The sequence below is a fragment of the Sturnira hondurensis genome, unplaced genomic scaffold, assembly GCF_014824575.4.
Source record: "Sturnira hondurensis isolate 20B ecotype Veracruz unplaced genomic scaffold, ASM1482457v3 Scaffold0015793, whole genome shotgun sequence".
NCBI lineage: Eukaryota > Metazoa > Chordata > Mammalia > Chiroptera > Phyllostomidae > Sturnira > Sturnira hondurensis.
In genome coordinates, this window is record NW_028088424.1 from 1,576,822 (window position 1) to 1,721,000 (window position 144,179).

General features: G+C 39.1%; 5 protein-coding genes across 11 annotated transcripts; 3 read left to right on the forward strand and 2 right to left on the reverse strand.

Annotated features, from left to right (window-relative positions):
- Window positions 1-22,311: 22,311 nt before the first annotated feature.
- Window positions 22,312-46,166, reverse strand: IL18 (interleukin 18). The gene is made up of 6 exons (XM_037065590.1): window positions 46,007-46,166; window positions 38,339-38,425; window positions 37,527-37,538; window positions 28,688-28,822; window positions 26,557-26,690; window positions 22,312-22,630 (listed from the first exon to the last, which is right to left on the reverse strand). Exons 2-6 carry the CDS (start codon window positions 38,415-38,417, stop codon window positions 22,409-22,411), a joined length of 582 nt encoding a protein of 193 aa, XP_036921485.1. The 5' UTR covers window positions 38,418-38,425; window positions 46,007-46,166; the 3' UTR covers window positions 22,312-22,408.
- A 5,367-nt stretch (window positions 46,167-51,533) lies between these two features.
- TEX12 (testis expressed 12) lies at window positions 51,534-56,581 on the forward strand. Its single transcript, XM_037065591.1, has 4 exons — window positions 51,534-52,422; window positions 53,486-53,597; window positions 53,692-53,743; window positions 56,365-56,581. Exons 1-4 carry the CDS (start codon window positions 52,360-52,362, stop codon window positions 56,507-56,509), a joined length of 372 nt encoding a protein of 123 aa, XP_036921486.1. The 5' UTR covers window positions 51,534-52,359; the 3' UTR covers window positions 56,510-56,581.
- A 4,889-nt stretch (window positions 56,582-61,470) lies between these two features.
- On the forward strand, window positions 61,471-106,109 carry BCO2 (beta-carotene oxygenase 2). 3 transcript variants are annotated; one of them, XM_037065592.1, is made up of 12 exons: window positions 61,472-61,708; window positions 67,852-68,056; window positions 80,684-80,895; window positions 81,072-81,187; window positions 82,208-82,310; window positions 87,382-87,510; window positions 88,532-88,692; window positions 91,556-91,723; window positions 99,774-99,911; window positions 100,510-100,692; window positions 101,222-101,332; window positions 103,627-106,109. In XM_037065592.1, the coding sequence occupies exons 1-12, from the start codon at window positions 61,573-61,575 to the stop codon at window positions 103,738-103,740; spliced, it is 1,776 nt and encodes a 591-aa protein (XP_036921487.1). In that variant the 5' UTR covers window positions 61,472-61,572; the 3' UTR covers window positions 103,741-106,109. The 3 variants fall into 3 exon arrangements, with proteins under 3 accessions (XP_036921488.1, XP_036921487.1, XP_036921489.1); XM_037065593.1 differs by lacking the exon at window positions 87,382-87,510 and having other exon boundaries at window positions 61,471-61,708; XM_037065594.1 differs by lacking the exon at window positions 67,852-68,056 and having other exon boundaries at window positions 61,473-61,708.
- Window positions 106,110-107,632: 1,523 nt separating this feature from the next.
- On the forward strand, window positions 107,633-115,192 carry PTS (6-pyruvoyltetrahydropterin synthase). Of its 5 annotated transcripts, none has more exons than XR_005069339.1 (6): window positions 107,633-107,830; window positions 109,470-109,549; window positions 110,818-110,840; window positions 111,224-111,280; window positions 112,667-112,805; window positions 113,622-113,682. XR_005069339.1 is itself a non-coding variant. In XM_037065596.1 (6 exons), exons 1-6 carry the CDS (start codon window positions 107,664-107,666, stop codon window positions 114,002-114,004), a joined length of 522 nt encoding a protein of 173 aa, XP_036921491.1. In that variant the 5' UTR covers window positions 107,633-107,663; the 3' UTR covers window positions 114,005-115,192. The 5 variants fall into 5 exon arrangements, 4 of the variants coding, with proteins under 4 accessions (XP_036921491.1, XP_036921492.1, XP_036921494.1 ...); XM_037065596.1 differs by lacking the exon at window positions 112,667-112,805 and adding an exon at window positions 113,881-115,192 and having other exon boundaries at window positions 113,622-113,692; XM_037065599.1 differs by lacking the exon at window positions 112,667-112,805 and adding an exon at window positions 113,881-114,036 and having other exon boundaries at window positions 107,776-107,943; window positions 113,622-113,692.
- Window positions 115,193-124,974: 9,782 nt separating this feature from the next.
- PLET1 (placenta expressed transcript 1) lies at window positions 124,975-135,638 on the reverse strand. Its single transcript, XM_037065600.1, has 4 exons — window positions 135,432-135,638; window positions 130,687-130,888; window positions 128,028-128,089; window positions 124,975-125,833 (listed from the first exon to the last, which is right to left on the reverse strand). The coding sequence occupies exons 1-4, from the start codon at window positions 135,607-135,609 to the stop codon at window positions 125,637-125,639; spliced, it is 639 nt and encodes a 212-aa protein (XP_036921495.1). The 5' UTR covers window positions 135,610-135,638; the 3' UTR covers window positions 124,975-125,636.
- Between the last annotated feature and the right edge of the window lie 8,541 nt (window positions 135,639-144,179).

Here is a 144,179-nt window from a genome sequence, read left to right on the forward strand (position 1 = left end):
CCGGGGGTCACTACTCTTATCCTCTTGTTCGAATCACCCGCAATTCCTGCTGCCTTTCCTCCAAAACACAAGTGAATCTGAGTTCTGTCTCCTCTGCCATGTCCTTATTCACTATCATTATCCCTCACCTGGGCTAATGCATTGCCTCCTGTCTCCCTGCTTCCACCTTTACACACTAAAGTCCTTTCTCGTCTTAGTGTGCAGATGATCTTTTAGGAACACAAATTAGGCCACATCATCCCCCTATTAACATTTAGATAAAATTCGCATTCCTTACCCAAGTCCCACAAATCTTCAAATCCTCAAGCCCCAACCACCTCTCCCACCCCATCCATGGCCACTCTCCCTTCCACCAAATCTCCTCCACCAACAAGGACCTCTTTCTCTGCCTCATACACCCCAAGCTAATTCCAGTCTCAGGATCTTTGCACTAGCTGTGGTGGTTTTTTGTTTGTTTGTTTGTTTGTTTGTTTTTTGTAGAATGCTTTTTTTCCCCATAGATCTTTGCACTAGCTGTGGTGTTTGGTTCCCCCCCCCCATAATTTTAGCATGGGGATCTCTGTTTTGGTCATTAGGTCTTAGTTTAACTGTCACTTTTTCATAGAGGTTCTAAATTCTCCACATAGCATTTTTCACTGTCTGATATTTTGACATGTAAGAAAAAAAGTATCTAGTCTCATTTGCCCTCTACTAGAATATAAGCTCCCAAGGAAGTATCTCTCTTATTTGCTCAATTGTTAGTGAGTTTAAAAGATCTTGGCTCATAGTGGGCACTCAGTAACCATTTGTTCGATGCACGAAAAACACTGAGATACTTCTTATGTTGGTTTTTCCTTTACTTGTGGGTGAAACAAACCTATGAGTTTCAGGGATGCAATGCATGGCTTCTCACCCTGAGGAGCTGACTGGAAGGCAATGAGGTGAGGTGGTGAGGTGACAGAGCAAAGACCGGTGGTCAGATTACAAGATGGGAAGGAGGCAGGAAAACAGGCTCTTGTTTTCATGGAACCACCAACTGATGAAGCTTATGACTTTGGCAGCCAGCTCAGGCTTAATCACTACTTTGAGGAATAGGGAGACTCTGCCCTAACCCCCAACACTTCAGGTTGTTATTACTTCCTTAAGCAGTTTGTGAGCACCTGCCATAGACTATAGTGGCCTTTGGAGCCCCTGCATTTGGAACTCAATTCATGGAAATCTGTGTAGTTAATGAAATAATGTCTGGCACATGATAGCCATTCAATAGGGTGGAGTTTCATTCCCCTCTCTTGGGTGTAACTATCCCTGTCACGATTCTAGGAGGGAAGGGTGAGCCTTTCTGGATGCTGGGAAGGCGAGAGTGCAAGGTGTCAACAAGGTGGGAAAGGACTGCTGACCGGCTAGAGCCGCTGCATTAGTTTTGTACATTGTACTCCATTCTGCACCACTCTCCTCAGTGCCCTGGGCCAGCAGGTATTGGTGTTCTCCCTTCTATTGTTCAGTCGTTAACCATGGGAGATGTTGAGGCTACAGCCACAGCTGAGTAATGGTCAAAATAAAAAGTTACAGTTGTTGCCCTTTCCCCTCACCTCAGAAAGCTGAAGCTATTACTTGGAAATTTGTACATTTGATTGACCAAACTGCACAGTCTGTATCAAAGTATTAAGCCCCAGAATGTGTACTTTCTCTTCTTTATTCACTCACATATGTTCATGTATTGAGTACGCGCTATATGCCAGGTTCTGCACTAGATGCTTAGGATACATCAGTGAATAAAACAGACAAGGTCTCTATCCTCGTGGAGCCTACATCCCATTGGGGAATCTCACAATACACAATAGCATTGTATATAAGTTGATTATACAGTATATTAGAAGGCGATGGGCCAATGGATGAGAAGTAGCGAGTTACAAGGGGGATCAGTAGTGCCTAGAGGTGGGATGGAGCAGATTTTGGTATTAAATAGAGTAGCCAGGATAAGCCTCATTGAGAGAGATTTTTATGAAGGGTGAGGAATTATTCAATGGGCATCTTCAGGGAGAGAACTTAAGGCAGAGAAAACAAGTAGACCCTATGGTGGAAGTTTGCTTGGTGTGTTCGAAGAACAGAATGGCCAGTGTGGCTGGTGCCGAAAGAGTGAGAAGAGAAGTAGGAAACGAAATTGGAGAGGTAAGCAGGGACCAGGTGCTATAGCACCTTGTAAACCATCGGAAGGACTTTGGCTTTTACTGTGATGGAATGGGGAGACTGTGCAGAATTTTAAGCAGAGATGTCTGATGAGTTGACTTACGTTTTCAAAAGGACCACTGCAGCTATTCTTTATATTGAGAATAGATTGTAGGGAAGCCAAGGGCAGGAGCCCAGGGACAAGGTGGGAGGTTGCTATAGTAACCCAGGTGAGAAATAGCCTGGTTCAGAGCAGGGTGGTCTCAGTGGAAGTGCTGAGAAGTGATTGGATTTTCAATGTGTTTTAAAGATAGAGCTAACCTGATTTTCTGATAGATTAAGAGTGGGGTTGAGAGAAAAAAAGGAGTCAAGAGATATGTAAGGGTGTTGGACTTGAACAACTACAAGGACAGAGTAGTCATCAACTAAGATGGAAATAGCTGTGAGTGGAGCAGGTTTTGGGGGGAATTCAACAATAAACAAGCAAAAACTCGAATGAATTGCAAAGGGATTTCATTGAATGGAAAAGCCAGTTTAGGAATATTTACATGGTACATGATTCCATTTGTATGATACTTTGGAGAAGACAAAACCATATGGAAGATGAACAAATCCCTACTTTTCCAGGGATTAGGGTTTAAGAGGTGCATTTGACTAGAAAGAGACAGTTTAAGGGAATTTGGTTGTGATTAACTGTTTTACATCTTAATTGTATTAGTAGTTTCACAAATCTATGTCTGTTAAATCATAAATGGCACACAAAAGTGAAGTTAATTTTATAGTATGTTGATTTAAAAATTAATATATTAAAGCATAAAATATTATGTAGATGTTTCAGGAAATTAATATTATTTATGTAGATTATATATAGTTTACTATTATTTTTATATATACATATATAAATAATAGTATTTGTAAGCTTTATTGTAATTTAATTTTTCTTATTCTAAATAAGTATTTTTTGTCCCTGATTTTTACTTATCATATTGTATTGTTATTTTTTAAAATTAATTTGAGAGGGGAAAACATCAATTTATTGTTCCACTTATTTATGCATTCATTGGTTGATTCTGTATGTGTCCAGATCGCAACCTTGGCGTATCTGGACAATGCTTTAACCAACAGAGCTACCTGGTCAGGACTCTTGTTATTCTTTAAGAATCTATTTAATTGGATAGGCCTCAGGCCCCCACAAAACTGAAATCTGCCCCTGTGGTGCTAGAACAGACATCAAACTTGAGACACTACACAGTTCACTATTGGCCTTTATTTCTTTGTTTTCTAGGGACTGTACCCTAGTCAGTCAGTGGTTGTATACACAGTAGTTGCTGTCAACTACTGTGGGTGCAGAGGATGGATTTAGGGGATACTCCTGGACACTAGGACTATAGGCAGAGCCCCGCAGGGACACATGCAATGATACTGTAGACAGAAAGGCAGGGTTTAGTGGTGACAGCAGTAGAGATGCTGTTTTCTGGGAGAAGCCTGTCTTGATTAGGCCACAGAAGTTTCCTCTGAAGGACTTCAACCACACAACATGGTCTGAAGGACATCAAGGCTTTGGTGACAAACATGGGTGGAGGAGACTGCCAGGGAGATTGACATCCATCAGGCATTCAAGTAGAACTGTTCAGTAGAGAGCTGAATATGAGTCTGTGGTTCAGGAGGGTGCTCTGAGTTTCAAATATAAATTTGAAAGTCAATATTTATCTGGTATTTATTTCTGTTTCAGATCTTTGTCCTCTCTGGCCAGGGAGCACTGCCCTGTCATGATTCTCCCTTTTGTTTCTGGTTTTTCCTGTCATACTTTGGCCTTTTCTTCCTAGCCCACAAGTTCAGCCAAGGAAAAGAAGAGGACCCAAAGGAGACACAATTGATTTGGAGATATGGGATGAGCTGGCTACCCTCCTACAGCTAGTATCCACTTTTCTTCCCCAACTAGGAAAAGAAACATCAGGGCAGAGGAGGAGTGAAATATGGGAAGGGAACCAATGAGAGCTTTCCTGTTGAGTAGGTCATGGAGACCTGATTTCCCACTGGCCTGAGGTGGGGAAGGGATCATTTGACACTACTGCTCCCAATACACGTAGATAGCATTGTTGCATGTAAGAATAGAGATTTACCCCTCTCTTCTGAGTTGAGCCCTAGGAGGCAGCAAGGTAGTAAAAAAGTAATGCTTATGTGGTATGTCTAGTAGATAAGACCTGAAAAACCTCTCAGAATTCTTTGAGCCCTAGTGGATCCAGAAGAACTGGAGTGTTTTTTTAAATTGTTTTATTTGCCTACTTTTTTAAAATTTTATTTTAATTGTTGTTCAAGTACAGTTTTCTGTCTTTTACTCCCATCCCAGCCCACCTACCCATCCCTCCCCATCACCCTCCCATTTTCCACTCCCCCTAATTTTTGTTCACCTGTCCTTTATAATTGTTTCTGTAAACACTACTTCTTTTCCCCTGAAATTCCCTCCCCTCTCCCCTCTGGTCACTGTCAGCCTGTTCCCTATTTCAGTGTCTTTGGTTATATTTTGCTTGCTTGTTTGTTTTGTTGTTTAGCTTCCTGTTAAAGGTGAAATCATATGGCATTTGTCTTTCACTGCCTGGTTTATTTTGCTTAGCATAATGCTTTCCAGTTCCATCCATGCTGTTGCAAAGGGTAGGGGCTCCTTCTTTCTTTCTGCTGCATAGAATTCCATTGTGTAAATGTACCATAATTTTTGGATCCATTCATTTACTGAGGGCACCTAGGTTGATTCCAACACTTGGCTATTGTAAATTGTGCTGCTACAAACATTGGGGTGCATAGGTTCTTTTGGATTGGTGTTTCAGGGTTCTTAGGATATAATCCTAGCAGTGGAATTGCTGGATCATAAGGCAGATCCATTTGTAGTTTTCTTAGAAAATTCCATACTGTTTTCCATAGTGGTTGTACCAGTCTGCAATCCCACCAAAAGTGCACTAGGGTTCCCTTTTCTCCACATCCTCTCCAACACTTATAGTTTGTTGTTTTGTTTATGATGGCCATTCTGACTGGTGTGAAGTGGTATCTCATTGTGGTTTTAATTTGCACCTCTGATAGCTATTGATATTGAGCATCTTTTCATGTGACTCTGGATCCTCTATATGTCCTCCTTGGAGAAGTGTCTGTTCAAGTCCTTTGCCCATTTTTCAGTTGGGTTGCTTGTCTTCTTAGAGTGGAGTCATGTAAGTTCTTTATATATTTTGGAGATCACCCTTGGCTGAGGTATGATTTGCAAATATGTTTTCCCAAACAGTTGCTTCTCTTTTTATTTTAATACTGTTTTCTTTAACCATGCAGAAGCCTTTTATTTTGATGAGATCCCATTTGTTTATTCTTTCCTTTATGTCCCTTGCTCTAGGGGACATATCAGTAAAAATGTTGCTGCATGAAATATCTGAGATTTTCCTACCTATGTTCTCTTCTAGGACTTTAATAGTGTCACCGTTTATATTTAAGTCTTTTCTCCACCTTGAATTTATTTTGGTGTATGGTGTAAGTTGGTGCTCAAGTTTCATTTTTTTGCATGTAGCTGTCCAGTCCTCCCAATCCCATTTTTTGAAGAGGCTATCTTTACTCCATTTTATGCTGCTGCCCCCTTTGTTGAATATTAATTGCCTGGAAAGACTCTATTTCTGGGCTCTCTGTTCTGTTGCATTGGTCCATGTGCCTGTTTTTATGCCAGTACCAGGATGTTTTGATTATGGTGGCTTTGTAATATAGTTTGGTATTAGATATTGTGATCCCTCCTACTTTGCTCTTCTTTCTCAAAATTGTAGCAGCTGTTCGGGATCGTTTATGGTTCCAAATAAATTTTTGAAGTGTTCGATCTATGTCTCTGAAATATGCCACTGGTACTTTAATAGGTATTGCATTGAATCTGTAAATTGCTTTGGGTAGTATGGACATTTTGATGATGTTAATCCTTCCAATCCATGACCACAGTATATGTTTCCATTTGTTTGTGTCTTCCTGGATTCCTTTCTTCAGTGTTGTATAGTTTTCTGAATACAGGTCTTTTACCTCCTTGGTTAGTTTTATTCCTAGGTACTTTATTATTATTAGTAGTAGTATTTTTGCTATATCAAATGGGATTTTTTTCTTGATTCTGCTTCTGCTGTTTCATTGTTAGTATACAAAAATGCCTTTGATTTCTGGATATCAACTTCGTATCCCACTATTTTGCTAAATTCATTTATTAGGTCAAGAAGTTTTGGGGTAGGATCTATAAAATTTTCCATGTACACTATCATGTCATCTGCAAACAATGACAATTTAGTTTCCTCCTTTCTGATTTGGATGCCTTTTATTTCCTTTTCTTGTCTGATCACTGTGGCTTAAACTTCCAATACTATATTGAATAGAAGTGGTGAAAGTGGACAGCCTTGTCTTGTTCCTGATCTTAGTGGAAAAGCTTTTAGTTTTTGCCCATTGAGTGTGATGTTGGCTGGAGGTCTCTCATTTATGGCCTTTATTATATTGAGGAATGCTCCCTCTATTCCCACTTTGCTGAGTGTTTTTATCATAAATGGATGCTATAACTTATCAAAAGCTTTTTCCAAATGTATTGATATGATTATAAGATTTTTGTCTTTGCTTTTGTTTATGTAATGTATTACATTTACTGATTTGTGAATATTGAACCATCCTTGCATCCCTGGGATAAATCCCACTTGGTCATGGTGTATGATCTTTTTAATGTATTGTTGGATGCAGTTTGCCAATATTTTGTTGAGGATTTTAGCATCCATGTTCATTAGCAATATTGGCCTGAAGTTTTCTTTCTTTGCTGTGTTTTTATCTGGTTTTGGGATTAGGATGATGCTGGCTTCATAAGAAGAGTTTGGGAATCTTCCATCATTTTGAATCTTTTGGAATAGTCTGTGAAGGATAGGGGTTAGCTCTTCCTTAAATGCTTTGTAGAATTCTCCTGTGAGGTCATCTGGTCCAGGGCTTTTGTGTGTCGGGAGTTTTTTGATTACTGTTTCAATTTCATCTGCTGTTATTGGTCTGTTCAGGCTTTCTGCTGCTTCTTCATTGAGCTTTGGAAGATTATATTTTCTATAAATTTGTCCATTTCACCTAGGTTTTCAAATGTTTTGTCATACAATTCTTTGTAGTAATTTCTTACAATCCTTTGTATTTCTGTGGTGTCAATTGTAATCTCTCCTCTTTCACACAATTTATAATTGTGTTCATTTGGGTCTTCTCTCTTTTTTTCTTGATGAGCCTGCTTAAAGGCTTGTTGATTTTGTTTATCTTTTCAAAAAACCAGCTCCTGGATTTCTTGATCCTTAGTTGTGCTTTTAGTCTCTATGTCATTTAATTCTGCTCTGATCTTGGTTATTTCCTTTATTCTACTGGTTCTGGGCTCTCTTTGTTGTTGTCCTTAAGTTCTTGCAGGTGTCGGGTTAGGTTGTTTGTTTGAAATGTTTCTATCTTCTTTAGGTAAGCCTGTATTGTTACGAACTTCCCTCTCAGGACTGCCTTCGCTGTGTCCCATAAGTTTTGGATTATGGTGAGTTAATTTTCTCTTGTTTCCAGAAACTTTCTGATTTCCTCCCTAATTTCATTCTTGACTCATTCATTGTTTAATAGCATGCTATTCAATCTCCATGATTTTGAGTGTTTTGAGTTTTTTCCCTTGGGGTCGGTTTCTAGTTTTAGTCCCTTGTGATCTGAGAAAATGCTTGGTATGATTTCAGTTTTCTTGAATTTGTTGAGGCTTGTTTTTGTCTCCTATCATGTGGTCTATTTTTGAAAATGTTCCATGTGCATTTGAAAAGAATGTGTATCTAGCTTCTTTGGGATGGAGGGCTCTATATATATCAGTTAAGCCCATTTCATCTAGGGCATTGTTCAATGCCACAATGTCTTTGTTGATATTTTGTTTGGAAGATCTGTCCATTTCTGATAGTGGGGTGTTAAAATCCCCTACTATAATTGTGTTGCTGTCAATATCTTTCCTGAAGTCCTCTAAGATTTTCTTTATATATTTGGGTGCTCCTATACTGTGTGCATGTATATTTACAATGTTAATGTTTTCTTGGTGGATTCTTCCTTAGAGTGTCATGAAGTGACCTTCTGGGTCTCTCTTTATGGCCCTTTTTTTTTGAAGTCTATTTTGTCTTATATGAGTATTGCTACCCTGGCTTCCCCCCCCCCCCCATTTGTTTCTAGCCCTACACATTCAGTCTGTTTAGGTCTTTTGTCCTGAGGTGGGTCTCTTGTAGGTAGCATATGTGTGAGTCATGCTTTCTTATCCATTCAGCTATTCTATGTCTTTTTTTTAAAAAAAACTTTATTTATTTCTCTTTTGAGGGGAAGGAGAGGAGAGAAGGAGAGAACTATCAATGTATAGTTGCCTCTTGTGAGTCCACTGCCGGGAACTGGCCTGCAACCCAGGCATGTGCCCTGACTGGGAATCGAACCATGATCATGTGGTTCACAGGCCCATGCTCAACCCACTGAGCTATGCCAGCCAGGGCTATTCTATGTCTTTTGATTGGGGCATTTAATACATTTACGTTTAAGGTTATTATTGATAGGTACTTATTCATTGCCATTTTGTACCTGTGTTCCTCTGTCTCTTTCTCTTTTCCTTCCTTTCCTTAAAGCATGCTCTTTAGCATCTCTTGCAGAGCTTGTTTGGTAGAAGTGTGTTCTTTTAGACTTCTTTTGTCTGGTGAGCTTCTTATTTGGCCCTCTATCTTGACTGAGAGCTTTGCTGGGTAAAGTAGCCTTAGTTGTAGTGCCCTGGTTCTCATTACTTGGAATATTTCTTGCCATTCTCTTCTGGTTTAGAGCGTTTCCATTGAGAAGTCTGCTGCTAACCTTATTGGGGCTCCCTTGTATGTTACTTCCTGTTTCTCCCTTGTGCCTTTAAGATTTTCTGTTTGTCTTAAAATTTTGCCATTTTAATTATGATGTGTCTTGAGGTGGGCCTCTTTGGGTTCCTCTTGATTGGGACTCTCTGTGTTTCATGGATTTGTGTGACTTTTTCTCTCATCAAATTAGGGAAGTTTTCTCTTGTTACTTTTTAAATAAATTTTCTATCCTTTGTTCTTCTTCTCCTTCTGGTATTCCTATTATTCTGATATTATTATGTTTCATATTGTCTTGGATTTCTCTTAATCCCTCTTCATTCTTTCGGAGCCTCTTTTCCTTGTTTTGCTCTTTCTGTGAGTTTTTTCTACTTTGTCCTCCAACTCACTGATCCGATCTTCTGCTTCATCAATTCTGATTTTGATTCCTTCAACTGTGTTCTTCAATTCAAAAATTGTATTCTTCATTTCCTCTTGTCCCTTGCTGATAGTTTCTATTTCCTTTTTCATGTTGGTATAGTTTGCGGTGAGATTGTTGTAGCTCCCCTGTAGTTTCTGGTAGCTCATTGTGAGCTCTTTGAACTTCTTGATAAACAGTGCTTTGAATTCAATATCTGATAGTTGACTTGCCTCTATTTCATCTAACATTCTTTCTGAGGCTTCCTCTTTTCCTTTCATTTGATAATTGTTTCTTTGTCTTCCCATTGTCTGGTTCCCTGGGTTTATGGTGTGAACTTCTGTGGTAGTATACCTGTGAGATTCAGTGGTGCAATCTCCTTGGGGTATCCTGGTGTTCACAGCATCTCCTGTTCTTTTTTTGTGATCAGCTGGAGGAGTAAGGCAAGATGGTTTAAGACAACAAGAGAGTATTTTATGATATTTACAGTACAGCCAATAGAGAAGAGACAGGAGATCTTTAGGCTATGTATAGTGTTAACTGTAATATTCAACCCAACTAGCCACTTTTTAGAAAGGATGGAAAGAAGATAAGACTCTTGTTGGAGAGGGATGGATTGTGAGTTGCATCTAAAAAGCAGTGAGGTTCTGGGAGGTCAGATTCTGAGGTAAGGTGAGAGTAAAGGATAGTAAATAGGTGTAATGTGTGACAGAATAGAGTTAACCACTACAGTAATAGAGTTAAGAAACTGTGAAGTGAGCTAAGATCTGGGAGGGGTGTTGTACTGTATTTACAGTTGTATGGAATAGGTATTATTTATAATAATATTAGAGCAACAATCATATGACAGAATCTATAAGATCAAGATAACAAGAATAGGGAGTATAGGCCCTTGAGTAGTGTGCTAATGGAACACAATGAAGTGAAGGACAGTAAATTAGCAATATACTATGAATGAGATAACAGGGGAAACCTGTCAAATGATACAATATAACTAGCCAAAAAGAAGACTATACAGAAAGAAGAGGAATACAAAACATACTATTAAAATAAAAAATATAAGAATAATGAAAAAATAATATTACAAATATGCAATAACTTGCAGGTTCTCTAATGTCAAAGTAAAATTTGTCTCACTGTCTCAACTGTTGGGATGCCCCCTCTTTGGATCCAACTTTGGTCTTTTCACAGTTCCCAGTTTTTTTGTCTCCCTTCTGGGTGTTTAAAAAGAAAGAAGAAAAAGGAAAAAAAGTAGAAGGAAGGAAAAAGAGATAAAATTGGAAGGAAAGGAAGAAGGAATAAAACTAGAAAGAAGGATAGAGAAGCAAAAGGAATTGAGAGATATAAAAATAACAATTAAAAAACAAAAAATTACTTTAAAAAAATTAAACAAACTAACAAAAAACCCTTTCTGGTTTCAAATTGGCCAGTCTGGTTTTTCTAGTCTTGCTGGCTGCAGCAGGCTGAGGGGTGATTGGTATGCTTTTCTCCCTTTTCAGTACTCAGTCAGCCTGTGTGTACATGCCCCCCCCCCTCCCGGGGCTAGCCTGGCACCTGTCCCCAGGGCCTTGGGTGTGTGATCCAGGCCTCCCTAAGCGAGCGCTCACCCCGGGTTTACAGTTGTGAGCTTCAGGTCTCCTGCTGAGCGTGCACACTCCCCAGGTTTATGGTTGTGGGCTCTGGGCCTCTTGCTGCATGGGCGCTGTCCCCAGTTTACAGTTGTGGGCTCCTGGGCTCTGGGCCCCTTGCACAGTGTGCGCTCTCCCCAGGTTTACTGAGTGTGTTCCACAAAGCACACTCTCCCCAGGTTGCAGGCGTGCAGCCAGGCCACCTCTGGTCGCATGGGTTAGGGCGCCCACTCTTCCCAGGGCTATGCGTGGGTACTCACAGCCCCTGTGTGTAAGTCCTTATTCCCCTCTCTGCTAATTCAAGCAACCAGGTCTCTCCGGGTGCTGCTCAAACCTTGTTTGTGAGAGGAGAAAGTGCCGACCCAGCTCCCTCCCAAGAGTCCTGTGGCAGACCCAGTGAGCACCGTGCCTGGGGCTGCAGCTGCCCTGGTCCCCGGAGCTGATCCCTGGGCCCTTATTGTCCTGAAGCACTCTCCTTACCATCTGGTTTTTCAGTGTCTGCTACAATTTTTTATCTATTTTCATATATGCTGCAGTGCTGTTGGCTGTTTGCTGTGTTCCTCCGTAGATCAGCCAGGTTTTTCTCCTGTGTTTAGGGGGAAGTAGAATCTGCTCCCTCTTACCATGCTGCCATCTTACCTCTCTGGAGTATTTTCAATGCACCCAGGTGTGTCACTATAAAGTAGGCTGGATTCATTAGAATGCTTGTGTATAGAAGTCATAAAAATCCAATTCAAAATGATTTAAACAATAAATGGATTTTATTGGTTCAGTAATAAAAGTCAGAGGTGGTCCCTGGCTGGTATGGCTCAGTGGATTCAGTGCTGGCCTGCAAACGGAAAGGTTGCTGGTTTGATTCCTGGTCAGGGCACAGGCCTAGGTTGTGGGCCATATGAGTGGCAGCTGATCCATGTATCTTTCACACATCAATGTTTTTCACTCTATTTTTAAGAAAGAAAGAAGGAAAGAAAAAGTCAGAGGTGGGAGTGAGTTGATCAGATACTGGTTCCATTACTATTATCTTATGGGTGTTGGCTTTGTCCTCAGGCTGGCTTCTTTCCTAATGGCAAAAATGGTTCTATTAGTTCCAGGCTTCACATCTGCCTATTTAGAAAGGGAACTTCTTTTTCTAACCATGGGAAAATAGTCCTGGGCTTCAGTTTGCACAAGCCTCAGTCACATGCTTACCCTTAAAAGAACCACTGTGATTAAGGATTTGCCATTAAGGCAAGAGGAATGGGGTTATACCAGGGCCAATCAGGATCCACCAGATATTCAGATATTACTGAATATCTTTGGAAAGCTTGAGACTCTGTCTGATGTCGGCCTCTAGTCTTAAAGGCATTATGTTCAGAATATAGTATTTGACATACAACAGTATGGTGATTGCCAGAAGAGGGGGAGATGGAGAAGGTTATGGGGGAGTGAAAGGTAATGGAAGGAGACTTGACTTAGGGTGGTGGACACACAATATAGTGTACAGGTGATGTGTGATGCAATTGTACACCTGAAACCTGTGTAATTTTTGTTAACCAATGTCACTCCAATAATTTCAGTAAAAATGGAAAAGAAGAATATAGTATCTGAGAGTTTTCTGGAAATAGCTCTGCCTATTTTTGATATTTCTTTTTTTTTCTCTTTTTTTTTTCAATTTTTATTTAATTATTTTTCAAGTACAGTTTTCTGTCTATTACTCCCATCCCGTCCCACCCCCCTATTTTTGATATTTCTGATGTCTAAATATTTCTGGGAATATCTCTAACAAATAGCTGTTGTTTTGTTTTTGTCAATGGCTTTTAAAAAAGAGCTAATGATTCTAAAAATATCTTGCAGACTATCCTGTGGTCGAAGAGCTAGAAAGAAAGTGCTTCCTTTGTGGCCAGTTGAGGAGCTGTTTCTGGACAGTTGGCATCTCACAGCATTTTGCCCCCAGTATGGTGATTTCCAATGCTAACACCTTTGATGTTTTACTTTCTAGTTTCCTGAGCTGAGCTCTTTGAGATAGACAAAAATCCTGTTGCATTCATGGGGTGAGGGTCTATTCACAAGCAAACCTATTACCATTGGAAGAAAAGTCAAAGGTTGAATTTTGAGCATGGCTCAGATGTGAATAGAAACTTTTATTTTGCTGTATGGCTTTTGGAAGTCCAGAGACCATCATTAATAGATTTAGCAAAATTTCAGATTGTGATTGCTATTTTCTGTGGATTAGGTGAAATTATATTTCTTTTGTGCAACAAAACCAATGGCTTAAAATTTGGAGAATGAAAAGCAAAACAAAACAGGCTTTTATGATGTGACATGTTCTCCAATGTAAAACCCATGTGTTGAGAGAACATAGGGAAAAGCTACATATGTCTAAGAGCCAGAATGAATGTTGGAGAAAAGTGAAGTTTTTATTTCTTAATAGTGAGCAATGAGTTTATACATTGCAGGAAAAGAAATTACGTAAAACAGGGTAGGTTAGTTCCCATAGGAAGGAAAGGTCCCATTTCTTCCTGACGGGTGATGTGTGCGTGCGTGCGTGTGTGTGTGTGTGTGTGTGTGTGAGGGTGCAGGGGAAGTGGGTGGCAGTTGCAAGGAGAAGTGAAAGCAGGGAAACAATACTAGCTACCATGTTCCAGTGCCAGATACTACTGAGAGCTTTACATTAGCTCACTTAATCTGTACACCTACCATATGAAGTAGCTATTGTTTAAAATTTGAATGTATTTGGGTGATGTTGGTTCACAAAGTCATATAGGTTTCAAGTGTACAACTCAATGAGACATCACCTGCACACTGTATTGGTGCACCCATCACCCCAAGCAATGTCTCTTTCGGTCCCGATTTTCCCCCTTTACCTACCTCCCCTTACCCCCACCCCCTCTTCCTCTGGCTGTCTGTGTCCAGTCCCACATTATTCTCTGTGTCTGTGGTTATTTTTGCTAATCCCTTTGCATTCTTTCATCCAGTCCCCCTCCCTCATCCTTCTGACAGCTGACACTCCGTTTCAAGTGTCCATGACAAAAATGAGCCTCAGAGAGATGAGTCCAAAGTACACAAGAGATATGAACTTTGGTTATGGGGTATAAAATAAGATTCAAACAAAGTTGCATGTCTCCAAAACTCATTCTTCTCATTTCATCACGTCACGCTCACTGCCTCTTGAAATATCCACATTATATTTTTAGGAGTCAAAATATAAAGAAGCAAGACTAGAGGAGTTTAGAAAATAAAGGGGTATGACTCAGTCCTTCAGTCTCTTAAACCTGGAAAGGCCTGAGACAACTGCTCAGGGATGATGAAGCAAAGCTCTTCTTAGGTGCATTATGTTCTGTATTAATCATTATTTTTTATTTTATTAAAACCTTCAAGAATTTCAACTTTGTTAAAAGAAGGCTTACTGGTAAGATAGCAACATGTGATCAAATTTATTTTTTCTAAGATTCGGGTATGGACAGAAAAGGGGACATGTGCTAAACCCGACAAGTTCAGGGGAGGCCTACATTGCAGGCCTTACCAACTCAGAGATCAAAAGTAACCACATAGATGGTGTGAACATAGAAATTCCTCACTGAAAGTAAGTCATGGTGGGTAGTCACATCCCAGGCCTTTAGCTTCCTTGACAAAGGTCACTCATTACTTCAACTGAGCCTGTTTTTGCATCTCAAGTAACATACCCTTGGACTGTCAGAATAATCTTTATTCCAGACCCCTCAGAGTACACCCACTGCACCAGAGCAGAAGCTCACAGAACCCCTCACTGTCTTGTTCCTGGAATACCATCTCTGTGTGCTGGAAATGTTCATTTAACACTGTTAACTGTCCTGTACCCAACAATGTAAAAGAAGCATGTGCCTCTGTTGTACTCTTTATTCAATTCCAGAGATTTCCATGTTTTGCTTTTCCCGCCTCCCTAGTCTACCACCAGTGAATTTCATGTAACCCCTTTACGCCTCCTCTTTTGATTCTAATGTATAAAATAAGGTGCAAAACTGTCATTCTCTGGAGCATGATCTCAAAGCTTTGATTTTGCTTCCTAGCTATTGTCAGCAATTTGGCTCAACTAAACGGATAAAAATTCTCTACAATTTTGGATGTTTCTTACATTGAAGAATGTAAGATGTATGGCCTGTGGCAAACTGATTTTAGCTTCCAGCCAATTAAAAAGTGATCAAATTATATAATTAAGAGAAAAGAGGCATAAAACAGTCTGATTAATATGATTAATATAAACCTAGTTTCATATTTCTTTAAAAAGTACTCTCCCTGTTTGTTAAGGTCTTGTTAAAATAGGATCAAAGTTCCATTCTATGAATTAAAAAGAGTCCAATATTCTTAAAATTTTCTTCAGATTCCTGAGACCCAGAGTGAGCTTTGGTTCTGAACTGACGCTTCCTCCAAAAGTGATGATTCTGATCTCCAAAGCATGTCACTCTTCTTCTGTTCACACTGATTCAGATGTGAAATTCAGCTATTTCACCTAATTTCCATGAGAAACAAGTCACGTAAAGTGCTGTGTGTTCAGCAGACTGTATTAAACGTGTATGGAAATGGAGACATTTACATTAGAGCAATGCAAACAGTAGTCCATTGTACCTGTATTTCATCAATTCTAAGACATGCAACTTTTCAGATTTTAATATCTCTGAAATAAGAATGCACCTTACAATTAAAGGTATCCCCTAGTTTAGTTGGCAGTGTCTTCTTTTTCTCAGTGGTACCTCAAGTAGTGGTATATTTTACAATCAATAGCATCTCAGATTCAATAAAAAAAGAATTCTACTTCTCTGGTTTTAAAAAGTCCTCTGGTAATTTCTGCTACTTAAGTTCTACCTTCTTGCTGTGGTGCCTTGATCCAGTCTGGTGTCACATTGCTTCAGCCCACTTCTGGTGCCAGCAGTTAAGTGCTTCGGACAGTTCCACAGCAGCTCATGCTAACGATATTACCTTGAATGTGATCCAGTGTTTTACTCTTTGCTGCAGATAAATCTGCCTGGCCAACTGTAACACAGAACCAGCTCAAAATGATCCTATCTTTTTTCTTAACAAGACAACAGACTGAAACTGAAAGTTGTGCAGGTGACGCAGGTGCAGAGGAGAGAACTTTGACTTCCAGCTGCTCCTAGAAGCAGAGTCTCACCCTGCTCACCCCAGGGAGCCAGAAGACTTGGATTTAATCTAACGTTGAACATCAAGACCCTTTCATAGGCGAAGAAGGGTCCTTGTCCAGGAAGATCCAGTGCTGAAGCCCCTTCACCATAAATGACCATGCTCCAAGGTCCTCCGATTAAAACTATCCTACCAGCAATTCCACCTACCTGTTCTCCCAGCCTCTTAGAAACCTGCCTGAACCCTGCCTGGATCAGGGAGTTTGGGCTTTTGGGCATAAGCTTCCTGCTCTCCTGGGTGGCACTATTCATAATAAAATAGCCAGTCTTTCTCCACCGCAATTCTTGGTGGTTAGTGTTTGGCTTTGCCACGCTGGGTAAACAGATTCTTTCTGTTTGGTAACACAAACACAGCTCAGAAGTGTGGGGCAAAGGGCAGTGTTCAATTAACGGGTGTCAGGAGCTGGTGGGTAGTGCTCCTGCCCCCTTGCTCCAGGGGGATAATTTGGGGGCATTTTGTGTGCTTCTCAGGAGGTTCTGGACAAACCAGGCCCACGGTGACAACCTTGATAACGTACCTTGTACTAGGTTCTGCACCTTCCCTTTCTCATTCTCCTAGCTGTCTTGCTCCTGCTCTCTTGGATCACCTCTCAGATAAAGGATCTGCACACAAATCCTTATTTCAGGCTCTGGTGTGGTTTGATTGATTGATTGATTTTTATTTTATGATGGGAGGCAACTCAAGCTAGAACCCCGTTTGTGCTTTTCCCTCTCATAGCCCTGTCTTTTCTAACCAGAACTGTCAGCTCTTTTCATTTCTTACATCCAGATTCAGCTCAGGCCCTTCTCTGCATATCCAAGATTTCAACTGCAGCTTTGAAAGATATACCAGATTCTATTTAGGACAAGAAGTGAAGAGTGTTTTAATTTTTCAGCCTAAATTTCTGTAGAAAGGAAAATTGTAAGTATCTACACCAAAATGTCAAAAATGGTTATCCAAAGATAGAAGGCTGAGTGGTTTACATTTTCTTCTTTTGTTCTGTTAAAAAAACCCAGAGAGATAATGGTCTCAAATGGATTCATTTGTGCTAAGCCCATGTCACCAAACCAAGACAACACCTAAACAGCAGTTCAAGCATCTCCTAGTCCATTTGGGATTTCCTGGTCAGCAGTACTGAGGTCATCCACCTGACAGACCTGAAGAAGGGTGAGGTAATCTCTCCTTTTTTTCTGCCCCCTCCTGCCTATAGGAGCCTCCAATTTTGTGCAGCTTCTAAGAGCTCCTTGCCAGATGGGATGCTACCTGATTCACGAATCACTGAGTAAAACCAATTAGATACTTAAATTCACTCAGTTGAATTTTGTTTTTTTAACAGTTCCTTTGTATTTTCCAAAATTTTTGTGATGGATATGCCTTAATTTTATAGCAGGGAAAAACAATAAAAGTTAATATAAAAAGTTGATCAAATTGACTCTTCTGTTTTTAAAATAACTTTCCTAAGGCATAATTTATATAGTGCAAGTTTACCCATTTTAAGTGTACAGTTTAATGATGTTTGGTAAATGTACCTAGTTGTTCAACCATTACCATATCCAGTTTTAGAGCATTTTCTTTTGTCCACCATCTTTCATATCTGTTTACAATTAATCGCCCTTCCCACCAGAACCCTGGCAAACATGAATTTTTGCCTGTGGATTTTCCTTTTCTGGACATTTCATATAAATAGAATCATGCAATATGTAGTCTTTTCTGTTTGGTTTCTTTCATTTAGCATCTTTTTAAAGTTCATTCGCATTGTAGCAAGTATCTGTATTTTACACTTTTTTTATTAGTATTGTTATTCCATTATGGATATGCCACATTTTAATTACCTCTTCACCAGCTGATGGGTATTTGGGCTCTTTCCACTTTTTGGCTATTAAGAATAATGCTAAAAAAAGAAAAAAGAAAAAAAGAATAATGCTGATATGAACATTATTGTACAAATCTTTGTGGGAACATGGTTTATTTCTCTTGAATAGATATGTAGGAATGGAATTGCTAGCTTACGTGAAAAATTGTATTTAACTTTGCAAGAAACTGAAAACCTTTTCCAAAGTAGATGTACTTTTTCACATTCCCATCAGTAATGTACGAGAATTCCTGTTTCTTAACATTTTTGCTACTTGTTATCTTGTTATTGTCTGTCTTTATGATCATACACATCCCGGTGGCTTGGAAGTGGTAACTCATTGTGGTTTTAATTTACATTTCTCCAAGAACTAATGATGTTCATCTTTTCATGTGCTTATGGGCCATTTGTATGTCTTTTTTGAGATATGTCTCTTCAAATCTTTTGCCCATTTAAAAACTGAATAGTCTTCTTATTGAGTTGTAAGAGTTCTTTGTAATCCTGGATACAATTTTTTTTCTTGGCGTATATGTGAGGGACAAACATTTTCTCCAGTCTGTGTCTCGTCTTTTTATTTTCTTAATGATGTCTTTTGAATGTAAAGTTGTTTCTAAAAATTTTTAAATTTTGAAATAATTAAGGATTCACAGCAAGTTGCAAAGATAGAGAGGTCCTATGTACCCTTTGCCCAGTCTCACCCCCAAATTTTTCATTTTGATTAAGTCCAGTTTATCAGTTTTTTCTTTTTTAAAAATATATTTTATTGATTATACCATTTCAGTTGTTCTATTCCCCCCTTCATTCCCCTCCACCCGCACACTCCCTCCCCCACCATTCTCCCCTCCTTAGTTTATAACCACGTGTCTCAAGTTCTTTAGATTCTATATTTCCCCCACTATTCTCGCCCTCCCCCTATCTATTTTCTACCTACCGTCTATGCTAATTTTCTGTGCCTTCTCCCCCCTTCTCCTTCTCCCACCCCCCTGTTTCTAACCCTCCATGTGGTCTTCATTTCTATGGTTCCACCCTTGATCTAGCTGCCCTCTTGGTTTGCTTTTGTTTTAGGTGTGGTTGTTAATAACTGTGAGTTTGCTGTCCTTTCGCTGTTCATATTTTTCATCTTCTTTTTCTTATATAAGTCCCTTTAGCATTTCATATAATAAGGGCTTGGTGATGATGAACTCCTTGAACTTGACCTTATCTGAGAAGCACTTTATCTGCCCTTCCATTCTAAATGAAAGCTGTGCTGGATAGAGCAGTCTTGGTTATAGGTCTTTGGATTTCATGACTTGGAATACTTCTTTCCAGCCCCTTCTTGCCTGTAAGGTCTCTTTTGAGAAATCAGCTGACAGTCTGATGGGAACTCCTTTGTAGGTGACTGTCCCCTTATCTCTTGGTGCTTCTAGGATTCTCTCCTTCATTTTAATCTTGGCTAATGTAATGATGATGTGCCTTGGTGTGTTCCTTCTTGGGTCCAACTTCTTTGGGACTGGACTCTCTGAGCTTCCTGGATTTCCTGGAAGTCTATTTCCTTTGCCAGACTGGGGAAGTTCTCCTTTATTATTTGTTCAAATGCGTTTTCCACTCGTGGCTGTTTCTTTCCCTCTTCTGGTACCCCTATAATCTGGATGTTGGAACATTTAAAGATGTCCTGGACGTTCCTAAGCCTCTCCTGATTTTTTTGAATTCTCATTTCTTCATTCCTTTCTGGTTGGATGTTTCGTTCTTCCTTCTGGTCCATTCCATTGATTCGAGTCCCAGTTTCCTTTCCATCGCTATTGGTTTCCTGGACATCTCCCTTCATTTCAATTAGTTTAGTCTTCATATGTTCCTCTAATTTGTGACTATAATCAACCAGTTCTGTGAGCATCTTGATAAACAGTGTCTTGAATTGTGCTTCTGAGAAGCTGGCAATTTCTGCATCACTGAGAGTTATCGGCTCTGGGACTTTGAGTTCTTCTTGCACCATCTTTTGGGCTGTTCGTGCCTGTTACGTAGCAGAATCAGAGCCCTAAGGTGTTCACTAGAGCAGGGCAACTCAGTTGCTGGGTTGTGATATTGTATGTGGGGGCAGGGTCAAAGAGGAACAATGGCGTCCTGTCTACCGCCTGCTGCCTCCCACCGCTGCAGCTACAGGTGCCGCAGCTGCCACTGTCACAGGGCCCATATGTTTCGTCCCACTGCACTTGAGTGTGCCACCACCGTCAGCCCTTGCTCCCTGGGGCCTGCGCGGTCCATCTCACTATGCGCGAATGTTCGACCAAAGTCAGTCTGCCCCACACCCTGACTGGGTCTGGGCCACTTGCGTGCCGAGGTCGGGGGATCTGTCCTGCCCGACCTTGTTCCGCTGCTGGCTCCTCCCCTCTTACCGTCCCCGTTGCACGGTTAGATGTAGTCGGACTTCCGTATAATTCAATTTTCTGGTCTTTGGCTGTGTCTTTGTTCTCCAAACCTTTGTTGTATTCAAACTTGGTTGTGGGAGAAGGCACAGTGTTTCCACCTATGCCTCCATCTTGGCAGAAGTCACCAGTTTTTTCTTTTATGGACCTAACTGCTTAGTTGGGCCTAAAAAAACCTTTGCCTAACCCAAGGTCTTGACATTTTCTCCTGTTTTATTCTTAAAGTTTAATAGCTTTAGTTTATATTAATGTGTCTGATCCATTTTGAATTAATTTTTGTATAGTGTTAGGTAAATTTCTGTGTTCATATTTTTGGAATGTGGATATCCAATTGTCCCAGCACCATTTGTTGAAAACCCTTCTTTCTATCTTTGTCAAAAATCAACTGGCCATAAATATAAGGATTTATTTCTGAACTCAGAAATCTGTTCCACTGATCTGTTTATGCTTATGTCAGTACCAGAAAGTTCTGAGAATTTATATTAAATTTTAAGATTAGGAAATGGAAGTTTTCCAACTTTGTTCTTTTTCAAAAAGTTTTTGCTATTTTTTTTTTATTTCCATGTACATGTTAGGTACAATTTATCAATTTCTGCAAAAAATCCTGCTGGAACTTTGACAGAGAATGAGTTGAATCTATAGATCAATTTGGTGAGCACTATCGTCTTAACAATACTGAATCTTCCAATCAACGAATGTGGAATGTTTCTCCACTTATTTAAATCATATTAAATTTCCCTCAGCAATGTTTTAAAAACTTTATTATACAAGTTTTGCACTTCTTTTGCTAAATTTATATTTATATCTTTTACTACTCTTGTGAATGGAATTAATTTATGTTCTCATATGTAGAAATATAATTTATTTCCATATATTAATCTTGTATCCTGCCACCTCACTGAGCTTCTTTAATTTTAATAGGGATCTGTGTGTGTGTACACACATGTGTGTATTCTGATCTTCCACATAAAGAATCATGTTATTTTCACATAAGACCAGTTTTACTTCTCTTTTTCTAATCTAGATGTCTTTTCCTTTTCTTACGATTATACTGGTTAGAATTTCCAGTACATTGAGTAGAAGTTCCAAGAGCTGACATTGTTGCATTATTTTTTCACCATTAAGTATGATGTTAGTGGTAGGTTTTTCACAGATGCCCTATATCACATTGAGAAAGTCCTCTTCTTTTTCAAGTTTGTTAAAAATGTTTACTGTGAATTGGCTTTTGTCAGAGGCTTTTCTGCATCTACTGAGATGATTGTGTGATTTTATTTTTTATTAATATGATATATTACATTAATTGATTTCTAGAATATTAAAGCATTTGCATTCCTGGATTGAATGCCACTTACTCAGAATGTATAATCCTTTTTGTATGTTGCTAGATTTAGGATCAATCTGAATTTTAAAGATATTCTGACTTCAGCAGAAATTAGTCCGCTGAAGTGGTCTCTTTATAAAATCTTGATGGTATATATTTTTAGTCCTCATCCAAGGATATGTTTATTGATTTTAGTGAGAGAGAAAGGTAGAGAGAGGAAAACATTCATGTAAGAGAGAAACATTGATCATTTGCCTCCCATACACACCCCAACTGGGGATCAAACCTGCAAGCTTTTGGTGTATGGGGTGACACCCTAGCCAACTGAGTTACCCAGCCAGGGCAAAATCTTAATGGCTTTTATGATATTCTTAACAACTAGAAAATTCAAATATCAATATCTTTCGACATAACCCAAAAGATTCAAAACATTTTTACTAAGTATGATCTATGTTCCAATTAACAATGTAGAATGTGTTTTCAAACTATACATTCTTTTTTAGATTATGCAAATATTTTATTCATCTGGATAAGAGGGAGTAAATTCAATTTTGTGAAAGATTATTATTAATTTCTTAGTAATATTTTTAAGACCACTATACATTTTATTCCATCACTACAATTACAGGTTCAAACTCTTCCAAACTTTCTCAACCACAAAACTTAGGAAGTTCAAGCAATGCAATTTTAATACCTAGTTCTTGCTTTGAACAGTGAACATTACAGAATCATCCCCATATTTGTCCTTTTCTTTCAAAATGAGTTTGAAAAGATCATTCTCCTTTTTACAAGCTAGAAAGTGCTCTTTGTATAATGAAGACTCAAATTGCATCTTATTGTGATGTCCTGGAACTCTTCTCATAAAGAATATGATGTCATTTCCTTCATCATTGATACTATCAGGAGGAATCATTTCCTATAGAGAAAAAATATTAATTTTTTAGGATGTGAACAATTAGAATATGTGCAGTTTATTTTAAAGTATATTACTGCATAGAACTAAAGAAGTTGCATTATCATGAATTAACATAAAAATCTCTGAATATAAAAATACTGCCCTGGCTGGTGTAGTTCAGTGGATTGAACATGGGCCTGCAAAACAAAGGATCGCGGTTTGATTTCCAGTCAGGGCACTTTTCTGGGTTGCAGGTCAGTTCCCAGCAGGGGATGCATGAGAGGCAACCATACATTCATACTTCTCTCCCTCTCTCCTTTCCTTCTCCTCTGTCTAAAAGTAAATAAATAAAATTTAAAAAAAAATACTGATCTCTCCCTCTTAATTCCTAATCTCCTGTTCTCGTTGTCCATTTGGCTTTTCCTACCATGAAATGCACATTCAGGTCTAGGTCTATAGTTTTTTTCTATTTATTAATTATACAGCTTCTTCTCTTTTCTTCCATTGAGTGAAGTTCCAATCTGCTGAAGATAGAGTCGTTTTTAGCAAAGACCACAACCTTTTTGGGCTAATGTCAGTTCCTGTCTTTTCCAGCCATTCAGGACTAAAGACGCTGGTAACCTCCACCCACAGACCTAGCCTAGCTGTAGTTTGTGAGCTAACTGTGAGAAAGGCAGAAATGACAGGACTCTTAGCTGCTTCCTTCCTTCATTGGAGGCTAGAACTGAAACTTGCTCTAAACAGACCCACTACAGCTGTTCTAGGGCTAAGTCCTTGATTCCTATATAACCTTGCCATAGTGGTTTAGTCAGCAGCCTTTGACTTTTTCCTGCCAAGTACTCCACTTCCGCAGTAGTCCAGAATTTTTATTCTGAAAGTAGTCTTTGGCTGAGCTCTGCCCTGAAAGGCCAAATTCTTAGTTAAAAAAATTTTTTTGTATTGATTTGAGGGAGAGGAAGAGGAAGGAAAAGAGAGAGCCACAGAGAAACAATGATTTGTTGTTTCCCTTATTTACACATTGGTTGATTTACACATGGTTGATTCTTGTACATGCCGTGACCAGGGATCAAACCCACAACCTTGACATATCAGAACAACGCTCTCACCAACTGAGCTACTTGGCCAGGGCAAGGTTAAATTCTGATTCTTAGATCTTTCAGACACAGAATAGGGTTTTCTCAAGAATAGCTAGATCACTTGAAACTATAATCCTGCTGGTCACCTAAGTGACAATATTGCTTACACTTTTTTTTATTGTTGTATCATACCTATTTTTCAAGAGGGACTAGAAAATCCAAGGACCATCCAAGGTTCTTTCCATGTTAATTCTGGAACCAGCAGACATTTGAACTTCATTTTGACCCCACAGTAGCAAAAAATTTCATGACCCTAACTAAGGACTGATGGAGAGATATCCAGATCCAAAATATTAATAGCATTCCAGCTTCCTCCTATAATACCTGAAAGAAGTTTGGGTACCTCCAAACTCCTCAATCAGTTATGGAATTTATAGTCATAGCTCTTAACCTTTGTCCTTTATCAATAAATATGAGTATATTGATAACAGTATAAACTAGTTGTCCCACAGACATATATTTCTGCAGCTCTCTATTGTACCCCAGAATTTAGTAAGAGATCTTAAGCTGGGGAGCCAATTTGGTACAACCTACTCGAATGCATAAGTGAGAACTAGCCCTTAGCCAAAACTTCAGAAGCTCTAGAAATGTTAGAGGGAGCCAAACCTGTTAGTTCAAACCCAGCATGAAAAGTTGTAGTTGAAAGTGGGGGTATGGATAGACATTTCAGAACAGGGGCAAGGAAATCCCAGGACAGTAGCTTTCCTTGGTTTTGGTGTTGTTTATTCTTAGCCATCACAAGGAAGGTGCACAGTAAATGGATGTGGAAATAGTCCTATGTAATGAAAACCGAGTGCTGCAAGGGCCTAAGGGATTGTTTACATCAGGAGGGGTTGAATATCAATCCAGAGAAAGTTAAGCTTGACCTAATATCTGGTTTTCCAAGTGCATTGGCAAGTTTGAGAGAATCCAGACCATGCCTAAATGCATATACAAGAAATAGACACTAACAGTAACTTATTGAAGAAATCTCTGCTGGTGTCATGAAGGTTCTTACCCAGAGAAAACAGGGGTAACCATAAGCACTAGGACTTAATAGCTAGTAACCAACACAGAAAGGTGAGCACATAATGGCAGCCAGTTGTGTTTTATTATCTAGTAGAATTTAGTCTATATTTATAATCACTGCTAAGATCCTTATTAGTGGGGAGAAAACAAATTAAAGAGCATGAACTAAAACTAGCTCTTTTCACCCCCTCTCTCCCTCCTTCCTTTCCTTCCTCTCCTTCCTCTCTCCTACCCTCCATCCCTTCCTCCAACTAATATTTACTGAGTTCCTTTCAGTAGCAGATTTGCTATGAAGCTAATGAAGCTTAAAAGTCAGAGCACCCCCACTACCCCAACATGCACACATCTCTTCTAAAGCCCCTTCTTTTCTTATTCTAGATAAATTGTCAACTTTATTCTTTTGGTAATTTTTATATTCTTTCTTTAAAAGGCATACCCAAATTGTGTAAGCTTCAGGCTCCCTCAAACCTGGATTTGCCCCAGTACCTACTATATGCCAAGTATTATTTCTATCTGTTTTAATACTCCCCAGGCTATCTCAATAATAATCCACTTATATTTCAGGCTTATTCCAGGCTCTGAATCTGCCTCTGCAGCTGAATTAGTTTTCCTTTACCCCACTTGGCTTGAGTTTGGCCATCTCCCTCCTTCCCTTCTGATTTTGTTGCTAAGGAAGAACATGCTTAATCCTCTCCACCCTGCCCGTCCATCCCCTGGCCCGGAAAGCCATTATGATGACTAAGCTTTGTGCTTGTCAGGACAGAGAATCAGGACTCTAAATTGTGACCCAAAAGGGTGGCACTCTGGTTGGAAGGTGATGGCTAAAGGGTTTGTTTGGAGGCTGTATTTGTGGCATACGTACTGATTTTTACTTGGATTATATTTTAGATTGGCTTTTTCCTCCCTCCCAAGTTGCCCCTTAGCGTGTCCACTAAGGTCATACTCTAACCTCCAGTTCCCACAGCTGTATTTTACCAGCAAATTCCTACTTGGAAACTCTTCAAGAGAAAAAAATAGAGAATAGAGGAAGAAAAAGCAGCGACTAGAAATAGTTGGCCCTGGCTGGCGTAGCTCAGTGGATTGAGTGCGGGCCTGCGAACCACACAATTGCAGTTCTATTCCCAGTCAGGGCACATGCCTGGGTTGCAGGCCAGTTCCCAGCAGGGGACACACCAGAGGCAACCATACACTGATATTTCTCTCCTTCTCTCCTTCCCTTCCCCTCTAAAGATAAATAAATAAAATCTTAAAAAAAGAAAAGAAAAAAGAAATAGTTTATACATGGCTTTATGATATAATCATTGCTTTTACAGCTAATCTTGTTAATTTTATTCACTTAGATATACATTAAAAATAACATACATCAACTGAAAGCTGAAGGATGCAGCTGAGGAGCAGGAACAAAAAATTAAGGGTTAAAATATTATTATCATAATTCACAAAGTAAATAGAGAGTTTACAGAAGGATAATTAGTTTCATTTTGTTTAGGAAAACTTATTTGGGAAAAGTATGCAATTCTTAAATATAATAATTCATATATGTCTTCTAAATTGTTATTTATTATAGATTGATTATTCAGAGGAGACAGGTTATGAAAAAAAGGTTATACTTCTTCCCTATGCCATACTTAGAAAAAGCCTGATGTTACAACAGATCAAAGAGCTGGACAATTTTTAATAATTATTTTAATGGCTCTTGGCTTCATGCCATTCTTGTTCTAGACAAAAAGTTGAACTGAGGATATTTAGGTTTTTTAATTTTCCACATAAATATGATTAAAACAAATTTAAGCTCAGTCTTACCTTAAAGGAAACGCTTTTGTTCTTACAGGAGAGAGTAAACATTTTATTACACTTCACAGAGATTGTTACTGCCATGCCTCGAGGGAAGCTGTCTTTATACATAAACATGATGATTTCAGTTCGGGGTGCATTACCTGCAATAAACATTAATAAATGAGAACACTAATTTTAAGAACTTTTGCAAATCAATATTTATGAAAATTAGCCAAGGGATAATCCTTAGTAGATCCATTCCTAATCCCACACTGAGATTCAGCCAGTTAGCTGAGACTACACACAACTGCTCACATATTCTTTAAAACACACTCAAATATGTATTATAACATAAAAGCAGCAAATTTGAGTGCTTAAGAGACATTCTGAATTCTAAAAGATTGTCTTTAACTTTTAAATGCTAAACAGAATCATAAAAATCTATCTGTTAAGGTAAACATTTAGGATTTTTTATTTTTTATTACCATGGTCCCCTTACACCCCCACTCCCGAAATCAGCACACTGTTGTCCATGTCCATGAGTCCTTTTTCCTGTTTGCTCAATCCCTCCATCCCCTGCCCTCCCTCACCCCCTTAGCTGTCACCCTGATCTCTGTCTATGAGTCTGTCTGTATTTTGCTTGTTAGTTCAGTTTGTTCATTAGGTTCCACGATGAATGAAATCATATGGTATTTGTCTTTCTCTGACTGAGAGAGACAGAGAAAGTGTCTGGCTACTGTGCTTATTTCACTTAGTATGGATGGACCTGGAGAACATTATGTGAAGTATTTTTCAAGAGTACACATTCACTGTTTCAACTCTGCCTAACCTCTGATATTTGAATTCATACCTTGGAAAGCACAGCAAACTTACTCATTTTCTAAGGCACTCTACATTTATGGCAGAAGACAGACTTATTTGAAATGCTTGTGTATTTGTTTTAAATTCTGAACTTTGAAAATGCTATTAGCTATTTCAGCTTTAACCAGCAGGTATTAAGGATCCAGCTCTGTAGAGATCTTCTACAGTTAATGCATTGGCAATGAAGGAATTGGTGATCCAAATGTAGGCCCAGAGTAGCATGACCCCTAGCAATATCTTTAAAAACATTTTAAAAATTAAACTTATTGGGGTAACATTGGTTAGCCACATTATATAAACTTCAAGTATACAATTTTATAATACAACATCTGTAGTCTATTTTGTGCCCATCCCCTGAAAGGTAGTTTCCTTCTGTCACCACAAATTTGATCCCTTTTACTTCTTTTGTCCTCCTCCCAACTCCTGGCAATATCTTCACCATCCCATTTTTTAATCCCAACTAAAAGATTTGGATACCTATAAAGTTTCTTGTAAGTGAAATTATTACTACTGCTATGACTTTTCATTTAAGGAGTAGGCCTATAGTAGAAAAACGTCAGCAGTAAAATGGAATAAGAAGTAGCTTGTCATTTCTATGTTTGTGAACATATATTTTTTTAAAAGATTTTATTTATTTATTTATCTTTACAGGGGAAGGAGAAAGAGAGAGAAACATCAATGTATGGTTGCCTTTGGTGCGTCCCCTGCTAGGAGTTGGCCTGCAGGGAACCGGCCTGCAACCCTGGTATGTGCCCTGACTGGGAATCGAACCGTGATCCTCTGGTTCACAGGCCTGTGCTCAATCCACTGAGCTACACCAGCCAGGGCTTATGTGAACATATATTTTTTAAAGATTTTTGTTTATAGCCCTGGCTGGTGTAGCTCAGTGGATTGAGCACAGGCCTGTGAACCAGAGGATCACGGTTCCATTCCCAGTCAGGGCACATGCCTGGGTTGCAGGTGGGTTCCCTGCAGGCCAACTCCCAGCAGGGGACACACAAAAGGCAACCATACATTGATGTTTCTCTCCCTCTCCTTCCCCTCTAAAGATAAATAAATAAATAAAATCTTAAAAAAAAAGATTTTGTTTATTTGTTTTTAGAGAGGGGAAGCAAGAGAAAAGAGAGGGAAACATCAATGTGTGGTTGCCTGTTGTGTGCACCTACTGGGGACCAGGCCTGCAAAACAGGCATGTGCCCCAATTGAGAAACGAACCTGTGACCCTTTGGTTCCCAGTCCCACCATTAATCAACTGAGCTACACCAGCCAGGGCTGTAAATGTATTTTTAAAAAATACCTTCACAGTCAGCATCAGTCATATCTTCAAACACAGGTTGGTCTTCTGGTGAAATGAAGAGAACTTGGTTGTTTATATTTCGTATGATTGACAATCTAGATTCGAGTTTGCCAAAGTAATCTGATTCCAGGTTTTCTAGAATAAACATTAAATCTCATTAAAAAGAAATTTTTTCTAAATTTATAAATAGACATATTATATATTTCAGTTTTCAATAACTACTAATAACAATTTTCTGCTACAGAAGCTGCTAAGTTTCACAATGCCTTTTAACCCACTTTCAAGGGCACACCTATTTCTTGTTATCACCCAGAACTATTCTACCTCTGAAATTTTAAGTTCAAATATTCTGCTTTCTGACCAAAGTCTCTTTTCCTCGTTGTTTTATATTTTTCTACACTTAACTGAATCCTCCTTATTCTAAAGAGGCATTTCCTCCCTATCTAACCATTCTGTCTTCCCTTCATTCTCCATGCAGTCTGGACCTTATTGTTCATCATATTACCTACACGTTTGCCAGTTGTCCAGTCCTGAACTCATTTATTCATTTCTCTTCTCACCACAAAACTCCAAACTTGGCTGCTGAGTAAACAATTACACCATTGCGCAAACTGGTGCCATTACAAATATATCAATTGTCAATACTTTTTTTAAATGTAGTTCAGCACCCTCTTCCATAGGCCATAGCTATAATTTCAAAACTTTCTTACTCTCCTCAGAATCTTGACATCATCATCTTTGTTTTCACTTTCAGTAAGTGATTTCCTCCTATGCTACTTATAAATTTAAGTGTGGCACCGCTAGTTATTTCCATTATCCCTCTTGTCCCAAGGGAGAATGTAGAAAAGGCGTCCCTTCTGGTATTCAAAGCTAACCCTACCTGTGATCTGATGGAGCTTCTCTGGAAATCTTGACTTACTAATCATCCTCCCTCCTCCATCAACCCAGAAATTCTATTTTCTTGATTTTTCCCTAAAGAAACAGTCAGAAAGGACTTCTGATCAAGATGTTGGCATATGCAATCATGGCTCGCTGCTTCACACAACCACATCAAAACAGCTAAAATACTGAACAACCATCACTCAGACTGTCCAGAAATTGAGTTGAATGGAAGTCTAACAACTATGGAATTAAAGAAACCACATCCGTCCAGTGTAGTAGAAGGGGCAGAGGCATGGAACAGGCTGGTGCCATATCCACATGTGGTAGATAAAAATTAGGGAGGGATATTTTGGGATCGAGGAGTCCCAGCCCCAACCCATACCCCACAACACAGGTATCCAGTGTCAGGAAGATACGTTCCCACAACATCTGGCTGCAAAAACCAGCAGGGATTGAGTCAGTGGGAAAAAAAGCCCTAAGCAGTTTCCCTTAAAGAACCCACATATGGACTTATACAAACACACTCTCTCTGAGATCCAGCACCACAAGGCTAGCAACCAGAAAGGCACCAGTAGCATAGAGAGAGGAACTGAAGTGTCTGGCATCAAAGCAGGAATGGGGGAGAATTTCTCCCAGACAGAAAGGGAGGCAGAGGCCATTGTCACTTTTCTGAGCCTTCCCTCAACAGAGCCACAGAGCTAGCAGGCAGGTGCCATATCTGAGACTCCGTCAACCTGGCTAACACTGTTTAGATCTGTGCCTAGAGATCCCCTGAAACTCCATCCTGCCCAACTTATAGGCCCGCCCAAACTGTTAACCATGACTTCTCCATATAAATGGCTAGTCTAGGTTAATGCTTCACAACTTCTTAAATCCTATCAAGCAAGCAACAGCTAAGTGGCTCCAGTCCTGGCTCTAGCAGCAGCCAGCCTAGATTTACAACTTTCTTTGCCTAGGAATCTTCAAGCTCAGCACAAGTAGTAGCTATCTCAGATTGCTTTATGGCTCATGTAGGGTGGCTCCAGGCAGAACACAGGTGGGGCTGACATTGGCCTATACCACTTGGGAAAACCCAGAGCCTGCATACCCAATGAACAGCTACAGACCACTTTGGAAAACCACCACCTTGCCCCTGCATAGCTGATTTTCCACAGAGAGCAGAGGTTGGTGGTTAATGGTCACAGACAGTCCTTGAAGCTGACTGACCTGGGGAAATCTCTCCCACTGACCTGCCAACAGCAATCAAGACTCAACTACAAGAGGAGGCTGTACTCAGCCAACACAAAGAGTGCACCTTGAGTACCCAGCTTGGGTGATAGGGGAAGCTGTGCTACTGGTCCTACAGGACACCTACTACATTAGTCCACTCTACCAAACAGGGAGTCATAGAAACTGTATCTAATATGTAGAAACAAGCACAGGGAGACTGCTGAAGTGAGGAGACAAACAAACATGACTCAAATGACAGAACAGGTCAAAACTCCAGAAAAAAACTAAATGAAACAGAGATAAGCAATTTATCAGATGCAAAATTCAAAACACTGGTTATAACGATGCTCAAGGAACTTAGTGAGGACTTCTACAGCAGAAAAAAGATCCAGTCAGAAATGAAGGATATGTCAATTGAATACAGAACAATTTACAGGAAACAACAGTAGAATGAATGAAGTCAAGAATCAAATCAATGATTTGGGACATAAGGAGGCAAAAAACAACCAATCACAACCACAAAAAGAAAAAAGAATCCAAAAAAATGAGGATGTTGTAAGCAACTTCTGGGACAACTTCAAGAGGTCCAACATTCACATCCTAGGGGTGCCAGAAGACAGAGAAAGACATTGGAACTTTATTTGAAAAAATAAACTTCCTGAAGGAAATAAATATGCAAGTCCAGGAAGCACAGAGAGTTGCAAACAAGATGGAGGCAAACAGGCCTACTCCAAGACACATAATTAAAATGCCAAAGGTTGAAGACAAAGAGAGAATCTTGAAAACAACAAGAGAAAAGCAGTTGGTCACCTACAGAGGAGTTCCCATAAGATTGTCAGCTATTTCTCAAAAGAAACTTTGTAGGCTGGAAGGGATTGGTAAGAAATATTCAAAGTCATGAAAAGCAGGGACCTACAGCCAAGATTACTCTATCCAGAAAAGTTATCATTTAGAATTGAAGGACAAATAAAGAGCTTCCCAGACTAGAAAAAACTAAAGGAGTTTATCATCACCAAACCACTATTATGTGAAATGTTAAAGGCACTTATTTAAGAAAAAGAACATCAAAACTATGAACAATAAAATGGCAATAAATACATATCTATCAACAATTGAATCTAAAAAACAAACTAAGCAAACAAAAAGGACAGACAGAATCATGGATATGAAGAGAATTTTGATGGTTGCTGGATGAGAGGGAGATGTAGGAGAATGGGTGAACAGGTGAGGGGATTAAGAAGTACAAATAGATAGTTACAGAATAGCCACAGGGATGTAAAGTAGGGTATAGGAAATGGAGTAGCCAGAGAACTAATACTCATGGCCTGTGGACATGAATGATGGTGTGGGGATTACCTGGGGGACTGGGGGTTGCTGGGTGGAGGGGCACAAAGGGGGACAAATTGGGACAACTGTAGTACCATAATCAATAAAATTTAATTTAAAAAAAGAAGCAATCAGAAAAACATGTAAATATTTCTCTATAAGAATGCTTGTGGGAACACTGTTAATAACAACAAATGGGAAACAATTTAAATGTCCATAAATAGTGGTTGAGCAAATAAATTTTGTTATGCTCTTACTATGGAATATCATAAATTTAGTATAATTATTCTTCATTGCCATGGAAGGATGTCCATGTGTATTAAACTGGAAAAAGAAGTTTAGGTATAGCATTACACACACACACAGGGTGAACAAAATTAGGTTATAGTTGTGATACAAATAAATAATGCACTAATTAATAAACAATAATAAAAGAATAAGCTCTGAGTTTTATGTATTCACTACTGTAAACCTACTTTTGCCCACATATATATATTTGCAGTATAGAAATATTATATCAAAATGGTAGTAATGATTACTTCTAAGTTATTTTCATGTTTTTTTCTTTATATTCTTATTGTTATCAACTGAATTATTTATATAACACATTATTTTTATAATCAGAAAAACACGAAGCTCTTTTCATTTTGAGATTTAAAACTCCTTCAAAATATACAAAGAACTCACTCAACTCCACTCAAAGAAGACAAGCAACCCAATTAAAAAATGGGCAAAGGACTTGAACAGACACTTCTCCAAGGAGGACATACAGAGGATCCAGAGTCACATGAAAAGATGCTCAATATCGATAGCTCTCAGAGAGATGCAAATTAAAACCACAATGAGATACCACTTCACACCAGTCAGAATGGCCACCATAAACAAAGAAACAAACAACAAGTGCTGGAGAGGTTGTGGGGAAAAGGGGACCCTAGTTCACTGTTGGTGGGATTGCAGACTGGTACAACCACTATGGAAAACAGTATGGAATTTTCTAAGAAAAATAAAAATGAACACGCCTTTTGACCCAGCAATTCCACTGTTAGGAGTATATCCTAAGAACCCTGAAACACCAATCCAAAAGAACCTATGCACCCCGATGTTCATAGCAGCACAATTTACGATAGCGAAGAGTTGGAAGCAACCTAGATGCCCATTGGTAAATGACTGGATCAAAAAACTATGATAGATTTACACAGTGGAATTCTATGCAGCAGAAAGAAAGAAGGAGCGCCTACCCTTTGCAACATCATGGATGGAACTGGAAAGCATTATGCCGAGTGAAATAAGCCAGGCGGTGAAAGACAAATATCATATGATCTCACCTTTAACAGGAATCTAAACAACAAAACAAACAAGCAAGCAAAATATGACCAAAGACAGTCAAATACAGAACAGGCTGATAGGGACCAGAGGGGAGGGTAGAGAGACTCACAGGGGAAAAGGGGAAGGATTCACATGAACAAGTATAAAGGACACATGGACAATAACTAAGGGTGGGGGGTAGAAATGGGAGGGAGGTGGGGAGCATTGGCGGGGGGGGGGCAGGGCTGGGAATATAAGACAGAAAACTGTACTTGAACAAGAATAAAAAACCCCCAAAACCCCCTCCATCAATCATATCCTACTTGGTCCCAGCCTTGTTTCTCCTTTTAATAGCGGAGCTTCTGGTGAAACTGTATCATTTCCTTACTTTTCGTTCACTCTTCTACTCATTGCAATCTGCCTTTGCCTCCATTTCTACCAAACTTCTTTCACCAAAATCAACAAACTCTTTGTTGCTAAATAAAATTTTGTTTTTGTACCCTTGATTTTGAAGGCTGCAGAATTCAATGCAGTGCCTATTACCTGTGCCTCCCCATTGAATATTTCTCCTGGGATTTGGTGGCATTCTTTTCATTATTCTTCTTCCTCCTAAGTTATTCTCTTTTATTTATTAGCTTTTCTTTCTACTGCATCCTCAAACATAAGTATTCCTCTGAGTTATTCCTTGGCGTTCACTTTCTCAGTCTACACATTTCCTCTGATTTGTCTTATTATTCCTATAGCTTCAGATGTTATTTCTATACATAATCCTCTTATAGCTGTATCTCCAGCCCAACTTTTTATACTGAGCTCAGGACCATTATGTCCAAGAGGACATTGCCTTTAGGACATCCCACAGACAAGATACAAGACTAAATTCATCATTGATCTTCCTTTTTGCTCTGCATGCAACTTTACCCTGTTCTTTTTCTTGTGTTATCTATTTCACCGAATGGTACAAATCACCTAAGTGAGAAAATATAGGCATCATCTTTTTTCTCTATCCCCTTTCAAGTCCAACACGAAAATACTCAGATTCTTCCAAGTATTTCTAAAATTCATTCACAGCAATTTACTGGCACCCAGTTTTGTCTGCCTTAATTCATGTTCCCACAATTTCTTATAGGGACTACAATAGCTTCGTAATTGGCATCCCCCTTTTCTGTTCCTACATCAATTTTTAAAAAAAATATTTTATTTATCTATTCTTACAGAGGGGGAGGGAAGGAAGGAGAAATAGAGAGAAATACTGATGTGACAAACATCAATTGGTTGCCTGTTGCATGTTCCTTGACCAGGGATTGAAACCCACAACTCAGGCATGTGCCCTGACTGGAAATTGAGTTAGTGACCTTTTGCTTTGCAGGACAATGCCCAACCTACTGAGCTGCAGGGCCCCACATCAGTTCTTTATATTCAAGACAGAAGGAATTTTTAAAGTTAAAATTCAGAGATATGATCGTACTATCTCTGAATTTTAATGAGTCACATGGCCATCCAGAATAAAGATTCTATTTCCCAGATTTCCTTTCAGATAGTGTGGCTAAATTCTAGTCCATGGAATATGAGTAGAATTGATGTGTATGACTTTCACGGGGTGTCTAAACTTTTGGCATCTCTGGGCCACACTGGAAGAAGAAGAGTTGTGTTGGGCCAAACATTAAATACACAAATACTAATGAAAACTGATGAGCAAAAAAAAAAGGCCTGTGTGTAATTTATAATTTTGTGTTGGGCTGCATTAGTCACTCTGGCTGCCCATCTTCCTCTTATTTTGAGCCCTTTTTTGCTAGCTGGGATGTGGACCCAAGAAGTATAGTGATGACTTTCAAGTATGTGAGTGGAACAACTATGGCATAACGGAATAACAAGACAAAAGAAATTTTAGGTCCCAACAACATGTGGCTGTATTCAACTATACTAAACTTGAACTGCCTGCTTGGACTTGTATTTGAGAGAAATATTTTCTTACTCAGCCACTATATTTTTGGATCTCTTTCTTGTGGCAAACCAATCTGTATTCTAGATCATGCATATTGTACTTAATGAACCCCCATTACCCAAAGATAAGGTCCAAATTCCAATCTTAGAATTAGAGAACCTTTTTGATCTGCATCCTATAAGTAATTCTTTCGTCATTTTTCTACTCCCTACTCCCATTCTGAAGTACTAGTTTTTTATCCTCACCAGAGGACATGTCCACTGATTTTTAGAGTGAGGGCAAGGGAGGGAGAAAAAGAGGAAGAGAAACATCATCAGCTGCCTCACATACGTGCTCCAACAGGGGACCAAACCCACAACCTAGGCATGTGCCTTGATCAGGAATCAAACCCCTAACCTTTCTGTCTATGGGACAATGCTCCAATCAACCAAGGCACACCGCTCAGGGCCTGAAATACCTTTAATTCCTCACACATGCCATTCTTTCTTTCACACCTTGACCTTTGCATATGGTCTTCTCTCTGTCCAGAATATTTTCTCTTGGTTAACTCCTACTCACTCTTCAAATATGTCCCTCTTTTAAAATGCCCTCCCAGAATCTACTGGACTGAAGTAGATGCCCCTTCCATACCCTCCCATAGCATCTGTGCCTTAACTTACAGTATTCCAATTGCCTTCCTTAAGTGCCTGCTTCTCCCTATAGGAACTGTGTTTTGCTTACTGCTGTATGTTCACAGAGGGGAACAATGCCTGAGAGATAAATGCCAGTATAGGGTGGGGCAAAAGTAGGTTTACAGTTGAGAGTACATGAAACAGAGTTTATTCTTATATTATTATTTATTAATTATTATATTATTTTCCATACGAACAACTGTAAATCCTACCCTGTATATACTGAATTAATAAATGGAGAGTAGGGCAATCTTTAAGAAACACGAGGAGTTACATGACATTATATCTCAATAAAGCTGGAACAAGAAAGAAACATGAATACTATTTTTTAAAAAGTTACTCTTTTCTATTTCTAGGCCAGTGAGGATCACTTTAAAATGATGAAGGGTTATTTTTAAGGCAAAGTGTGAGAAACTAATGACCTTTAAGAATCTGGGCATCTGTTAGAGCAGGGGTGTCAAACTCATTTTCACCGGGGGCCATATTAGCCTTGAGGTTGCCTTCAAAGGGCCAAATGTACTTTTAGGACTGTACAAATGTAACTACTCCTTAACAGTAAAGAAAGATCTCAGCACTGATGCTGGGTAGAAACAAGATGTCAGGATGGATAAAACAAGGTGGAGAACGGGATTTGGCCTGTGGGCCTTGTGTTTGCCACCTATGTGTTAGAGGACCACAGGCTAGATGTGGCTATGATCTTCCCTGAATGCCCAAAGGACAAGAGCTGGGTACATCCACTTCTTGAGAAGACTTAATGACTCAAACTCATAGTTCTTGCTTGCTCCAACCTTCCCTACTTTCTCAACTTTGAAAATTTTATTTCCCTGGGAGCCTCCTAGGCTTCTTCCCAAAGCATTTCTGAAAGAAAGGATTGAAGAAGATGTTCTTGATTTTGGCCTACAATTCTCATATTTTAACCATATTTTAACCCCCTCTTCTTATGTGCTCTAGAGAACCATGGCGTCTTGCTAACCTCAAAGGCTATATAACAAGCAATGTCTGCTTTGTAGATTCTAAGAGATGGAGAATTTGCTAATGTGTGGAGAAGCAATTTTTTAAAAGATTTTATTTATTCATTTTTAGAGAGTAGTGATGGGAGGGAGAAAGAGAGGGAGAGAAACATTGATGTGGGAGAAAAACATCAATCAGTTGCATCTTACACATGCCCTGACCAGGGTGGAACCCACAACCCAGGCATGTGCCCTGACCAGGAACTGAACTGGCAACCTTTTGCTTTGCAAGCTGACACCCAACCAACTGAGCCACACTGGTCAGGGCTAAAAAAACAATTTTGCTAGAGGTTCTTTTTTGTATCCTTTATGGTCAGCTTTATTCCAAGGCTGTGCTATTGGCTCCACATTCCTTTGAGGGAAGATTAGCTTCTCAAATAGATTGATACCAGTTTCTTCCAGCTGAGAATGGTGATATGGATGTGTCTGTGGGATGTTTACTCAAGTAGCTATTTTCACTTTTGCAAAGAAAAAGAAATGAATTTATACTTTACCATCATCTTCAGCTAAAGGGAAAAAAAAGAAAAACAAAATGTTAATTTCTGTATTTGAACTCAGAATCTCCTCTCACCCTACCTTTTGTTACTCTTTTCTGCCACTCACCAATCTTTAACTCCTGTCTTACTGGTGATGGCCTTTGTTGGTGGCCTCATCAGATATATTATATAATCATCCAAAATGTCCCCCAAAATGAAACTCATTAGACTTAGTGTATTCTCTGGTAAGTTAGATATGAAACCTAAATCTGGGATTGATAAAAATCTGTAGCTAAAAAGAAATTTTATAAAGTGATAGATTTCACTCTTTAATTTATTGCTTCAGTGGAAGGTTGCCTCAGGATTTTCTTTGAAGCTTTCAAATAAAGCCAAATAATCTGTGGGAGACTAATCATAAGAATCTGTTTGTATTTGTTAAATATATTTACATTATATGGTATAGCTAACTCATAGAGCTCTAGATTTAAGGTATCTCTTATATAGTTTGCCAATTTGCTTTGGAAAATTGTTTTCTCTGAATGTACCCAATTTTGTAAAATTGTCATGATATATGCTTGCTGCCACCTTGTAAGTGGGCTACTGCTAATGAAAGTGCCAGGTCATGTGGTAGGACGAGGTGCTGGGGCCTTAGGTATATTATGGTTCATTTCCAGAAGTCCAATACTTTTTTTTTTCAGATAAGAATATCATTAGCATTACAATAGAGTTTGATGATAGTAAGGAGTCACTTAATAGTTCATCTCATAACACTTTTTCTAGCTGAATACATTAATCTGAACTCTGTATTTGGTCTATTGCTTTGGACTTACCTACAAAGTAAAGTGTGTTGTCAATAAATTTCATTTCCACAAAGTTGATGCAATTGTCTTCTAGTAGTTCAGCAGCCATCTCTATTCCTGATAAAAGCAAAGAATCATCTGTTAAAAGGTAGTGATTGTTACTTTTACATAAAAGGAATCTTTTCTCCCTACTGCCTTATACTACCTCCAAACTCAGAAGTCAGTATATCACCCAGTATGCTGATGAACACTCTGGACATTTAATAAATGGCAGGAGTCTTTATCTTATGAATGCACGTGTTCAAATGTTCTCCTGCAAACCATCAGATATTTGGAATCTAGAAAGCATTTTCTCATTAAACAATGTTACAAAGGGTGGATAAGTGACCCATTACTGAATTGAATTATATTATCAATATAAATATAAGATGCCAGAAACACACCTAATCTTGTTCTTTAACTGCAGATTGGTTGTATAAGTCTTACAACCAATAGGCTCCCGTGTATGACAGAGCAAAGGTTGTTCATCAAAGTGCTAAAGGTGAGGTAATGATAAAAATGGTGCTTCCACCTGGGAGTGGGGGCAAGTAGGAAGAGGCTGAAGGGCTCTGGCACTCTTTTTCTTTGGGCGGCAGCAGGTTTTCTTTTTTAGATTTTATTTATTTATTTTTAGAGGGGGAAGGGAGGAAGAAAGAGAGAGCAAGAAATATCAATGTGTGGTTGCCTCTCACATGGCCCCCACTGGGGATCTGGCCTGCAACCTAGGCACGTGCCCTGACTGGGAATCGAACCAGCAACCCGTTGGTTTGCAGGCCACGATCAGTCCACCGAGCTATGCCAGCCAGGGCTGGGCAGCAGCAGTTTTTTATCTGGAATCTGGATATTATGTTTTTTACACAAGTAATACATAAATGCAATATTTCTGTTAAAAAATAAAATAATATAGAATTTGAAAAATGTCAAAAATTCTTCCTTTTGCTTTTCTCTTCTGCCCCAGCCTACATAACCCCCTCCAATATGAAATGTGTACTTTTAGACCTTTGCCTATGGAACAGGGGTTCTAAATCTGGAAAATTTGTGAAATTGGCTGGGGAAAAATTACATATGGGTAGAGCAAAAGTAGGTTTACAGTTGTTGATGTGGAAAATAATACAGTAATTAATAAATAATAATACAAGAATAAACTGCATTTCATGTTTCATGTCACAACTGTAAACCTACTTTTGCCCCACTCTGTATTTATTTTCTTCTAATTAAAGTTTAATAGTCCCTTTCATTATGTTATAGGAAACAAACCACACTGTTATTATAAGAGTAGTAACTGTCACTAACAGAAATATAGATTTCCTATTATGTTGTAATGGTTGCAGAGATCTTGAAATACATGGTTTAAACTCATTTCTCCTTAGAAATATATGAAAGTTATTAGTCTCACCAGTAGATCTTGTTATTTAATGTGTTAATAAAGAAGCACATATGTACTATATAAAAATTTGTTAAAAATTTTTTGGACAATGCTATTTTAATATAACGAGTTTCCTTTATATTCCTAGGTATTTAATTTTATGTAGGTAAAAACCTGATCTGAGAAGTGGCCTACAGACTATCAGATTGCCCATGGGGGTCTGTGCCACAGGAATGATTAGGAAGCCCTACTCTGGAGTTCAGGAGTACCTTGTGTCCCGAAAGGCAGCTATGGTTGGAGCTCCAAAGGTGGTTGAGTCACAATTGTCACTGGTATACACAGGGGTATTTGTAAGTTTACCCTCATAAGTAGACAACTGACTCAAATTTTTCTAGCATAGACTGCTAAGGCCAAATATATACAGTAGAGGGATCAGGAAATTAAAACCCAGTTGCAAAAACTTAATCCAAATTAAGCTGACCCAAAATACTTGTTAGTTGGTGGCTATTTAACAGTTATATCTAGGTGCAGTTGCTTACACTCATACAAATGTGGATAGTTATTAAATTGTAGATATATAATATACAAACATATGTGTATAAAGTTGGGGAAATAATGTCTAGGGCAATCTTCTCTACAAACTTTAATATATAATGCACACATATTTTATGAAGTAATTTATCTGAAAAGTACTAAGTAGTGTGTGTAAGAATTGGATAAAATTAATAGCATTTACTACAGTAGTTAGTCAAAGAGTAAATGGATTTAGAGGACAAAATTACCTTAAAAATAATAATAATACACAATATTTGAATTCATTCATCTATTCATTTTTGAGTTTCCACAATGTATTAGGCATGGGACTAGAAAGCTGACAAAACACACATGCAGGAGACTTAGGTTCTACCCTCCAATTACTCAGAGTTTAGTGAGAGAGATAAGTATATAATCAATCACAAAACAGTATAATAAATGTTGTAACTATTGGATTTACAAGAGATCCCCTCTGCCTGGTGGTGTTGAAGAAGGCTTCTTTGAGGAAAAGATGATTGTGCTGCCTTGAAAGAGAAGCAGCCATTTTCAAGGTGAGGGTGGAGCATTCCACAGGAGAGAACAATGTGAAGCAAAAGCTAGGAGGCAGGGAGGCTGAGAGAACATGGCTTGTTTGGAGCCTCACAATTTTTACCATAATTAAAGCAAATGCAGTCATATTTTACAGAAAGAATGTGTTTCTGAACACCTCATCATAGTTCAAAATTAATTTTTTCTTGGGAATAAATATAAAGTTTGTGAGGAGATATCTTTGGAGTCTATAAATATGCAACCAAAATGTTTTCTTTCTTTCTTTTTTGAACTTTCTTGGCATGTTTACAAATATTTTGCAGACTCTTCTCTCTACACAGCAATCGTCTTGATGCTTTGGTCTTTTTAATATTGTTTACTTGCAGCTAAATTTTGTACCACTTGATTTCTTTGTTTTTCAGCACAAGCTGTAATAACACCCCTTAGCACTTTGATAACATCATTTTCAAATATAAAAATATTTTAAATTATAATCGTAGTGAATGTTAAAAAATTAACAGCACAATACCTGTATATCTCAAGAATTTCTGAGATATTTAAAGAGTAGCTTTGCTTACATAATACGGACATGGCAGTGGCTCATTCTACCGGCAGAAGAGATACTTCCATGCGGCAGCAGTGTCGCAGTGCACAGCCCACTTGGCTCACCGCTGTGAAATTATGCCATTTTGATAAACTAATTTGGATCACTAATTTGCCAATAAAGCAAAACTATTATTTTTATATTACGTTTATCTGATTTTGCCTAACTCAAGTCACATAAAAAGCAACTTGCAATGAAATTTGGTTTGACAAAAGCTTGTAAAGAAGAATTAGATTATACTGTTTAATTAAGTTAGAGAGTTTGAATTTTTTTCTGAAAAAAATACTGCCTTACTTTAAGTAGGAGAAAAATGTGGTCAAATTTATGTTTTAAAAAGTCAGTAATCTGGCCGTGGCTGGTGTAGCTCAGTGGATTGAGTGTGGGCCTGGGAACTAAGGGATCATGGTTCCCAGTCAGGGCACATGCCTGGGTTGCAGGCCAGTTCCCAGCAGGGGATACAGGAGAGGCAACCATACATTGATATTTCTCTCCCTCTCTCCTTCCCTTCTCCTCATAAAGATAAATGAATAAAATCTTTCAAAAAAAAAAGTCAATGATCTGGCAGCAATGTAAATGTAGAAAATAGATTTGATGGAGCAAGACTGGACAGAGGCCAGAAAACAACCTTAGAAGGAATTTTAACAGTTAAGACAAACAAACCAAAGCAGTTAAGGTGAAGAGTTGATGAGGCTATGTTAACTAAGGTGGTAGTGCAGGGATGAAAGGGAGGGGCTGCATTCAAGAGAGATTAGACAGCAGGATTTTTTAACTGATTGACAGTGGGTCAAATGGAAGGAGAAACAGGATGACTTCAGAGTTTCTGACTTGAGAAATTAGTTGAGTGTTGCATCATTAAATAAAGAGAGAATGACAGAGAGACTGGAGTGGAAAATAATTAGTTCAGTTTTACAAAACTAAGAGAGAAATGTCAGAGAAGTCAGGGAAGAAAGAAGCATCAGGGAGGGACTGCTTGAAATCAGATACAGCAGAGCCCAAACTTAGATACCAGTTTAAACTTGTTCGTTGAATTTGACAATTAGGAAGTTTTGGTATCTGTAGAAAAATTTGGGGAAAGCAGAGGTAGTAAAAGGCAGGTTGACAAAGATCTAGGACAGTGTGGGATGGGGAAAAAGTAAAGGCAGTAAATACAAACTATTCTTTTAGGAAGTTTGGTGATAAAGTAAAGAGAGAAGGTGGTGTTACTGTGAGGTACATAACTTGCAAATAACAATTTCCGGCTTCAGATTCAGTCCAGCTGTAAGATATATTATATTAATGAATTACTTTCCCAAACATGTCCAAATGACTTGTTCAAAACTGAAACCTGGAAGCCCTTCTTGACTCTTTTGACTAACCTTTTCTTTGTCTCATAAATACTGTACATTATAGCTCAGAAATGTCCTTATAATTTGGTGTAACCGCTCCATCTCCACCAGCACTAGTTTAAATGAAGCTCTCATCACTTATGGATCTTCTACTTTAATACTCCTTGTCTCACTTTTCTTGCATCCAGACTCTCCCCGACTACATAACTGTTACCAGAGTTATTCATGCCCCCCTTCTCCTGCCCCAAGACTGGAACTTCCCCTGCTAGTGCCTGCCAAGCTCTCCTCCATCTTTTAAATCCCAGCTCAAACACCTCTAGGAAAACTTCCCTGACTCCTACATTTCTGCTTGATCATTCTCAGTACCTACCTCCCCCAACTCTCCCCACTCAGTCTTCTGAAATAGATTTTACATTGAATTAAGATTATTTTGATGACAAGTAGTTCTGTCCAGGTTTAAAGTGAATTTCTTTAAAAAATTTGTCCTTTTAAAAAAATATTCAACACCTGAAAAAAACTTGTACACAGTAAATAAATAAATGTTTGCTATAATAAAACTTATCATCATGACAACAATGAATAAAGGGCTGGTAGAGTTTTTTTCTGTCTTAAAACTTTCCATCTTAAAGCCAATGAGAAAAAGAAAATGGGGGTAAGTCTGAAAACATATTTAAAAAAATAGATAATTTCCCTAATATTCTTCCTCTTCTTTTTTCTTCCTCTGGTAGTTTCTCTTTACTTGATGTGTTAATTTTGAATTCCTTCACCTCTTACCACTCTTTTTGTTAAATTCTAATACACCTATGGTTTACAAGTATCATGTTCCCTTCCGCTTCCTTCCCCCAATTTTTCTTTTCCTTTCTCATCTGTATTTGCTTTCTTAACTCCAATCTTTAAAAATTATACTTTCCTTTGGATAAAAATGCTTAAAAGCCGCCCTGGCTGGTGTAGCTCAGTGGATTGAGCGCGGGCCTGCGAACAAGAGTATCGCGGTTCGATTCCCAGTCAGGGCACATGCCTGGGTTGCAGGGCAGTTCCCGGCAGGGGACACACCAGAGGCAACCATACATTGATATTTCTCTCCCTCTCCCCTTCCCTTCCCCTCTAAAGATAAATAAATAAAATATTTTTTAAAAAATGCTTAAAAGTATTTCATGTAAGATACTCAGATTATTGACTCTTTTTTTAAAGAATTATAAACCACCTCAGAAAGATCCTCCTAAGGCTATGCAGAGACAATTAGTTCTTTGAAACAACAACAACAAAAAGTTATGTTGGCAAGCCTTGGAAACTAGCTAAAGGTTAATGGATGGCAGAAAATCATGATGGAAATTAGGCCACATGCATTCCGAACTTGTCTGGTGCTAGTCATTTAATTCTGAGCGTGTTAATTTTCTCATTTGGATAAACAGGGAGTTAAATGGTCAGTCTTTAAGGTCCTTTACAGCATAAGCATTCTTTAATTCTAGATTCTAGATAAGGTTGCAAGGAAACAACCATTTATTTGTGACAAATGCCCTAGTAACCACTTCCTCGTAATTCTAAAACAACATATATTTATTGAATATTTATTATATAACCATCATTGTTAACCTAGTAAGAGTTTAAAACCATGCTATTAAGTCGAAAGTAAGAATGCTTTGAACTTGAAAAGCAACTGTAATTATGTTTAACTTTGCTGTGGAATTCCAATTCTGTGGAATAATATGGGATTAAATGAGGAAGCATATTACCTGATTTCCTGAAATCAGATACATAGTCAGCTTGAATAAAATTCAAAACCCAACTTTTAAGTTCTGTAAATTATTTTGTCCTAAAAATTTTTGCCATCTTTTTAATGTATGTGTGTGAGTGTGGTGTGTTGGAGGTGTGGGTGGGAACCTAGGTAAAGATTTAGATAAATAATGAATAATTAAAGATACATAATTAACTGTCAAATGCAGACTAAAAACAAAAAGCCAAACAGAACTGATAAAACTGAAATGGCTTTGTTTGAAAGGAAAATTAAATTTAACCTTCAAGAATGCTCAAAGTTTAAACACATTTATGTGGTAACAAAACAACATTGAGGTGGTGAGGGGGACTGAGCGGGGCCATATATTTTATTGTATCGGAACAACCCTGCTGCCTTCTGTGAACACAAGAAAGGGTGGGATTATATTATGGAGAGCTTTGCAAATCATGTAGAAGCATTTGAATTTAATCTCACCGGCGATTAGAAAGCAAGTTACTGACCTGACAGTGCATTATGAAATAAATTAGATACATGTTATGAAACTAATATAAGAATTCATGTGGAAATTCAAGTAAGAATTCATAGTATTCCTATAGGGATTATAGGTATAAATCAGAATTAAAAAGAAATTTTAAAGGAAGATTTAATAGAGCTTGAAATAACTAGATATAGACAAAAAGAAAAGAGGGTTTTAAGAGTGTTCTAATTTTTATTATTCATACTTCAAAACAGAGATATTTATTCAGCCCCTTTCTTACTGGGAGATTCTCCTGGAGAATGCAGTAATATTACCCAACTGTAGCCGAGACTAAGGCAAGGATGCAGATTCCATCATGATTGTCAACCTTCGGCCAATTTTTTGTTTGCTTTTAAAGTATGTGATTCAGAGTTGAGACTCCCTTTAAAGAAAAGCTTATTTATTTTATCATTCCAAAGCAGTAGTGCTCAGGGAGTTCACAAGGTCAAAGCTATTGCCACAGGAATTTTAAGATGTAATTTGTCCCTTTCATTCTCACTCTCTCACGGGTACACACTAGAGTTGACTGGAGGCTGCATTCTCCGTGACACTACACAGACTGAATCAGGTGCAGATGAGAACGCAGCTATCTTCTGTTAAGCCAGACATTAAAAAGATTTGTGAAAATAAAAAGCAATGTCACTCTTCGCAGGGTTTTTTGTGGATCTATAATTAAAATGTTATTTATTTTAACATGTGATGTGCTTATTATTATTTTTAAAATAAATAATAGGTCGCTATTATTAAAATTTCTCAGTTTTTATTTCAAATAGTGACAATAATACAGTAAATAACCTAGAGAAACAAAAATTATTCAAGGTCCTCAATAAGTTTTAGATATGTAAAGAAGTCATGAAAATAAAAGTTTGATAATATTTGCTCTAAAATAGTGTTCTCCAAAGTTGGCTAAAAGAGAGAACAAGTTTCTACTCTGACTTGACTATCAGAGTGATGTCAGATGACTTAAATTTCTCTCAATCGCTTTTCTAGCTTGTTTACCTCTAATCACCATGCTTTGGTTTCCAAATAAAGAGCAATGATATTTCTTACCTGTGCTCAGTAGTTTCCTAGAAGAAAAAGTGATCCGGAAAGTCTGAAGTCTCTTTTCGTTTTCTGAGGCTGTTGAGACAGGGGAAGGTGACAGCCCCTTCAGCAGCCCGAAGCAGGAATGCAGACAGCTTGTAGTTGCTTGGCAAAAGAAGGAAGAAATGGAGGGAGGAGGAGACTTCTTGGCACGCCATGGGCCCGCCTTCAACCAGGAGCTCTTTCTTAAGGCAATAGAACTTTAAATGAATTGTCAGAAAACATGGTTATTTTTTAATGTAAAGTTAGTATTTTAATGAAATAATTTCTTCTGTAGAAGTTGGAGTTCTGACTGTCCAAAGTTTGTACCTCTTTCAGAAGCACATCCCAAGCAACTTTAAAAAGAGCATGTGCTTGCTCAATTAAAAACATCTTTTTCACATTAATCTGTTTGAGACTTTCAACTCATACTTAAGCACAAAACTTTCTTATCTAGTAGTGCTGAATAATTAGCCTTATTAAAATAGTTAATTTAACGTAATTATAACACCTAAAACATAACTTTTGAAAAGCAGAGTGTAAACATCACAGGCTTGAAAATGACTAGTAAAAACAAAGTTTTTTAAGACAATTTTCTCTTAAATATGTGCTAAATTGTACTACCTTGCTACAAAGGCAATCAGTAAGATGACTTTCGGTTTTTGTTTTCTTGCCAGTACAGAGACTGTACGGGAATAGAGGGGTTCTAGAGTTACGAAACACAATGCTTACATTAGTAGCTAGTTCAAATGTTTTTGTTTTGTTTTTAACAAGATTGTTTTCATTTTATAAGGTCGTATGTAAGGTCAAATACTTTTATATCATATTTTTATACCACATTTTATATGATATCCACAGTAGTGATTACAAAGGAAGTCTGTGGCAGGATGGCTGAAGGTGCTTGGCATGGTGATTATCAGAAGTAAAACATAGCACATTTAAGAAGCGTAAAATAATACACATACGATTGAAGTTGAAATAAGTTTTCATTCTCTCTAGCTGTAATGTCCAATCGGGCCATTTAACATGAAAGAATGAGGTGGTGTCAAATAGTGATCAGTAGCAGAGGACCAAACAAGTTTAATTTTAAACGGCCTTTTGCCGGTTATTTTTCTCCCGCTGTAAAGATTTAGAATGCATAACTTAACACATTTCTTAGTTTCAGGACACAGTTTTTTCTTTGATACAGAGTAGCCCAAATGTCTCCGTGTGCTGCCTACTTCATAGGGATATTTAAGATTAAATGAGGTGATGATAGCTCTTTGAAATTTTTTAACGATTTTATTTATTTACTTTTAGAAGCGAAGGAAAGGAGTAAGAGAGGGAGAGAAACATCTGCAGGTTGCCTCTCTCCCACACATACACAGGGACAGGGACAGAACCGCAACTCGGGCATGTGCCCTGACCCGGAATCGAGCCAGCACCTAGTTGTTTTGGGGGATTGTTGCAGGAGAAACTCACTTCCTCTTGCAGACACAGTAAAAAATTACAGATCAGCAAATCTATTATTATGTTAGCAAGATTTATTAGTGATAAATTCTCATGGACTGACTAGAACAAGCCTAGCTAAGGTGGGGCGTTGAAAGGCGTAGATTCAGGGCAGGGCAAGGTAAGGGTGGCCAAAGGCATGAGGTCCTTTGTCTTGAGGACTTACATAGATGGCACAGTAAAAAAGTTACATATTGATTGGCAGGTAAAGGTGGTGCCAGCTTTCCCTGGGGGATGTTACTACCCAAGTTTAGGTATGTTAGCTCAAATCCTTGTCATTCTCCAGACCCCATTTGTTCATCTTGTTGTAAATCAGATATGTAACTGGAGACAGTTAATTAAAGTTGAGGCAGTTACCCGGAGTTATTTATGGGCTTTTTCTGAAAGCACTAGGGACTCCCTGGTAAAACAGAGTGACCAGAGGTAGGCAATTAACCAAAGCTGTTTTATGAGCCCTTTCTTTGAGTGCCGGGGACCCTCTCCTGCAGGCTTTGGGATGAAAATACAGTGTATAGATTCTTCCCCAGATAGTGGAATTGATATACAGAATTTCAAGGACTCCCTTCCTCCTGTATAAGCATGGTGTTTTCTGTGATGTTGGAACACTTGGCAATATTATTGGACCAGGCTCAGGACTGCTGAGTTAGTGTGTGAGACATGTCTCCCTCCCCTCCCCTGCCTTGGTTTGCTGTGGATCCTAGACCTAACAGGATGACACTCAATCAATGGTGAGGGCATTCTTTGAATATTTTATTTTATTTTACAGATTTTATTTATTTATTTTTAGAGTGAGGGGGAGGGAGGGAGAAAGAGAGGAAGAGAAGCATCAATGTGTGGTTGCTTCTCATCCTGGGGACCTGGCCTGCATCACAGGAAACACTATGCAATCCAGGTATGTGTTGACTGGGAATTGAACTGGTGACCTTTTGCTTTGCAGACTGGTACTCAATCCACTGGCCACATCAGCCAGGACTGAATATTTTAAAGCACTAGACAACAATAACACTACTCACCCTCTCACTTGTTTTTACTCATTTAGCTTATACTATTGAGATAAGATTTTAAAAGTAAAATGAAATGATCATAGTGTTTTCTTAATCTGATGTAAACATTCATGTATTATTCTGAAAATATTTTATTTCATCTTTTATTTTTTAAAAGATATTCTTTATTTATTTTTAGAGAGGGGGGAGGGAGGAAGAGAGACAGAGAGAGAAGCATTGATGACTGAGAATGTCTCTCAGAAGTTCCCAACAGGGGACCCAGCCTGAAACCAGTCATGCGACCTGACTGGGAATCAAACCTTCAGCTTTTCAGTTTGTGGGATGATGCCCCACCCACCGAGCCACACCACTCAGGGATCCTGGAAATATTTTAAAAACTGATTAACTACCTGTGAAGGCTGGGAGAGAAATTAGATCAGTATTTTACACACTTTGGAATTTAATGACCATAAAAATAATACCAATAATGATGATAAGACTAGGTAAACACTGAATGGACAACTTTATATTTTACTAAGGACATTAAAAATCTAAAAGTCTTTATATTTTTATTTCATGGAAGGACACTTTAACGCCAAAAATATTAGGACATAGTATCAGAATAAATGACATTAAAAAAAACACATTAGCTTTATAGAATTTTCATTACTTTTTCCCTCATTTTACCACAGGTGGGGAAAATTCAACATAGATTGACATCCTTTAAAGACTGTCAGTAACTGCACCATAATTATCTAGTCTAGTTTTATTCAGTGATTGATAGGTCACAATATTAGCAAATAAAGTTAAACAAATTGAGCACGTGTTTTCTAGGAACTTATTTAAAACAATTGGCTTTTTCACAAACAGGCAATAAATAAACATATACACACAACACTTACAACCCTGTATGACAAATAGCATTTAAATAAGCCAAAGGAGCTCTGACTAGTGTAGCTCAGTTGGTTGGGCTGACCCTCAAAGTGAAAGGTCACTGGTTGGATTCTGGGGTCAAGGCACATGCCTAGGGTGTGGGCTGGCCCAAGGTGGGGCACATATGAGTGGCAACCAATCAATGTTTCTCTTCTCTTTCTCCTTCCCTTCCCCTCTCTCTAATAAATAAACCAAGGGAGAGAAACATATAATTTTATATGTTAAATATAATTTCCTGTGTCAATTTTATAATTTCTAGGTATTCCCTCACAGAAAAGTATCTATTTGGGAAAAGAAAGATCACACTACAAAATGTGCAGATATGGCCAACCATGTGGAGATTCATGCCTGGAAAAAGGAGGCACTTTATAGAAAGGAAAAGCAAGTTAATTGAAGGGGCTATTACAACCACGAGTTCTGTTGTAACATATAAAGCTCTTCCCACAGTGCTTTTTGAGACATAGGGTGTGAGCTTCTCCTATAGGTCCTCCCTATTAGTCTAGATTAAGGTATGGGTCATAAATTTTCACAGGTGTAAGACCGGGTACCTGGAATTTATGGGGATGGGTGTTATTGACCTTTGTTTTATGAGCTGATATCCTTTTTTATTTCCGTATCATCTAACTGGGCATAAGTTTGAATGTCTATCTTTGAAATTACAGGTCAAAGTCGCCACATTAAAGCACTCAATAGGCTAAGCTTCAAGTATGTGGGTCATGTGTGATACAAAACGTTTCTTGAATGCTGTCAATTAAGTGGACTAAACTTATTGGTATATCAGGAAAGTAATTTTCTAAAAGGGCATGATTCTCAAAGTTTGGTTGCACCAAAGAAAACACAGTCAAGGAGTGGAGGCTCTGATCTCGAAGTCTGGCTTGCTTGCAGGCCAGGAGGATTCACGCATAAACCCTTCCATGACACAAACCGTGTGGAATAAGACGTAAAAGTGGTGGTTGGTGTACTACTTTGTGTTCCTTTTCTGAGATTCCAAAATGGCTGGGACACAATCTAGTCTTGCTCTGGCAAGTCTTCCACGTTCTTTCTGGAGAAATGAGTCTTAGACTTTTCCTATTCTTCCCCAAACACACTCTGGGAGGCAGGAAGAAAGTTTCATTTCATGAAGATTCCAAATCGAAGGGACAAGTGAGAGAGAAGCGGAAAAAAGCCGTCTTCCTGTGACAGAATGCGAGGAGTGGGGCGGGACTCCCGGCTGGCCTCCAGGAGGCGGTGGCGGCTCCCTCACGTGCTCACGTGCTTAGCACACGCTGCGTGCCCGAACGTCAGGAGCCTATCTCTGCTGCCACGCCCACAGCGTCTACGGAGCCTGCGGCGCCTGCGCACTAGCACCCGGCTGGTTTCTTCTTTCCCGCGCCTTCGCTGAGGTGGAGAGGCCGTGAGCACAGCGGGCGGTAGACTGACTGCTTTGGGGGATGACTGTGCGAGTGTGAAACAAGACAGTGAGAGAGAGTGAAGGCCTCCTCTTAGGGTCTCTAGTGGGGCTGACTCACCAGTAGGGAGGAAAGACGGGGATGTGGGTGGTGGGAAATGAGAAACAAGGTAGGTGAAATGGCCTGAGGGGGTGAGGCGAAAGACAAAACTAGGGGAAAAGACATTGAGGAGAAAGACAAAACTAGGGGAAGAGAAACTGTATGCGGCAAAGGGATCGATCTTGGTAGTGATGGCGTCATTGAAGCCGTAGATTGCACAGCTGATGTCAGTCCTGTTTGTCACAGGACAAGGCCTGGATTCATCGAAGGCCCTATGTTGTATAAGAAATAATTTTTTACAGAAACAGAATTACCTACTTGTATTTGAAATGTGTGCACATGCAGTTACTTTTTGAGAGGAGAAGAGGTGGAAGAGGAAAAGGGAAGAGAAAAAGGGGAAGGGAGAAGAGAAACTTGGTGGTTACTATGAGACGTTTCCCATGGCAAAGCCAGCGCTACAGTGCATGTGTAGTGTTTTCTGTGTATCACTATTATGACACTTAAACTTACCAGAAAGGTACTGACAGGAATGTAGAAGCATGATACGGAATTTACTAAACAAACATCGTTACTATGTATTACATGTGACTAATCAAACAGGAATATTACATGTGACTAATCAAACAGGTTAATTAAAATTATTGACGTCAGCATAATTTCTCAAAAACAAGCTAAGTTAATTGATAGCTTGAGTGGAGACAGGGCTCCTCCTCTTTAAGATGTAGAGCCTATACCATTCTAGGTTGCAACATTTTCTCTTTAAACTTAATCTTTCAGACACCAAGGGAAATTATCTTCAGAATTTTTTATGGAAAAATAATTTAAAAGTAAAATTTTATGGTACATGAAGGTAGGAGACTTCAGGCTGGAAAAGATCTGGTCTAGTCCATCCCAGTTTTACTTGTTTGAACTTGGTCAACTTATCTCTGCCCGTTTTCATGTCTGTGAAAAAATGAGATTGACTTAGATGAACAATAATATCCATTTGAACATTAAGGTATTGTAATGGTAGAAGAATCTTAAATGAATCCTGATGCAAGGCAGTAGTGCTAGAGATACTAGCTTGGCTCACTCTATGTAGAAGCAATAGAGGAAAATCATGGGAATGGTAGATTGGCCCTAGATGATATAGGAATGGAATTTGAACTTATTCTGGATCAGTGAATAGTAAAGGGAAAATTTTTGAGATAAGGGAATGCAGTAGTTAAAGTTTTGAAAGGTTAAGGGAATACAGTAGTCAAGAGTTTTGAAAGACTGCCCAAACAGCAGTTGGTAGGATAAGTTAGATAAGGGAAAAATGCGTAGTTTAGGTGAGTGACAGATAATGAGAGTCAAAATTAACCATGGCACTGAGTGGACAAAAGGGGAAATTTTTAAGAGGGCTGTGTAGCATGGAGTTGGTACTTCAATTTGGCATTGCTCAAAAATTTGCAGCTCTTGTCTACAGAATATGATGGCAAGTCACCTTGTAAAACCTGATACTGGAAGCTGCAAGAGACCAAGAGAGTTGGAGGTAATTTATATGCTCCCTGAGCCTTAATGTTTTATTTTATTTTATGATTCTTTAAGATTTTATGTGCGTGTGTGTGTTTTTTTAGAGAGAAGGGAAGGGAAGGGGAGAGAGAGAGAGACATTGATCAGTTGCCATGGTTTACTTTATTTTATTTTGTATATACACCATATTTTGCCATGTATAATGTGCACCCATGTTTTGTGTGCATTATACACAGGATTATCATGTCTGTTATTATACCCATGCTTTGTAATTTTTATACCCCAAATAATGTACATCCTTATTTTCCCTAAAAAATTTAGGCAAAAAGTACACATTATATATGGCAAAACATGTTAATTCTCAGTTTTCTTCCAGTTAAGAAAGTTTTGTTGATAGATGTAATTTAAGTTTTCACATTTCTAGAGCTGGGATTGTCCCAGCAGGAACAATGGTGACTCCAGCTGCTTTTTTACTAAATATATAGTTTACCAAGAAACTGTTGGGAGACTTTTTTGTGGTAATTTGTGATCTAGGGACAGAAGTGGATCCATATCTTTATGATACCCAAAACTTTAAATAATTATTTTGCTATAATGTGTGATTTGTACTGGAGTTGCTGATCCTTTAAAATAAAAATACTGTATTCTGCCCTTCTTCACTACTATCCCCACCAATTGATGTTTGCATTTGGGACATTATTTGCTTGTTTAAAGGCTATGTTACTTGCAAAAACTTTCAAGCATTTGGCTGTTGTCTAAGTGAAAGTTTTCTTATATTGCTGTGGAAATATCTACTGGCTCAAGGTACAGGAAACTTTTTCATCAGGAGCTTAATACCATATTTCAAAATCTAATAAAAAAGTCAAAACAAAATTTAGTATGTTGAATAAGGTGCTTGTTGAGACTCAAAATTTCCTTGGTAATAAAATTTCAAATGCATAATTAGGATACAAGATCATATAATTTCTAGCATGTTTGCTTTTTTCTGAAAGATGTTTTATTTTGCTTTTAAAAAATAGAAAATATATATCCTACGGATCTTGTTGACTATTTACCTGTTTTCTTTTACTTTCATATATTAGCCTCAAATGCCAGATAGTCTCCAACTGTCCTCTCTTGGAAAATCAGATTCCTCTTTCTCTGAAAGCTCTGGACTATTTTATAAAGATGAAGCCCTGGAGAAAGATTTGAATGGTGATGTATATATAATGCTTATATTTCTCTATATTTATTTTTATAATAAACAGAAGGTTTGTGGTATTTCATAACTTAGTGATTTTTTTTATAGATATGAGCAAGGAAATTAATCTAATGTTGTCTACATATGCAAACATCTTAAGGTAAGTACTTATAGTATATTCTCTTGAATCTTTATTTTAGAAGTTTTCTTCTAGAAACTCCATAATGGGAACTTTAGTTCAGTGGCTGCAGAAACTATCTAGTTATTATAATTTTGGAATTTTTAAATTATACCTCAATTTTTTATAACAAATTAGTTTGTTATTTTCAGAGAATAACCCCACCTTTTTCACTGAATATCCTTTGTTTGCTATTACTGGAATGAATACTAGGCTGCATATATTTTGCTCTCTAATTAGATGATGTAACATTTAAATTTTTATGATAAAACCTCTTTTAGAAAACTACCATTTGGTGAAGTTAATGATAATAATAGGGTGATATTAAAAATAAAATAAATATATTTATGAAATATTTAAATATCTATATATATTTGAAGGATGAATTTTAATATTTTATTGATGTGAGGTTATCATGTTTTATAAGGGGTTTTAAAAAGATTTTATTTATTTATTTTTAAAGCAAGGGGAAGGAAGGAAGGAAGAAAGGGAGTGAGAGAAATATCTATATGTGGTTGCCTCTTGTGCGACACCCCCACAGGGAACCTGTCCTGCAACCAAGCATGTGACCAAACCTGTCCTGCAACCAAACCTCTGACTCTCTGGTTCGCAGGCCAGCATTCAGTCCACTGAGCCACACCAGCCAGTGCTATAAGGTGTTTTTTAAAACTACTGGACAGTCATTATATTTGTGTGATTGTCAAAATAGTGTGTAGTCATGCTCCATATAATGATGTCTCAGTCAACGACAGATCACATGTACGACAGTGGTCCCATAGATTCCAGCAGAGCTGAATTGCCTGTAAGAGATGGAAGGCTATGTGGCTCAGGAGGAATTTTGTTTTCCTCTGATGGGACTTGTATCTGTGAGGCTTGGTAGTAGATTCTCTCTTATTCATGGAACTTCAGTTTTGACTGCACAGGTTACAACTTAAACAGTCAGGCACTGACCTGATTCAGCACAGAAGAGACTGTTCCCCCAGTGCTACATTTTCAGAGAGGGCTATAGTCCTCTCAGTTCTAGGTTGATAGTCTTCAGAGTACTTTGCTATTAAAAATACTTGTTGAGGACCTAAGATCCTATACAATGACATAGTTCTGAAGGAGCTATCTTAACAAGTATAAGTGCCACTGCCACTTTAGTAAAAGCTTTCTGTGATAGTGTGGAGGCAGCCTATCCCTGTACTTTGGAAATATTTTCAGGTTATAATGATGTAAAATATAGGTGAACTTTATGTATTCTATCAGTCCAATGCTAGAGAGAGCCCTTTATGCCAGATAAAGTCAATAGAACCAAAAATAAAATTCCAAAGTCAAATTGAATCCTCAGTTCTATACCCTCTCCATGTTAAATAACCTCTTTTAAAAATAATGAATATCACAAAGTTCTTTAATATGACCACTTGCTCCAACATGCAGTTGCCAGACAATATGACTATCCCCTATGTTCCTTTGTATTTCCTTCTTGATTTTTTTATTCTTACTGATTCTCAGGCTACCTTTCATTCCCTTCTGACAGTTACTGTTACAGTGATTTACACCTTACCCAGCCAGTTTTTCTTTGATATTTTCAGTCCGTGTGCCTCCGTTTCTGTTCATGGAGCAGCATCGACGCCTTCAATGTTCTGACTCCCTTCTGTCAGAAGGAAGTAGGAGGGAGGGCTTTGTGAATCTTTCAGGGGAGAGAAGTAACATAACGAAATTCATCCATGAATCAACTGACTTAATTGAAGTGTGAGGACAGATTTGAATGAGGAGAGTTTAGAGAGGGAGACCACTGTTGGTAGTTTAATTTCATATTCCAAACACTACATATTATAGATAGGTTGTTGGGGTACTTGTCATGGAAATGAGAATGAGAGAGATTTCCCGTGTTTTGAAGCCTCTCCTCCATCCCATCCCCTATCCCTCCTCCCCATTTTTTGTTTATAAGCCAGTGTCTATAAAGTCTACAGTAGTGTACAGTAATGTCCTAGACCCTCACATTCACTTGCTCTTCAATCACTGACTCAACCAGAGTAACTTTCAGTCCTGTAAGCTCCATTCACACTAAGTGCCCTGTACAGGTATACCATTAAAAACTTTTTATACTGTATATTTACTGTAACTTTTTAATGTTTAGATAAATGCTTACCTATGGGTTAAAATTGCCTATAGTATTCAGTATAGTAATGTGTTGTACAGGTTTGTAGCTTAGGAGCATAGACTGTACCATATAGCCTAAGTGTGTACTAGGCTATATACCGTCTAGGTTTGTGTAAGTGCACTCTATGATGTTTGTGCAATAATCAGATCATCTGATAATGTGTTTCTCCAAGCATATCAACACTGTTAAGTGAAACACAAGTGCATATTGTTTGATGTTAGAATTATAATGTATAAGATACACATTCTGCTGTGTCAGGAGAATTGGAGTAGTCAAAATATTTGTGGAACTAATTGAAGTTTCACTGAAGAGTGTTTGTAAACAGTTTTCCAATGTATAAAGCTATTTAAATGAAATAACTAACAAATATAGTATAATAAAGAACATTACTATGATAGTGTTTTGATATAACTATTTAACTATTTAATTTAACATAAAACTTTTTTTCCCCCATTAGTGAGAGAGCAGCAGTAGATGCATCTTATATTGATGAGATAGATGGACTCTTCAAAGAAGCCAATACTATTGAAAACTTTCTGGTACAAAAAAGAGAGCTTCTGAAACAGAGGTTTACAGTAATTGCAAACACATTGCACAAATAAAATCGTGTACTTAAAATAAGCTGATAATTTAAACCCATTATTGTTGTAATGAAAGAATGACATATATGCTCCAAAAGTTGTTAAAGAAAATGTGTACCTTAAACATAGAAGGGGAAACTCCCTGAATTTCTTTTCTAGATTTAAAGGGATCTTTAAACTGGACACTGATATGGAATATGTAGGTTTTCTTTTGAGGATCAAATATTTGGTGTATTTTATAAAAGTGTAAATTATTTAAATTATATAAGAATTCTTTTTTCTTAAATGCCCTTGCCTTCAACTTCTAAAAGAGGACTCAGTGAGTTAATTTGATAATGTTTAACAATAGTGTACATTAAAAAACATTTTGTTTAAATAGCAGATAGCTTTGGAGATAGTTTTGAAATGTTTTTCATGATCAGTATTATAAAAAATTACAACCTAAAGGTGATTTGTCCAGTTTCTCAATATGTAATGAACTATATGTGCTCTTTCTATTTAATATTATCATTTGATTATTTTCACTATTAGTTATTTTACATGATTAATAAAAGCTTTTCATTTATAATTATTTTCTTGTGGTAAAAATAAAAACCAGAAATAACCAGAACCTCATATGACTTGGCTTTTTTATACAACCATGTCAGTGATGTTGTTAATGAATTGTACTTACAAGTTTTAGCAGTTGTGTGGTATGGGATAAAATTAGTGGTCCAGAAGTAAAGAGGTTCCAGCCAAGATGGAGGCATGGGTAGAAACCCTTTGCTTCCTTGCACAACCAAAAGGAGGATAACAACCAATCTAAAATCAGTGAACAAACAGAAGTGCCAGAAAATCAAACTGCATGGAGTTCTGACAACCATGGCATTAAAGAAACAGTTAAACAGAACAATCAGACTGGTAAGGCATTGTGTTGCGGGTGGGGCTGACTTAAGGGAAAACTGAGACTCAGAGTGGGCTATGGATTACTGTGGTTGCCACGGTGGGAGAAACTCCCAGTATCACACAAGAGTTTGTTGAAAAGTGGGCTAGAGAGGAGCAGGTGAGCTGCATTGTTCCCTCTCTGGTACCTCCCCTGCAAGCAGCAGCGCAGCACAGCAAGGAGGGTTTCCCTCCCCGGGTGAATATGTAAGGCCCTGTCCCCGTATAATTTACAACTTAACAGAGGCCCCAAAGAAATAAATAGGGCCAAAATGAAAAAACAGAGCAAAACTTCAGAGAGAGAACTAAGCAATAAGGAGATCGTCAACCTATTTGATGGAGAGTTTAAAGCCCTGGTAATCAAAATGCTCACAGAACTGATTGAGCTTGGTCAAAAAGTGAAAGAACAAATGAAAGATACCCAAACTGAAATAAAGCAAAATATTCAGGGAACCAACAGTGACAGGAAGGAAACCAGGACTCGAATCAATGACGTGGAACAAAAGGAAGAAATAAACATCCAACTGGAACAGAATGAAGAAACAAGAATTCAAAAAAATGAAGAGAGGCTGAGGAGTCTCTGGGACAACCTGAAACGTTCCAATATCCTAATTATAGGGTTGCTAGAAGGAGAAGAACAGCAGCAAGAAATTGAAAACTTAGTTGAATAAATAATGAAGGAAAACTTTTCCAATCTGGTGAAGGAAATAGACTTCCAGGAAGCTCAGAGAGTCCCAAAGAAGTTGGCCCCAAAGAGGAACTCATCAAGGCACATCATCATTAAGTTACTCAAGATTAAAGATAAGGAGAGAATCTTAGAAGCAGCAAGAGGAAAAGAAAGTGTTACCTACAAAGGAGTTCCCATAAGGCTATCAGACTTTTCAAAAGAAACCTTACAGGCAAGAAGGGGCTGGAAAGAAGTATTTGAAGCATGAAAGTCAAGGACCTACATCCAAGATTAGTCTGTCTAGCAAGGCTTTCATTTAGAATGAAAGGGCAGATACAGTGCTTCCCAGAGAAGGTCAAGTTAAAGGAGTTCATCATTACCCAGCCCTTATGATATGAAATGTTAAAGGGACTTATCTAAGAAAAGGAAGATCAAAAACCGAACAGCCCTGGCTGATGTAGCTCAGTGGATTGAGCGAGGGCCTGTGAACCAAAGGATCGCAATTCGATTCCCAGTCAGGGCACATGCCTGGGTTGCAGGCCAGTTCCCAGCATGGGACGCATGAGAGACAACCATACATTGATATTTCTCTCCCTCTCTCCTTCCCTTTCCCTCTAAAGATAAATACATAAAATCTTTAAAAAAAACTGTGAACAGTAAAATGACAACAAACTCACAACTATCAACAGATGAACCTAAGGAAAAAAAGAAAAACAGCGAAAACAAAAACTAAGCAAACAACTAGAGCAAGAACAGAATCAGAGAAATGGACATCAAATGGAGGCTTTTCAGTGGGGAGAGGGAGGGAAAGAATAGTGGGGGAAAGGTACAAGGAAGAAGTGTAATTGGTAGGCATTAAATAGATGGGGAGAGGTCAAAAATAGTATAAGAAACAGAGGACTCAGAGAACTTAAATGTACAAACATGGACATGAATTAGGAGGGAAGCTGGAGGGTTGGGGGTGCAGGGCAGAGGGGGGATAAAGGGGAAAAATTGGGAAAACTATAATAGCATAATCAATAAAATATACTTAAAAAGCAGAAGTAAAGAGATTGGCTAAACAAGGCAACTTTGGTGAATCATTTCAATCCTGTTATAATTCAGAAATTGAATTTGGACTAGTGGACCTCTAATACTTATCTAGCTAAAAAAAATCCTCCCTTTTTGATAAAAATCCTTCCTTTATAGCAGAGGAAGGCTCTGCTATGATTTTTTTATAGTCTTTTTATTTTATTTTCCTTTTTAAATTTATGTTTTTAATGACGTTTATTTGCTTTTAGAGAGAGGGGAAGGGAGAGAGAAAGAGAGGGAGGGAAACATTAATGTGTAAGAGATAAATGATTGGTTGCCTCTTGCACAACCCCAACCCAGGCATGTGCAACCCAGGCATGCGCCCTGACTGGGAATCAAACCAGTGACCTCTTGGTTCACAGGCGAGTGCTCAATCCAGTAAGCCCCACCAACCAAGGTGGCACTGTTATGATTTCATTGAAAGTTTTTACTGTGTTATATAATTATATGTAATAACTATATTAATCAGATTTTAAAAACCATAGCACTTATTTTTAAGTCACATATCTAATTCAATATATTATATATTTTTAAATCTAATAAATATATTTTGCTGATGTAAGCAATCACAAATTTGGACATATTTACAAAAAATACCACAAGGAATTTAGTATTCTTCAACTGGACAGAATGTTTGTCTTGTTGCTTTTTAAAGTTGAAGTTAAATCTCATTTCATAAAATTATTTCAAGGCATATATACCTACCACATAACAAAATACTCATACAAGAAAGGATTGTAAACAGTAAAATAGTATTTATTAAACATATTAAGTGGAAAAATTACTAGGTTTGTAGAGAGAGACACTAATAGAGGCCCATCAAGTAACTATTACAAATGGGATTTAAAAATATTAAATGCAACCAGAAGACTACATTTGACATGATATGTCACCTGGGTTTTGAATTATTCTTTTACCTTACAGAGTTCTTGAATGTTATAAATCCAAAGATGACACTATTGGCCCATCACTACTAAAATGTTCGTGAGTTATTTTTCCCCCTAAGCATTTATTATTAATATGAAAGCTAAGTCTAACAGGTTGTTTCAGAATGGATTTTATAATATACTTCTTATATCTTGATAGTGTCTCCATTGCTAAGCATCTGATTCTTCCTGTGCAGGGTCAGAGAATCAATTTGGTCTCTTCATTTGGTTTGATTAACACTAAGTGATTTTTAGTGAAATGATGTGTTGGCAGAAACCATGTACTGGTCAGAATAGCTATCTCTTAGAGGAGAAATTCTTGAATGCCTAATTAAGGCTTATTTGCCCTTTAATTTACACTTCTAGTATCACTCTTTCATTTCAATATAATTTCACAAATTTGTATTTTTCACTGATCACAAATGAAAATATATATTGACTATCTTTGTACATCATATTATGCTAGGTACTGTGGGAAATACAGAATAGTTTAATATATTCCTTGTGCTCTGTTCTGAAAATTTTAACCACTCCTTTCTTGAATTTGCACTTAGGTGCCTTTGCTAGGAAGACATGATATGTACATGTTAAAAGAATCTTTGTGGCAATGCTGGTAACTCCTATTGGGAGTAGGGCTTTTTAGCAAGGGGTCAAAGAGGTAGATTTTCAAATGGGTTTTTGAAAAGGGAAGAGGGAGGTCTATGGCCATACCACCCTGAATGTGCCTGATCTTGTCTGAAAAGGGGAGACGGAGAGCATTTCAGGTAGGGAAAAATTTGTTCAAAGGGCTACAAGAACAAAAACATGTGGTACATTTATACTCATTTCACTGGACTGAAAATTCACAAAGGGGAATAATGTATCATCTAAACTGCTAGAGAATCAGAACTGAATTTTGTTTCTTGGTTTTCTCAATTTGTAGTGCAGTATTTGATACTGTGGTGCTCAAAAATGTTTATTGAATTAATAAAATATATATGGTTAAAGTTTTTAAGAGCATACCTTCACAGGACCTCCCTTATTCATTCTAGATTGTGAGAAAATGTTTTGTAAATTAAATGAATAGAAAAGAAAAGGAAGAATGAAATGCTAGAAAGGCAGAGAGACAAAGGGTTAAAGGTAGGTTTTGGTCAGATTGTAGAGTCCTTTGTTGACAGATTACATTTGGACTTTATTCTGCACAGAAAGGAGATATGGATCTTTCAGGGGAGAGGAGTAACCTAAGGAAATTCATCCATGAATCAACTGACTTAATTGAAGTGTGAGGACAGATTTGAATGAGGAGAGTTTAGGGAGGGAGACCACTGTTGGTAGTTTAATTTCATATTCCAAACACTACTTACAGTAGGTAGGTTGTTGGGGTACTTGTCATGGAAATGAGAGTCAGAGAGATTCCTCTTGTTTTGAAGCCTCTCCTCTGTCCCATCCCCCATCTCTTCTCCCCGGTTTTTGTTTGTGAGCCAAGGACTGCCCAGGAAGTTGATTTAGCCTCACTGCCAATGAATGTGAGGATTTGGAAATCACGGGATCTGCTGCTACTTAATACAAAAATGTTTTTTCAACACTTCCTCCATTTTGTCCGCCGTCTTTGTGCTGTTGCAGTGGGTTTCCGATCTGTGATACGCCGGATTCCAGGTAGGAGATTTGTCCTGTCATCTTCTTCTTCCTGCCAGGCTGAATTTATAATTCTGTGCCTTTTCTGAAGAATACTAGGAGCTTCTGAAGTTTTCCACTCATTTTGAAGCAGATACAAGGCAGTGAGTGCAGAGCTTGGAGTTCAAGAAGAGGGAGTCAGGATTTGTTTATTTGTCAGGGAAACAAACTTTCCATTTGTATATTTTCTAGGAGTTACAAGGGTAGGTTTCAGGACTTTGGGATTCTCTTAGATTTGCAATAGCAAGAATATTCACCATTTAGGCCTTTCTCAATTGGAAATCACTGCTTTACATTCTGATGTAAATATCTGGTTCTTCTATTTGCATTCCGAGGGACTTCCCTAACACTCTATTGTTTTGAAGCTTTCTATTGTAGCTACTATTGTTACATGATTTTTAAATTTATTAAAATATTTTATTTATTTAATTTTAGAGAGAGGGGAAAGGAGGGAGAAAGGGAGAGAAACATCACTGTGTGCTTGCCTCTCACATACCCCTTACTGGGAGCCTGGCCAGCAACCAAGGCATGTGCCCTAATGATACACCGTGCAGCCAAGAGGGGGGGCCCCAAAAGGGATTTGGAATGCTGTCCAGAACTCAAGCTGTATAGGAAATATTGGAGAGACATATAAGATGTCCTCACCCCTTCCCCCACAGGTGTGAGTTGGGGGAAGGGACACAGGGAGCAGGAACATGCAGGGCTGTTTTGTACAGCCACAGCCTTGCAGCTAATCCATGGCATGGTTATTTAACATACCTATAGCCTTTGGTGGGTCACTTGGATATGTTAAATGGCTGTGGCCAGGCTTAGAACCAGGGGGATGAAGTCACTCCCCTCCCCCCGAAGATGTAAATGGGGGGCAGGTCCCCTGAGTTACAGCACCTGCGTGGGAGCCTGGAGAAGACTGGCCCCAAGACATAGGGCCATACCTGCCCAGACTCACGATGGCAGCCAAGTAAACTTGCAATAATATAGAAATACTGGCAGGTGTAACTGATTGTGGGAGGAGCTGGAAATAGAGGTACAGAGGAAGATTGGCTCAGGGATTTAAACCCAGACACAGCAGCCACTGGGGAGGAGAACCATATGCTTTTGGCCAGAATGGGGACTCCCATAGCCATGTGAGAGAGAATCACCATGTAGCTTTAGCAAGGGAGCCTCTTGGTTTTGGGCAGAGTGAGGACCCCCTCTTGGCCAGGTGAAGGAGAAAAGCCACATGGCTTTGCCAGAGTGGGAACCCCTGCAGCCAGGTGAAGAAGAAAGCCATGCACTTTTCGTGGAGTTCAGACCTTGCAGCTTCGGTAGAAGAGGCCCATGAGGCTTTGGGGTGCTCCTTTTGGCTGCATGGCCTGGGAAGCAGGAAAGAATTTGCCTGGAAAAATGGGTACAAAGAACTCATGCCAGTGGACCGTGATAAGGTGCCACATGACCTTGGATTAACTGGAGATCCTGCCTGGAGACACAGCTGATGGTGCTAGGGGCCTGAAACACGGACGTGTGGGCTTTTCCTGAGTTACAGTACCCAGAATTAGGGCAGGGGGAGAAGGGAGCCCTGTGTGTGTGTGTGTGTGTGTGTGTGTGTGTGTGTGTGTGTGTGTAGGTGGATATCCTAAAGGACTTTGATATTTTAATGAAGATGTTAGGTTACTGCATTAAGTCTGTATAGCATTAAATAAACATTTTCTTTCCTTTTCACAAGTCTCTTGCATTGAGATGTCTTTCCAATTGGCCACGGATGATGGGGCCCAGTAGGTGGTCCAGATGGTATTAGTATACCATCCTCTGGAGTCCGGCCTGGTGTATCTGTTCCGTAACACTAACTGGCAATCAAACTGGTGACCCTTTGGTCTCAGACTGGTGCTCAATACACTGAGCCACACCAGTCAGTGCTCATGATTTTATTTTATTTTATTTTTATTTATTTATTTTTTTAAAAAGATTTTATCCATTTATTTTTAGAGAGGTGAAGGGAGGGAGAAAGAGAGAGAGAAACATCAGTGTGTGGTTGCCTCTCACATGGCCTCCATTGGAGACCTGGCCCATAACCCAGGCATGTGCTCTGACTGGGAATCGAACCTATGACCCTTGATTTGCAGCCCACACTCAGTCCACTGAGCTACGCCAGCCAGGGCTCATGATTTTATTTTTTGAAATGGGCTGATATAGAGCTATTAGAAATCATGCTGATATATGCTATAAACTTTAAATTATTTAATTCAGTAATTCAGTGCATGTCAGTGTATTAGGTGCTGGGGTAAAGGCAAAAACCAAGACCTTGTCTGTACTCAAGGCATCCTGGTAGGAGAGTTCATGAAGTATATTAATCTTTATTGCATGAGTAGAATACGAAAGTGCCATAAGAGAGTTAAAACAGTTGTTGTGTGAGTTCAGACTAAGAATCAGTTTTTGCTATAAGAAATAATGTTGTATTTATAAAACAAGTGACAAGGACACTGGATCTTGAAGGATGAATAAGTTAAGTGCATTTTACCTGAAGGATGTGAGAAATATGCAAGGTGAAAAGAAGGGTGCAGTTATGATGTTGACATGGTCATCAGAGGCATGGTCCAGACTCCACTGGAGTGAGAGCAGAACTGAAGAGGCAGGTTGGTGTGAGATTGTACAGTGCCTTCATCAGTGCCTGACCAAGCAGCTTAGAGTTTCCTTGGTAGACAGTGAGGAGTCATTTGTGAAGATTTTATGGAGGAGTATGTGATATAATTAAGTCTGTTTTTAAGAAGATTGATTTATTAGCAGTGCTTTTCAGCCTTTCTACATGATAGGACACATAGAAACTGAGAATCGTTTTTTCTCACACTGAAGTAAATTGGATGGAATCTGGAGCTTCAATAAATTGCTTAGAACAGGAGGTGATTCTCTGGCCATCCCAGGGGTTAAGGGGATCAAGAGGCCCACCATTTAGGAAACCCTGGTTTAGAAGATAGTTCCCTTATCTGATTTCTCCTTCCAAATAAGAGGCTGTGATAATAACCATCTAATAGGTTGTGAGGGCCTAAATTAGGACAGTAGGAAGGAATTGACTGATAGGCAAGAAAAGCTGAAGTGCTGAATAGGACAGTTCAAACCAGAAGAAAAACTTGTGGGGTTGCCCTGGAGAGGTGGACTGGTAAATTTAAAAAAAGTTTTATTAATTGATTTGAGAGAAAGACAGAGAGAGAGAGAGAGAGAGAGAGAGAGAGAGAAAGAGATACCAATTTGTTGTTCCTCTCATTTACACATTCATTGGTTGATTCTTGTATGTGCCCTAACTGGCGATCAAACCCACAACCTTGAGCTATGGGATGACGCTCTAACCAACTGGGCTACTTGGCCAGAGGCTAAGTTCTTGCAAAGGATTTACTCCAGGCACCCTTGCAAACTCCTGAGTTCTACTAATTTATACAAGTTATCCTATATCATCCCCTTAGCATCCTCTTTCTAGCCCTTTGTGGGTATAATCAGTAGAATTCAACCTGCTAGTGAATGTGAAGAAGAATTCAAGGCCCATGAGTTGTTGAAGCTAGGTGATTTAGCAAGTGGGAAACTGATTTGGAAGCGGGATCATGAGGAATTCTCTTTTGATATATTGAATCACCTGCATAAAGTAATTGGTGACATTAAGGGTCTACATGAGATTACCAAGGAACAGTGCTGAGATTAAAGAGTAAAGGTCACATCTTTTTAACCCTCAGCAGTGCCCAACACTTTGTTGAATAAATAAATATGAGGGGGACACAAAAGAACCCCAGAATTATCTTCTGGTGGGTGGGCCCCTTATAGTACAGGCTTCCCCTGCTAGGTGAGTGTTCTAGGAACCCATCTGTGTCAGTGCACCAGCAGGGTTTGTTATGAGAGGCTGCTTTAGGCTTCAGTGAGTTTTGTTGAAGATTCTTTCAGTGTATTTGCCCATTTCACCATGGATGATTTACAAGTGCAACTGCCCACATTGAGCCGAGTGTTTAGCAGTTTTTTTACCAAAAAATGGCATGACCCCCATGCACCACCCTCCCTATTCACCTTATCTTGTTCTCAGCAACTCTTTTTTTGTTTCCTGGATGAACAAGTCCTCAAAGGGAAAGGTTTTGCCTATGTGAAAGAGATGGAACCAAAAATGGCAGAAGCACTAAAAGGCATCAAAATCAATGAGTTCAAAAACTGTTTTGAGCTGTGGAAAAACGTCTTGGTAGATGTACTGCATCAAATGGAGAGTACTTTGAAGGTGACTGAAGTTTAAACATGTAAGATGGCACAGTTTTTAAATAAATTCTGGGGTTTGGGGTCCTCCTCATAATCTAAAGAAAGAATGTATTACATCTTGTTGGACTGATTCTTAAAAGCTACATAAATAGCCTTTGCCAGTGTGGCTCAATTGGTTGGAACATCATTGCATATACCAAAAGGTTGGCAGTTTGATTCCCAGTCAGCATCCACATCTCTCGCAGTCTCCACCTCCATCTCTCCCTTCCTCTGTCTCTAAAATCAATAAACATATGTTTAAAGCTACATAAATAATAGCTAAGATTTTTTCAATATTCACAATTTCTTAAATCTTTGCATTACCTAATCCACTTGTTATTTATAATCTTAGGAGCAATAAAAATGATCATTATCCCCATCTTAGAAAGGAGGGAGGTATACAAAGAGGTTAATTGTCTTGCTTGAGGCTATTTATCTGAAAAATAATAGGCAAGATTTTAGCCCAAGCATTCTGGAGCCAGGTAGAGGCTGGGCCTGTTTTTTTTTTTTTTTACTTCTTCTCATTGTGTATCATTCATTCTGATTGGGTACCGCGCTTAGTACTAAAGCAGTTGTTGTGCTCTGATTGGCCAGGCCCATCATTTGCCGAGTCCTGTTAGGGTGGAGTCAAGTCTACTTACCCAGCACAGGGACTGAGGCAGAGGAGGTGCCTCCCCAGAGGAAAATCCTAGAGGTACAGTTGCCAGGAGGGAAAATGGTTGCTGGGCAATGAAACAGTGGATATGTATTAAACTTTTATTTGTATTGTATTTTTCTGGGTATGTTTCATGTGCATTATTCCATACTAACTACCTGATCTCCTTGGGCCCACATTTTTAAGCAATACATTATGCTGCATCTTAAAGTATTTGAGATAGACTTTGAACAATAGGTAAAATTTCCTCAGAGATAGATTACTGGGAAGGGCATTCAGGGTAAAAGTGAATTTGTGAAATTAGGAAAGAGTTGAGTTTGACTGAATTGTTACATAAAGCAAAGTAGAAGGTCTCATGTACTTTAAACTATATTTTTTAAAGAAATGAGATAATAAATATAACACTGTAAAATATCTTGCTAAAATGCAAATTTCACTTTAGAGGAATAGTGCCCCTATGTCTTAGTTGTTGTAGTTTAGACTTTTATCTCACTGTTAAGGTTTTATAAAATAAAATAAATGACTGTATTTTATAGTGCCTCATTAGTTATATATTTGACCACCCCTCTGTATGAGGCAATACTGCCTTTTGAACACTAAGTGTGCAATAATAGGAACAATTTCCAGATCTTTGTTATATAATCATCATTTTTTTTCTTGTGGCTTTTGAATTTCAGGTAATTTTAGACTACATATCACTGCATAGTTTAGTTTATGACACCCTTCTCCTAGAAAATGCCATGTAACATTCATGTGTAGATTAAAATAGAAGAAATTAAATTATAGATCCTATTGAATGCTCTCCATAAATCCCTATGAAATTTTTGAGGTCACATTCTGGTGTATATAAAGTACTACGGTCAACATAATTATGATAATGTTAAATGATGGTCATTTTCATGATAACAGTCAGGTTGCTATTAGCACATCTAGGGTTAGATTCTATCTTGTGAGAAGATGAGCACTGTTCAATTATAAGAAATGATAATAATAATAATTAAAGTCCTGAGTTAATTCCTAAGTATATTTGTACAGCAAAGATAGAAAAAGGATTGTTGTTAAAAAAAATAAAGGAAGAACCAAAGAACTGATCTGAGAATGAGGAAAGAGAGAGAGGAATTTGGAGACTAATTTGGAGTTAGGTTTACATTTCCCTGAGCAGTAGGGAGAAATAGGCATATTTATAGACGATTGGTAAACATTTTTTGTGTATTTGATTTCTTCTTCACAGTTTTGAAGAAGTACACAGAAAATAGCCATCAGACAAAAGAGATCTTCAGCAAGCAGGAGAGTCTTCCATATATTGCACCATTACTGACCACGGTGGAGGAGACTCCACAGGTTATCTCTGCTCAAGTCCGAGGACATTTTCCTAAGTGGCTCAATGGATCTCTACTTCGAATTGGACCTGGGAAATTTGAATTTGGCAAGGACAAGTAAGCTTTGAGTTTTGGAAGATTTGAATTTCTTAGCATGGACTTGTTCTATTGAATACACATTAATATGTTTCTTCTCTGAGGCTGACATTGCCACGTGATCTCTTTTCATTGCAGATGAGGAAGGTAGTCTATAAGGAAAAAATGGAGACTTAATTCTGTTTAAAAAGTTGATATTTCTGTTCTGTAGATATTATGAATTTGAAGTTCTCTGAAGGTTTATGCCAAAAGAGAAGTATCAGAAATTCTGTGCCAAGCTCTATTTCACCACAAGTTCCTGAAGGAAGAGGTAGTGTCTTCTCTTCATACCACTGCCGCACCCGGTACTTCCCAGACACAATGGAGCTTTCAGTTCCCCAAACTGGACACATTTTATTTCTGCTCGGAGTGTGGCTTTGCTCTGTTACCTTTCTTCTCAAGTCTGATTTTTATCATTCAGATGTCAGCTCAAATTTCATGTCAGTTGAGCCTCCCCTGACTTCCCAATCTAAAAATGCTATTATTTATTATACTACCTATAATGTAATAAGTATTTTTTGTTTGTTTTTTCTCCTCCCCCCAAGTATTTTAATTCTTTACAAAACATGATCAGTGTCATTATGATGTTTTTTTATTGGCTTTGTTTCCCCATTAGAAAGTAAGTTCCATGAGGGCAGAGACATTTTCTTGTTCACCTCATATCCCCAGTATCTAGATAGTGCCTTGTACTTCAATGGCACTCATAAATATATGTAGACAAATGAAAAAATACCAAATAACTCTTCAGTGTATCACTTCTCTGTGTGTCTAGTAGGCATTTAAAATGATGTGAAGAAATCCCTCTAGTAAGGAAGGAATATGCTTTGCTTTAAACATTTAAAAATATTAGCCATCTTTTCATCTAAAAGTTTTGATCTGTATGAAGCTTTAAAATATAGAAAAGAACAGGGAAATGTCTGTGTCACATTCTCTGTTTTGTGTTTCATGCTAGTGTTCCCATAGGTTTGTTTTAAATTACAATCATATATGTAGAATTTTTTATGGTGGTATAATTGACATGTGTCATTAAATTAGTTTCAGGTGTATAACATAATGGTTTGATATTTATATATATTGTGAAATGATCACCAAAATAAAAACATATCACATACATAGTTACAAAAATTTTCTTGTCATGAGGATTTTACTCTCTTAGCCACTTTCAAATATGCAATACAGTGTTATTAAGCATGGCCACCATTTTGTACATTATGTCCCCATGACTTATTTATTTTACAACTGCAAGTTTGTACCTTTTGACCACCTTCACCCATTTTGTTCCTCACACCTCTTGCAACCACCAATCGGTTGTCCATATCTATGAACTTAGTTTTTGTTTATTTGTTTGCTTTGTTTTAGGTTCCACATATAAGTAAGGTCATATGGCATTTGTCTTTTTCTATTTTCCTCTGACTTATTTCATGTAGCATAATGACTAAAAAGTCCATCTATGTTGTCACAAACAGCAAGCATTCCTTTTTGTAGCTGAATAATATGCCATTGTATATATGATATGTACATATAGCATATGTATTCCATGTTCTTTGTCTATTTATCTATTGGTGGACACTTGGGTTGCTTCCATATCTTGGTTATTGTAAGTAATGCTACAATGAATATGGGTGCATGTATCTTTTTGAGTTAGTGTTTTTGTTTTCTTCAGATAAATACCCAGCAGTGGTATTGCTGGATCATATAGTAGTTCTATTGTTAATGATTTTTAATGTTTTGATGGACCTCCATACTGTTTTCCATATTGGCTATGCCAACTTTGATTTCTACCAACAGTGCACAAGGGTTTCCTTTTCTCCACATCCTTGCCAAAACTTGTTATTTCTTGTCTTTAAAAAAAACCCCTCAGCCCTGCAGATATGTTTATTGATTTTAGAAAGATAGGAAGGTAGAGGAAAAGAGAAAAGAGAAAGAAACATTGATGTGAGAGAGAAACATATTGATTGCCTCCCATACATTCCTTGACCAGGGATCAAACCCACAACCCAGGTATGTGCTCTGACTGGAAGTTGACCTGCAACCTCTTGGTGTATGAGACAATGCTCTAACCAACTGAGCCACTTGGCCGGGACTATTTCTTGTCGTTTGGTACTATATAGTCTACTAAATGTAAGATGGTATCTCATTGTGGTTTTGATTTGCATTTCCCTGATGATTAATGACATTGAACATCTTTTCATATACCTGTTGGTTATCTGTATGTCTTCTTTGAGCAAATGCCTATTCATGTCTTCTGCCCAGTTATATGAGTATGTGTGTGTATACATATATATGGGTATAGGAGTGTATATATACATCTGAGTATACATATATGTGTATATATATGGATACCTAAGTAGACATAGAATGTATGAATATAGATGATAGTAACCAATTTTTTGCCTCAGTTTAAAACAGTTTACACTATCATCAGCTTTTTTATCTATATTGCTATGAAATCTGAATAATCATTGTTTTCAATGGCTGGATGATATTTCAGGAACAATGACCTTTTAAAAAATGTGGTAAAATACACATAATATAAAATTTACCATTTTAAGTGTACAGTTCAGCAGCATTGAGTACATTCACATTGATGCTTTTATCACCACCAGCCACCTACTTTTTGTATTGCAAAACTGAAACTCTATACCCATTGAACAATAACTTCTCTTCCCCAAGGCTCTGGTAAGCATACATTCTACTTTCTGTTAGCTACAACTTTCCTATGGGCTTGATGGGAATCTGATTGTGGTCCAGCTGTGCTTTCCTAGCTGTTGTTGGGAACAGATCAAGAATTAGTGGCATGGCCAAGATATATTTCTTAATATCCCAAGTATTTTAATTTGCTGAACCTGTTGCACCTTGTCTTCACTGAATAATGACTTATGGTAGTGCTCAAAGGCAATAAAATGCAGTGGTCCCTCACCCCAACCGCTGCTCAGGAATCCCTTAAGAAGTTACTTTTGAGGCCCTGGGTGGAGACTAGTGTTGCGGGCGAGGGTAATGGGGAGAGATGGTTTGTGTATAGAAAAAGAGTGAATGAGCTGATCCTGCTCCTAAGTGGATAAACTCTGCTTTTCCCTACTTCACAGATTTGGATTTCATACAAGTTACAATTTGAAAAAAGCTTATGAGGCAAAAAGAAAGAGAAGGATGAGAAGGAGAAAAATAAAACTACTGGTTCAATCCCCACAGAGAAACAGCCTCTTTAAAAGGCATATGGTATTTCATCTGCCACAGAAGTAGCTGTAGTAAATTTTAAACAAAGCAGCAGAGCTACTCATACCTAGGTTTTCAGTACAGTTCTCTTTTAAAGATAACATCTTTGTGGCACAAGTGGGTAGTGCGGCTGGTCCCCGTGAGTATCTGATTTGTCATTCAAATCAGTTTTTTCAGAGCCAGCAGTAGGCACTTATAGCAACAACAGGGTCTTGCCCTGTCTCTTGGATACCGAGTATAGATATCTTCAGGTCAAAGACAAGACACAGTGACACTTGGTCTAGTGGTTGGCTCCTTGATTAGACTTAAAGGAAGGGAGAAGAGCTAGTCCTTGTAACCCTTCACCTGTGGATCAGAACAGCCCCATCAGAACAGCTGTGAATCCCTGGTCTCTTGGTTAGATGCCATGTAATAGGTCTCTGTCAGCATGCAGACATAGTAGTGACATGACATGACATTCTTCAATGAAAAATCTTTGTCAGTGATTTCACTGAAGGCATGTTTATTGTTTCTTTTTTTATTTGTTTGTTTTTAAGTTATATGAATCTGGGCAGAGTAGTAAGTATCCTCAGCATCTCAATATCTGCCAGTCTCCTGGAATGCCTCCAGGATCCATGATGAAGGTAGTGGAGCGGCCTGGTTCCTTGGCCATCCCACTGCAATGACCGTCCCCCTCTGTGCCACTACCACAATGCCATGTAGCAAGGCTACATCGGAACCACTTCCACAGAATTGCCTACCCTAGAAATCTTGAACTCTGAAACTCTACTCTCTCCCTGGAAGTGGGGGTTTCACACTCCTCCATTCCCATCCAACTTATGTTCAGTGACATCAAGTTCTCCTCTCCTTACTCTTCTGTGTTCTCTCAGTTTATCTATCAGCTCTGCTTTAATGTCTTCTCCCTGGTGCAGATTCCAAGACAAGTCACTTCAGAGACACTCTCACCACCATCTTCACTTTTCTGGTGATTGATTGCTGCTTTTCCTCTGACCGATTCTAGTAGTTTCCTCCACTTACCATTTCGGCCTGCTAGAGGAAATCACATAAACTTGCAGGTTGATTCAATGACAAAGTTATCGTTTCCACCCTGTTGAGACCTCGGTACCATCATTGTTCTTTCCAGCCTCCCACAAGGTCCCTTTCTGGAAGCCTCCCTCGTTCTCCCTGTCCTATCACTCTCAACAGATAAACCCATCTATTTTATAATGACTAGAGGGGCGTTTAGAGTTGGGCTCCTTCAGTGTCCCCCTTTCCCACCTCCAAATCTCCCCACGTACACACTCATCCCTGCCTCCTCACTATCTTCCTCTCCTCTGGAACCTTGCTGCATTGTTCACGCCCCTCCCCTTGCATCTGTTTCTCCTTCACTAACCCCTTCTCTCAGCCTACAAATGTCGTCTCATACTCAACACCCTCATCCTCTGTTCCACCCTCATCACCAGCTACCCTTTCTCCTCCCCTCACTGCTTCTTTTTTTATACTTCCTAATGTCTTCTCAGTTCACTGCCATTTGCTTTAAACCCCACCACTCTACAGTATCTGTTTTCAGAAAGGTCACCAATGCCTGTTAATTATTAAATGCAATGGGATCCTTAGTTCTCAACCAGACTTTTGTACATTTGACCTTACTGACCACCCATCTTAAAATTCTCTCATCACTGGGTTCCCACCCAAGGTATTTTCTCTTTCCCTCTGATTGCATGTTCTAAAATGTTTTTTCTTGTTGCTCATTTCACTTCCTTGTTCCTTTAATGCCGATATATCCCATTATCTACCCTGCACATTCCCTTTTCTCTCATTGTATGCTTTCTTCTGGATTGTGGAAATACATTCTTTGGAGTATGATGCAGTGGGTTCAAATTCCATTTTCATCAGTTATCAGTGCTCTGATCTTGAGCAAGGTTTCCACGTGGAAAATGGGGCTAAAAATATCACTTTTGATGGTTGGGTTTGAAGAGCAAAGAAGACAGGCGCATACAGTGCCTCTTGCAGTGGCTGATGAAAATCGCCACTTAGTACATTTTCATTCTCTTCTTTCCCTTTCCTGCCAAATAACGTCTTATAGTTCACCTTACTTGTACGCCCAGGATTTGGAGTCAGCACTGAGTTCAATTCTTGTTCTCACACTTACCAGCATTGTGACCCTGGGCTTGTTCTTGCTCTGAACCTTGGTTTCCATGTGTGTGAAATGGGAATGATAATTTCTCACAGGATTACTGTGCATGTATGAAAAATTTATATATGAAAAGATACAGTAAAGTGGTTAGCACAGTCCCTGGTGAGTGGTAAGTGCTCAGTAGATGGTGGTTATTACCTTTCATTTGCGTCTGTGGTTGTACCTGCCATACATAGATCCTCTCAAACAAGCACCTCCCACCCTCACCCCTTGTGCGCTACACCTGAATTTTGCCAGCTGGCTGTGGAACATCTCTACCCTGATGTCCTACAAAGAGTTGAGACTCTTATTCAAAGCTGAACTCTTTGCTTTTTCCCAACCTGGATCTTCACGTATCCTCCATTTCTGTTACACTGTTGTCATCCCGCTAGTCATTCAGGGTGGCTTTTTGGACCCTCTCTTACCAGTCACCTCTGATTTGTTTGTGGACTTTGTGATTTTGTGATTCTACTGCTTCAGTCTAGGCTCTCATCCTCTCTCATTGGAACTGTTTCCTCATTTCCTGGTTTGTTTCTCCCAACCTGGATGTTTCTCTTTCCCGTATTTGGCGCCGTGTCCAGAGTGACCTTTCTAAGATGTGGGTCTCACAGTTTCGGTCTCCAGTTTCAAAACTCCAGGCTTTCCTGCTGAGGGTCTTCAAGCCCTAAGTCTGAGTGCTGGTAGGCCTTGTGCTGACCTATGTGTCCATCATCATTGCCTCCCCCCACACTAATTTATTAACTGGCTCTTCCTCCAAGATGCCATATGCCTTCACAGCTCTTTTTAAAAATCACCTGTCCCTAGGGATGCCCTTCTCCACCTGACAAACATTCTTAACAAACCAGCCAATGTTTCCTTCCCTTTTGGCCCTTCCCTGACTCCCATGTCCTCACACATGTTGCTCCTTCTGTGCATGAAAAGCAGTTTGAACATTTCTCCATTGTTGCAGTAATCACTTTGTGGCATAGTTATTAATGTGCCTGTAAGCACGGGGTTTGGCACAGCTCCTGGAAGTGTTGATTGATTAGAATAAACGAATGCATGAAATGACAGGGTCTGGAAGGATCTTGGGAGATGGAATCTAAGAAGTTGAAAATTATTAAAGGTAGAGGACTTCTGGCCAAGATGGAGGCGTGGGTGAAAACACTGTGCCCCCTCCCACAACTAAATTTAAAGATAGCAAAATTTTAGTAACAAAAATGCAACCATAACAGTGAAAATTGAACTGTATGGAAGTCCGACAACAACGAACCATTCAGCCAGACTGGTAAGAGGGGCGGAGTCAGCAGCGGAGCAGGATCAGGCTGGAAAGATTGTTCAATCTGACCGACCTGGGAGCGAAGGTGGAGGCAGTTGGTGGATCCCAGGCATGGGGTGGCGACAGGCAGACCCAGTGAGGGTGCAGTGGGGCTGGCTGACTGCAGTCACACATTCACGTGCAGATAAACCAAGCAAAGGATGGAACAGTGAGACAAACCGCTCAGGCTAAGGGCCCCATGATGGGTATTAGAGCCTGAAAGCACCAACTGGAAAGGTTTTCTCAGGGTTGAGGGGCTGGGAGAGGCTCCCAGGCTCACAGAGAGTTCATTGGAGAGACCCACAGGGTCCTGGAGAGTACATGGGCCCACACACCTGGGAACCAGCACCAGAGGGGCTCAATTTGTTTGTGGGAATCTGCAGAGGGGACAGAAATCTGAGAGAGCAGAGTGAAGCAAAGCGCCATTTTTTTCTCTCTCTGACCCCACCCCCACATACAGCATCACAACCCAACAACTGGGTCGCCCCACCCTGGTGAACACCTAAGGCTCTGCCTCTCATACATAACAGGTGCGAACAGACCAAACATATGACTCAAGAACAGCTGAAAGCCCCAGAACCTATAATTCTAAGTGACCAAGAAATAGCTAACCTTTCAGATGTACAGTTCAAAACACTGGTGATCAGGATGCTCACAGAATTGGTTGATTTTAGCCACAAATTAGAGGAACATATGGAGGCTAAACTGATTGAAATGAAGGGAAATGCACAGGAAAACAATCGTGATGGAAAGGAAACTGGGACTCAAATCAAGGGAATGGACCAGAAGGAAGAAAGAAACAACCAAACATAAAAGAACAAAGAAACAAGAATTCAAAAAAATGAGGAGAGGCTTAGGAACCTCTAGGACATCTTTAAACATTCCAACATCCGAATTATAGGGGTACCAGAAGGGGAAAAGGAACAGGCACGAGTGGAAAACTTATTTGAACAAATAATAAAGGAGAACTTCCCCAATATGGCAAAGGAAATAGACTTCCAGGAAATCCAGGAAGCTCAGAGAGTCCCAAAGAAATTGGACCCAAGAAGGAACATACCAAGGCACATCATAATTACATTACCCAAGATTAAAATGAAGAAGAGAATTCTGGAAGCAGCAAGGGATAAGGGGACAGTCACCTACAAAGGAGTACCCATCAGACTGTCAGCAGATTTCTCAAAAGAGACCTTACAGGCAAGAAGGGGCTGGAAAGAAGTATTCCAAGTCATGAAATCCAAAGACCTACATCCAAGATTGCTCTATCCAGCAAAGTTTTCATTTAGAATGGAAGAACAGATAAAGTACTTCTCAGATAAGGTCAATTTCAAGGAGTTCATCATCACCAAGCCCCTGTTATATGAAATGTTAAAGGGACTTATCTAAGAGAAAGAAGATAAAAAATATGAACAGTAAAAAGACGTCAAACTCACAGTTATTAACAACCACACCTAAAACAAAAGCAAACTAAGAGGACAGCTAGATCGGGAGCGGAATCAGAAATGGAGATCACATGGAGGGTTAGCAACAGGGGAGTGGGAGGAGAAGAAGGGAAAAGAAGATACGGAGAGTAAGTAGCATAGATGGTAGGTAGAAAATAGACAGTGGGGGAGGGCAGAATACTATAGGAAATACAGAATCTAAAGTACTTGTGACACATGGACATGAACAAAAGGGGGGAATGGTGGGGGAGTGGTGTGCTGGGTGAAGGGGAGTGAAGGGGGGATGGGACAACTGTAATGGCATAATCAATAAAATATATTAAAAATCATTGAAGTTAAATGTGGATGCAGAAAAGAAAATTTACAAGTGTAAGGATGAACGAGATGTGGTTTAACAACAGAATGTGTTAAAAATTACTCAGAGATTTTGATTGACAGTTTAGTGTGGGTCAATAGTATGAAACAGTAACAAAGAAAAACTAGAAGGAAAGAAAACAAGATGGAATATATTAAATGAGGAAGCTGTGTCATTTTATACCCAGAATTTTTTTGTGTTTCACTCTACATATTGTGGTTTTAGAGGGATTTAGACTAGAATAGCAATAATTATTGACACTATTTTGTTTTTTATTTTATAGGCTAAGGGAGGGAGAAAGCGAGAGAGAGAAACATCAATGTGAGGGAGAAACATTGATAGGCTGCTTCTTGTACGCACCCCAACCACTGGGGACCAAACCCACAACCCAGGGATGTGCCCTGACCAGGAATTAAACCTGTGATCTTTCACTTTGTGAGATGACAATGAACCCTCTGAGCCACACTGGTCGGGGCTATTTTTAATATTTTTGAAAAATATTGCCAAAATAGAAAAACTACTAGCTAACATAATTAAGAAAAAGGGAGAAAACACAAATGTACTACATAAAAAATATCAATGGGAAAAAAACATTGAAATAGATAAAAAAATTACAAGAGACTTTTCATGCCTCTCTTCTAATACATATGAAAACCTTTTAAAAGATCAAATTTCCTGAGGAAATACAGGTTATCAAAGCTGGTAGAGATAGAAAATTTAAGCTGATTGATTTTTGTAGAGGAAAAAGAAGTTCATTAAGGAACTACTGTACTTCTCAAGAAAGCACCAGGCCTAGATTATTTCACAGGGATAGTCTCCCAAACCTTCAACTATTAGACAGTCTCAATGCTCAAAATGTTACTCCAGACAGTTTCAGTCAAGATGGGGGCATAGGTGGAAACTCTGCTTCCTCACACAACCAAAAGGGGATGACAACCTATCTAAAATCAATAAACAACCAGAAGTGCCAGAAAATCAAACTGTGTGGAACTCCAACAACCAAGGAACTAAAGAAACAGTCAACCAGACCAATAAAACCAGCAGATGGAGAGAACCTGTGGCAATGTGGGGGACTGTGTGGGCAGGACTGGCTGAACCGAAACTGAGACTCAGAACTGACTGTAGACTATGGCAGGGGTTGCCATGGTGGGACAAACTCCCAGTCTCACATGAGGGTTCATTGGAAAGTGGGGCTAGAGCTGAGCAGGCAAGCTGCATTGTTCCTTCTCTGGCCCCTTCGCCATAGACAGTGCCACAACGCAACAAGGGCTATTGCCCTTCCTGGGTGAATACCTAAGGCCCCAACCCCTTCCAACTTAAGAGGTGCCCTGAGACAATGAAATAGGACAATGAAAGAATACAGCAAAATTTCAGAAAGAGAACTAAGCGATGAGGAGATAGCCAACCTATCTGATGGAGAGTTCAAAACCCTGGTAAGCAAAATGCTCACAGAACTGACTGAGCTTGGTTGAAAAATGAAAGAACAAATGGATACTCAAAGTGAAATAAAACAAAATATTCAGGGAACCAACAATTACAGGAATGAAACCAGGACTCATTGATTTGCAATGAAAGGAAGAAATAAACATCCAACTGAAACAGAATGAAGAAACAAGAATCCAAAAAAAAAAAAAATGAAGAGAGGCTTAGGGACCTCTGGGACAACTTTAAACAGTCCAACATCCGAATTATAGGGTTGCCAGAAGGAGGAGAACAAGAGCAAGAAATTGAAAACTTACCTGAGCAAATAATGAAGGGAAACTTTCCCAATTTGGCCAAGGAAATAGACTTCTAGGAAGTCCCAGAAACTCAGAGAGTCCCAAAGAAGTTGGCCCCAAAGAGGAACACACCAAGGCACATCATCTTAAGTTACCCAAGATTAAAGATAAGGAGAGAATCTTAGAAGCAGCAAGAGGAAAAGAAAGGGTCACCTACAAAGGTGTTCCCATAAGACTATCAGCTGATTTCTCGAAAGAAACCTTGCAGGCAGGAAGGGGCTGGAAAGATGCATTCAAAGTGATGAAAGTCAAGGACCTACATCTAAGATTACTCTATCCAGCAAAGCTTTCATTTAGAATGGAAGGGCAGATAAAGTGCTTCCCAGAGAAGGTCAGGTTAAAGGAGTTCATCATTACCAAGCCCTTACTATATGAAATGTGAAAGGGACTTATCTAAAAAGTTGAATAAGATAAAAAACTATGAACAGTAAAATGACAACAAATTCACATCTATCAACAAATGAGCCTAAAAAAAGAAAGACAATGAAAACAAAAACTACAGAAACAACTAGAACAGGAACAGAATCAGAAAAATGAATATTACATGGAGGGTTTTCAGTGGGGAGGGGAGAAATAGGGGGGGGAAAGGTACTGGGAATAAGAAGCATAATTGGTAGGCATAAAATAGATGGGGAGAGGTAAAAAATGATATAGAAAACAGAGAATTCAAAGAACTTATATATATATAACCCATGGACATGAACTAAAAGGGGAATACTGGAAGGTTGGGTGGTGCAGGGCAAAGGGGGAATAAATGGGAAAAATTGGGAAAACTGAAATAGCATAAGCAATAAAATATACTTCTAAAAAGGTTACTTCAGAGAATTGAAAATGAAGAGAAACTTTCCATTTTTTATGAAGCAAGGATAATACTGATATCTATACATGATAAAGGTGGTGCAAAAAGAAAACCATTATTATATTATTAATGAATATAATTTTAAAAGTTCACAATATATAGTACTAACATAGTGCTAACAAGTATTTTATTAACAAACAGAATCCAACACTACATTAAAAATATAATTCACTTTGATGAAAATGTTCTGAAGATCTGTTTGACAGTGATGTGAACAATCTTAACACTAACCTGTACACTTAAAAATGGTAAGATGATAAATATTGTTGTGTTTTTTACCACAATGAAAAAAATTACTTATAAGATGTTGATGGTAGCCTTGCTTATCCATGGTGAAGACATTAAGAATTCAAACTGTCAAAGATATGAATGAAAAGACTATATGTTAAACCCTTTTAAAAGTAAAGCCACAAACTTTTCCTTAGAATTTTTTAATGTTCCATCATTTAAATAGATAATTTCTAGTGGAATTATATGGGCAAAATGATTATCCAGTAAAAGCAGTTATCTTTTTGGTTGACTTTTGCATAATTTTGATAAATTTGAAGCATTTTAAAGTAGATGGGCAGTGTAATACATATAAGGTATAAAAAACTTTTTAAAAAATCTTAGAAACCCATTTGAATTTGGGAAATGTCAAGCATTCCATATCCTCTTATGCAATTCTCTTAGGTGTAAAACAAAGAACTTTCACTGCTGAAATCCTTTTTCAAAGAAAGGATTTTTTGAGTCATTGCTAAGAAGATAAAGACCATACCCTGGGGCATGAAATCTAAACAAGCAGCACAGCTAGGTGGAAAAGACAGGCATACCAGCTGTCCTGGAGCTGAAGGGCTTTTTTATACAACAGGCAGTGGGGAGAAAGATGTAAATTATTTTGTAAGAATTTATATTGGCTAAAGATAAGGTGGGTGGGATAGAGTGAAGGAGGCTCGGTTCTAGCGTGGATGCAGAGTCTGTAAGGGGGAAGTGTTTGCCCCTTTGGATTGACTGTGGATAGTTCTTGTGTAAGCAGGAAGCAGAGACTCCTCTGGTATGGTGATGCCTGGCTAGTCTCTTTTAGATAGTGATGGAAATAGCCACCTGGAAATTAACTCAGTTTCAACTTAAACTCAGGAATGTAAGCAATCTTTTATTGGTTTTCCCCCTGACGTTAACTGGTGAAGTTAACTGATTAATCCTTTTTTATCTCTTCCTTCTACCCTCTGGACTGCTGTTATTTAACTTAGAATATTTCAGAATTTCCTCCTTGTCAAAGGTCAAGGTTAGAATTGTTTTAGGAGTCACTGGCATAGGGTTTTTCTTTAGCCCTCTGAAGTGTGAGGTCTTTGGTAGGGCTAAGGGTCAGGAGGATGTAAGCATCCCTTAATTTCATGTTCTTAGGTTGTGCTGGGAACCCATCCTTTTCCCTCATCACTATGTTTGAAATCTCTCAGTTTGACCCCATGTTTTTCTTGCTAGTATTTGTTTTTCTTGCTAGTATTTGTTTTTCTATGTTTTCTCCCATTTAAAGGTACAGTCACTGGTTCGATGGTATGGCTTTGCTTCACCAGTTTAGGATGGAGAAGGGCACGGTGACATATAAGAGCAAGTTTCTACAGAGTGATACATATAAGGCCAACAGTGTTCATAATCGAATTGTGATCTCGGAATTTGGCACACTGGCTCTCCCTGATCCATGCAGGAATGTTTTTGAACGTTTCATGTCCAAGTTTGAGCTGCCTGGTAAGTGGCTATTAATGTGCCTAGAGCTTGCACATGACACTGTTGATTATTTAGATTGCTATGATATATAACAATCTATATAAATCTTGAAATAGATTTTTTTTATATGAAAGGATGCCTAAAATGCTTTGTGTCATCTATTGTGGTGTTTAAATAACTGTGGGATCTGATTTCAGCAATAACCGACAACACCAATGTCAACTACGTGCAGTACAAGGGGGATTATTATGTTAGTACTGAGACCAACTTTATGAATAAAGTGGACATCGAAACTCTGGAAAAGACAGAAAAGGTAAAATGTAGGTTTAAAAAATGAATAAAATAGACCTCCAAAGTTCTTTCGATTTAAAATAGTTCTAAGTGTAGTAGTTACTTGAATAAAAATAGGAACCTTTACCAAACAAAACCAAAATTACTCATGGTGCACCCTCTGTCCTGATTAGAATGACTTGTGGGTCTGCTTTTTTATAATTCTAGACTTCTCCCTTAGTCTTAATATCTGAATGCTAGGGTAAAGGAAAAATACAACAGCTCATGGTTTTCCTAGCTATGGGTAGAGTTGGACTGGAAACTGTCTAGATCCATACTGCTTTAGCTTACCACATTAATTAAAAGTTAATTGAAATTTTGGACCAACATTTTAATTTTAATTCTTTTTTTTTTAAAACATGTTTTATTTTTAATTGCATTTTGTTAAATGAATGATATAAGAGATTCCACGTTTTTCATAGTATAACTCTTACCCTCTTTAAATCATTTTAAGTGTCAAATTGAAAATTTGAAGAAGTGCTATTTTTTAAAATATTTTTATTTATCTTTAGAGGGGAAGGGAAGGTGAGAGGAAGGAAACATCAATGTATGGTTGCTTCTGGTGCATCCCCTGCAGGGAACTGACCCCTGCTGGAAACTGGCCTGCAACCCAAGCATGTGCCCTGACTGGGAATCGAACTGCGATTGTCTGGTTCGCAGGCCCGCGCTCAATCCACTGAGCCACACCAGCCAGGGCCTTAATTTTAATTCTTAGTCTTTTGAACTTTCCTGTGATCTTGGGGGGAAATTACCCTTATTGAATAATCATTTTTGTCCATTTTTTGTTTGTTAATGGTGGGTTTTTGTTTTTATGTTTTTGGTCTTAGATTTTTTCCCTTCGTAGGAAAATGATTTTGATTTCTCAAAGGTGAGATATTAGGGCTCAGGTTGTAGTTTTCATATTTTACTTTAGTGGTATCTGACACATCTCTACTCTCTCTGCATCTAAATAGAGATCTGCCCGTGTAACATTTAAAAGTCTCTGACAGTCTTAAATTTGCAGGTAGACTGGAGCAAATTCATTGCTGTGAATGGAGCCACTGCACATCCTCATTATGACCCAGATGGAACAGCATACAATATGGGGAACTCCTATGGGCTACATGGTAAAGTGGGATGGAGATATTTTTTAAAATAATTGAGATTTTGCCCTGGCTAGGTGGCTCAATTTGTTGGATTATTGTCCTGTATACCAAAATGTTGTGGGTTCAATTCCTGTTCAGGGCACACATAACTAGGTTGCAGTTTGATCCCCATGTCGGGGTAAGTACAGTAAGCAACCCATCAATGTTTCTCTCACACATGGGTGTCTCCCTCCCTTCCTCCTTCTCTTCTTCCCTCCCTCCCTCTGTCCCTCTCTTTCTCCCTTCCTGTCTCTCTAAAATCAATAAACATATCTTTAGGTGAGGATTAAAAAATAATAATAATTAGGAAGCAACTATTTCCCTAGGGTTCTATTATGCTTTAGATGTAAGTGCATGAAACTTCATTTGAAAAGTTCAGAAAAAATCTCTGAAGTGGCATTACTGAACTTAAAGTATATAATTTATCTTTGAGTATGTGTTCTGTGGTGCTTTTGCACATATGCTTGGTAGCTGATTTTTTATTTAACCTTAGCATCACTCATATTTTAATGTACAATGGTGCTTTTTGGCTCATAAGCATTGCAGAGATTTTCAATGTGTATTTCTTAAACTTGAATTTTTAAGAATTACCATATTATAAGAAATTTAGAATTATGTAGCAAAGATATAGCAAAGATGCATTGTCTATCACATGGGAAAGAATTTATTTTTATAATTGGAGTAATACATCATAAAGTAAGTTAAGGTTACACTGCAGTTGCATTTACAACCATGTACATCACATCTCTTTCCTGGTCGTCCTCATACTTCTGCAGATGCCTACCAATCTGCTCCAGAAGGTTCTAAAAGCTGATAATGATAGCTAAGATTTATTGAGTGTCTAGTATGTGCTGTTGTTAAGCATTTTTCTGTATCTTTTCTTTTTAAAAAATATATAGTCTTTATTACATTTTTCCATTACCATTTAGTCCCCTTATACCCTTGCCCCACCCAGCAACCACCACACTTTGTCCATGTCCACAAGTCCTTTTTCCTTTTTGCTCACACCCTCTACCCACTAACCTCCTCCACCACTATCTGTTTTCCATCTATAAGTCTGTCTCTGCTTTGCTTGATAGTTCAGTTTGTTCAGTAAATTCCACATATGAGTGAAATCCTATAGTGTTTGTCTTTCTCCGACTGGCTTATTTCACTTAGCGTAATGTTCTCCAGGTCCACCCATACTGTCACAAAGGGTAAAATTTTCTTCTTTTTTATGGCCTCGTGATATTCCGTTGTGTAAACATCTCATAGTTGTTTCATCCGCTCATCTATTGATGGACACTATGGCTGCTTCTATATCTTAAGCATTGTAAATAACATAGTGGTGCTTATGTTCTTTTGAATTAGTGTTTTGGGTTCCTTTGGAGATATCCCAGAAGTGGAATTGCTGAGTCAAAAGTTAGATCCATTTTTAATTGTTTGGCATATCTCCATGCTGCTTTTCACAGTGGCTGTACCAGCCTACATTCCCACAAACAGTGCAGAAGCGTTCCCCTTTCTCCAGATCCTTCCCAGCTCTTGTTGTTGATGTATTGGTGGCAGCCATTCTCACAGGTGTGAGATGGTATCTGGTTTTTATTTGCATTTCTCTGATGATTTGTGATGTTGAGCATCTTTTCATATGTTTATTGGCCATCTGTATGTCCTCTTTGGAGAAGTGTCTATTTGGGTCCTTTGCCCATTTTTTAATTGGGTTGGTTTTTCGGGGGTTTTTTTTGGTGTGGAGTTTTATAAGTAGTTTGTAAATTTTACATCCATATATTTTCTCATTCAATCCTATAACACCTCTCTGAGAAAGGTACTGTTATTACTGCATTTTACAAACAAGGGCAGTGAAACTTGAGAAGTTAAGATACTTGCTTAGGCAAGCTTGTGTCTGAAACCAGACCTGGCACCAAGTCTGAACCACATCCCAGGCTGCTATTACTCATACTCTGTTGGACTGTCTTAATAATTATTCATATAAGAGTATGGAAGACTCTCAGGACATCCAAATTCATATTCTTATATCTGAGTACAACATGTCTTTGAAAAGAATGTATATTAGATCTTTCTGACTATATTAATTGTCAATCAGTCTTTCATCTATATCCCAAAACCTTTTGTATAGATTAATGTGTAACTTTGGTGAGTAATTGGCTTTGTGGTTATTCATCTCTACCTCTCCATATTTGTACATGTGAGTGTATAAGAAAATGAATACTGCAGGGTTGTTTTTTACTGACTCAGGTAGAGACAGGGTACCCAGCTTTCTCTCTCTACTTTATTACCTGACCTTAGGTAGAGATGTATTATTCAAAGCTGTAATAGGAAAGAGCAAACATCCTTTTAGGTAAAATGTTCCATCAAGTGGATTGACTGACTCAGAAATGTTTTGTCCAGCTACCTGTTTTGATCACAGAAATCCAAGTGGATAACTTTGAAACTGGTTCATAATGAGAAATACTGTTTAACCATTCTGAATTACATATTCTAAAATAATTGTTAGATCAGACATTCACAGCCTGTACTTTGTCTAAGAATTATCTGGAATGCTTCCTAGCAATGCAGATTACTGCACTTCATAGATTGTGGTTCAGTAGACCTGAAAAGGGGCCAAGAATTTAACAATTCCCTCACTCCTTGGTGCATTTTAACAAGGTCCCAGGTGATTTTGGTGCAAGTGGCCCCTGGATCTTTCAGAAACCCTACCATCAACCACCAGAGGCTGTGCTTGTTACTTTGCCTCAATTTGCTGTTAGGAAATCCTGAAGAATCTTCTAGAGTTGGACTCGCAGTATTGGGCAGGTCCCTCTAATGGGCATTCCTCCGCTGGATGTTTCCTGGGCGTCTGTCTCGCTTGTTCACACCATCATGTCTTGCAGTTAGAATAGTTCATTAACTACTAATGTTTACATTTAGAGAATTGAGTAGTTGTCAGTTATCCAGTTGCCAAGACAGGGAATATCTTCTAATCTCAACTGAAACTGGATTTACTTTTTCTTCTGCTTAATTATTTGATTCGGTGAGGAGTTTTTGAACTGGAACTCAAATGTGCATTATAGCTGCAGGCAGCTCAACAACCTACGATGTGTTTGGGGGAAATTTAGAGATTCTCCTTATAGTAAAGGGCTTGCTAGTACTTTCTAACTTTAGTAAATAAAAGGCTTTAAATTTTTTTAGCTTTTCTAGATATTTAAAAAACTAACAAAAATCCTCTAAAACATTAATCAATCCAACTAGTTTTCAGTAATAATGTAAAACATGTAATTACTTGGTGATATAGTACTCTTGAGTGATGGAGCTTTTCTTTTAATTTTTTAATAACTGATCACTGTATAAAGCATAATATTTTATATGTAATGGACTCTGAAAACACATTTGTATTCCCAATTTAGACCTTCTTAGTATTTTATGTCTAATTGCTTATTCAGTGTTTTTACTAGAATGTCTAATAGGCATTACAAAATTACCTTGTCTAAAACCAAACTCCTCATATTTTCCCCTGAACTTTTTCTGTTTAAAATATTCCCCACCTCACTTGAAGGTAACTTCCTCCTTCTAGTTGCTCAGATGATAACTTTGGAATGATCTAAAGTTATCCATCTCTGTCTCTCACAGCCACATCCAGTTGGTCAAAAAGTAATTACAGCAATGCCTTCAAAATATATCCAAAATCCAACTTCACTCTTAGTTGAGACTCTGCATTTGTTCTTTTCTCCTCTTCGAAGACATTTCTCCCAGGTATCCTCAGGTCTCTCTTCCTCACCCACTTCAGATCTTTACTCATATGTCATCTTAGTAAAGCTTTCCAAGACCACCATAGTTAAATTGTAAATTAAAATAGTTATTATTGTAAATAATAACACCCATCTTTCTATACTTACTCCAGATCCCCATTCCCTGGTTTATTTTCCATTCTTACCATCATCTGATGTATTATATTTTTACTTATTGTATGATTTATTAGAATTTGAGCTTTATAAAAGAAGAGCCTTTTAAAAGTTTTGTACAGTTATATGCAAGTGTCTAGAATATGGTACTTATGACACTTGGAAAAGTGCCTGGAATACAGTTGGCACTCAGTAAGTAGTTGTTGAATAACTGAATAGAGAACTGTATGGGTTATCTTGTTCCAGAAGAAACTTTGTGATTGCAAAAAACCTGTAAGTTACCCTAGTTCTTTAGAACCTACATTGGTAATTCTAATACGAGGAAGATAATTTAATATGACCTCAATATTTGCTCATTCGTTGAATGATTTAACAAACATGTTGTTAGTAAGTCCATCAATAGCTGTTTATGGTGTACTTACTAAATGCTAGTCCTTATTTGGTACTGAAGATGCAAAGATGAAGCAGAAAAATCTGCTCTTAAAAACCTCTACTTGTTTTTCTGCTTTTCCCAGTAGAAGCAGATAAACAAATAGATAATTATAGGACAATGAGATAAGTGCTATGACCGTCTGAGAGATAATCTGGGCATGAAGAAGGGGTGGCAACAAATGACTGTGGGGTGGGGAGGACTCAAGGAAGGCTACTTGAGGAGTGGCTGGATACCTGGGTTGATTCTTGAAGAAGGAGTAATAGTCAGATGAATGATTGCATGAATGATTGCTGATGAGACAGGATGAAATGGAACTTAAAGCCACCCCTGGGATCCAGAGGACCAGAGGGAAGGTTTAGACAGGGATGCAAATGAAGATTGTAGTTGTTGGGATTGGGGAGTGGGGAGAGGGACAAATGGAATTTGAGGGTATTCCTGGGTGCTACCTTATCTCCTCCTATGAAGTAGAGATTGAGTTCATCTTTAGGGAGCAAGAGGATAACCATTTGAGAGCATTTAAATATAATGAACTGTTTTTGTGTGTTGTTTCAAAACCTTAGCTAATGACTTTCATAAAGTTTATATATTTTTAGTAGCTAAGTCAGTTTGAAATAACCTTTCATGAAATATGGGTGCCAGGCATTGTTGCCAGGCATTAACCGCTTTTGCCTAGTCCATAAATGCAAGGGCTATCTTTTGTTCTTAAAATGTATGTTTTTCCAAAACCAAATTTTTCATTTTACAGGTTCTTGCTATAATATCATTCGGGTTCCTCCAGAGAAGGTGGACCTTGGGGATACACTCCAAGGAGCCCAGGTGATATGTTCTATTGCTGCTACAGAGAGTTTGAAACCTTCTTACTACCATAGCTTTGGTGAGTCCAGAGTTGAAGCAAATTGCAGTGGGGTCGGCTTTAATGTCACTACAGCAGAGGGACTAGCTTTGGCACGTAGTACTATGTTAATACAGTTTACTAGAGTATGGCGACAATGAAACCAAGTCTGCATTTTAATGCCAATTCTGTTTATTCTACTTAGTAATATACTTGTCACCCTAGTTGAATGACTGCTTGAAAAGATAGCTGCTTTAGTATAAGCAATTACTAAAAAATTAATTGACAACCACAAGAGTGAGCCATAATGTAAACTATGGACTCTGAGTGATTATGATGTGTCAGTGTAGGTTCATTGGTTATGAGAAATGTACCACTCTGGTGTGGGATGTTGATAATGCAGAGGCTATGGATGTATAAGGACAGAGGGTGTATGGGAAAACTCTGTACTTTACCCTCAAGTTTATTGTGAACCTGAAACAACTCTAATTAGGTAAAGTCTTAATGTACAAAAAATTGACTGTAAAAAATTAATTGATAGGATTTGAAATTTCGGGTAACTTTGGAGACCACAAATAATCATATATGAAAAGATCTTAACTATATTTTGGTCAGAAATTCAAATTATATGTGGATTGCTTCAGCTTTTTCTCAGAATATTTATCTTTTGCGTTCCAAACCTTTATAGCCAATCTGCTCCTGAATCCTTACCCCCAGTATAAATAGCAAAAGGATTAAAGAATAAAGGTTTATATCATAAATCACACTTTAATATTATGCTTCTTTACTTTCTTCTTAAACCAAAACAATTTTAAAAGAAAGAAAAAAAGATAAAAAGCAAGTTGAGGGTACTGAACCCAGAGTGTTCCAAGCAGCTCCCATTTGCACTTCGGAACAGGAAACCTGTGTAACGAGGCTGGGCAGCAGTGAAGCACTGTTTCTGGCATGCTTTGTTTAGATGGGTGGTAATGTGTGCAAGCATTCATACAAGTCCCTGTAAGGTCACATTCCAGACTACTCTAGTTTACCAAATGACATTCTAATGTTGGCTGTAACCTTTTAGGAATGACAAAGAACTATATAATCTTCATTGAACAACCTATAAAGATGAACCTGAGGAAAATCATCACTTCTAAAATTCGGGGGAAGGCCTTTTCTGATGGAATAAGCTGGGAACCCCAGTACAATACACGGTTCCATGTGGTGGATAAGCACACTGGACAGGTGGGGTATTTTAAGGATATTACTTCCTTCCACAGGTAGGGCTAGCTACTTATTACTTAATACAATGGATTTACCATATTAGAATATTGTAGGAAATGGTTTTATCCTTTTAATTATCTGATTCAATTTAAATGGCATGTAGAAACCCTCTTAACATGGGTTTTTCTATATAATATTTGCAAAAGAGGATTTTGTTCATGCAAAGGTTTTCTCTAACTTTTGCAATGATGCTTTTTATTAAAAAAAGTCTATATATGTATTACTAGAGAGAGGGGAAGGGAGGGAAAGAGAGAGGGAAAGAAACATCAATGTGCCAGAGAAACATCAATCAGTTGTCTCTCTCATGCCCCCAACAAGGGGCCTTAGCCTACAACCTAAGCATGTGTCCTGACTGGGAATCGAACTGGTGATTTGCTGGTTTGCACGATGATGCCCATCCTTCTGAGCCATACCAGTTATGGTAGCAACATACTTTAATTAGTTGCTTCTACAACTTCTCGATATGTAAATATGATAATCCTACTAAAGTCCAAAGCACATCGGCTAAATATCTTATATACCCCTGATTAATAGCAGTATGATACATGTTTATTTTTCCCCTCTCTAAAGAGATAGTATCCTACATTTATTGTACTCTTATTTTATTATAAAAATTCTACTTTAGTAATGAATGCATTTTTTCAAAGAATTAATCACTTAAATTTATCACAAGTTACTTAATAGCAGTGTTTTCTATTTATCCATGTAGAATATAGGAATTATCTTTTAAAACATTGGGGCATATTTCATGAGGACTTTTAAGTTCTAACAGCTGATTGGTTTATATTAAACTGCCCCAGTTTGTTGAGTGATACAAGGTAGGGTGACTTAAGCAAGCAATGCTAAATCAAAGCATCTTTGTTTCTGCATTTTTATTTTTTTTTTTACTTTTTAAAATATATTTTATTGATTACGCCATTACAGTTGTTCTGTTCCCCCCCTTCATTCCCCTCCACCCTGCACACCCCTCCCCCACCATTCCCTTCCTTTAGTTTATGTCCACCTGTCTCAAGTTCTTTAGATTATATATTTCCCCTACTATTCTTGCCCTCCCCCCTATCTATTTTCTTCCTACCATCTATGCTATTTATTTTCTGTACCTTCTTCCCTCTTCTCTTCCTCCCACTCCCCTGTTGCTAACCCTCCATGTGATCTCCATTTCTATGGTTCTGCTCTTGAGCTAGCTGTCCTCTTAGTTTGCTTTTGTTTTAGGTGTGGTTGTTAATAACTGCGAGTTTGCTGTCCTTTCACTGTTCCTATTTTTTATCTTCTTTTTCTTAGATAAGTCCCTTTAACATTTCATATAATAAGGGCTTGGTGATGATGAACTCCTTGAATTTGATCTTATCTGAGAAGCACTTTATCTGCCCTTCCATTCTAAATGAAAACTTTTCTGGATAGAGCAATCTTAGATGTAGGTCTTTGGATTTCATGACTTGGAATACTTCTTTCCAGGCCCTTCTTGCCTGTAAGGTCTCTTGAGAAATCAGCTGACAGTCTTATGGGCACTCCTTTGCAGGTAGCTGTCTTCTTTTCTCTTGCTGCTTTCTTTTGCTGCTCTAGGATTCTCTCCTTCATTTTCATCTTGGCTAATCTAATTATGATGTGCCTTGGTGTGTTCTTTCTTGGGTCCAACTTCTTTGGGACTCTCTGAGCTTCCTGGATTTCCTGGAAGTCTATTTCCTTTGTCAGATCGGGGAAGTTCTCCTTTATTATTTGTTCAAATAAGTTTTCCACTTGTCGCTCTTCCTCTTCCCCTTCTGGTACCCCTATAATTCGGATGTTGGAACGTTTAAAGATATCCTGAAGGTTTCAAAGCCTCTCCTCATTTTTTTTGAATTCTTGTTTCTTCATACTTTTGTTTGGTCATTTTTTTCTTCCTTCTGGTCCACTCCCTTGATTTGAGTCCCAGTTTCCTTTCCATCACTATTGGTTTCCTGTGCATTTTCCTTCATTTCAATTAGTTTAGCCTTCATTTGTTCCTCTAATTTGTGACTAAAATCAACCAGTTCTGTGAGCATCCTGATTACCAGTATTTTGAACTATGCATCTGAGAGGTTGGCTATTTCTTGGTTGCTTAGAGTTATTGGCTCTGGGGCTTTGAGTTCTTAAGGCATGTTTTGGACTGTTTGTGCCTGTTACATATGGGGAGCGGAGCCCTAGGTGTTCACCAGTGTGGGGCAACTCAGTTGCTGGGTTGTGATGCTATATGTGGGGGCAGGGTCAATGAGGGGCAATGGCAGTCCCCTCTGCTGCTTCTCACCGCTGGGGCCTGCACCGTCTGTCTCACTGCTCGCTCCTTCTCTGGTTTATCTGTGTGGAATGTGTGACCTCAGTCAGCCCGCGGCCTTGCGCCTTCACTGGGTCTGCCTGTTGCTACCCTAAACCTGGGGTCCGGGCCAAGGCTGCCTGCGGGCATGGGTTGGGGAAATCTTTCCTGCCTGACCCTGCTCCGCTGCTGGCTCCACCCCTCTTACCGGTCTGGCTGAATGGTTTGTTGTTGTCGGACTTCTGTATAGTTCAATTTTCTGTGTTTTGGCTGCGTTTTTGTTTACTAAAACTTTGTTGTCTTTAAACTTGGTTGTGGGAGAAGGCACAGTGTTTCCACCTATGCCTCCATCTTGGCAGAAATTGCTTCTGCATTTCAAGTACTACTTTGTGCACCAACCTGGCGTGTTCATGTAATGGGGATGCAGGGATAGTGGTGCTGGTGGGGTGTGTGTGTGTGTGTCTTAATTTGGACTTGTTGCATCTGTTCCCTAACGGAAAAAAATGAAAATAAAATAAAATGTCTCTTTTTAAATTGTTTCATTTCCCCCTGCAGCTTCTTCCAGGAATGTACTACAGTAAACCTTTTGTTACTTTTCATCAAATCAATGCTTTTGAGGACCAGGGCTGTGTTGTCATTGATTTATGCTGTCAAGATAATGGAAGAAACCTAGATGTTTACCAACTGCAGAATCTTAGGAAAGCTGGGAAGGAGCTTGATCAGGTAGGTATCTCTGATTTGTGAGGTGTTGGCAAAATAATTTTTAACTAGCCAAGTCCTGGTTTTGACTTTGGAATTAGCTGTTTCTCTTGTGCCTCTTTGGAAAATAAGGAGGGAGAATGGTTTTAAAGACATAGCTTTGTAACTTATTTACTTAATACTTAAAAATAATATGAAGTACTTACCTAATACCTAATAAAAAAACACTTGTTTTCAAGCATTTGCAATTAGCTGCTTATGACACTTGAGCACTAATTTTTGTAAATTAAATTTACTGGAAGGGATAGCAAAATGAACTATAATCTTAATTCTCTAATAAAGTGTATTAGTTCCTCTAGCTGAAGGATTTCACTTTTTTCTGATAATGAATCCAAGGTAAAATTTTTCCTGGGGTTATACAATATAAATTGTTTTTAGCTATAGTTTTATTTGAAAATATTTTGAAAACATTGCTTTTAAAGTTTACTTATACTTACTAACTTATTTATGTTTTGTTGCCATATGACAGGTCTTGATATCTGCACTATGAGCCCATTAGCTCTTTCAGTTTTTTAAGAGTGCCTGAGTTTCTCTTGGCCTTTTCATTCCCATAAACTGAGTATATCAATCTTTTCCTTTATGAGTAAAGCACTGTATATCCTGTTTCAGACATCTTCCTATGCTAAAGTCATGAAAATATTCTTTTATATTATCTTCTAGAGGAGGTTTTAATTATGAAAAATTAAGTATCCATATATTTATTATTGTTTCTGGACTATATTCTGTTTCACTGGTATGCTTGGACCAGTACCATATTGTTCTAATTACTATCACTATATAGAAATTCTTGATGTTTAGTAGATCAAGGCCTCCTAATTCTTTTTCTGTAGTGAGTATCATGGTCATTCTTGGCCCTTTACAGTTTTGTTTAAATTTTGGAGTCAGCTTGTCAGTACACACACACACACACACACACACCCCAAAACCAAAAAAAATCTGTCAGATTTTAAAGCATTTGTTGTTTTTCATTTTCTTGCCTTATTTTAATGAACTTCAAGTACATTGTTGGATGTAAGTGACATCCTCATCTGGTTCTCAGTTTGACAAGAAAATCTTTCAACATTTTACTGTTAAGTATGCTGTTTGCTGTAGAGTAAAAAACTAATAGACTTTGTGTTCTAGAGAAGTTTTATGTTCAAAGGAAAATAAAGCACAAAATACAGAGAGTTCTCATATAATCCCTTCTCCTTTACCTCCCCAGTTTCCCTTATATAATGCCTTGCCTTGGTGTGGTGTGCTTGTTAGAACTAATGAACTAATATTGGTACTTTATTACTAAAGTCCATAATGTACATTAGAGTTCACTCTGTGTGTTGTACATTCTACAGGTTTTGACAAATGCATAATGTCTTGTATCTACCTTAATAGTATAATTTCAGCACCCTAAAATACTGCATTCCACCTGTTTTTACCTCTCTACTTCCATGAATCCTTGGCAACTACTAATCTTTTTACTGTCTCTATAGTTTTTCCTTTTCCAGAGTGTCATAAAGTTGGAATCATAGCGTATGTAGCCTTTTCAGACTGGCTTCTTTCACCTAGCAACATGCATTTAAGGTTTCTCCATGTCTTTCAGTGGCTTCATAGCTCATTTCTTTTCATTGCTTAATAATATTCTAGTGTATGGATGTACCACACTTTGTTTATCCCTTTACCTATTGAAAGATACCTTGGTTGATTTCAGTTTTTGGCCATTATGAATAAAATTGCTGTAAACATTTGTGTGCAGGTTTCAGCTGTGTTTTGCTGGTAAACCTAGCCACTAAGTTCTTATATTGATTGCATTTTTTCAGTTCCAAATTTTTTTTAAAAATATTGTATTTATTTACCTTTAGAGTGGAAGGGAAGGGGAGAGGGAGAGAAACATCAATGTATGGTCGCTTCTCATACGTCCCTTGCTGGGAACTGGCCTGCAACCCAGGCATGTGCCCTGACTGGGAATCGAACCGCAATACTTTGGTTTGCAGGCCCTCGCTCAATCCACTGAGCTATACCAGCCAGGGCTCAGTTCCAAAATTTTGAATTGGTTTTCTTTTATAAATTCTAGTTCTCTGCTATAATTTTAAATCTAAAAGAATTTCCTTCAACATAGTCAGAATTGTTTATGTCTGATAACTGTATTATCTGAATCCCCTGTGGCTTTGTTTCTGTCATCTGTTGTTTACCTTTTTAAAAATATATATTTTATTGATTATGCTATTAAAGTTGTCCCATTTTTCCTCTCCTTTATTCCTCATCATTCTGCATCTCCTTTCCCACCAGCATTCCCTGCCCCTTGTTCATGTCCATGGGTCATACATATAATTTCTTTGGCTTCTCTATTTTCTATACTATTCTTAACTCGCCCCCATCTATTTTGTACCTACCATTTATGGCTTCTTATTCCTTGTACCTTTTCCCCCATTCTCCCTCCTCTCTCTCCTCACTGATAATCTTCCATGTGATCTCTATTTCTGTGAATCTGTTCCCGTTCTAGTTGTTTACTTTGTTTGTTTGTTTGTTTGTTTATATTTAGTGATAGTTGTGAGTTTGTCATCATTCTACTGTTCATATTTTTGATCATCTCCTATTTCTTGGATGAGTCCCTTTAACATTTCATATAATAAGGGCTGGGTGATGATGAACTTCTTTAACTTGACCTTATCTGGGAAGCACTTTATCTGCCATTCCATTCTAAATGATAGCTTTGCTGAATAGAGTAATCTTGGATGTAGACCCTTGCCTTTCATGACTTTGAATTCTTCTTTCCAGCCTCTTCTTGCCTGTGAGGTTTCTTTTGAGAAATCAGCTGATAGTCTTAGGGACATTCTTTTGTAGGTTATGCTCTTCTTTACCCTAGCTGCTTTTAAGATTCTCTCCTTACCTTCAATTTTGGGTGATTTAATGATGGTGTGTCTTGGTGTATTTCTTCTTAGATCCTACTTCTTTGGGATTCTCTGAGCTTCCTGGACTTCCTTAAAGTTTATTTCCTTTGCCAGATGGGGGAAGTTCTCCTTCATTATTTATTCAAATTAGTTTTCAATTTCTTGCTCTTGTTCTTGTCCTTCTAGCACCCTTATGATTTGGATGTTGGAATGTTTGAAGTCATCTGGGAGATTCTTAAGCCTCTCCTCACTTTTTTTTTTTGAATTCTTGTTTCTTCCTTCTCTTCTGGTTGGATGTTTATTTCTTTTTTCTGTTCCAAATTGTTGATTTGAGTCCTGGTTTCCTTCCTGTAACTGTTGGTTCCCTGTATTTCCTTTTTTTCACTTTGAATAGCCTTCATTTTGGGAAGGAGCTCAATCGATTCTGTGCACATTCTGATTACCAGTGTTTTGAGCTCTGCATCAGATAGGTTGTCTATTTCCTCATTGCTTAATTCTTTTTCTGGGGTGTTGGTCTGTTCTTTCATTTGGGCCATATTCTTTTGTCTAAGTGCACCTGTAATGTTGTAAGGAATGGAGCCTTCAGTATTCATCAGGGTGGTGCAACCCACTTTGCTGTGTTTTGGCATTGTCTGTGGGGAAGGGGTCAGAAAGGGAACAATGCCTCTTGCTAGTTTGCTCAGCTGTCACTCAGCTTTCAGTCATTTCTCTCACTTCCTACAAGTGGATTGTGCCTTCTCAGGTGCTGATTCCCCAGTGGATGGGCTTGTGTACATTCTAGGATCCTGTGGGCCTCTCCAACAGACTATCCTACGAAACTGGAAGATTTTCCCTTTGCTGCAACCCCCACAGATTTTTACAGCCAGAGATTTTGAGGCTTTATTTCCCTGGGCTGGAACCCTAGGTTGTGTGGTTTGCCCCACTCCCGAGCTGTTCCTCCTGGCTTATCTGCACACGAATGTGGGATATCCTGACACCACCTTGCCTGCCCTGGTCTGCCAGCTACTACTTTGCCCCACGTCCTTGCCACTCCAGCTGCCTATCTCCACCCCTCTTACCAGTCTGGATGAATGTTTCTTCTTTAACTCCTTGATTGTTAAAATTCCAAAAAGTCTGATTTTCTGGCACTTCTGGGGTTTTCTTTTTTGGTTTTTAAATTAGTTGTTATTTTTCTTTTGGTTGTGTGAGGAAGTGATGTGTATCTTCCTATGGCTGGGAGCTCTATTTTGTTTTTTAGATTCAATTGAAATCCCGTTAATATTTCATGTAATAATGGCTTGGTGATGATTATCTCCTTAGCTTTTTATTGTATGAGAAGCTTTTCATCTGCCTTTGATTCTAAATGATAGCTTTGCTGGGTAGAGTAATCTTTGTTATAGGTCCTTGCTTTTCATCACTTTGAATATTTCTTGCCAATCCTTTCTACTTTGCAGTTTCTTTCGAGAAATCTGTTGACAGTCTTATGGGAACTCCCCTATAGGTGACTAACTGCTTTTCTCTTGCTGCTTTTAAGATTCTCTCTTTGTCTTTAAGCTTTGACATTTTAATTATGATGTGTCTTGTTGTGGGCCTCTTTGGATTCACCTGGTTTGGGACTCTCTGCACTTCCTGGACTTGTGTGTCTATTTCCTGTACTAAATTAAAGAAGCTTTCTGTTATTTTTTCAAATAGGTTTCCAGTTTCTTCCTCTTTCCTTTCTCCTTCTGGCATCCTCACGATTGCATGTTGGTATGCTTGAAGTTATCCCAGAGGCTCCTTACACAATCCTCATTTGGGGGGATTGGGGGGTTCTTTTTTCTTCTAGGTGTTCTGATTGAGTGTTTTTTGCCTCTTTGTATTCTAAATTGCTGATTTAATTCTCAGCTTTATATATTCTACTGTGGACTCCCTGTATATTGTTTTTTTAAAGATTTTTTTACTCATTTTTTTAGACAGAGGAGGAAGAAGGGAGAAAGAGAGGGAGAGAAACATCAGTGTGTTGTTGCCTTTTATGTGCCTTCTACTGGTGACCCAGCCAGCAACTCAGGCATGTACCCTGATTGGGAATTGGACTAGCAACCCTTTGTTTCATAGGCTAGTGCTCAATCCACTGAACCACATCAGCCAGGGCTATTGTTCTTTATTTCAGTCAGTGTGTCCTTTGTTTCTGACTGGATCTTTTTTATACTCTTGAGGTTCTCACTAAATGTATTGAGCACCCTTATAACCTATGTTTTAAATTCTGCATCTGATAGATTGCTTGTCTCTATTTTGTTTAGTTTTTTTTTCTTGATTTTTTTCTGTTCTTTCATTTGGGCCATGTTTCTTTGACTTCTTGTTTCGGCAGCTTTCCTGTGTTTGTTTGTTTTATGTATTAGATAGAGCTGCTACATCTCTCAGGCTTGGTAGAGTGGCCTAATATAATAGGTGTCCTGTAGGGTCTAGTTGCATGGCCTCCCTAGCTGGGTAGTCAAGATGTGCCCAGCATGTAGACTGTGTACACTTTCCTGTTGTAGTTGAGGCTTGATTGCTGTTGGCATGACTAAGTTCAGCTACTGTCTGTGTTCTGTCTGGGGTCACCTGGCATAAACTACAAAACGATCTGCCAATGGCTGCTACTTGTGCTGGGCTTGAAGGTGCCTAGGTGAGGCCAAGCTGTGAACCAAGGCCAGCTGCTGTTGGTGGCAGGCCTGGGCCAACTTAGTGGGAGGCATGGAGCTCCCTGAAGCCAGATGCTGCTTATTTGAGAGAATTTAGGAAAATCTGAAGCATGGGCCAAAGCAAGCCATTTGCATGGAAAAGCCACTGGAAACAGCTTGGATGAGCCTGAAAGTTGGGCGGGGCAGAGTCTCAGGAAATCACTAGGGTGGAGCAAAACAGTGAGAGCCAGGCTGATGGAGTGTCAGGTATGGTATCTGCCTGCTGGCTCAGTGGCTTTTTGGGGAAGGGTTCAGAAAATGTACAGTGCTTCTGTCAGCACTTCTCTCTGGGACAAAGCAGCTCCCCAGCTCTCACTCTAGTGCTAGGCAACTCATTTCCTCTGTGTATGTTTCTGCTGCCTTCTAATCTGCTGCTCCCATGCTAGAGTTCAGAGGGAATGAGTCTGAATAAATTCTGTTCATGGGGCCTTTAAGAAAAACTGCCTGGGACTCCAGAAGTTTCTGTCTTGCATAACCTCAATCTCTGCCTGTTTTTACAGCCAAAGTTATGGGGACTTATCTTCCTGGCACTGGAAGCTTAGGCTGTGGGGCTTGGTGTGGGGCTGAGACCCCTCACTCCTGAGATATCTCTTCTAATTTTTATCTGCCACATGTGGGTGCGGGACCAGCTCATTAGGCATCACCACCCCTCCTACCAGTGTTGATGTAGTTTCTTCTTTAATTCCATAGTTGTAGGACTTCCTTTCGTTCAGCTCAATTTCTGATGGCCCTGAACGCTGGTTGTTCTATAGAGTAGTTGTAATTTTGATGTGGTTGTGTGAGGAGGTAATCTGTGTTTACCTATGCCACCATCTTGATTGGAAGTCCCCTCTGCCCATTTTTAAATAATTTGTTTTTCTGTATTTTACAATGCATGTAAATCTGCAATGATCTCAAAATAAAAAGTTCACTAACAAAATTTCTTGATTTTTCTCCAGCTGTTTAGCTGTCTTTTCCTAAAAAAAACTTATGTCCTTAGAGGAAAAGTTACCCCCAATGCCTAGTTTATCTCCTCCCAAATTGCCATCTCATGTTTCTTCCCTGCCTTTTTGCTTACCAGTGCCTTCCAACAGCTGTTTTAAACATTTGTCTAGGTGTTCTAGCTGTTCTCAAAGGGATAGTTGATCCATATTATCTAATCTACCATTATTGGAAGTCTCTTTTTTCAGCTATGGTTTTGCAAAAGAAAAATATTTAAATAAATTTAAAAGTAATTTTTTAAAAGCTAACTCTTTATGTAGCTTAAAAATAGCACTAAATTTTTACTCAGTAAAAGTATTTCTGCATGAGATGGAGATAATATGAACTAGGTATATGGGGAGAAATGGAAGCTTGTTCTCCCTCTTACAGTATTTTTTAAAATTAATTTTTAGAAAGAGAACAGAAGGGATTGAGGGAGGGGGAGAGAGAGAAGAAACGTCAATTTGTTGTTCCACTTATTTGTTCATTCATTGGTTACTTCTTGTATGTGCCCTCACTGGGGATTGAACCCACAACCTTGGCTCCATCTTACAATATTTTAAAGGAGAAATATGTACTTAAAGCATTCTTATTGTTGTAAAAATACACTGACTTCATTAGGGTCTCTTGCTTAAACATCATCTCTGCAGAGAGGCTGCATTGGGGGTCCCTAAAACTACCTGTTGATAATTCACCGGGAAGATTCACAGGCATAAAAATCAGCAAAAGGAAAAGGCGCAGGCGGTGAAGTCTGAAGGAAACCAGAGTCCTTGGAAGCATGCATCTGGTTGTCCAGGGCTTTTGCTGGAGATCTACACGTAGACATATATCTCCTACATGGGTAACCTCAGTTACTGAAGTTCCAGACCCACATAGAGAAAGAAGAGGTTCATTATAAATTACATTGCTAGTATAAACTATGCTAGTACAGTGTGGATTAACTAGTACAGTGTGACTCAAGGCATCAGACATGCAAACATGCTCTTACCAGAGAGAAGAGTCCAAGGTGCCAGACAAGGGCCAGACATGAAAACAGGTCTTTCTTGAGAATGTGCAGGGTTTGAGCAACTTAGGCCTGCTGAGTTAACCCTTTTTCACACAGAGGTCTGTCCTGACCAAACCAGAGGAAGGAAGCAGCCCTTGCCACTCTGCAGTCCCTCACCCTGTAGTGTGTTTCTTAATGGCACTTATCACTATTACACCTTGGGCTAATTTAATCATTTGCTAATTTGATACTAATTAAATAACATTTATCATCATTCTTTCTCTACTAGACTGTAAGTTCCATGAGGCCAGAGACTTTGTTTTGTTCACTGCTATATTCCCAGTGTCTAAAACGCTACCTATAGTCGGTATTCAACAGGTATTGGTTGTATAAATGAATGAATGAAAATAACCCTTTATGTAATTACTTAGGAATGCCAATAGTGTGGCCTGGATCTAAATTACTGGGATATGCTGTTATTCTATGAATGACAATTTGCAACCTGTTTATTTCTGTTTCCTGAACAGGTGTATGATTCAGTAGCCAAATCTTTCCCTCGGAGGTTCGTTTTGCCCTTATATGTCAGTTTGAATGCCCCTGAGGGGGAGAACCTCAACCCACTGTCATATTCTTCAGCCAGTGCCGTGAAGGAGGCTGATGGCAAGGTAAGCTATGAACAAACTTTGGACTAAGACTTTGAATTTTAGTGGTGTCTTTTTATTCATTCGCTGTTCTCCACAATGTTTGACTCACAATAAGTTTCATAACATTCATCTGAGGAGGGTAAGGTCCTGGTACATTGCTTGCACAAGAACCACAAAATTCTGGCTGGGAGTGAGCACTGTGTTTACTGATCCCTTTTGTATTTTGAAATAGATAATGCAACACTCTAATGGTTGTAAAATGTTTAAGCATTTGAGTTTGGTATTGACCATCCCTGTCATTTAGATAATGTGTGCTTATCACAGGCAGATCACTGTGCAGCTATCAATGTTTTGGCTTTAGTAAAATAAAAAGCCCACAGTACCTCCTATCGGCTTAGTCACAAAAGCTGATAGTCTTTCCTGAATTCATACACACGATGGAAAGAGGAACAATGTTAAAAATTACATAGAACCTCTGTTTCCAAGCCCTGTTAGAGACACTTACAGGGTATCAGCCCCCACCCACACCCTATACCCCACACCCTGTTCACTGACCTGTACTGAAGAAAGTAAGTGAAAATTGAGCAATCAGTGCAAATTCTTCTGGGATGTTTTTTAGATTTGGTGCTCTTATGAAAATCTACATCCTGAAAATTTAGAAGAGGAAGGAGGTGTTGAATTTCCCCAGATCAACTATGGTCAATTCAGTGGCAAAAAGTATAATTTCTTCTACGGCTGTGGCTTTCGGCATTTGCTGGGGGATTCTCTGATCAAGGTTGACGTGGTGAACAAGACACTGATGGTAATGAAAATTTCTTTTCTTTTACACACCTTTTAAAGATTTGTTCTGCCTTTTTGAATTAATTTGTTTTGTTTAAGGTTGCTTTTGAGATTCTTTAATATTTAAGCAGCTCAGCCATTTACTTTTATTAAGTTGGAGAACCATGGAGTTACATAGGTAGGGGTATGTTCCCTCTAGGGAATCTAAATGAACCACAAGCCCAGAAAAGTAATTCTTTTCTTGGTATTGTTTTGAGAGAAATCATGGGGTGAAGGTTGCTAGCATACCTGTATTTCAGGTTGGTGGGAAATTGTAATTCCACAGACTGTGATGATGATGGAATCTGCAGCTCCGAAAGCTTCCGCTATCTCTACATTCAACCCAGTGAGCCTGATTGAGTTTATTTTATTATTTATTTATTTATTTATTTATACTGCTGTAATATTATGTTGACAGCCAAAGTCATTCGGGAAGGGGAGAAAAAAAAGCTGTTGAAAGTTTCCAGATCATAACTAATTTTCTACCAAATACTGTTTTTTGGGACTTACAGGTTTGGAGAGAAGATGGCTTTTATCCTTCAGAACCTGTTTTTGTTCCAGTACCAGGGACCAGTGAAGAAGATGGTGGGGTTCTTCTTTCTGTGGTGATAACCCCCAACCAGGTAAATGTATTTCCCTGTCACTAGTCAGAAAGAAAAGTAACACTGAGCCTTGTGAGGGTTATGTTTAGTGATGCCATTGATAGTTTACTTTACTTCCCATTGTGCCACCTTCTCTCTTTTCTTCCTCTCCTTACAATTTGTGTGCCCTTTTAATCATAATCCATGCCTTTTTTTGTTTTAAATTTCTATTTATAGAGTTACAATAATCTTGGTTTGCACAAGAATAAATTTCTATTTATAAATAAATAAATAAATTCCTATTTATAGAGTTACAATAATTTCGGTTTGCACAAACTACTTTCATACATTTTATCTTATTTAGTCACCAAAACAACTTTGTGGGATACCATTTACACATGTGGAATTTGTAACTGAAGGAAGTTGAAAGAGAATTGTAATAGATCTCATAGTGGTAAAGCCTGTATTTCAGTTCAGTCTTCTCTCTTCTGGTCTAATATTTATACCACCATCTGTGCTGCCAATTTCGATTGAGTGACCCAAAAGTCTAATGTGGTAAGCCCTGACCTGGTAGCTCAATAATATCTGACTTTTCATGTAGGGCAATCTTGTGGCAAATAGGTTCCCCGAGTACCAGTTTTTCTTAAGATTTTATTTATTAATTTATTTTTAGAGAGAGGGGAAGGGAAGGAGAAAGAGAGGGAGAGAAACAACCATTGGCCTCTTGCACAACCTCCAACCAAGGACCTGGCCTGCAACCCAGGCATGTGCCCTGACCAGGAATCAAATGTGCCATTGTCCTTGTAGGACAATGCCCAACCCACTGAGCCACATCAGTCAGGACTGAGTACCAGTTTTGACCAATTATTAGTGGCTGCCTGGTATGTAGAATTCTAAGCCTTTTAAAGGGTTTGGTGAGAAATGTGCTCTGATCAATCTGTCAGGTCTGCCATGGGCTTAGGAGGGGTCAGTCCTCATCCAGTGGACTTACCACTCTTGTAATTATACTTGGGCAGATCTCAGTTTGCCTGGCAATGCTATATTTGAACAGCTCTAAATCAACACAAATTGGAGGCATTTCTTTCCTTTTTTTTTCACTTTTTTAATTGTTGTTTAAGTACAGTTTTCTCCATTCCCCCGCCTCCCCACAACCCCAGCCATCCCCACTTCCCACTCTTGATCCTACTGTCGTTTGGTTTTGACCATGTGTCCTTTATACATGTTCCTGAAAACCCCTCCCTTCCTTCCTCTCGTTATCCCCTCCTTTCTTTTCTTTTTAAAAAATATCCTCATCCGAGGACATTTTTTTTGTTGCTTTTAGAGGGAAGGAGGGAGAGAGAGAGAGAGAGAGAGAGATCTGTGCAATATCTATGCGAGAGAGTAACATTGATTGTTTGCCTTCTTGTATGAGCTTGACCAGGGCAAGCACCCTGATTGGGGATCAAACTTGCAACCCAGGCATGTGCCCTGACCTAGAATTGGAGCCACAATCTTTCGGTCCATGGGGAGATGCTCCAACCTACCAAGCCACACCAGCCAGGGCTGGAAGCATTTCTAATTTCGAAGAAAGAATTTCTGTGTCTCAGGAAGTTGAAAAGGGGCAGATAAATCCTTAAACTCAAAGAAATCCTATTAAGGTGATTGATATAAACAATGTGATTTTTTCACTCTAGGTATAAACTTCACCCCTAATTTCCTTTCAGTTCAATTCAGCCTTTCAGCAAAAGTTTAGTAAATGGAGAGGCAAGGCAGTATGCTGGGTGCCAGGGATAGACATGAAGATGAATAAGATATGGACTCTCCCTTAGGAATTTTAGAAACTAGGGGAGGAGAGACATATTTATTTTTATTTTTATTTTTTAAAAGATTTTATTTATTTATTTATCTTTAAAGGGGAAGGAGAGAGGGAGAGAAACATCAATGTATGGTTGCCTTTTGTGCGTCCCCTGCTGGTAGTTAGCTTGCAAGGAACCAGCCTGCAATCCAGGCATGTGCCCTGACTGGGAATCAAACCGCAATCATCTGGTTCGCAGGCCCGTGCTCAATCCACTGAGCTACGCCAGCCAGTGTTTATTTTTATTTTTTTAAAGATTTTATTTATTTATCTTAAGAGGGGAAGGGGAGAGGGAGAGGAATATCAATGTATGGTTGCCTCTCATGCGTCCCCTTCTGGGAACTGGTCTGCAACCAAGGCATGTGCCCTGACTGGGAATTGAACTGCAATCCTTTTATTCGCAGGCTCACACTCAGTGTACTGAGCTACTCCAGCCAGGGCGAGAGACATATTTTTCATAGGAAAAAAAGGCTAACTTTCAGTATTGTTTTTTCTTTTCTAGAATAAAAGCAATTTCCTCCTAGTCTTGGATGCCAAGAACTTTGATGAACTGGGCCGAGCAGAGGTGCCTGTGCAAATGCCATACGGGTTTCATGGCACCTTCGTCCCCATGTGATGGAAGAAGCACAGGGTTTGGGAACTAGGTTTAAAATGAGTGTGCTCTGTCCAAAAGAGAGACCACAAAGACCACCTTACATTCCAAACCATAAATGTCTGGTTTTTAAATTTCTGTTAAAAACAGAATATAGGAGATAATTATAGCTTTATATTTCTTAGGGCATTTTCTTGAAGACATTAAGCAAGTGGTGATACACCCTCTTGAAGAGGGTTTTAAATTTGTATTTATTGGATATATCTTCTTCTAGGTAACAAGAATACATGAAAGAAAAACTAGAAGTGGGTCATTACCACAACAGATAGGTGGGTGACAGAGGTCCTCACACTTGGAAGAAGAAATACAAATAATTGTAGATGGTAGAGTATGAGTATAGTTCTGAAAATCGCCTGGTTTTTTTCTATCACAGCCTGCCTGTGACCACTGGTCCTTGGGTCCTCCCAGAGGACGGGAAGCCAGCTGTGTCATGCTCAATGGCTTCTTTTATACTAGCTGTTTCTCTGCAGCTGTGAAGCAGCCACCACCATCACCTACCCTGCCCTCAACTCAGCCTTGGCAGAGTGTTGTTTTGAAGGACTCCGCTAAAATCTGGCATTTCTTCTAATCTCTGGGTATATACCATATTTTGCCATGTATAATGGGCAGTTTTTGCCCAAATTTTTGAGGTGAAAATGAGGATGCTGATTATACATGGGTATAATGATTACAAACCATGGGCAGGATAATGAGTATAATAATCCTGTGTATAATGGGCACAAACCCATAGGTATGCATTATACACAACAAGATATGGTAGTTCTTCAGATTCATGAAAAATCGGTGCTTCTTCTTTTAGTTAGGCAACAGGTGGCACCAGAGACCATTTAATCGTTACATTTCTACCCCCCCCCCCACACACTGGTTTTCACTAATAGTACAAGTCAGCCTAGCTCTGTCACTTCACCCACACTCTTGACAACACCCTCCAAATCCCTTGTTCTCTTTTCCTTCAGTTATACTCCTTCCCTCCACGGAATTCCAGTCCCGGGCCAGTTAAACCTTCCATGCTCCTTCTGCATGTTGTGTATTGCTGTAGAACACACCCAACATGTCTTTCGGGAGCAAATGTGAATTCATGATTAGGTCACTGCACACAGTGCTGGACCATTATAGTTTCTTCTCAAATTCTTTAAGAGTTTTTGTAAACATCACAAACCCTACCTCTTTAGTGAAGTGTTCCACACAGACAGATGCCACATATGAAGGTTTACATCGTGACAGTAAAGTAAAAATTCTAAGTTTTGTGCTTGGGTTAGTGAGACACAGAACAATGGCAGGTACACAATGGCATGAAGATGCCTAAACAGAACTAATATATCAGACTTGGGAGCATAAAGGCTGAGGTAATCATAAGAACATAAATCTCCTGATATCTCACAAATGTCCTCAAGAAGGCATGGTACTCCCCCAGAGAAAACAGGGAGGTTTGATCTTACCTGGGTCTGGAGGGTGAAGGAAACTAGTGGACATCTGGGAATTACACAGATCTGATCATGTGTTTCCTCTATTTATAAACCTTTACTCTATCCTACTACATGGGGAGTGAGGTTCAGACATATAAAGGTTAGTAATGCAATCATAAGATTTTCACCCAAGGATGCCTGAATTCTGCCTTAGCCCTGCAATCTATGAGGTTCTTGAAGACAAAAAGGGATCAATGCTATTTTATAATCTAAGTGCATATGCTTAGTAACCCAATGCAGAAAGTTTTGGTAAAACTGAGTGAGCATATAACTAAGGCTCAAAGCCTAAGCAGGCCCTCTTCCTCTTCCTAAGCCCAACTCATCATTGGCCAGTGTGCAGACACTCAAGGGATCTGCGGTCCACAGTGAGGGGAAAAGGAATTAGGGTCCACCCTAGTGACCTTGTCTTAACTAATTGTATCTGCAAAGACCCCATTTCCACTATTTTCAAATAAAGTTATATTGTGAGGTACTGGGGGTTTGAATTTTAATATACTCATTTTGGGGGGTATAACTCAACTCATGATGAGATCACTGAGGGTGAATTTAGTGAGTACCTTTAATATATAATTAGCTTTAATAAAAAAGTTTTAGAGCAAGAACTGCAAATTCAGCGACATATTTTAGCAAAGTGAATAGGTAAAATAATTTCTCAGAAATTTCTTCTATTTCTTACCTTTTATTTTATTTTGATTTTTTAAAACTGTTTTTCTGGAATGAGTATGGTGTTTGTGTAACCACTGACTATTTGAGAATCTCCGATGTAATCAATGCCCAGGAAATACTGTTTATAACATTCACTTATCTGGGCCTGTACTTTTCTATCTGTAAAGATAGTTTCTATATTAAATAAATCTCTGCAGTTTATAATTCTTTGAAGTTCTTTCTTTACAGCACAAAGGAGAGATGAGAAACATTTGTTTTAAAGATTTTATTTATTGACCTTTAGAGAGAGAAGAAGGGAGGAAGAAAGTAAGAAACATCAGAATGCAAGAGATACATTGACTGGTTGACTCTCACACCCTCAGTCTGGGACCTGGACCTGCAATCCAGGCATGTGCTCTGACTGGGAGTCAAAACAGGCGACCTTTCAGTTCATAGGCTGGTGCCCAATCCATTGAGCCACACTGGCTGGTGTTCAATCCACTGAAAAATGTGTGAAGAATGTTTGCTACATAACATATAAATAATTTAATGCATAACAAACAATATATAGCTGGAGACCTGAGATATTTGAGAGAAATTGGCTGTGGGGCTTATATTTCTACCACACCCATGATTTCATCTATCCTTCCCAGTGCCTACAACAGTTCCGGCCTCACAGTAGATATTCAGAAAATATTTAATGAAAACATGAATGGACGCAAGAGGTGACATGGTACTGGTGCTGCTTGGTTGTGTGGATATTCCTTATGAAAGGGTGTGAGTAAACAAGACCCTTTCATTCTGGAGGTACCTACATTTGACATAGAACTGCAAAAGTATATGTGTTCACTTGTGCATGTAACCACATTATGCCAACCCAGAGTGATAAGTGATTTCATGCATGCGTGTGCATGAGGACAGCTTGAGAATTTTCCTTAGTAAGAATCTTTATACACAGTCCAAAGATAGTATCATCTCTGAAAGCCACGTAGTCCACCACTTGCCCTGGAATTCCTGCTCCTTTTACGCTAAGAAGGCTGGCACTTGGGTTTTTCTGAGTAACCAGCTACTGGAGGTTTCTATTGTAATCCAGGGCTTTCTAAAAGTGAATGGGAGGAGCGCCTCACAGAAGTTCCTCTGGGACCCAAAGTATACCCGGAGAGACGTGACCTCAGGCTAAACAAATAAAAATCGACATTAAAACCAAAAGAACCTATGCACTCCGATGTTCATAGCAGCACAATTCACGATAGCCAAGAGTCGGAAGCAACCTAGATGCCCATCGGTAAATGACTGGATCAAAAAACTATGGTACATTTACACAATGGAATTCTATGCCACAGAAAGGAAGAAGGCACTCCCACCCTTTGCAACAGCATGGATGGAACTGGAAAGCATTATGCTGAGCAAAATAAGCCAGGTGGTGAAAGACAAATACCATATGATCTCACCGTTAACAGGAATCTAAACAAAACAAACAAGCAAGCAAAATATGACCAATGACACTCAAATACGGAACAGGCTGACAGGGTCCAGAGGGGAGAGAATCATAGGGGAAAAGGGGATGGACTCACATGAATAAGTAGAAAGGACACATGGACAATAACTAAGGGTGGGGGGCGGAAAGGGGAGGGAGGCGGGGAGCATGGGGCGGGGGCTGGGCAGGGTTGGGAATATAAGACAGAAAGCTGTACTTGAACAAGAATTAAATAGAATATAAAAATAAAAAAATAAAGCCCTACTCATTTGATCGCTTCTAAGCATGCCCACCCCCACATGAGTTTTGGCTATCCTGAGATCCCATTCTACCATAAGCCACGCCTGTTACCTCCTCCACGCCGGCAGAGGGAGCCCAGCCACGGGAGTAGCGGACTGCGCAGCCGCAGGGAAGCTCCGCCTACCGCAGACTCAACTGCACACCCCGCCGCCCGCAAAGAGAGGAGGTACGGGCCGCGCGCGCGGGCTGGCAAGAAATGAGTACTGCCGTCTCCGGCCGTCGACGCACGGCGCGAGTCTCTCGCTTGGTCTCCTTCAGCGCGACCCACCGGCTCCACTGGTGGGTTGTGCCCACAGCGTCAATGGTGGGGGCGGGGCCCGGCGTGAGAGGGGCAGGTGTGCGTACCGACGCGACGCCGGGGCGGGGCGCGCCCTCTGTTGTCGTAATGGCCGCCAGCCTTCAGTTGGCTACGCCATAACGTGACTACTGGAGTACCGGGGTCCGGAAAAGGCCGTGAGCGAGCTTTGTAGCCCGAGCCGATTGCGGAGTAAGATGGTTCTTTCCGCTGGCTCTGTGACCTGATGCAAATTCATTGTCCCTCATGTTCCCCTCATTATCTCAGAGGGTTGCTGTAACGTTCACAGGAGTTAAATTTGCCCAGATTACACAGTGCCACGCACATGGTAAACAGTAAGTGGTAGCTAATACTACATGCCAAGAGCTACTGGAACCAATATAATTACAACATGCCAAGTTTCATCCCCCTTTTACCGAAGATACCATGAATGCAGATGTTCGCTTTTCCTAAGGCAGCCTGGGAGCAAGCAGCACGGTTGGAATTTGAACCCAGAACACTGAATCTTTTATGGCGCTAAAGAAGTTCTGACTTCTTTGACTCTGAGGAGAGTTTTGCCACTCATTAGTAAGTTCCACTCCCCGAGCATCCGCTTACTTGGCTGTGAAATAAGGATAATGTATTTCTTGCGTGCTTGTCGGGTCTTTGCTAGCTAACAGGATGCAGCAATGTTCAGCACGCACCTGTCACTGCTTCTGAGTCGAGTGTACAATCTAGTCAATGTTGTGGAACGTATCGTGAAATAGTTTTGTGCAAAAGCTGTGTAAACTGTAGCACTCCACACGTAAGACGTGCAGGAGCAAGAGAAGGTGAGGGAAATAATAAAGAGGGTCTCAGAAAGAAAAGGGTTGTATAACAAAGCTTGAATGTATGACGGTAGTAAGGACTTGTTAAAGATGTAAAAATTGGACAGATACGGATATAAATATCCCTTAAGCAAAGAGTTCTCTGCCTAGAACAACAAATTGAGTATTGAAAATTTTAAAATTTCCCTTATTTGCATGCCCCTCAGTGGATTGGTGAAGTTATCAGTAGGCAGTAGTTGAGGCATAACAAAGCAAGATTGTTAAAGAAGAGACTAATAATAGGTCATGTAATTATTTTTCAGGAGCAATGGGGTTTTAAGCCACTGAAGGATAAGGATCTTTTGTTTATCATTCAGCTGTGCCTAATATGTAGTAGATACTCAGTAAATGTTTGTTGAATTGAACAATGGAAAGACCTGGAGCAGATCAGTTTTTGGAGTCTTGCTGTGGAACAAGAGGGTTGAGTTTATGCTAATTTGTGTAGTAAAGTAGTCTAATTAGGGAGCATACAGTGTTTCCTGGCATAAAGCTGAATAATGAAATCCAGTTGATTTATGATTCTCCATGTGGTGAGCTAAAGTATTAATAATTTCTGAACCGTTTCAAAGGCTAGAACAAATAGTAAATGTAGGGGACAGAGGGTGTTTGAACTGGTGTCATGTTGACTTTGATTTTTTTTTGTTTTGTTTTTTTTCCCTGATCAGCACATCTCTGAGTAATGAAGAAAACTTAAAACTGTTTGGAAAATGTAACAATCCAAATGGTCATGGGCACAATTACAAAGGTGAGAGGAAAACGGATGCAATTTTAGCCCTTTCGATAGGAGTAGAAGAATATTTAGCAAATATCTTAATGAGTAAAAAGTCTTATGGACAGAACAGTAATGCTTTGAGCCATGAATGAGAAGTTAAATGGAAGTTCAAAATGAAAACAGCTGTTGCCTTCGTTTCATGTGCCTTAACTTTTACCTCGCAATTAGTTGTCTGCTCTGTTACAGATAGTCCAAAACAATGAGTGGTTTAGAATTTTTTTTCTTTGGCCTCAGTGTACATGAGATTCTTTTGACACCATGTTTCATTCTAATTAGGTGTTGCTGAGGCTTATGTTAAAATTAGGTTATATTCTTTGGTTAAGCTTGACTGACAAAAGGGGAATATTGGCTAGGAATATGCTGTATGGTAGGAAGATAGGTTGGGTCTAAAGCTTTGCCATCAGTGTTCCCAGAAAGAAATTAATTTATGCAAGAATAAGAGAGCTGATTCTTTGAGATATAGCTGGTGTCTCAAAAAAACAGGTACATAAGCCGTCGAGTATCACAGCATATGGTACGGTGGAGGAAAGTCCAGGAAAAGTGTTAGAAGATCAGGATTTGTAGTTTAGTTGCTGCTGTTTACTTGATCTATTAAATGATACCTCTCATTCTTAGTTTGTTCAATTATATTATATCCCATGGTGTTTGTATGGAGCTGAAAAAATATAAATGTTATTAATTTGTAAAGCATTCTGGTTATGAAGATTTTTCAAATGCTTCATACAAGTACTTGTTAATTTACAAAGCATTACTGTAAACTGTGTACATTCATCTAAGTAAAGGGATAGAGTTTTAGCTTCCCCCCAACCCCAAAAGAGTTTTAGGTTCAGTGGTAGTTTTGTTTGCTTAGAAAGGTACTGCCCCACACATCAGTCCAGACCGATGTGTGGCTGGACTTCTTCCTGTACATTTTCTACTTTTACAGACAGTGATTGAGCAGCATCTTGATCCTACCTTATGGAGATTCCCAACTAGTACATCAGCATTATAAGCAGAATTATACAGTCTTGGCTTTGGCTAAGCTTCTCTGCTTAGCTAAAGGTCCTGCTAAGCTGCTCTGTCTTGTTTGACTTTTGCTTTGGTTGATAAAAGATCTTAACCAAGAGAACAGATGTTTTGGGGGAAATGTAAATATAGCTTTGCGGGGCAGAGATCTAATAGTTTATGTTGCTAACTTGTGCTTGGGTGTTAATCTGTTGAAAGTCATATTGATTTTTGGTATTTTGTTTTCTTTCCCATAGTTGTGGTGACAGTACATGGAGAGGTATGTGCTGAATATATCTGGGTGGTTTGTACAGATTGCTGGGCCCTTTCTGCCAACATGATAGATTCTATGTTGAAAAATTCTGCTCAAGTCAGTATTGCTTCATTGTTGTCCTTTGTCTATGTGAGCTGCTGCCATTCCAGGCCTTTCCTCTCCCAAAACGCCATCTTCAATGTGCTGTATGTGGTGAACAGGTAGGAGAGCAGTACAGGTGAAAGGATGCCTGGAGCGTTTGGTGCTCTCATGTTGAGATTGATGATTTTGTTGGGGATGAAGGCAAATGTGGGCACAATTTCTGCATATTGTATAGCCTTTACTAATTTAGCAGAGGTTTAACTATGATGAGCATATTGTAATAATACTCACCTTTGTTTATACTTTAGATTGATCCTGTTACAGGAATGGTTATGAATTTGACTGAACTCAAAGGGTATATGGAGGTAATGGCATATTTGGTGCTTATTATGTACTGTCTTCTAAGTATAACATTTGATGGTTCCCTTTGCACTTTCTCAACCAAGGATTTCCAGAGGTTCCATGATGGTGTGAGTGGAATTGGGCGTGGGATTAGGGGAGTAGTTGGGGAACTCTTTCATGTTTTTCTAATGGTGTTTGGATTACTTGATGGAAATTAGTCACAGTTGTATTAACAATTACGGGAATAAATGTAGCTTGCTCATCTTGTATTGCTTGTTGGCATACCCTGATTTTTCCTGTATTTAACAAATTCTTCTGTTCTCTCAAATAGAGCTTTCTTCTTGAAGCTTTTTTTTCTCTGAATTTTCCTTATGCCTTTGATCATAGATTTTAACACTATCCTGTTTTATTCACTCTAGTGTTATTATAAAGTCAGTGGGGCAGTTCATCATAAGGATAACACAAAATAATGTGTTCAGCAAAGACTTACTGATTGTATCATTTAATTCTCTCATTGTAAGAGACCTTTGATGATATCTAAGCCAATTTATTTATGCCCTAGATTGAGATGTGCTTAACAGTTAGCTGACTTTCCCTAGGGCATATAGTTAATCCTTTAGAAAGGTGAGAGTAGAGTTCCTTCAGCTTGGTTGGTATTATGACATCATTTTACCTGTTTATTTAGTTCTTTGCTTCAGGTCTGTTTCTTTCTTCTGTTCTTAAATTTAGCATTTGTTTCATAAAATGCTGTTACTGATTGTCATTACTTCTTTCACATTACTTATCGTCCACATATTCAAGTTAGTCTTTTTGCATCAGCGTTTGAGCCAAGTACTAAGAATGCAGAGATGAATGAGACTTAGAGCCCGTACACACGGAGTGCTCATATTATTTTTTTTCTAGAAAGTAAAGAATAAGTTCTCACAGGGTGAAGGAATTGAGAAGTACAGATTGGTAGTTACAGAATAGTCATGGGAATGTGGGGATGTAAAGCACAGGAAATATGGTCAATATTACTACAGTAACTATGTATGGTGCCAAGTGGGTACTGAGAATATTGGGGGCACACTTTGTAAAGTATATGATTGTCTAACCACTACACTGTATATCTGAAACCAATTTTAAAATAATATTGAATGTAAAGTGTAAGTGAAAACATTTTGTGAATAAGTTAACAAATGGAAAAAACTAAGTTCTCAGTAAGTTGGTTGAATAGATGAATAAGAATGAGTATATGAACAAAAAGCACTGTGCTCAAAGTACTTTTGGAAAGCTGTAAAGACAGTTTTTGCATTTATTTGGGTCATAAACTACATAATCACAGAGTGTTATTCAATAATGCAAGACAACAATATGAGAAATATGAGATATACCAAGCAAGCAATACGATAAAATACATCTTTGTACAGCACTTTGAAGAACACTACACATTCCCATCAGTAAAAGTGACTCTTCATGGCATACAGTTAAGTTGAAAAGAGCCCCGTTGAGGAGGCTTCAATGGAAAAGTTGGGACTTGAACTGGAATTGAAGATAAAACAAAGATAGGTATTTTATTGATATCCATGTGGATATCATATGATCTATTTTAAAGTTTGTTTGGTTTAGGACCTGTTATTCTTATGATTATGGTTTTGCTCAAAAATGATTGCTATTTTTATTATTAATATACCTTTGTTGGACCATACTATATGGAAAATTAGATTGCTTAGATTTTGTACAATCTGGCTAAAAGTAAATACCTAGAAAATACTTAGTTTTGTACAAGTTAGGTAAAAACTTAGAATTAAGGCAATAACAATTCTTGCCCATTCATATGGGAACACATTTGTTAATATATGTGAGCATTAGGAAATAATAGCATTTATGTTTTCTATTTTTTCTTCTAAGAGTTCAAGGTTATTCTTAAATTACTCCTTATAGGGCAAATTTAGAACTATTAACATAATTTCAGTTTTAGTCTCCTTTATAAAATGTGGTACTCATTGAATCTTTGACATTGTGGCCTTGTCTTGAAGGTGAGAGTGTTATGGAAAAGTATTTCTGGTAATTTTTTGGACAGAATACAGGACATGGTAAATTGAATTCTAAATCACAGTGACTTGTTGTGAGAAAGCTCCAGTGGATTCTCTACTTCTTGGTTTTTTAATCTCTTTGCATTCAATAATTAGGATAACCAGTCATTATGGAGAACTTACTTTATTTCACAATTTTAAGCTTTCTGAAAATGCTTTGTAAGACACAGATAAAATACTTAAATGTATTGAGTTAGTAGGTCAGTGATAAGGTTTAGAGGCAAAGGTAGAACACTTTGGAATTTGAGTCATAAATGGAATTGATGTTTTGCCTTTGTTTTGCCTATAGGAGGCGATTATGAAGCCCCTTGATCATAAGAATCTGGATCTAGATGTGCCATACTTTGCAGATGTTGTAAGGTGGGTGTGACTATTTTACCTAATATATAGTAAAAAAGAAGAATTGATTTTAACATTTTATCTAATTATTTCTTGGTTTCTAAAGTTTGTTTAATGACACCTTTTTAAAAATAGAATTTCTGTTCTCTGAAAATATTAAACATGACATTTTATTTATTAGTCTTTTGATCTTTCCTTTTCTTCTACAGCACGACAGAAAATGTAGCCGTATATATCTGGGAAAATCTCCAGAAATTTCTTCCTGTGGGAGTTCTTTATAAAGTAAAAGTGTACGAAACTGACAACAATATGGTGGCCTATAAAGGAGAATAGCCTTTAGGGGTGAATACTAGAGGAAAATTTAATTTCTTTCCAGATTTGAAAAATGTCTTTATCTCCTTGGGCTATTAAGAAGTTATCACACAATTATTGCACTTCCACATTGTATTCTGGAGTGCCTCACTTACTGAAATCATTGTGAGTAAAACTTGTTTATATTCAAATATATTTTAAAACCAAATATGTAATTTATCCTGAGTATTGTTTAGAGAGTCTATTTTGTATAGATTAAAAATCACTTCATTTCAGCCCTGACCGGTGTGTGGCTTGGTTGGACATTCTCCCACAAAGGAAAAGGTCACCAATTCTATTCCAGTCAGGACACATGCTGGTGTTGTGTGTTTGGTTCTGGTTGGGGTGCATATGAGAGACAACTGACTGATCAGTGTTTGTCTTCCTCTCTTTCTCCCAGCCTCCTCTCTCTCTAATAATTAAAAAAAAAAGTCACTTCATTTCAGCAAAATGTTTTGGTGTAGAACTGTTTGAATGAAGAAACAATCTATTTTTGTTTTTCCATTACCTCATCTTTAGTATTCATTGTTTTTCTGTTCTAATATAAATAGCAGAGGTGTTTATAAGACTTATAATAGGTGAATCTTCTAAAAAATTAAAAGGTGTAACCACAAAGTCTGCAAACAGATTTCTTAATAGATTGAACTCTTTGATTACTTCTTTTAAGAAGTCAGGCACAAATTCATTCAATGAAAATTAGAAACACCAATCATATGAAACAATCAGTACATTGTGGATGGATGTACAGGATTAATGGAAATGCTACTTCAGTGCACATTGTTCATTGCAGTTTTGCATAGCTTATTATTGAAATATGCCTTCCTAGTGAGGAATAGCACATTGAACATCTCATAGAATATCAGTAAACTTATTATTATGGATATTTGTTTATGTTTCCAAACTTTATGGCGTCATGAACAATTTTAACTCAGAAGACAAAGCAGGGACCACAAATCCCCTTGTTGTTACTATCATGTTAATTATCCACTGTAAACTCGCCTATACCCACCTTTGTAAAAGAAGTGTGTGTCTTTGTTTCACTTTTTATCCATTCCCAGAGATCTCCCTGCTTTGATTTCTCCCTCCTAATGCATCAGCAGTGAATTTCATGTAACCCCATTATGCCTCCTCCTTTGATTGTAATATATAAAATAAAGTGCAAAACTGTCATTTTCTGGAGCATTTTCTCAATTTGTTGGGATTTTGTTTTCAGCCAATTGTCAGTTTAACTCGAATTCATAAAAATTCTTATGAGTTTGGATGTTTCTAGATAAATATAAATCTTTGAAGCATGATACTTGAAATTAAAACCAACTCCAAGGTGAAATGTTAAGAAAAAATTATATTGACTATATCACTGTGAACAGAATGACCAGAATTCAGCAGTAGTTTGTATTGTCTTAGTTTATGTAATCACCATCACTGGGTTATAAAAATGGCCAGAATAATATCAGCTGAGATATAGCCCTTATATGTGATCACTAATAGACTAGACCCATAATAAGTGTCCATTTTGTTTTTTAAACTCCAGACTTTCACATTTGTCCTGGAAATGGAATTATCTTAAAGATGGGAAACAGATTGTGTTCATTTTGCTTTTGTTATGTCTGGTATTTCTAGCCTCCCTTGCACATACAAAAATCATTGTTAGTTTCACACAATTTAACTTTACAGCAAGACTCTGTTGCAAGACACTGTTGGAAAATGTCCCAGATAAACACTGTGCCCACATAGCTGTAGAAAGAACTGCTTATCACCGCAAAAGAAAAGCAGGGGAAGGTGGTTTGTGCGCTGGTGGATTTTTAAGCAGCAGTTTTGCTTTCAAGTAGCTCTGCAGTTGGTTTGTGTCCCTCAAAAATCCACCCACCCTCTCCCACGAGTGTTGCTCAGTCACCACTGAGACAGGAGTACTATTAGCATATAAAAAGAGAATTAGAACACTGCTTTTCTTTCCTTTTCCCTTTTCTGTTATTGTTTGCTAAAGAAATGGTACCCCAGCCTTTTATTCTTAAAGATGCCCAAGAAACAAGTCTTTGGTACCTCAGCCTACGTTCACCTTCAGCCAGCCAGTTTACTAGTCAATAAAAATTCCCCATTTAGTATGATAAGTATGAACTAAATTGAAAAACCCTTCTCATTTTTCACAAATATCTTAATATGAGCACTGTGGCCAATAACAACCTGAAGAAATAGAAAGACTAGTTTTATCTTTTACCTTCAAAGTATTTGCCCGCAGACAGAGCCATAGATGGGTAGTGGGGTATCTCAGGGGCATCCCAACCTTAACATTTCCAAAGTGAATTTCTGATTTCTCCTTCAAAATGTATTCTTCACCAATCTTCCCTAAAAATGCCACTACCATCCATTTATTTTTTCAAGCCAGAAACCTAGGAGTTAGTCTTGATTCTCACCTCTTACATCTAATCTATCGAAGTTACAGGTTTTACCTTTAACATATATAATGATTTTGTCTGTATCTCCAATGCTAGCACCCCAGTCCAACTGCCAGCATTTCTTGCCTGGGTTACTCACATGGCCTCCTAACTGATCTGCTTTCCCTGTGGTTCTCTCCTGCACTCCTTTCACCAACACTCCTCTCCCTACCATGTACTCCTTGAAAGCTTCCTCTTGCTTTTAAAATATAATCCAAACTTCCCACTAGCCTTCCAAGCTCTGTATGAACCATTCTCCCCAGCCTGAAGCTGTTCACTGTGTTTTGGTCACATTGGCTATTTCTCAGGTCCTAAGGCACATCAATTTCTTTCCTTCCTCAAGATCTTTGCATTTTCTGCCTGTTAACAAAAATCTTTAAGGCTGAAAGTGGCCCTGACAGAAGGGGTTTATTGAGCCTCATCCTAGCAGAAAAGGACCAGGTCCTGGGGCACGCAGTGTAAACCAGCAGCAGCAGCAGGGTAAGCTGGAGACTACAGACGTGTCGCCATCCTAGGGTTGATGGGCCTTTTTCATACAGTGAGTTTGGGGAAGAAGTAAGTTGTTTTTTTAAGAAGTTACATTGGCTATAGATAAACAGGGCAGGAAAAAATGAAGGGGAGAAAGTTTGGGGATAGTGGATAGTCCATGAGGAAAAAGTATCTGATGCTTTCCTGAATTGGCTGTGGGCAACAGTATGGGAGGTTCATGGGTAGGCAGGGTGTGGTTGGTGGTAGGCTGACCTTTCTAGGTAGCTGCCTGGAACTTCATGCAGAGTTTTAACATACATTCAGGAATGTGAGTACTCATTGGTTTCGGTCTGCTCTAGTTCACTGGTTAATCTTCCTTGTCTCTTCCTCTAGTTTGTTATAATTTAACATAGGACATCTTAAAGTTTTTCTCTTGTCATGCTCTTCGGTTTAGAATGCTGCCCCTGTCCTGTACCCTTCCTGTTCATAAGACCTATCAGTCTTCAGATCCCAGCCTAAATATCGCCCTTTTGATTACCCAGTATAGGTAGAAACTGTCTGTTATTTTCTATCAATAATATCTATATACTCCCTTATCTTGCAGTTTTAAAATTAGATATGTATTTCTCATTTATTTGCTACTTACTGTCTGTGCCACTTGACAAGGATGTCAGGTTCATGAAGGCTTGTCTACCTTATTCACCCTTTTTGCCTCAGGACTTAGTTCAGTGCCTGCTGCATAGCAGATGCTGAATAATTAGGTAGTGAATGAGTGAGAGTGCCTTCCATCCCTAAGGAACATGTTGAACCTGGCTTGGTAACATTTTTTGAGATTTAATACCAAACTTTCAAACATACTTCAGAAAGCGGTTTAGTTATTTATGTGCTTGAGTTTAGATAACAACCACAACATAAAATAAATCCGCCAAGTATTCCTCCAACCTGTGAATCTGGCTAACTATTGTCCTGGAAATTTTCCGTTTCCATTTGTGGGTAAAATTTATTTTAGTTCCTAACTAGCGACTAATTTAACTAAAGATAAACTAGAATTCTCAATCAAGGATCTTCCAGTAAACCGCTGTCCTCAAGACCACACTGTAATTTGTTAGCAGCCCAGACACAGGGCTCATTGACAGGGTTGGTTCATAATTGTTGTCCTAGCCTGTGGGGAATAGGTTTAACTCAGCCAGAGAGGGTCTCAGCTTGTCGTGCAGAGAATGCTTTTTTAAAAAAATTATATTTTATTGATTATGCTGTTACAGTTGTTTCAGTTTATTCTCCTTTGCCCCCCTCCCCCCAGCACCTGTACTCCCTCAGGCAATCTCTGCACTGTTGTTCATGTCTATGGGGTCCAGATGCTCTTTGGTTACTCCATTTCCTACACCATAATTTATGTCCCTGTGGTTATTCTGTAACTACCTATTTGTACTTCTTAATCCCCTTACCTCTTCACCCATTCCCTTATACCCCCTTCCATCTGGCAACCATCAAAATGCTTTCCTTATCCATGATTCTGTCTCTCTTCTTGTTTGCTTAGTTAGTTTGGTTTTTTTTAGATTCAATTGTTGATAGGTATTTATTGCCATTTTATTGTTTATAATTTGTATCTTTTTCTTAAATAAGTCCCTTTAACATTTCATATAATAATGGTTTGGTGATGAACTCCTTTAGCTTTTTCTTGTTTGGGAAGCTCTTTATCTGTCCTTTGATCCTAAATGATAGCTCTGCTGGGTAGGGTAGAGTAATCTTAGCTATAGGTTTTTGCTTTTCATGGCTTTGAATATTTCTTGCCAGTCCCTTCTGGCCTGCAAAGTTTCTTTTGAGAAATCAGTTGGCAGTCTTTTGGGGACTACCCTGTAGGTGACTAACTTCTTCTCTCTTGCTGCTTTTAAAATTCTGTCTTTGTCTTTAAGCTTTGACATTTTAATTATGATGTGTCTTGTTGTGGGCCTCTTTGGATTCAACTGGTTTGGGATGCTCTGTGCTTCCTTCACCAAATTAGGGGAGTTTTCTTTCCTACATTTCTTTCATTTCCTGTATTTTTCCAAATATAATTCCAATTTCTTACTCTTTCTCTTCTCCTTCTGGCTCCCCTATAATGCAAATATTGGAATGCTTGAAGGTGTCCTAGAGGCTGCTTACACTATCCTCTTTTTTTTCTGATTTTTTTTTTGTTTTTATAATTGGTTGTTTTTTGCTTCCTTATGTTCCAAATCATTGATTTGATTCTTGGCTTCATTCATTCTACTGTTCATTCCCTGTAAATTGTCCGTTATTTCAATTAATGTGTCCTTCATTTCTGACTGGATCTTTTTTATGCTGGTGAGATCCTCACTAGGTTCCTTGAGCATCTTTATAACCAGTGTTTTGAACTCTGCGTCTGACAGGTTGCTTATCTCCATTTTGTCTAGTTCTTTTCTGGAGTTTTGATCTGTTTTTTCATTTGAGCCATGTTCATTTGTCTCCTCAGTTTGGCAGCCTCCTTGTGTTTGTTTCTATGTATTAGGTAAAGCTGCTATGACTCCCTGTCATTGGTAGCACAGCCTAATATAGTAGGTGTCCTGTATAGTTCAGAGGCACAGCCTCCCCTACCCCCCAACCTGGGTACTCAAGGTATGCCCTTTGTGTTAGCTGAGTACACCTGCCTCTTGTAGTTGAGCCTTGGTTGCTGTTGGCAGATCAATGGGAGGGATTAACCCAGGCCAGTCAGTTGCAAGGTTTGGCTGTGACTACTGACCATTACCTTCCACCCTCCATGGAGGATCAGCTGTGCCATGGCAGAGTGGTGGTGCTCTGACGTGGTCTGTAGCTGTCCACTGCGTACATTGGGCCTGGTGTTTCCTGGGTGGTACAGGCCAAGGTCAGCCCTGACCTGTTTTTTGCCAGAGGCCATGCTGCCTGAGCTATAAAGTTGCCTGAGCTATAAAGTAATGGCTGTTACTTGTGCTGGGCATTCCTAGGCACAGCCGAGCTGTGAATCTAGGCTGGCGCTGCTAGAATGGGGCTTGTGGACACTTAGCAAGAGGTACAGGGGTTGGGGGATCACTGAGGCTGGCTGTTGATTGTTCGAGAGGATTTAGGAAGTTGTGAAGTTTGAGCCAAACCATCCATTCATACAGAAAAGCCACTGCCAATAGTGGATGGAACAGAACTTCGGGATTTCCAGAGCAGGGCAAACAGTGTGAGCCAGGTTGATGGAGTCTCAGCTGTGGCCTGCGGGCTCTATGGCTTTGTGTGAGGAGGGTTCAGAAAAGGGAAAATGGCCTCTACCCACCTCTATGTCTGGGAGAAAGCTGTCCCCCAGCTCTTGCTGTGATGCCAGACACTTCAGTTCCTCCCTGTATGCCACTGGTGCCTTTTAAGCTGCTACCCCAGTGCTAGAGATTAGAGGTAGTGATTTGGTAAGTGTTGGTTCTTTAAAAGGATGTGCTTGGGACCCCAGAAGTTTCTTCCAATAACTCAATCCCTTCTGGTTTTTGCAGCCAGAAGTTATAGGGACTTACCTCCCTGGCATTGAATCCTTGGGTGGGAACCCTGGGGTGGGGCTGGGACTCCTCACTCCTGAAATATCCCTCCCAAATTGTTGTCTGCCACATGTGTATGTGGGCCCAGCCTGTTCCGCATCTGCACCTTTCCTACCAGTCTTGATGGAAGTGGTTTCTTGAATTCAGTAGTTGTCAGACTTCCGTTCAACTCAGTTTCTGATGGTTCTGAGTGATGGTTCTATAGTTTAGTTGCATTTTTGGTGTGGTTGTGTAAGGAGGTGAGCTGTGTTTACTTGTGCCACCATCTTGACCAGAAGTCAAGAATGCTTGTTCTCATGCCACCTGTTTGGCCTCTGGGAACAGAGTTCCTTTGGAATGTAGAACTAAGCAGATCTGTGGCAGTATGTGTTTTCAGCAAACAAAAGCCTAATTTGTTTCCATAATAACACTTAATAATTTCCAAAGTACTGGGGTGAAGTCAAGGTTCCATTCCTGAAGGAGAGAACTGTGTTTAGGAAAGGAAAAAATGTACCCTAACCAGATTGTGGGGTATAATGTATTCCACCTACATTTGAGACTGTATTGATGTCTGTGTAATTAACTAACTCCTGGTTTTTGGCATTTGTTGAATCATGAATTAATGTTACGCCAGCCACTATGTGCCTGGTGTCTTTGTCACCATGTTCTTAAGGCAAGAGTTAGCTCTGGTTCACTGCCCTGGAATCTGGAGTTACATTGTTCAGAGTCACTCAGTGAGTGGAAAGCTGGGATTTGAACCTATGTCTGTTTGTCTTAAAAAGGAAATCATGCTCAACAATTAAAGTAACGATTTAAAAAATTTCCCCAAGTTCTTTAAATGTGCTTTGTCTATATATTTAGTTATTTAAGCCAAAGGCTTTTTGTGTTTGTTGGACTCAAACAAACATCTGTTCTACAGCTATTTTAAAATACAGGTTTATATATGTATGCATAGACAAATAGATATTTTTGCATATGTTAAATTATTTTATACTTATATCAGGTATATATATTTAACTTCATTCTATCTATTTATATGGATGTAACTTACACAAAGCAGGATAAAGATAGTCCATATGTCCTAGTTTCACTGCTGGGCCACCTTCAAAGAAATAATGTCCAGCAATCAGAAGTAAAATAATTCTATGCCCTGGCTGGTGTGGCTCAGTGGATTGACTGCTGACTTGTGAACTGAAAGGTCACTGGTTCGATTCCCAGTCAGGGCACATTCCTGTGTTGTAGGCCAGGTCCCCATTTGCAGGTGTGTGAGAAGCAACTGATTTATGTATCTCTTGCATGTTTCTGTTTCCCTCTCTTTCTCCCTTCCCCTCTCTCTAAAAGTAAATAAATAAAATCTTTGAAAATAAAATAAAATAATTCTAATTTTCACTCTCCAGATTAAATTTTGTATTCTGTAGAATAACTTAACCCTTTTGCCCATTATTTAGATTTTCTAGGTAAAGAAAGAGCTTAGGAGCAGACCCTGAAGGCTAGAGTACCTTGTACTTACAAGCTTGATGGGTGGGCCCTTGGGTAGTGTGGCTCAGTGGATTGAGTGCAGGCCTGAGAACCTAAAGCTCACTGGTTCGATTCCTGGTCAGGGCATATGCCTGGGTTGTAGGCTAGGTCCACATATGGGGGAATGTGGGAGGCCGACAGTTGATGTTTCTTTCCCTCTCTCTCTCCCTACCACTCTCTCTAAAAATAAGTAAATAAGCTTTTTAAAAAAATGGAAACAAAAAAAAAGAAGCTTCAAGGCTGGAAGTGAAGTTGGGTAGAGGGAGAAAGATTGTGAAGTCATGCATTAGCCATTTGTAACAGTTACAAATTAGTAATTTTAGTCCTTGTTATGGACACTGTTTTATTGGAACATAATTGTTATAATATTTGGTTTTCTTATACATCATTGTATCATTTGTGATGCTTTTCTAGGCATTAAATAATTATATAGTGTTTACTTTGTGCCATGTGCTGTTTGAGGTGCTTTATGTATATTAACTGATTTAATGTCAACACGACAACCTGTGAGGTGGCTACTGTTTTACTCTTTGTTTTACAGATGAAGAAACCAAGGTATACAGAAGTTAAGTAACTGGTTTCAGGTCCCACAACTGATAAAGGACAAAATGAAAGGAGGTCGAACCCAGGCAGTGTAGCTTCAGAGTTTGTGCTTTAAGATAATTACAAACTCTCACTCTTAAGAAATAATAAAGCTTTACTTAATTATTAATATTTTCAACATTTACCCTGCAGAATAATAATGTGGACATGGGCAGAAAATAAAATACTGTTTCAATCTTCTGCCCCTCCTGAATTTTTTTTCCTGCTCTGAATGGTTGGTGTTACAGTATTTGGATCATTGACTGGGTTAGGACTCTTTCCGATGTGGAGATCTTTGAGGTAACGGGATTTGCAAGACATCAGTTTTCTTTCGTAGTTTCTCATAATGCATTATAATGGGTAGGTAATTGCTTTTTCAGTCATAGAATAAAAATGCATTGAATTTACAAAGCATGATGCTGAAAACAAGAAGACACACGGAGATCAAAGCTGGGCAAGTGAGTGTGGGAGTGATGGACATCTCTGGGAGTATTGTTCATCTCTTTATTGTGCACAGGGTTAGAGCTCGTGGATTTCCATGTGGTAGCCTGTGTGCATTTTTTCCCTTTTGGTGTATTGTACTTCCCTATTAGGATCAGGAGGTTAATTACAAATATGAGAACGAGGATTAGCTATTCCTAAGAGTAGTGAGGATGAATGTGCTTCTGCAGCCCTTTACTCTTACTCTGCTACCCACCCTGCTTAAAGAGTGACCAGGAGTGGCAAATACTTGGGACCTGTGCTGCTTGAATTCCTGTCTCCTGAGCCCAGGGAAGACATCACTTGTTGAGTACAGCACTATTTCTGAGCCTGGGTTCTGCTTCAGGGCCCTTCTTAACAGTGCTCCTAGCGTTCTGTCAGTCAGATATGGCGTTGAAATAACACCTATTTACTATCTCCGACTAGGTGTTTAGAGCTACATCTAGCAATGACAGAAATCAAAATTGAGACCTGAAAGAGGGCTGAGATACCTCTCACCTAACAGATGAAAAAACAGGTAGAGGAATGTAAAGGCATTTGTTTAAGGTTATCTTGGTACTTTGCAGCAAAACTGGAATGTAGTGGGCTTCCTGCCTGCTACTACAGGGCTCTCGCTCCGCCGCCTCTGTACCGCTTGTCTGAATTCACCCAGATTTCTCTGAGTCTAAAAATTCCCCAGCTCCAGAGAGTATCTTTGCTGGATATTTGTCACACTTTCCACATCGACTTGAGATGAAACGTGTTCCTAGCTTGCTGGGGCAGGGCTCACTGCTGGTCATCTGGGAAGTGGTGGCGGGGAAGTGGGCATGGAGGGGTGCTGCTGGAGTGTGCAGCCTGCTTGTGTCAGCAAGGGACACCTATACCCTCTCCCTGTCACATGACCCAGGGACCAGTTGTTCTGGGGGGTCTCAGGTGATGCTGGAGCTGCTTAGGGAACCCTTAGGCTGGCCCTTAGGTTAAGGGTGCAGGCTCCGAAGTGGAACAGGCCTCTCTTCAAAGCCCAGCTTCATACTTTCTCATGGAGTGACTGGGAAAATTATAATATTTCTCTCTCTGCCTGAGTGTCCTCGCCTGTAAATGGCTGTATCTCAAAGAGTTGTTGTGAAGATTAAATGTGACAGTACATGTAAAGTGCTTAGCACAGTGCTTGGGAGATACCAATAGCTACCAAGTGATGTCACAGAAAATGGCAAAATAAGGAACTCCAAGAACTGGTCCCTCCACTGAAGCAACCTGGCAAACAAGCTGACAGAAACTGTCAGTCACCCTTCTCAGAACTCTAGAATCTAACTTAAAAACAAAACAAAACACCCCCCCCCCCATATCTACTAGGACAAGGCGTATGAAGAAAGGCTGTCAAATTTTGACATTTAAAATCTTTCAGGTCACTGGCCAACTGCTGCAGTTACACAATGGAGACTTCAGTGACTGTACAACAAGAATGCAGTCTTTGCAAAAATAGTTTAGAAAAGTCACTAAATAAATGGACAACTCAACAAGCAGCAACAGCATACCAGGGAGAGAAGAGAGAATATGATTTGCAGTGATACTACATTACAATATTCAAAATGTCCAGTTAAAAAATATGACCTACTAAATAGGAAAGTATGGCCTATTCACAGAAGAAAAGAAGAAACTGACGGAAACTGTCCCTAAAGGAAGGTCAGTCGCTGGTTGTTGGCATCTTAGAACTTAGCATAATTAAAAGAAAACTTTGTTGGTTATTACTGGCAATATCATGCTTTCTTTTGTTTTTTTTTGTATTGCATTATAAATAGTGCAAATATTTTGCCCATTTTTCTTAGTGGAAAACACCATTTGGTGAAAAATGACCAGTTTACACTTGAAGAATATTAAAATTGAGAAAATTTTACCCATAGATCAGGCCTTGAAAACATACATCCTCTCATCTATTATTTTTTTAATGCTCACACAAGTGAATGAAATTAGATAACAGTCTTTGTATTTTAAATTAATCACTTATTAAAAGACATTTGAATTTAACACATTGTTCTTATTTGAAATATAGTTTATTTGGTATGAAATAAAAAACAAAGCCTTTATGCCATAATCTTTCCCTCTCTTTGGCTGCTCGGACATGGTACATTCCTATTTTCTTGCCTTTCAAGAAATGCTACTGGTGTTGCCAGTGGCATGAGAACGATTTCTCCTTTCCTTATTGAGTCATGTGAGTCATAGAAGCTCTGTAACCTGTGTGGGTTTGGGCAGAAATCAAGTCATCTTAAAAGTGAGGAAAGATTCTTCCCACAGAGACTCAGAAACATAGAGGAATCATTTGGCAATGAACAGAAACTTAGATTGGCTATGGAATTGGCTGTTGACATGTTAAAACTAGAGCCAGAATTCCAGGTTATACCCCCCCGGCCAGGTCTAAATGGTTACAAAAAGCCTAATTTGTGTCCTGAAAGGTCCAGTTGAATATCTGTGTGCCCCAGATTCACCAGTGAGTGGACTGGCTACTCAACCCAGTCTCCTTTTTGGTCCAAAGCAGTGGCAGTAGAGCTGTACATTAAGAGCACAAAGCCTTCATTTACACACGTGGTGGAGCCCTGGCTTGAACTTGAACTTAGGAGGATACAGTAGGTGCAGGAACAATTGTTCTAGTATCCTCTAGAAGAGGAATTTGCTGGTAAGAAAGACAAGCAGGATCTGAATGGCATCTGTGATGGGGCTGAGGAAGATTCTGTTGGCCAAGCTTTTGGTTGTGGTTGGAGTTGAGGTTGGATATAGGTTTCGGGTTGTCATCAGGATTTGGGTTGTGGTTGGCCTGGTCGTGGAGATCATGGAGTGTGATGATGTGGTCATTGCTGGAAAAAAAAAATGGCATCAGAACCTCTGGTGTGCAGTGGGTGGGCACTAGAGAAATGAGGCTAATCTGATTGAACACTGGAGCCAGAGTTCATGAACAAAATTCAATGAGAATGTTGCAAGGGCCAAATGTTTGTAGAGGAGGGGAAAACTCAGGAACAGAATGTCAAGGAAAAAAGGGAAGAACACTCTCTACCTTAAGGTCTACACAGTCCTACAGGGGAAGGAATTTATACTTATCTAACTACTGAATTTGCTGTTGGGTTGGTTGTCAGCCCTCAAGTGTCCTTAATATTGCATTAGAAGAATCAGTGCAAATATGATGTGAATGGCATAATTATTTTTTGTTGCTGATTTCAAAGGTTGTATGTAAAGCTTGTAGGAATTAGTCACCACCCTGGCTGGTTTGCTCAGTTGGTTGAAGCATTGTCTCATACACCAAAAGGTTGTAGGTTCAACCTCCAGTCAGGGCACATGCCTACACTGCATGTTCAATCCCTGGTCTGGCCACTATGGGAGGCAAGTAATTAATTTGTTACCTCAATGTTTGTCAGTCTCTCTCCCTCTCAAATCAATAGACATATCCTCAGGTGAGGATTAAAACAAAAAAAATAAACAAACTGGTTACCAGCCAGACCCGAGGATGGCTACTTCTTGAAAGTAAGTGAGAAGAGACACTGTGCAAACCCCTGAATCTCTTTCTGTGGTTTCTGAGGCACTGGTCATTTTCCCATGCAGTATCTGACTACACATTGGTTCTCTGAGGTTACCTTTGCTGAGAAGCAGAGAAAGCCAAGTCTGTAACCCTGTGTGGGGAGCGGGAAGTGGGTGGTGGGTGGGTGGGATATCTGATCCTGGAAAAACTGGAGCTTGGCAGTGATGCCTTCAAGGGTCTGAGTTGACCACAGAAGGGACTATGAGGAAGGGAATTGTCCAGCGACTTGCTTAGGCCCGTGGTTACTTTGCCTGCTTGGAGGGTGCCTTTAAGTCTGTGGCATTGCCTTATCTCATTTAGCATTTCCCCAGACATTTCTCTGGTATCTCACTGAACCAGAAAGTCTGACACAACCACTATATTTTCCTTTTTTCAACTGGATATGATTAGCATGTAGATAAGGAGTCCTGACTAGAAATGAACTTTCCCCCACCTTTCTTAGCATTTATACTCCTGTTCATACTGAAAGTGTCCTTGAAGAAGAAAATAACATCCAGTCCTGTCACTGAGGGAAAACCACCAGTGAAACAGTTCAGACTTTTATGTAATAGTTTCATTAGGCATAATCACTTTAAAAGTTGACTTTGAAAATAGATACCCCTTTGACCACATTTGCAGTGTATGACTGGTGGGCAGTAGTAGGTGTATTGCAGTGTCTGGGGGCTCCTGAGGAGGACTGAGACACTGAGGAAGGTTAATGTTTCTTGTTGTTGGTTGAACCTTGTATTTACAAACTTTGTTAAGTAAAAGATCATCTTGATAGTTTTGATGTAAGTCTAAGAAAAGTGTAAAAAACATAAGATGTGGAATTTGAGTCTTAGTTTTTCTATTTACCTTTGGTGTGACCTTAGGCAAGTTACCTATATTTCCTGAACTTCAGTTTCTTGAATTTGTTTTAGCCCCCTATAGGTGAGAGAAAGAAGGGGACAGAGAGCAGAAAGGAAGGGCAAGGGCCCCAGAAGTTGAGGCCTACAGCCTATGAAAGACCAGGGTAAATTCCTGGTGGTGTTGGTAGTGGCTGAAGGACATTCTGAGAATGAATGCAACTTTTAGTATTTTTATGCTGTTGGTTCTTCTTTGTGCAAATCTGCCTCCTCTTCCCTATACCTGCGAAGGTTTTATGTGAGTTGGAAGCCCATGGAAATTGAGGAGAGAGCTGACTTTCATATTGCTGTCTATGTGGCATTGAATAGAAACGGCTCCTGAGGAAGCAGCATTCTGGAGCCATAGGTGACTGTGGGAACATAAGGCCACTAGAAATTGGCAGAAGTCTTTGGGATGACTTTTTTTTTCTTTCTACCGGGTATAGGATAAGGGGTTGAGCTAATATTAAGTAAGTTTCACGGTGCTAGAAGGCTTAACTGTTGATATCTGGGTATAGTATGACTAAAAGACTTTCTCCTGGGTACCCACAAAGTAACTTTCCAGGCTGATTGAGTTCACTGTTAGATATGTAAACGGGCTACAAAGTAACTTACCTTGTTTCCTCAGTTTCAGAGAAGAAAATGTAGCCATTTTTTGTACATTGACAGCAAAGGCTCTGTGGAGGGTAAATCAATGAGAGATAATGGTGAGGACCTCAGCTGTGGAATTCACAAGTTCCGCTCACATTTCTGCCTTCCCAGAGATTCATAACCTCTTGGTTCCTTTTGTGCTTACTTTCTGTACAGCACAATTAGCAGATCAATAAGACTGGTCTGCTCTATATTGTCTTAACTAAGATCCTCCCTGATCTTGTTCCAGAGGAGATCATGTCCATCCCCCACCCCAGCCAAGTTTGTCACCCTGAATTCTCCACAGGCTGGTATCCCCCTCTCGTCTTTGTTCAAGCTAGTCCTTCTGCCTGTAACATCCCTCCAGACCACATCTGGCCACGTATTTAACAGTAACTCTGTGATGTTGTTTTCCCTATAATCGTTAATCCAGACAGATCAGAGAGATGTGCCCCTCTGCTGCATTGTCTTGCTATGAGCCTCTCTCTGAATCGGTGTGTTTTTCTTATATAAGTAGGTCCATTATTATATCAGCCTCTTGTTCATACATTCAACAGTTAGTTAATGAGAGTTTAATGGCACAACATGCCAATCACTGTGATCGGTGCTGAGGGGACAGTGGTGGTGAACTGGACAGGCATAGTCTTACTCTTGTGGCATTTATCGTCCCTTCAGAGAGACAGCTTTTAAATGAATAACCAACTAACAAATTATGTAATTGATCACAGGGGTGATAGGTGCTCTGACAAAGCAGTGAAAATGTGAGAGTAAAAACAGGGATATGGAACTTACCTGGGAGTTTAGGAAATTCTATCTCGAGGATGGGGTGTTTAACCTCATTTTTGTAATGTAACAATCATTTCTGTAATGGCCTTGCCTCACCAAACCTCACTGTCAAGTTCATGGCCAGATATCTCTTCACACCACTTTTGTGCCCTACCAGCACAGACGAGTACCCTGCTTTCTTTGTCTCCCATCACATGTGTTGCTCCCCTCTCCTTGTTGGCCTTGCTGATCAGGGCTGTTTGTGTACATTGCAGACAAGCAGAGAAGCCAGTGCATCAAAGTGTGGTGCGACTCAGGAAGGTCTGGAGACCACACTGTCAGTGGGAATGTGCTGTTTCTATTGCATATTGTCCCTGCTTGGTCTTTTATCTTTTGTTGCTGTAATGAGGAGAGATGAAAGGAAAAGGTGCTGCTCTAATTAGCCTTGGCTGGCCTTGAAGAGACTGCTCTAGCTGTGAGGCTGGATTGTAGCAGCTCCTTTTGGACTCTGCTCTTGCAAGTCTCTCTGTGGGAGCCATCTAGGTCCAAGCAGGCCCTGGGAGTGGCAAATGAGTGTGGGATGGCTTGTCCTCCTCATCACCACCACTGTCCACAGAGACCCGGTTGTTGTTCACAGTGGACATAGACTGGTGGTCAGACTTGTGCTTTCAGCCCAAAATGACAGGCCAGAACCCCAAGAACCTCTCAACATTTGGTCTCTAAAGTAAACTTGGTAACAAATTCCTGGCTGGGAGGAAGGTTTTGTTAAAGGGCAATGTGAGCCCCTGGTTGGTCTCACATTGGAATGAGAGTGTGTCCTTTTGGTGTGACACTAGGAAGCCAATTATTACACAATCATCACACTTTCCGTTTACAAGCTTTTCCCAAAAGGAATCTGTGTTTTAAGAAGTGATTTTCCAGTTTGAATATAGAGAATCTGAAGCAAATAGGATGCCCAGTGACAAAGATTCTTTGCTTGATCAAACTTCAGCCTGGAGGAGGTTCAGTTTGGGAGCTTCCTCCTAGGCATCTGTGCATTGCTTGTAAAATCCAGATTTAGCAAGAACACTTCTAAGTCAGTTTAACAAGAACTTTAAAAAAAATATTTTTTGGCGATGTCATTTATTTTTAGAGAGGCGGGAGGGAGAGAGAAACATCAATCAATTGCCCCTCATCCATGCCCAGACCGAGGGCTGAACCTGCAACCCAGGTATGTGCCTCGACTGGGGATTGAACAGGTGACTTCTTGCTTTTCAGAACAACACCCAACCAACTGAGACATACCAGTCGGGACTAACAAGAACTTCTTATGATAGATATCTGATAACCCTTAATGTCTGATTGAGTTCCTCATTTTCTACCATCCCCCAGGTGATATTTCATCACCTTGGCATGCCCTTCAGCAATAATCCTGTTAGGGCAGCTTAGCTAGAAATTCCTCACCCCCCTTACAGGCCTTGATGTTTCCTTTCAATAATTTTCCCTCCACTGATGCCTACCCTGCTCCTTGGCTATACATTTCCACTTGCCTGTGTTATATTCATAATTGACACTGATTCTATACTGAGGTCTCTTTTCTCCTATTGCAATAGTCCTGAATAAAATCTTTATACACACACACACACATATATATGTATTATGAGTGTATGTATGTGTTTTGTTTAATACCAATTCTTTCTGTTTATGTTGAACATATATGGTGTGTGTGTGTAAACTCCTACAGATAAAAGGCCAAAAATGGTGAGGCAGAAGAGGAGTGTACATACTGAATTCTCCACATCGTATCCAGATTGTATTTTGAGTCTTCTGAGATCAGTGTAAAACTGCATAAGCCCAATATGAAATTGTAAAAGCCCAAATCCTATGTATAGGTTCTTACTGTATCTCAACTGTTGTTACGTTCGTGGAAGGAGGAGATGTCCAGCTGGCCTGGAAGGGCCCTTCATACGTGCCCTTGAGGAAGTATAGGACGCTGTTGTTGCAGGCCAGGTCAGCTCTGTGCCAGAAGCCTATGGAGTTGTTGTTCGTGTCCAGTGCTCGCAGGACCACCGAACTGGTCCTGTAACTCACAGGAACAAGTACTAGGAAGAAATGGTAAGGAGACAATCAGACACCTATGGAGCAAGAAGGGATGAGGGTCATGAAATCAAAATTAACTGTGAAAAAAAAGTTGCAACTAGCATGTACGTGTAGTGCGGTCCACTTTTATGGAAGTTGAAAAAAGTCTGGGAGGAAAGCTATCAAGATATTAACTACGATGATTTATTGGTAGTGGGATTACAGATGATTTTTCTTTTCTTCCTACTGCTTTTTTGTGTTTTCTAAATTTTCTACAGTAAAAGATAGATAAAAGGAAACCCATTCTGTGGTCCTGTTTTTGCTATGTACCAGGGGTGAGACTTGAGGCTGTCTCTTAACCTCTTGAGCCTGGGTCTCATCTGTCAGATGAAGAGGATGAGTGTACCCTGCCCTTCTTTCAGGGGCTGTGGAATATGGGAAGGTAAGGATTGATGCATGTGAACAGGTCAAATGGGCCCGCTGGGAAGTGCTTCCTGAAAATTGGCAATGTCATTGTCAAGTTAAAGCTAAGCCTGTTTCCTAGTCCTAGAAATGCTGAAGCTTTTGGTCTCTGTTGTTGAGGGTGAGGGAAGTGGTGCCTCTGAGCCCTTAGGGCCGTAATCCAGGTAACTGTCAAATGATCCCTTAGAGTTCCCTAATCCTCATTGAGCCGAGGCTCTTATGACCTAGCCGGCATGTACTCACAGAGGAGCCCACTGACACTTGTTAATTGCATTTGTTAATTTCAGAATTCTGTAATTGGAAGACAATTTCAAGAGAATATTTCATTTCCTTCCTTACAAGATACCTTTTGAAGGAATTCCTCGATGCTAAGGTGTGTACCAGGGTACTTTCAGACTCCCAGCATTCCTTGAAAGACTTCCCCTTCACAAACTAAAAAACATGGATCATGTAGCACAATAGGATCAGGCAGTCCTGGTTCTGAATTCTAGCTTTAACAAATCAGTTGACCTCTGAGCCTCAGTTTCTTTATTCTTCATTATTCACTCCATAAATATTTATTGAATGCCCACTGTGCACCAGGCCTAGTTCTAGGTCTGGGCATAATGATGTTATCCTTTTCCCCTGGAGATCATGATACCTTATCTTGAAAGGAGTAAAGAAAACAATGCAAAGACTTTAGTACATTGTGGATGTTAGATGAATTGCAATTGTTATTATTTCTAGCACAAAACACTTTGTTCTGTTTGCCATTGCCAATTAACGTGGGCTGAGCCAGGTCCTGTGGGCCCTGACTTGCTTGGTGAGAACCTGGCATTCGTCCTAGATGTGTGCGTGGTGGTGAGGTGGACTGGGACAAGTGATGCTGTCATCCAGGGAGTCAGTAAACCTGTCAGGCCTCCTGTGGACATGCTCTTTCTTCTGTCCTTTCTTCTGCTTTCTCTCACTCACCCTGGCTCATGTCCTCCTTTCTTCTCTCCTAGGCATCTGTTTTATTTGGGTTTCTGGTCTCCATGCTCTCTTCCTTTCAGGCTGCAGCCAGATCAGACTTCTGCACATAACACTTTTATCCAGACACTCTTTCCCCAAACCTTTAAAATGCTCTTACTTCTAGAACATCTAAACATTCCTGCTTCTTTTCTGTCAGTCACAGTGCCCAGCATGTAGCTTTTGTGATCCTTGTGACCTAGTTCACTCTGCTGTTTGTGCCCCACTCCAGGGGCGGCCAGTCTTCCTCTGGTTCTGCAGGCACACTGAACTCACACTGGCATGGCAAAGACCTGGGCCTGGTCTGTGTTCGTGTCTTGCTGTTTGTGTGCAATCCCCACTTCATTCTTATCACACATTTCATCCCCATTAACTTTCCAAAATCCTGCTCATGACCCACCACGGAGTCAATTCAGCCTTCTTTTCCTCTCCTGAAACATTTACGTTTTTCACTGAGTGCTTAATTACATTTTGGCTTAATTACGTACTGTGGTTTCATCTGCATCAGTATCTGGCCAGCCCAGTGCTGGGTTCTTGGAGGGCAGTAAATAACTACTAACTGAAAAAATTTGTGCATCCAATATTGTATAGTAAATACCCTTAAAGCTGAATATTCAGGAAAAAAGACAGACAAGTTACATCCCTGTTGTCCATAGAAATAAAAAATGGAGGCAGATGCTGACCCAGTACAGTCTTAACATAAATGTCATTGCATTAGGGATTACTTTCAATGATATGAAGACAGACCCAGGGGACCTGTTGTAAGATATTGCCTAAGCTGCAATTGTCTCGGGACCTGCTAAGCCATTTATACATGACTTACCAATGTTGACACAAACCCTGATATTTAGAGATTTTCATAATCAAAATAAGGAGAAGTTAGTTTAAGTGGACATTTACTTGGTCTCTGTAAAAGTTAGTGCCCTGGCCAGCGAAGTCCTGCAATGACGCTCTACAGGGAAATAACAGAGAGTGTTTTATAATCAAAGGTGTGGAATCTGGCACTTCAAATTCTTGTGGGCACAGGGTTTTGACTCAACTTAAATCATTCCTACAATGTATTGCAGAACTGTAGCACATTCTGAGGTGAAATCAGGTAAGTTTGGGGAAGTACATTGCATCCTTTCTTCCTTCCCCTTTTTCTCTGCTCCACCACTGCCTCTGTAAATGCCGCAATTTCCCTCTCATCCAGCATGTTCCCTTTCAAGGGGTCTTTCCCTTTTAACCTGTCTTACTAATCATCTTTTGACTCTTTTTCCTCCTGTCTTCCTGCTTTCAGAAAGCTCATTACCCCCCATCTCTGCACCCCCTACCCTAGTTTCACAAGGTAGGTTTCTGTTTGTTCCATTTCAACAGCAAAATCCTTCACCTTGGGAAGTATCTTAAGTCAGAGCTCTTATCGTCTCTTTTGTAGCAGTCCTTCTGGCCCCCCAGGTCCTTCCCCATGTACATGGTCACATGTGTGTCCTCCTTATCTTCTTCTTGAATTACAGGATTATCCTCCCTGCCCTATAGGACAAGATCCACGCCTGAGTGAGTGGGACACAGTAAGCCTTGTCATAAGTGAGATATTTAGTGACAGTGCCCATGAAAATAATAATAAAAAAGAACAAACTATAAGCTGGCATGGGTGTGTGAAGACAGGCTATAGTCATTTACCTGCCAAAGCCTGGAATCTGTAGACCATGGTTGTGGCTATCACCTGGCACTCTCTGCAAAACTTGGTTAGAGTTTTAAGAGAGGCAGGATAGCACAGCATACGACAGGCTCTGAAGCTGGACAGCCTGGCCGAACAAAGCTGGACTGTTATTTAGGTACAAATATTAGTTATGTTAATAGTGATCTTGGATAAAATTTTGGCTTACCTGTGCCTTGGTTGTCCTCTGTAAAATGGGACCATAATAAATAGCATTGACCCCTAGATCAGTACTCAGCACATAGTAAGCATCAGCTCTCATCACTGTAATTGAGAGGCATTTAGTGTAGTGGTTAAGGGCAGAGTCTCTGAAGATAGATTGCTCAGGTCCCTACCCCAGCTCTACCAGTTAAGTAGTTTCGTGACTTGAGCAAGTCACTAGCATTTCTACTTCTGTGTTTTCATCGACAAAACAAGAATGACAGTGGTCTCTACCTAAAAGGTTGTCATGAGAACTAAATGAATTAATACATATAAGCCATTATATTAAATGTTGTTGTGAAAGCAATTAGAAGGCACTTTCCTTGACTTGTAGGTTTAGCTGATACCAAAACAGATATTTATAAAATATTACTAGGCACCTTTAAGAAAAACTTGATTAGGAATGAAAGGAACAAGATTCAAGAGCCAGTTCTGCCACTTACTAGCAGCGAGACCCCGAGCAGGTCATTTAACTTCTCTCAGCTTCAGGCTCCTTATGGAGAAGATGGAATAGCAATACTTTCCCTGTCCAGCAAACTGCATTTTTTGCTTGTGTACTAAATGTGAACAATACCTCCTGGAGTTGTGCAATAGACAGTCATCCACAGTGGCACTGTTTTATTAAATGGGTGTGAAAAGACTACAAAGTGTGATGCAATTATCATCCCTTAAGATAATAAATATGCCAATTTGAAGTCAGGACTTGCCGTGGGTGTGCTCTTGCTGGGTCTCATTTTCCCTGGGCGGGGGGCGGGGGGGATTTGANCTGTCCAGCAAACTGCATTTTTTGCTTGTGTACTAAATGTGAACAATACCTCCTGGAGTTGTGCAATAGACAGTCATCCACAGTGGCACTGTTTTATTAAATGGGTGTGAAAAGACTACAAAGTGTGATGCAATTATCATCCCTTAAGATAATAAATACGCCAATTTGAAGTCAGGACTTGCCGTGGGTGTGCTCTTGCTGGGTCTCAGTTTCCCTGGGCGGGGGGTGGGGGGGGATTTGATGACTCCTTGTCACTCAGGTTGGCACAGGGAGTCTGCAGAAATACTTCTACCCAACCCACTCAAATATTCTCATTCTTTCTGTCCCCACTGCCCATCTGGGTCAAAAATGTGTATTTTGTATAAATGATGGCAGAGATGGAGAGTTATGTTATGAAATTCTTGTAAACTCTCCTTAGAGAAAGAAAACAACAGAAAGAATGGCTTCTACTCACTTGTGTAGACCTTGTTGTCTTCATAAACATCTGAACTGGCCATGATGCCGGTGGTGGGGATGACTGCACTGAAGGACATGCAGGTGTCACTGTCATTTGCAGAGCTGGCAGAAATAAACAGCATTCCGAGGGACAGAAACAGCCACAGGGATGGCAGCAGGGACCCAAGGACTGCCATGATCTTGGTCTGTTTGGACACTGCTTGGTCTGGAGCTAGGTAAGACCTCAACTATTTATATGCTGGAGTTTCTGGGTTAGGTCATACATGCAAATTCTTCTGTAACCACACCCTGGTTTCTGAAATTTGTCACCATGATCCTTTATCAATTCCAATTTTGCTCAAGAAAGAGAATGTACTGATTATGGATTTATTCTGCATCTCACTCACCTTAGTACCTGCTATCTGAAGAAAGCTGTGGAGAAAGGTTTAATGCTGGCAAAGTGAAATTAAGGGTTGAGTAATCATCATATACCTGGCTCATTTAGGAGCTCTACTCTTCTCCCTGTAGGAAACTCAGGCATAAAAACCATCTTTTCTTGGGATATTAGGTATCCATTTCCCACACTCTTTAATTGAACATGTCTCCAATCCCAGTTTATTTTGTGGCTAGCATAGAACTAAAAACATTGTGCTTCTGGAGTCACACTTGTAAAGAAACAGCTTTTTCCATCTTGCACTGTAGAGCAAGGAAACTACTTTAAAAAAATCAGAAAACATGTTTTTCATATCTCTTCTCTGATTTACTCACTGAAGGAAAAAAGAGGGCAGAAATATCCTACCATGTGAGTAGAATGAAAACAAAAAATGTAAAATTGAATCAAAGTGATATTTATAAACTATTTTTTAAGAGAAGCGCTTAAGGAACGGTGGAGTAAGGACCTCTGAAAGACTTACTCCTCCCAAAAAGCAGTGAGAACACTAGCAAAAATGGTCAAAAATCAACTTTTCCTGAACTCTACATATTAACCAAAGCTTACAACAATCTGGGGAGCATTTATTTGAGAAAAATGGCTGAATATTTTTAAGCACAGTGATTATTAGGACATTTTAACTTGTCCTATTTCCATCCCCTCACCCTGTCTCTATAGTAGCTTTAGAAACCAACAGTGGTTGTCATGAAAACTAGCAAACTGACAGCCAGTGTAATGTAACAGAATAGGTTTGGAGCTTTTTATAAAAGCTCCATCCTTATAGAATTGTCTTTATGTGACCTGACTCAGAATGTGGGTACAGTCTTATTCCTAGGGTATTTGTTAAAAACAAAGAATGGGATTTTTAAAAACATTGCAGCTTCCTGAGGCTGTGGTTCCAATTGAGACTAACCAAGAGCTGTGCAAAAAATGTAAAAGAAAAATCAGGGGAATAAAATGTTGGTTGGGACCTTTGAAAAGCTCTGACAAATTCCTGGGAACCTAGAAGGACGTGTATGTATAGGGCTGTGGACATATCCAAGAAAGCCCTAATCTCTCATTTCTGGCTCTGTACAGGCAGACCTGTACAGGCGGGAAAATAGGGCTACATCAGAGCTGTAAACTATGTATCTAGTCAGTGAAAGTATGCCCCAAAACACACCCACAGAGGACTTTGGCAAAGGCTGGGAAACATATTGGTACAAACATTAAAGACATCTGTGTCTATTTGTTAGCTGACTACTAAGCTAACTGAGCAGGGACATCAATGGCCACACATGATAAAGACTATAGGCCTTACAGAATTAAATCAGATAAGTCACTGAACAAACAACAGCAACAACAACAAGTAATAACAACCAATGGAAACTGCATTCAACCTTGGGAGGGAATCTGGTGTCCAGAATGGCTACATTATAATGTTTAATTGTTTTTTTTTAAATTATAAGACATACCAAAAACAGAACATACGATCCATACATAGGAAAAAAACTCCAACCAATAGAAGCTGTCCCCAAGGAAGCCCAGATGCTGGACTTACTAGACAAAGACATTAACTCAAGTATTGTAAATATGTTTAAGGAATAAAAGGAAAATATAAGAAAGACTCACAAAATAAAGAATATTAATAAAGAGAGAGATGGTTAAAAGTACCAAAAAAACTACAGGTGAAAAGTATAACTGAAATGAAAAATTCACTAGAAGGACTTAACAATAGATTTGTTAGAACTAGAAGAAGAAAGTATTAATAAACTTGAAGATATACAATAAACATTCAATAAATTCAACAAAAGAAACACAAGTTGTGCACTGAAAACTACAAGAGACCCACAATAGCCAAAATGATGTTGAAACAATAATAATAAAAAGGTTGGAGAACTCACACTAAGCAATTTCAGAACTTACTACAAAGCTATAGTAATCAACACAGTGTGGTATTGGTGTAAGGGTAGACATACAGATCAGTGGGAAAGAGTTGAGAGCTCAGAAATAAACCTATTTACTTACAATCAACTATTTTTGACAAGGGTGCCAGGGCAATCTGATGGGGGAAAGAATAGTCTTTTCAACAAATGGTGCTGGGACAACTGAATATCCACACGCAACATTATAAAATTGGACTTCTTCCTCACACTATGTCAACTCAACACGGACCAAGAACCTAAATGTAAGAATTTAAGCTATAAAACTTGTAGAAGAAAACATAGGTATAAATCTTCATAGCCTTGAATTAGGCAACAGTTCAATAGATATAATAATGCCTAAAAAAAACCAAAAAAAACTGTTTTTTCACCCAAGGGAAAAAATAGTTAAGTTGGACTTCATCAATGTTAAAAGCTTTTGTTCTTCAAAAGACACTGTCAAGAAAGTGCAGACAACCTAAATAATGGAAAAAGTATTTGCAAATCATATATTTGATTAAGGACTAGTATATGGAATATATAAAGGACACTTACAACTCAACAATAAAAAGAAAAATACCCCAATTTAAAAATTAGCAAATGACTTGAGTGCTTTCTCCAAAGATACACAAATGGCCAATATGTACGTGAAAAGATGCTCAATGCCATTAGTCATTAGGAAAATGTAAGTCAAAATTACAAAGATACCAACTTATAGCCTCACAATGTTTATGATGAAAATGACGGAAGATATATTGGCAAGGCTATGAGGAAATTGGAATCTTCATCTATTGTACGTGGGAATGTAAAATAATCCAGCTGCTTTGGAAAATAGTTGACATTTCTTCAAAAGATTAAACATAGAGTTACCAATATATGACCCAGCAACTCTACTCCTAGGTATATATACACAAGAGAATTAACAACATATGCCCACACAAAAACTTGTACATATATGCTTATAGGAGCATTATTCATAATAGCCAAGAAGTGGAAATAATCCAAATGTCCAGCTCCTTAATGGATAAAAAATGTGACATTTCCATACAATAGATTATTCAACTCTAAAAAGGATTGACGTACTGGTAGATGCTACAACATGGATGAACCCTGAAAACATACTAAGCAAAAAGAAGCCAGGCACAAAAGGCTATATATAATATGATTTCACCTATATGAAATATCCAGAATAGGAAGATTTAATAGATAGATAGAAAGTGTTGCCAGAGACTGGGGGGCAAGGGAGAATGGGAAGTAACTGCTAATAGGCTTGGGGTGAGGGAAATGTTCTGGAATTATAAAGTGTGATAGTTTCATAATCTTGTGAATGTACTAAAAACAACAATGAATTGAATTTTATGGTTTGTGGCATTTATTTCACTAAAAATTTTTCTCGATACAATATTCTGTGTGGGCAAGTTGGGAGAGTAGGAAGAATGCAGCAGAACTTGAGTATTAGACCTGGTTTAGAATCCAGGCTTTAGGAGAGTTTTAACCTACCTGAGCTGTAGTCTCCACTTCTAAAAATTGGGGCATTTATCCTAATCTTACATCTTCGTATGTATACTAAGTGAGAAATATTTGTAAGCTGATTAAAGGGATGTGGGGAATGGGACATATAGGAGGTTTATAACACATGCTAATTTATTTCCTCACTCCCTTCTTCCCTTCCTTCCTTAGTTTATAACCAGGTTCTAATAGGATCTCAGGTGTTGCCTCAAATAGTGAGGGTTTAACCGTTGACCTGAGTAAACTAGGTTGGAACTGAATGTCGGACTAATTGGATGAAAAAGGGACACTGTAATAAATCCAGCCTAAACTAACTCCCCAGTGTGATATGATCACAAATTCCTAACTGGGAAGGTCATGATAGCTAGTCCCACCCTAGGCAAATAACTTTTTAGTAAAAGGTTCATTTTTGCCTTAAGTAAGCCCTGTCCATTGTTTTTGAGCATCTAGGTTAACACATTTTTGAAATGCCTGTTTTTCAGACCCCTCAGAAGTATAACCACCCTTCAGAGTGGTTATAGTCTTGGTAACTATCCTGTAATCCAGGCCCCTCCTTCCTTTATCCCATCCTCACGTAATCACTCTTATGTTATCTTCTTAATTCCAAATGTATAAAAGTATCCAAAACTATTATTCTCTGCAGCATTTGAGATCTTGTTTCCCAGCATTGTCGTCAGTTTTGGTTCAAATAAATTCTTTAAAAAAATTCTCCTCAAGTTCGGATGTAGAGAATTTACATCAACATTTATCTTAGTGTAGTTGGCAGGATCCTAAAGAAACTCAACCATGTGGACCCACACCTGGTGCTAGGTACCAGCAAGGGTCCATCGTGACCAACAGCAGCTCCCTGTTTTGTATCAGGTGGACTTGGGAGAGTTTTCTCTCTCAGAATCTTGGATCTTCCTGCTTTAAGTAGCAAGTTCTGACCTGCCCCCCAAACTTGCCGTCCTGTGGAGAGCATATATGCTGACTATTCATACTGTCAGAAGTCTTGTGGGCACTTGAATACCATGTTGGTCTGTCTGGGAAGGAGAGCTTTCAGAGAGGAGAGAGTAGCGTGTCTTCCCAAAGTTAACACCTAAAGGGAGGATTGCTGAAATTTGTCAAAAGTGACCATTGGTGAATACAGGGATCATCAGTCTGAGGTGCCCCAGGTTTCTTGATCTCGTCTCCTGGGCGTGTCAAAGGCATGAAAGAGGCCCTGGCCAGGTAGCTCAGTTGGTTGGAGCATCGTCCCTATGTGCCAAGATTGTGGGTTTGATTTCCATCAGGTCACATACAAGAAGCCGTCAGTGAATGCATAAATAAGTGGAACAACAAATTGATGTTTCTCTCTCTCTCTTTCTCTCCCTGTCCCCCACCCCCCAAGTCAATTTTTTAAAAAAGGTGGTAGGGATGCAACATGGCCACCGTGGTGGGGAAAAGCACATGGGCTTTAGAGTCAGAGAAGCCTCTGCTTGAATCCCGCCCCTCATGCTTTAACTTTGGGCTATACTTAACTAGTCTGAGCCTCAGTTCTCTTATTCATTCTGTAAGGATAATAATGCCAGCCCCGCAAGACTGTGTCAAGGTTTAAGAGAATGCAGGGGATATGCCTGCCACAGTTAAGTGCTGGTTCCTACCCACCGATTTTGGGACGTGGTGCAACTCCAGGAGGAAGGACACTTACTTTCCTTTGTTTGTCCACAGTGGATTCTTAAGTCAATTTGTGTTGATTTAGGAACTAACTAGGTTGTACCCTTTAGCTCTGGTTCAGGGTGGTGGGTGTTATACTTCTGGGATCCCATAATGTGGATCCTTATGCTTCAGAGGACAATCTAAGTGGTCGGCATCTTTTTAGAAGATGCAGACTATCCTTCTCATTCCCTGAAGCCTTGTAAATTTTCAGAGAGGTGACACACCATTGTATATGACATTAGGAATTTTCAAGCTGAACTGGCCCTGGAGATCATTTTAATTGAACTGAGTAGAGAAAGATTAAACTTCCCTAAGGGTATAGACCCTCTTAGTGGCATATTCGTGGCTAGCCCCCAGCCTCCTTCCTCTGGCTGGATATACTCTCCACTGTAGTTCTATTATTTATTAATACATACTAGTTCAGCGTAGCATCTTAGATTCAGATGAGTCAAAGCCAAGGTATACTATATTTTAATTTTAACATGCCATGTCTATACTGTGTAGTAAGTGCATTTTGGGCTCCTGCCTAGTCAATTTGCACTTTATGGAACTTGGAGTTTACTAGAAGTTTACTATTGTCATTGTTCTTATATCTTTGCTTAAGACTTTTTGTTCATCACATCTGTGGCTTCACCTAATCCTAAACTATGTCAAGAGCACAGTTAGATCGGCCCAGTCTTTACCCACAGGCACCGTTTGTATGTAGTGGTAGTGGGCTTGGGCTGGGGGAGGGCACTGAGTGAGCCGCCGTGGGCACACAGTGCTAGGGGAAGTAACCCTGGTCTGCAATCACTTGTTGCCAAAGTCCAGCCTGTTGCAAGCCTTGACCAACTGCTCACTTGTTTTTATGGAACCAGAGAAGTGAGAATAAAACGTTGAGATTTTTAAAAAGAAAGCAAACATTTATCCAACTTAATTTTTGTTCTCATAGTACAGCTTTTTGACATTTTGTAAAATATCCTTTCTTTTATGAAATTATGGTCATTGTAGATTATAGATAGTAGGTTCCCACATCTGTTAATTTTTTAACATCCTCATCTGGCAAAATGAAAACTGGACATCCTATCTATGTCCCTGAAACCCATGGAAGCTAGTGATCCATGAAGGTTTACTTTTTTTTTTATCATAACTCCCAGAAATGTCTTGTGTTGTTGTGGCAAGAAACAGTGATCGCTGGCATCTGGGTAGAGCTGGAAAATTGACTCAAGAAGAGTGTTCAAGGACCCCGTTCTTACTGAGTGGAAGGTTGGATCTTTCAAACTCTTCCTTCCAATGTTAGAATCCATGGTGCCTCCCCTATTGGAAATCAGTTCCATTTATTTTTAGACAGAAATGAAAGTGTTGAAGGCATTTAGTGGTCTGTCCAGAGAGGGCTTGGTAGGTGAGGAAGTGAAGTCAGATAAGAAGGGAAGTCTGGGCTCAGTGCTTCCCAATCCCCAGAGAGAAGAGGAACTAGAAAAGGTGTCCCCAGCAGAGGAAAGAGAAAGATTTGGTTACCCGCTTCTCGGGGCCTGCCGGCCAGCACGGGCTCCTTGTTGGAGAGGCAGCCACTGCCTGCCTGGGAAGTGCGCTGCAGGGTGCTGAGCAGAGTTTAGCAAGCCCAGGTCAGTTACCTCTGCAAAGAGTGGCTACACTTCACAATTTCTCTGGAGGGCATACCATTTTTTGAAGCAATTCAAATGCATTGCCCTTACCGTTTAATCAGACAGTTCAAGAGTGAAAAAATATGGCACGGTTTAAGCAGTGGGGCCTAGATGGGAACTCCTGGGATTACTAGCTGTGATCAGTGTGTGCTCTGACCAGAATGTAATGGAGGCACTGCTCTGAGGAACGGAGTCAAGGAAATATGCTGCTGATGGCAATTCCCTTACACCCAGTTTTTTAAAAGTGTAATGGTTTTCTAATATCCTACTTTACTCACATACGTCTTCAGGTAGCTTACAGAAATACAAGACTTGAAAAGTAAGAAATTAAGGATATAGAGAAAATAAGGATAGAAAGAAAAAGGTAATAAGAGCACAGGAGGTCTGTTGTTTCAGAAATGTTTGCTGAGTGTCTCTGTGAGTTTGGTGCTGCTGCGGGCACGGGGAGAATGAGACAAACCCCTGCTCTCGTGGGGTCCATGACCTGTGGAGGGACACACACTTCCAAGGGCTGGGCCCATATGTTGCAATGGGGCTACTAAAACAGCTCAGAATGCAGCCCAAACCTTTCCCTTTTCAATAACATTCCATTGCCTGAGTCACAGGAAGATCCTCTGATTCGTTTAATTTCCTTAGATGCTACTCACTTTAGCCATTAATCTTGAACTACGGTTTTTTTCCTTTTGTGCTGATTTGATACTATGTTGTAGCATTTAAATATCATCATTGTATACTATAGCATCTGATCTTTCCTAAAATAAAACGAATGATAGTATCTTCTCTCCTGATAACAAATAGTCTCTTCTAGCCTTGTGTACAAGTGCAGTTTTGTCACTCATGTAATTTGTGGGTATGTGAATTTCCAAATTATCTGTAGCATTGTTTTCTGAAATGTTGAGATGCACTGAGTTAAGAAATTAAAAGTTTATTCTGTGAACATGTCCTTCAGTTGAGGATTATTCAAAGACTTTTTTAAAAAATAGCAAGTCTATTTTTAAATCATTGAAATTAAAACATAAAATCTAAAAATTCTAATGGGATTTGTGGATTCGAAGAATAGAATAGAGTCCATCTGGAGATATACCGATTCATTTAAATTATTTACAGTGTATTAATTATGAATTATTGACATACCATTATATTTTAAGAACTTGTTCAAATATTGCTGCTTTATTTTTGGCATCAGTAAAGTTATGGGAAGGATACTATAGTACCTTTATCATGACTAAATATTTGAATAATTACAATATATACTTTCAAGCCAGAGATTCTGACCTAGTCTGTGTGCAGTGAGGCCCAGACATCAGCATTCCGAAAGCTCTTCAGGTTTTCTCAGGTGCAGCCGGGGTGAGAACCACTCTGCTGGATGGTGCAGAGAAAACAACACTAGGAGATGCTCTCAAGGGCCTGGTGAGAAGTGAGGAGAGGAAAAGCAGTGACTGCTTCTGAGCCCAGTTGGGCCAACCCTTGCTAGAGAGCTGCTTTCGAGTTGTGGTGTCTGATCATCACAACAGTCCTGAGCTGGCTGCTGTCACTCAGGCTACAGAAACCGGGACCCAGTGATAGTAAATGAGTTGACTAAAAACTAGTGAGTGAAGAAGCTGAGA

Coding starts and splice junctions, on each gene's coding strand:
- IL18 (XM_037065590.1), bottom strand. CDS start 38,417: ATGGCTGCTGAACTACTAGAAGACAATTGCATCAACTTTGTGGAAATG. Junction 26,691..28,687: donor GACTGATGCTGACTGTGAAG/GTATTTTTTAAA, acceptor TGTTTATTGCAG/GTAATGCACCCCGAACTGAA. Junction 22,631..26,556: donor ACAAAAGCGTTTCCTTTAAG/GTAAGACTGAGC, acceptor TTTTCTCTATAG/GAAATGATTCCTCCTGATAG.
- TEX12 (XM_037065591.1), top strand. CDS start 52,360: ATGATGGCAAGTCACCTTGTAAAACCTGATACTGGAAGCTGCAAGAGA. Junction 52,423..53,485: donor AGAGACCAAGAGAGTTGGAG/GTAATTTATATG, acceptor TTCATATATTAG/CCTCAAATGCCAGATAGTCT. Junction 53,744..56,364: donor ACATATGCAAACATCTTAAG/GTAAGTACTTAT, acceptor TTCCCCCATTAG/TGAGAGAGCAGCAGTAGATG.
- BCO2 (XM_037065592.1), top strand. CDS start 61,573: ATGAATGTGAGGATTTGGAAATCACGGGATCTGCTGCTACTTAATACA. Junction 61,709..67,851: donor TGTGATACGCCGGATTCCAG/GTAGGAGATTTG, acceptor TCTTCTTCACAG/TTTTGAAGAAGTACACAGAA. Junction 82,311..87,381: donor GAACTCCTATGGGCTACATG/GTAAAGTGGGAT, acceptor TTCATTTTACAG/GTTCTTGCTATAATATCATT.
- PTS (XM_037065596.1), top strand. CDS start 107,664: ATGAGTTTTGGCTATCCTGAGATCCCATTCTACCATAAGCCACGCCTG. Junction 107,831..109,469: donor GCCGCCCGCAAAGAGAGGAG/GTACGGGCCGCG, acceptor TTCCCTGATCAG/CACATCTCTGAGTAATGAAG. Junction 110,841..111,223: donor TGGTGACAGTACATGGAGAG/GTATGTGCTGAA, acceptor TTTATACTTTAG/ATTGATCCTGTTACAGGAAT.
- PLET1 (XM_037065600.1), bottom strand. CDS start 135,609: ATGGCAGTCCTTGGGTCCCTGCTGCCATCCCTGTGGCTGTTTCTGTCC. Junction 130,889..135,431: donor AGACAACAAGGTCTACACAA/GTGAGTAGAAGC, acceptor ATTTCTTCCTAG/TACTTGTTCCTGTGAGTTAC. Junction 125,834..128,027: donor TCTGAAACTGAGGAAACAAG/GTAAGTTACTTT, acceptor TTTTTTTTCCAG/CAATGACCACATCATCACAC.